This window comes from Strix aluco, chromosome 36 (assembly GCF_031877795.1).
Source record: "Strix aluco isolate bStrAlu1 chromosome 36, bStrAlu1.hap1, whole genome shotgun sequence".
Classification (NCBI taxonomy): domain Eukaryota; kingdom Metazoa; phylum Chordata; class Aves; order Strigiformes; family Strigidae; genus Strix; species Strix aluco.
The window spans coordinates 95,569-235,564 of NC_133966.1; the positions used below are offsets into that span (position 1 = coordinate 95,569).

Here is a 139,996-nt window from a genome sequence, read left to right on the forward strand (position 1 = left end):
CCCCAAGCCCCTTCTTGAAATTTTTCATGGCTTTTCTCAGCCCTGCGGTGATGCTGACTGAGGGAAAGCCCAGAGAAAGGAAAAAAAAAAAAGCAAATTGCAAAAATTGTTACTGCCTGAGGTTTCTTTTTGTGGCCATTCTGGCCAAGAATGTCCCCGGTTGGTCCTGCTTCTCCCTGTACACAAAAATAAAAAAAGAAATAACTTCCCTGCAACCCTCCTCTTTGCCGAATAACCCTGGGGGGAACGACGATTTGCATCCCCGGGGGTATCCTGGTGGTGGAAGGGGAGGAGGAAGGTCCCACCTGAGCATCCCGGTGGAGCTCTCCCACCGGGGCTCGCAAAAATACCGTCTCAGGGCTGAAACGATGCATTGCTCCGTCTGGTTCATTCCCGGGGTCTCGACGTTTTGCCAGGTTACGCTTGTCGCTGCCGAGAGCCCTGAAAAACTTGGGAGGAATGACCTGGGGCGAGAAGGCTGCGACCGTTTGGGGTTAAAACCCGCAAAAACCAGGTAGGGCTGGGGTTGATTTTGTACAACCCTTCTTTTTTCCCCCGCTGCAGTTGCACCCGGTTAGTTAATTGAGCCTAAAAACCATGCCTTGCGTCCTCCACGCTCGCTTAAAAGCTGTGGGGATAATCCAGGTTTAGCTCAGAGAGGGTTTACTCTTGCGGGGTGACGCATCTTGTGGCATCTCCACAGGGCAACCTCGTCCCCTCCAAAGCTGAAATGTTGAAATAAAACCCGATTTCCCCTCCAAACCCCCTCACTGGGGTTTGAGATGTAGATTAAGAGCAGGTTACCTGCATGCTCAGCACCAGCACCAGCAGGATGAGGTGCCCCAGCCCGCTGACTTTGAGGAGGACCCTGTGCCACCACGGGCACAAGGCAGGAGCTGAAAGAGGCCACATTGGTTAAAATTGTCTGTTTTCATGTGAAAAAGCTGGGGTTTTTTAAGAGCGGGGGAGAAAAAAAAAAAAAGCTGGTGAGTTTGAGCAGAAGTTTATGACTGCTCTGCTTCCTCCAAGAAAATAAATCACCACTGATGAGGTCTAGAGGTTGGATGCGGAGTGAGGGCATCACCTAAGGGTGGGTTTTGAGGTGGTGGAGGGGCTGCACGTAGCCTCAAGAGCAGCCTTGGGCGCCCAACGATGGCGCTCAGCAGCCCTGAAACCTTCTGAAATTGGCTTAATTTAGAGCAGACGAAACCCACCCGCCGTGGGGGTGGGAGCCGGAGGGACGTGGGTCTCTCCAGACCTCGTCTCCACCAGGATCCCGGGTGTGGTCTCAGCAGCGTTGCTTCCCATCGAGCATTGGCTCATGTTGGGCTTCTTGGGACCTATTTTGCCACCAAAAGAGGCAAAATCGTTCAACCTCCCTCTCCCCCATCCCTTCCTTGCTCCACGCGAGCCAAGATCCCGCCTTAGAGGACGTTTAATCCATCCAACGTTCTCCATCTATCTTGGAGACCTCAACAACATGGGCATGAAGAAGCAAGAGAACCCGAAAACTCAAAGTAAGCACTTCCCCCCCTCCAAAATAGGACTTACTGGGACACTTCTTGTCAGGAGAAAACCATCCCCAGGGTGCCTTAAATCAGCATAAACTATTTCTCCAGCCATGACCGCCTCAGAAAATTGCAAACGGGTCCCAAGAGTGAAGCCGTTCTTGGGCAAGCTCTCGCCTTATGACCGACCCGCTCGTGCCTGTGTCTAGTCCCAGGAAATGGGGGCCTTTTATCCTCCTTTTTTTTTTTTAAAAAAAATAAAATACTTATATCCTACAGCCTTCCCTTGTAAATTAAGGCTGGTGAGGGGGTAGATGTCCTCTAGCCAGGAGGAGGTCACACATTAGAGGCATAATAACATCGATGAGTTTAATGATTGTGCCTGGCAGCCAGGAAACCATGCAGAGATTAAAAAAAAAAAATTAAAAAGCCTTTAAATAAGGTTTTTAAGGGTCAAAGTGAAGCATATCACAGTTTGGATCAGCATGGCCAGAGGCAGATAATCAGCTGAGGAGGACACAGGCCACAGTTGATGTTTCTGCCGCAGAATATTGGCTGCGAGTGACTTGAAAGGGTTTTGGCCCCGCGTGGCTTTTTCTGCTGCTCCCGCTGCTTTTGGCACCAGAGTTGGGCTCTGGTTTATCCCGCGGATCCCTCAGGGGATTGCCCAGCTCTGGCACTGCCAGAGGCAGAGTCTGGTTTTCCTACCTGTTTCCCGCATGCTGCTAATGATTTTTGCTTTATTTTGTTTTATTTTGCTTTATTTTGCTTTATTTTATTCTACTTTCTTCTATTTTATTCTATTCTATTTTACTTTATTCTATTCTATTTTATTTTATTCTATTCTATTTTATTCTATTCTATTTTATTTTCTATTTTATTCTACTTTATTCTTTTTTATTCTACTTTATTTTATTCTACTTTATCTTACTTTATTTTGATTTTTACCCTGCAAGTGCATCCTCCCACCCCCGCTGTGGTTTTACAGCATCCAGACCTGCGTTTTACCCCATCTGGGACCCTTTGACCATCGCACGGAGCAACCAGCAATTCCCAGACTACACCAACCTTTTTCCTTCCCTTCTTTTTTTTTGGTTTCTTTTTGGTGTTAACCCCATTTGCAGCAGGTTTGAGCCCGTCCCTAACACCCCCAGCAGTGCCTTTTTATAAAGGTAGAAATGACTTTTTTTTCCCACACACCCAAAGGACAGCAAGAAAAAAAAGCAGAAATTTGCCCCAATACCTGCCAGCGGCAAGAAACGGGGTAACAGAGGAGAAACACAAAAGTCCCAGCAGGAAAAGCACTGCCTGTTTAAATCTTTGTTTTAATTTTAATTTTTATGATTATTTTGATTTTTATTTTTTTTTTAAAATTATTATTTCCTTTTTATTCTTTTTTTTTTTTTCCTGCCTGCAAGCCTTTTTTGCTTCATGGAAACTTTTTGTGGTGAGCTGCTCTCACACTTTGCTCTTCCTGTGCCCTGCAAAAGCAGCTCTGGTGGCGTGTGACCATTGTTTTTTTAAAAAAAAACAAGAAAAAAAAAGGGAAAAAAAGAAAAAAGGGAAAAAAAAGAAAAAAGGAAAAAAGAAAAAAAAAATCATGTTTTTGGGTAAAAAACCCTGGAGTCAGATATATTAAAAAAAAATCATAAAATGAGCTGGAGGGAACCACCCGCTCATTGCACTTTATCCTCGTAACATCCCTGAGGTCCCTTCTGGGGTGCCCTGACACCCCGGAGCACAACGAGCTCCAGCAGCAGGTGTTTTCCTCTTTTGCACCCCAAAATAAGCTGTTTTGGATAATCTGTCCTCCCCAGCTGAAAAAAAAAAAAAGCTGGAAATGCAGAAAAAGGAGGTGAGGAGGGTGAAGGGTGGCGCTGGAAGGGAAACCACCGCGGTTTCGCTCGTGAGCAGCTGCCCTTGCTCAGGCAGCCCCTTCTCCGTCTGCCCCAGAGGAGCCGCATAAAAATTCCCCAGATATAAAACAAAACAAAGAATTACTTAATTTTTTAGTATTTTCTGTCTGATGTTTCTCTTAGCAGGAGAGGGTCGTACCTCAGCGTCCAGCTTGTTCCCACTGGCCGGATCCAGGTAGGGAGGTTTGGGATGAGCTGGGGGGGGGCTGGTGGGAATTGGAGTTAAATTTTAATTGTGGGGAGAAAATTCTAATTGCAGGGAGAAAATTTTAATTGGAGGGAGAAAAGTTTGATTTCAGGGAGAAAACTTTAATTGCTGGGAAAAAAAATTAATTGGGGGAAGAAAACTTTAACTGGGGGGAGACATTTTCAGTTGCAGGGAGAAAACTTTAATTGGGGGGAGAAAAGTTTGATTGCAGGGAGAAAACTTTAATTATGGGGAAAAAAACTTTAATTGTGGCGAGTAAATTTTAATTGGGCGGAGAAAACCGGTGTCCTCTTAAAAACCACTGCTCCTCTTAAAAAAAAAAGTGGTTTTGGTTCAAGACAGCAGCTTCAAAAAAAACCCCAACCAACCTTCCATCTACTTTCTCATCTTGGTACGTTCCACCGAGGGAAATACGCGTCCCCTGGAATTTGTGACATTTATTTTCTTTCCCCAACATCATTCCTGAAAAGCCTGTGGGGAGGCTGAGGACCAACAGCCTTCGTGACACCTCTGATAGGTGAAACTTTTGCTTGGCAGGTGAAACCTGTGGTGGTGGAACCCGAAAATGAAGGAAACGAGCGTTTATTCTGGATTTTGGGCTGTGGAAAGGAGCTCGCGGGCAGGTAACTGTAGAGTGATGAGCTGACTAATCGCTGTGTATTTTGTTGTTTTTTTTTTAATACGTCTATAATTTGTGAACAAAAACCAGCTGAGGTAAGGGAGGGGGGTTGTAGGAAAAAAAAGAAGCTTTTTCTAGCACTTCCTTCAGGGGAAAATTTTTGTCAATTTTTGTTCTATTCAGCCTCATTTCAGATGCTTTGAGATGACTCATCCTCCGTGAGGCACACGAGTCACTGTTGCTTTTGGGTCTTTTTTTTTTTTTTTTTTTTTTCCCCCCAAAGATTCCAAATTTCTGCTTTTTTCTGAACGAGAAGAAAGAAATTTTTGGACAGCTGAAGTGTTAAAAGACCCCCCAAAAATAAGTCTGGGATTTAAGTCCAGTTTAGACACCTCAGCGAGATATATATTACTCTCGGCCTTCCCTTCAACACTGACCTATTTTAGTTCTCCCAACTCTTCCTCCCATCTCCATCATCCTCTTGGTACACAATAAGGTAGAAAAGGGGCTTTTTGGGTCTCTCTCTACCCAGCCAGGGACTAAGATTTTGAGGGATCTTCTTTTGATTTGGCATATTTGTTGATTTTTTTTTTATTTGTTGATTGTTTTATTTGATGATTTTTTCAATTGTTGGTCTTTTTATTTGTTGATTTTTAAAAATATTTATTGATTTTTTTATATGTCATTTTTTTATTATTTGGTGTATTTGGTTTCTGACTTTCTAATATTTTTGCATGGGGGGGAAAAAAAGGGGAAAGGTGTTTTTCTTCCCCATGAGATTTAGTTCATGTGATAGATGGGGACAAAGAGGGGGAAGCCTAAAAGAAAAATGGGAGAAGCTCCATGGGGTGAAACCACAGATTTTTCAGTAAAACCCTTAAGAAACAGAATTTTCTTTGCTCGTGGGGGAAAGAGCATGTTCTGGATCAGAAGACCCAGCGATGGAGTGACGATGACTTGAGTTGTTTGCAGGGTCCAAAGTGTCTCAGTTTAGGTGGAGCAAGAAGTTCACTGAGCCTTAATAATGAAGTAGAACCCAGAAATTAAAATATAATTTGAATTATGGTGCATTTTGGAGCAGTTTACAGCTGGAATTGGGGAGGAGACAATGTCCCCCTGCTAAGGCAGAGTTCTCAGAAGTAAAAAATAGATATAATTTGATTCCATGTGGAGAATTTTTGATGTTTCTCCCCCAAAATGACAGCAAGTCCACCTGGTGCGGGCAAGAGACTAACCTCTCATCATTTGGGTGTCAAATGATGCCTGTCCTTGAGGAAGACTCTTCCCAAAGATGCTTTTGATGAGCATCATCCAAGTGATGTGGGGCTCGGTGCTCTCCACACTGGCCTGAGATGGGGAGATTGCGTTAAAAGTCCCCTTCATCCTTGAGCAAAAGGAGAAAAAAAACATCTTTTGGGCCAACAGCCTGGACCTGGAGCGTGTTGCTCCCCTCTGTAGCCCTGCAAAGGTGTTGAAGGCCACTTCTCCTGCAGGTTACAGCCTCGAGATGAAGCCGGAGGCGTGTGTTGCCTGTCAGGTGACGATGGCGGTGCTGTTCATGGCTCTGCTCATCACGGCCGTCGCTTTTGCAGGTGGGTATCAAGGTTTTTTGTCCTGTGGGGAATGTCTGGGAGATACTTTGGGTTGTTGCACGTGTGCCAGATCCACGCTCCCAGGGAAGATGCAGCCCAACCCAAGATGTCCTCTTCAGGAGAGGGACATTTCAATGGGCAGAGAAGCTTTTCTACAGAAGACCAAACCCATCTGCTCCATGTAGGAGCTGATGTTGTCTAGAAACCCTTAAAAAACCAACAGAAAGAGCAGTTTCATGGGTACAGTCACTTGGGCTTTCTCAAAGGTGTTTTTTCAGAGAAGAAGGGGGCCGTTTGCTGCTTGTCCAAGCAGCAAGAGATGTTGGCACGAGTCCCACCAAGCCAAGAAGTCTGCAGGAACAAGAGAACTTCTTTTTCTGTCCTTCGGCCATCGCTATTTTTGTGTTAATGACTGATAGCAATACCTAGGGGGGCGTTTAGGAATAGAGCTCTTGTAGAAATCCTCCTTAAAACTTTTGTTTTTGAAGGCCACCACCCTGTTTTTCTTCTTTGAAGGTACAGCACCCCCATTACTTGCCCAACGCCACAACGCTGGGAGAAGATTTGAGCTTGTTTTCTCCCTCCAACCCACCCAAGATTTCTCTTGGTGTCTTCATTTTTTCTTTCCTCCTGCTGTTGAGGCAGATGCAAGACTTTTGGAGGCCACGGGGTGGAGGATGACCTTCCCCACCCCAGAGAGGCAAGGGGAAGGTGTTTCTCCTTAATGCTGTTGCTCTATCGATGACAGTGCAGGCTTTTCAGCCTTGTCCCCAACCCTGCTTCCGGTGTCCATTCGACTGGATCGGCTACAGAGGAAAATGCTACTATTTTTCGGAAGCTGAGGGGAACTGGACATCCAGCCGGGACAACTGCTCGGCTCTTGGTGCTTCCTTGGCCTTGCTCGACAGCGTGGAGGACTTGGTAAGGAGATGTGAGGACGTGCTTAGCGTGAGGGGGAAAAAAAAAGCCACCAACGTATTTGCTACCTTTTGGTTTCTTTGACCACTCTTCCAAGATCTTCCTTGGAGATCTGGGGTGAGGAGATGGGGAAAATGGTTTTCTTGAGGGTAGGTCATCATGGTTTTCTTCAAATTTCTCACCAAAGTCAATCTATAGCAAAAAGAAGCCCCGTTTCTATGCAATAATAAAGTTCTGCCTCAAAGAATACAGTTTTTGGTAGCAGATTGAAAGGTTCAAGCACCAAAAGAGCCCTAAAGGAACAACTGGTAAAATTTAGATTTATTGGGTGGAAGGAGGTTTCTGCAGACCTGAGGTGCTCAACGCCTACTTTGCCTCAGTCTTTAGCAGTGGAACTGGCTGTTCCCTGGACACCCAGCCTCATGAGCTGGGAGATGGGGAGGGGAAGCAGAATGAGGTCAGCACAGTTGAAGAGGAGGTGGTCAGAGACCTGCTGCACCACTTGGATGCACACAAGTCTGTGAGACCGGATGGGTTACACCCAAGGGTGCTGAGGGAGTTGGCAGATGTGCTCACCAAGCCGCTTTCCATGATTTACCTGAAGTCATGGCTAACTGGGGAGGTCCCATTGGACTGGAGGGTGGCAAATGTGACACCCATCTACAAGAAAGGCAGGAAGGAGGATCCAGGTAACTATAGACCTGTCAGTCTGACCTCGGTGCCAGGGAAGGTCATGGAGCAGGTCATCTCGAGTGCCATTGAAAGTCATATAATGGACAACCAGCGGATCAGGCCCAGTCAGCATGGGTTTATGAAAGGCAGGTCCTGCCTGACAAACCTGATCTCCTTCTACGACAGGGTGACCTGCTTATTGGATGAGGGAAAGGCTGTGGATGTAGTTTACCTTGACTTCAGTAAGGCCTTTGACACCGTTTCCCACAGCATTCTCCTGGCGAAACTGGCTGCTTGTGGCTTGGATGGGCACACGCTTTGCTGGGTGAAAAACTGGCTGATGGCCGGGCCCAAAGAGTTGTGGGGAACGGAGTTAAATCCGGTTGGCGGCCGGTCACAAGTGGTGTCCCCCAGGGCTCGGTTTTGGGACCACTCCTGTTTAACATCTTTATTGATGATCTAGATGAGGGGATCGAGTGCACCCTCAGTAAGTTTGCAGATGACACCAAGTTGGGTGGGAGTGTTGATCTGCTCGAGGGTAGGGAGGCTCTGCAGAGGAATTTGGACAGGCTGGAGCGATGGGCTGAGGCCAACTGGAGGAGTTTCACTAAGGCCAAATGCCGGGTGCTGCCCTTGGGCCACAACAACCCCCAGCAGCGCTACAGGCTTGGGGAGGAGTGGCTGGAGAGCTGCCAGTCAGAGAGGGACCTGGGGGTGTTGATTGACAGCGGGCTGAACATGAGCCAGCAGTGTGCCCAGGTGGCCAAGAAGGCCAATGGCATCCTGGCTTGTATCAGCACTAGCGTGGCCAGCAGGGACAGGGAAGGGATCCTGCCCCTGTACTTGGCCCTGGTGAGGCCGCACCTCGATGACTGTGTTCAGTTTTGGGCCCCTCACTCCAAAAAGGCCATTGAATGACTCGAGCGTGTCCAGAGAAGGGCAACGAAACTGGTGCAGGGTCTGGAGCACAGGTCTGATGGGGAGCAGCTGAGGGAACTGGGGGGGTTTAGTCTGGAGAAGAGGCTGAGGGGAGACCTCATCGCCCTCTCCAACTCCCTGAAAGGAGGTTGCAGAGAACTGGGGACGAGTCTCTTTAACCAAGTAACAAGCAATAGGACAAGAGGTAATGGCCTCAAATTGTGCCAGGGAAGGTTTAGACTGGATATTAGGAAGCATTTCTTTACGGAACGGGTAGTCAGGCGTTGGAATGGGCTGCCCAGGGAGGTGGTGGAGTCCCCATCCCTGGAGGTGTTTAAGAGTAAAGTTGACTTAGCGCTGAGGGATCTGGTGTAGCTGGGAACTGTCAGTGTTAGGTCAATGGTTGGACTGGATGATCTTCTAGGTCTTTTCCAACCGAGACAATCCTGTGATTCTGTGATTCAATTCTGTGAGTTGATGGGAGGTGGCCGAGGCTCCCTGGCAGGGCAGCGCTGCTGTTCAGTTCTGCTCCCAGACACCCAGCAAGGGGCAGTACCTGTGGATGCTGGTTTCTGTCATCATCCAGACATCGTGTTAGGAGCTTTGTGGTGTAGAAGATACCCTTTCCTCACAAACTGAAGAAGTTCCTCCAAGACCCTGTTTACTTTCTTTTCCTTGTTGGCAAGCAGTGTGGGTGGCTTCTGCTGAGGGGCTGGCGGGAGTAAGGAGCCAGAAGAACAGAGGGGGTGCTAGGTTTTCACAGGTCAGAATAAGAAAAAAAGGTTAGCATCTGAGAAACTGTTCTTCCTCCTAAACAACTTGCTCAGCAGAATATTCTTGCGTGATTGGCAGTGATAGATAAAAGCTTGGATAGGTGGATCTCCTAAATACTGAGAATGTGTGTCAAACCTGCAAAGATGGTCACCACCTCCCCCAAGAGTGGCATTACAGAATCACAGAATCGTCTGGATTGGAAAAGACCTTAAAGATCATCCAGTCCAACCATCAACCCAACATTAACAGTTTCCAACTACACCAGATCCCTAAGTGCTATGTCGACCCTACTCTTAAACACCTCCAGGGATGGGGACTCCACCACCTCCCTGGGCAGCCCATTCCAACGCCCAACAGCCCCTTCTGTAAAGAAATGCTTCCTAATATCTAGTCCAAAGCTTCACTCTGCAAACTTACTGAGGGGGCACTCGATCCCCTCGTCTAGATCATCAATAAAGATGTTAAACAGGAGTGGCCCCAAAACCAAGCCCTGGGGGACACCACTCATGACCGGCCGCCAGCTGGATTTAACTCCGTTCACCACAACTCTTTGGGCCCGGCCATCAGCCAGTTTTTCACCCAGCAAAGCGTGTGCCCATCCAAGCCACGAGCAGCCAGTTTCGCCAGGAGAATGCTGTGGGAAACGGTGTCAAAGGCCTTACTGAAGTCAAGGTAAACTACATCCACAGCCTTTCCCTCATCCAATAAGCAGGTCATCCTGTCGTAGAAGGAGATCAGGTTTGTCAGGCAGGACCTGCCTTTCATAAATCCATGCTGACTGGGCCTGATCCCCTGGTTGTCCCGCATGTGCTGTGTGATGGTACTCAGGATGAGCTGCTCCATCAGCTTCCCGGGCACTGATGTCAAGCTGACAGGCCTGTAATTTCCCAGATCATCCTTCCGACCCTTCTTATAGATGGGCGTCACATTGGCCAGTTTCCAATCTGTCGGGACCTCCCCGGTCAGCCAGGACTGCTGGTAAATGATGGAAAGCGGCTTGGCGAGCACCCCAGCCAGCTCCTTCAGCACCCTCGGGTGTATCCCATCAGGTCCTATAGACTTGTGTGTGTCTATGTGATGCAGTAGGTCACTGACTATCTCCTGGATTGTGTGTGGGGGGAGTCGTTCTCCCAGTCTCTGTCCTCTGGCTGAGGAGGCTGGATTCCCTCACTACAACTGGTCTTGCTATTAAAGACTGAGGCAAAGAAGGCATTAAGGACCTCAGCCTTCTCCTCATCACTTGTGACCATGTTTCCTCCTGCATCTAGCAGGGGATGGAGACTCTCCCTGGTCTTTCTTTTGCTGTTGACATACTTATAGAACCATTTCTTGTTATCCTTGATTGCTGAAGCCAGGGTAATTTCCAGCTGGGCTTTAGACCTCCTGATTTCTGCCCTGCATAGCCTCACAGCATCTTTGTAATCACTGTGAGTGGCTAGCCCCTTAATTAACTCCTAGAGAGGTGTGGAAAGTAATGATAATCTGGACAAGAGCAATGCTACTCATGAATGAGAATTAGGGAAATAAAAAAGTCTTTCAAAGTAACTCTGCAAACATGCCAATTCCATAGTTCTGTAAATAATGAACTGAGACATCTCCTTGCGATGAACTGCTGAGGTTACTGAGATGGGTGGTTTCCATCAGAATGGTTTCAAAGCCATCATTCCTGCAGTGACCGATTTCTGCCACAAGATGCCACCATTTCACTACAAATGGTGTCAGACTGCAGAACTACAGTTAACACAAAAGGTGAAAGCTGAAGTTGAGGACAGGTTTTTGGAACAGTTTAATATGGATTAGCCTGTGCAGTATAATAGACCCTTTTCAAATGAACATGGTGATACTGATGCAGTTCAGTGAGATTTATATTGCTGTAGAAACTCTGGTCATTCAAACGTTCCAACTATGAAGTCATCAGTCACAACTTTAAACATTTAGACATAACATACAGACTAGTTACTGCGTCTCAGCAGATGGATGGTGGCTGTGGCTGAGCTCTCTGCTCTCCAGCCAGGTGGTGCTTTTTTCCCCGATGTATAAGAGAGGGAAAAAGAAAGAAAATGCAAAGCAGCATGGTGAAAGACCTGAATGACCCGAAATGTGCAGCCCTACAAGACCAATGAAAAGAATGTAAAGGTGAGTAGTTGAAATGTAGGAGAGAATTAGAATAACCACATTGTAAAAATTAGGATCTCACCCAGATCACGGTAAGTTCTGTAAGAGGATTGGGAGATGGAACAGCAGGGAAAAGAGTTGATGGGTAAGAGGAGAAATTGAGGTGTGTGTGAGCAACAAGTTTATCCATCACTTCTCACAGCAGTGGCTAATATGGAAAGATGACTGTCCTAAATACCACCTTTACCAGTAGTAGAGAGGAAATGTTCATAAAAAAACCTAAAATTGCTATTTTTTTTAGAAAAAGTTGCTGATAGAGATTTTGAGATACTAACGAATTACAGTCATTAAAACCAGATAGCCGTGAAGGATGATACAAATGAAAGTAGCTGTGTGTTACTACAAGTTAAAAAAAAGTTCAGAGGGTTGTTGGAGCTCCTAGAGCACACTGCCCAGCCTCAGGACGTGAGCTGCACTGTGCTGTGTGCACACGTGTGGTGTTACTCTGTCAGAAATACGGCTGCACACGTGCAGTGGAACGAGACTGCCCACTGACCTTTGGCTCTCTCCAATGTGTCTGTCTGTCCCTCTGCAGTTGTTTACATGGAAAATAACTGCCTGTGTTTGTGAGTGCTCCCTTGCACACACCTGGCTATCAGCACATGTGCCGTGTAACTAAAAGAAACCTTATTTTTCTGCTTTTTCCTGTCTCGGTGAACATGCCTCCTGTCCTTTGTCCTGCAGGACTGCATTTCTCTGGGCACTCTCTCGAGCACAGGTCTTTCTTCAGTTTCTCGTACTTGAATCTTCTCTAAATGTTGCCTGTTTTTAATTTCTTCAATTCAGCTACAAGTTTCCTTTTACAGGCAAGAATACTTATGTTTGCCCTCAGTGCTGCATCATCCCCTTCTTTTGCCGAGAGCAGGGCAGCCTGGCCTGATTGTGTCAGTCCAGTTAGAGCTGCACAACTGATTTTTCTGGGTTGTTGCTCTGCCTGTGCCGTTTCTTTCTTTGCATCTTTCCCACGGCTCCAGTACAAGAGATGAAACTGCTTGTTGCCAGTTAAAGGACTTCCATGGCCTAAGGCCATCCCAGCTTTTTTCCCCTCAGCTTTAACAGTGATACAAGTCTTCCTTGCTGCTTGTCAAACTGTCAAGTAGTTGCATTCCTGTTTTCTCCCGCACTGCCCGTCATGCACTAGCGTAATGGCAGTTACCACATTTGCTTTCTCAATTTTAATTTTTTTTTTGACTTGCCTACAAGTAACAACCCAATACTGAACTAAGATAACTTTTCAAGATGCGTGCTGGTACTGCATTACTGAGGGTTTTTTGCTTATCCAGCCCATGCTGACACTTGGGCAAAATCTCCTTTTCCTCATGCTTGTGCTGTGCTTATTATGTGGGGATGCTCTGAGTACCTAACATCTCAGTAAGTATATTTACAATATAAATTAAGTATATGCAAACCGCTGTTGGAATGGAGGGAAATATTTCGTGGGCTACTGCAGGGTTCAATATCATAAAGGGAGGGGTTGAATATGTCAGTTAAGCATTAAATTTGTAAAATTAATAATTGAGTAGTGTAGAGGGGGTTGTCTGAAACTGGGAAGACGTAACAAAGGTAAATGCTTGACACAGAAACAGTGAGATGCTGGCGAAAGAGATATTAACTGTAAGTATTTGAGATTCCTGCTGTATCTCTGGAGGGTGCAGAAAGGCAAAGCATAGATCACTTGAATGGAAACGTGTTATGGCCCCTGCTTGGAATGTCTGTTTATGGTAATTATCTAATTAGCAGCTGGTCTCTAAATTTTACTTAGGTGTCCTGGATATTCTGTGTGAGCAGCTGTACCTGGGTTTGATACCTCGGTGCTTTGGGGTGACTCAGCAATTAATAGTTGGGTTTCTGGAGTATTTCAGAAATTGTACTTGCAGTGGTGGAACAGTTACCCAAACCACCGTGTCCAAATCTGTCCTTGGGTATGACATTGTACATTATGCAGCAGTGTCCAAGTCTGCAGCTCATGAAAGTGTGATCAGTGCTTCTCAAAGACGACTTTACTTTGGATGTTTCCTGAGTAATCTTATTACCAAGCACCAGTTCTAGCCTGGCTGCTACATGATGAAAGACACAACAGGATCCTGTGCCCCCATGGGCTCCACTGAATGTACATGAAAAGGGCTAAAGTGGTTTTTTATGTTCCTCTGTGCTGAATAGTATGATATTTTGCTGGTGTCTGATGAAGCACTGATCACGGGTACAGCTGGGCTGACTGCTGGTCTAGAGAGGGTTGAAGGGATTTTCATATTTGCTCCATGTTGCTTTAACATTATTTTCTTCTGCTCTTTTCTCCTTGAATATGGCCTTGACCTTCCGCTTCATACCTTCTGACAGGCTGTGCTGAGACCATTTGAAGAGGAGATCTTTATGCAATCTGTGGCCAACACATGAGGTGGCAGATGTTACTGAAAATACATGAGCTGGATGGTTTATGAGTTACGGTGTGTGACCAGTAGATTTAAAAGTGGAATTGAAGGTGGTTGTTTTTGTGACCTGTAAATGTGACCTGCAGCGGCTTGAGAAGATCCTGTGGGATACACTCTCCGTCTGCAGGCTGGAGACACATTAATGATTAATGGCTTAACAGCAGATGAGCTGCTGTCTTGACAGCCTGCACTGGAAAGGCAGTGAGGGAAAGGGTATGGAGAGGGTTTGAGTGCGCAGGGTTTCAGTTCAGGTTCAAAACCAACCCCCAAACAAAGGAACCTTTTTCAGATACACCACAACTGTTATAAAATATGAACCAGGTAAGCAAAATGCTGGGTAAAAAACTGGCTGGATGGCTGGGCCCAGAGAGTTGTGGTGAATGGAGTTAAATCCAGCTGGCGGCCGGTCACAAGTGGTGTCTCCCAGGGCTGGGTTTTGGGGCCACTCTTGTTCAACATCTTTATTGATGACCTAGACGAGGGGATCGAGTGCACCCTCAGTAAGTTTGCAGACGACACCAAGCTGGGTGGGAGTGTTGATCTGCTCGAGGGTAGGGAGGCTCTGCAGAGAGATCTGGACAGGCTGGAGTGATGGGCTGAGGCCAACTGGAGGAGTTTCACTAAGGCCAAATGCCGGGTGCTGCACTTGGGCCACAACAACCCCCAGCAGCGCTACAGGCTTGGGGAGGAGTGGCTGGAGAGCTGCCAGTCAGAGAGGGACCTGGGGGTGTTGACTGACAGCTGGCTGAACAGGAGCCAGCAGTGTGCCCAGGTGGCCAAGAAGGCCAATGGCATCCTGGCTTGTATCAGCACTAGCGTGGCCAGCAGGGACAGGGAAGGGAGCTTACCCCTATACTTGGCACTGGTGAGGCCGCCCCTCGATGACTGTGTTCAGTTTTGGGCCCCTCACCCCAAAAAGGCCATTGAATGACTCAAGCGTGTCCAGAGAAGGGCAACGGAGCTGGTGCAGGGTCTGGAGCACAGGTCTGATGGGGAGCGGCTGAGGGAACTGGGGGGGTTTAGTCTGGAGAAGAGGAGGCTGAGGGGAGACCTCATGGCCCTCTACAACTCCCTGAAAGGAGGGTGCAGAGAGGGGGGATGAGCCTCTTTAACCAAGTAACAAGTGATAGGACAAGAGGGAATGGCCTCAAGTTGCACCAGGGAAGGTTTAGACTAGATGTCAGGAAGTATTTCTTTACAGAACGGGTTATTAGGCAGTGGAATGGGCTGCCCAGGGAGGTGGTGGAGTCCCCATCCCTGGAGGTGTTTAAGAGTCGTGTCGATATAGCACTGGGGGATATGGTGTAGATGGGAACTGGCAGTGCTAGGTTAATGGTTGGACTAGATGATCTTCAAGGTCCTTTCCAACCTAGTTGATTCTGTGATTCTGTGAAAATGCACACCCTCCTTTAATGTCCTCTGCACGACCTTCTTTATAACTAACAAGGTAATGTTTTCTCTGAATAACTGTAAACTGCTATTAACTTGCTATACATATATCTGGTATCTGCGATATTCATGAAAGTTTTTTTCATAGTTAAAATAGATGTTACATTTTGTTCTGTCACTGAATTGTGGGATTTCTGCTTAATTCAAATTCCTCTCTGCTATGCTGGGCTTCTCAGGGAAGAATATTTAGGAATATCAGTTCTCACTGAACTGCAAACCCTGTAAGACAGCGGTTCACCCCTCACGTGAAGAGGACTTGACAGCACTCGTTTATAACTATCTTTGTACTAAAGTAACAAAATTTCCCCTTTTGCAGTGAATTTGGCGTTTCACTCCTTTGTGGAAAGAAACTGTGGAAGCCCCTTAAAGGCACGACTTTGGTAGTATAGGGCTGAACAGTGCTGTCTAAATAGGACTAAACTGCTGAGTGTAGGTAAGTAGTAATTTGGGCCTTATATTTTTAATTTAGCATGGAGAAAGTGCCTTTCACATACTACTAGCATAAAAAAAAAAATGGAAATGCCAGTTGGGATTTAAGCATTTTGTCTGTGATTTTTAAGTCAACTTAAGTTGACATAAGTCAAATTTAAGTGATTTTTGTCAAGTCAACTAGAAGCTTTTCAGCTAAACACCCTGTGGGAAATTAAAGTCTGTAGCGTAATATACATTTCTTAACATATTAGGAGCCTGTGAAAATCAGATTGCAGTTGTTAGGCACTTTGAATTAAGTCTTGAGATCAATAACTAACAGAAATTAATTTAGATGTGACTTAATACTTATGATGTCCTGTGTACTTCTTTAAGGACATAACGATTCTAGCCCAAAAGAGGGTAAACTGTTATTCTAACATTGCTGTAATTATTCTGATTGAATAGAGTTGTGTTAATACAGGCAGAAGGTATGGTGAGTTATTAGAATTTTAAATTCCAGAGAGGATGGCTGTGTTGTTCCCTAGTGACAACAGGACAGAATTAGTTCTTTTAGTTATGTCGTGGGTTAACCCCAGCGGGCAGCTCATCCCCGTGCAGCCGCTCGCTTACAGCCTCCAGCAGGACGGGGAGGGGAATCAGAACGGGAACAGTGCGAGAACTCGAGGGTTGGGATAAAGGCAGTGTAACAGGTAAAGCAAAAGCTGTGCGCACAAGCACACACAAAAGGAATTCCTTCACCAGTTCCCGTCGGCAGGCGGGTGTTGGGCTGTTTCCAGGAAGGCAGGTCTCCATCACGGTGCTTGGGAGGACAGATGCCATAACTGCAAATATCCCCCTTCTTCCTTCTTCCCCAGCTGTTATTGCTGAGCAGCACAGGGTGTGGTGGGGGATACCCCTGGGGTCAGCTGGGGTCAGCTGTCCTGGCTGGGCCCCCTCAGCCTCTCACTGGTGGGGCAGTGTGAGGGGCAGAAGAGGTCTTGACACTGTGCAAGCACTGCTCAGCGACAGCTCAGACATCCCTCCCTCTGCTCTCAGCACTGCTTGGGGCACAGATCCAACACACAGCTCCACACAAACCACTAGGAAGACACTTAACTCTCTCCCAGCCAAAACCAGTACAAGCTGGTGACTGATACTTTCTTGTGAAGCTCTAATATAAGAGTACTTGCTGTAAGTATTGTCTGAACTAATTTACAGGGACCAAAATTTTAAAACTACAGATAAGTGTCCTCCATAATGTTATGTTTATTTTTCTGTTTTCGTATTTTTCTGGAATACTTAGCTGTCTAATTGAGACTCAAAAATGTAAGTGTAAAACACATGTAATTAATGTTTTTTTCTAACAAAACACACTTCCGTGCTAGTCTCACTACATTCCTCAAACAATTTTGCCAGTTGATGTTAAGAGAAAGTGTGTTCCAAAGCTGCTCATCTTCTTGAGTCAATGTTGTTTTTAAGGATTTTTTTTTCCTACGTGAAGGGAAAGGTTTCTTTCTGTACAGAAATATCTGGTAATGTGTTAAAATGCACAGTAAGTATCAATATTATTTAAACAGATAACTATATTTGTCAAGCAAAAGCAGCATGTCTAAGCCATGGCTGCAAGTCCTTGTGTTGCCTGCACGTTGTTTGTGAAAGAGTAGAAAATAGAATTTGAAGAAACAGTTGCTCAAAAGGGTTGAATAAATACAAGTTGTGGGTGTGAATAAGATTGGTTATCTAGTAGGGGTGGGAAATTCTTGAAAGAATCAGAAAGAACATTAAAAAATATGATTGGAACTGAAGTCAGGGAGAGCTTTTGCTAGTTTAATGTATGCTACTGTTATATTTCTCTACTTTCTGTGCAGCAGATTGCTGTACCTCACAGACAGCTCAGTACTTTGGGACGATCACCTGTCGTGTTTTACACGGAGTTCCCGTGTTCTCTGGGTTACATTTGTTCTGGGAGATGTGAGCTGTGTGGGGTGCCAGCATCTCATGCAGGATCTACTGATTTTTTTTGCCTGTGAATGGACCGAAGAATTAAGCCTGTTGCAATATCACTTGTAAATTTGCCAACAAAATGCCAGCTGGAGAATGCATGAATGATCTTTGATGAGATGTTGGTGACTGAAGAAAATCATTATATTATCAGGTCAAAAGAAATGACCATAGAGTGAAATACACATGGAAAGAAGATGGAGAAGGAGTATCTCTTTTAATACATTGATTATAGAAACTTTGTGTTGGTAGGGGGGGAGAGAAAAAAATTGCCTTATTGCCTCATTTCCCCCAGTTGTGGTGAGTGTAGGAAAGGGTCCAACAAAAGCAGTGAAGTGTCCCGGCGCGGGTTGCCTTCTCCACACTGCAGTTTCTCCCCGGGTGGCAGAGGAGAGGCGTCCCCCAGCTGGGGCTCCCTGCAGGCGGCTCTGTCCCCCCTGGGCTGGGCTGCGGGCGCTGGCTGTCCCGGCAGGGCTTCGCAGAGACTGAGCCCAGCACCTTTCATCGCCCCAGATGGAGCCTGAATAGTGATATTGCTGTCCTCAGAGTTTACAGAGTAAGGATGTCTACCTGAGGGAAGAACATAGTGCAAAAAGCTACTCCTGTGCTCTCTGTGGATTGTAGCCCCACCACCCCTTTTTGACCTTCCAGAGGACGCGTTGTATAAACCTGCCTTCTCTGTCTGTGGTTAAAACTTGGAACACAAATGGAATGGCAAAAAAGGAATGGGGACCTGAGCAACCACATTTAGTCAGGCTTTCTTTGTCTGTGTAAGCCTTTGCCACCCACCTTAATACTTAAAAATTCATAAGTTGATCATTCGTGCCTGAATTTCCTGTTTATCCTAAACTTGTGTCTCTCTATTCCTTGGATAAATAGAACAGTAAATCTCTCTTCAGAGTGTATTGGTAAGGGCAGGCAGTGCTTAGAATTCCAAAATGTAATGAAAAACAAGTACTGATACTTTTATGTTGTGCTAAAAATAACATTTTTATGCTTCATAAAAAGTTATGATTAAACTTTGAAAGACACAAACCCATCATTCAACAGTACAAAAAAATAGAGTTATATAGATGGTATTACTTGTACTTTGGGTTTTTTTTTGTTAAATATTTGAGATCCTGTAAAAACAACAAATGATGGTGGATACATTTCTGCTCAGACAGTTGTTTCATACAATTTTTCACTGGTCCAATGTTAGTAGAAAAATTTTCTGTAGCTCCTGATTAAACATATTTCCCAGATCTGATTGCTCATTATTTTGTGCAGAACAGTTCGGTTAACACATCTGTCTAAATGATGCCTTTTTGTTTTTTTAATGTATATTAGGACGTTTTGAATATCTTGGGTTCCTGTGAGTTGGATGAAGATGACCTAATGCTTGACTTGGAGTTCCTAGAAGAACAACATCACCATCGTTCTGGTAAGTCAGATAAATATTGAATATCTTCAGCAAGGTATTATGATTCTAGAAATATAATATAAATGTATTCAGTACAATTAGTTGGAAATAAAAAGGTCATTTCCTTGGAAGGGAAAAGCAGTATGCATTTTGCAGTGTTGTTTCTCAATGCGTTTGCCATTTAACAGAAGGATACTCTTTATAGTGCAGTTGGGCTTCGTAGGGTCAGTTACGAAGTGAAGTGATTTTTACAGCTCCAGAAGAATTCCAGCACCAAGGGCAGACCCATCTGATTTTCTAGATACTTAATGACTGCTGCCTTCCCCAGGCAGTTACCCAAAAGACCGCTGCTGATATAATTGTGATACCATTTTGTGTGTGCTGGAACAATATGCTTCAAATCAAAAGGGTTTGACTTGAGACATGAGTGTAACTTAATCCTTCCTCTTGCGGTAGGTGAGGCGCTGTGGCACTGCCTTGGTTAACAGCAGTAGCCAAGGTCAGCTCATGGTGTGCTCAGACCGATTTGATAACAGGATTGTGCAAGGTCTTGGTGCGTGGTGGCACGTGCAGTGGGGAATCCTGCCTTTCCTCTGGCCGTGCTGTGGGACAGCGCAGGCCTAGTCCGTGAGCAGGAGGAAGGTCCTGCTGCCTCCACAGGCTGTGGAGAGACTTCACGTGTGTGTGAGCTTTGTACTGGGTAACAGGGAGAGCTCGGATCTGTACTCTCTTGTGATACTCTGTTATGGCAGGGACGGGCTTTTAAGCAGGAGTAATTTTCACCCTCTCTTTTACCTGCTGTTTTCTGGCCCCTCTCTCTGCACCGCTGACGTGGGTCACCCCGGTGCGCGTTGGTGCACACGCGTGTGGCAGTAGTGTCCGTGAGACGTGTGCTGCCGCTGTGCACCATCGCCAGGTCCCGTCCCTCCTTGGGGGCACATTTAGCAACGGTTACGGAGGGACTGCTTGAATTGTGCTCCTGTTTCACATGGCCTGTGTGTGATAATTCTGGGCATATATTGGAGTTATCGGAATTATCTCTATGATAATTCTGTTTAACCATTATATTGTACTTTTTAAGTCTATTTGCATATCCACTTACAGGATAAAGCATCTGTCCCATTTTATTTGGTAGAGAGCAAAGTAGAGAGTGTGGAGGGTTGTAGCAGCAACATGTGCATGATCACAGTGTCCTAATTACTGGGAGCTGGGATGCAGCAGATGAGCTGCACAGAAAAGGCCCTTTCTAGCCAGTGCTGAATAACTCCGTTACTGGTTACAGAAAGTAAACTCCTGGGTGAAGAAATGTGGGTCAGGAAGCTTCAAAAACAAGCGTTGCATTTTATAAGAAATCAAAGTGGTTTAGACTTGTTCATTCCCTGGACTTGTTGGAAACAAATTAACTGGCAGAATAATTTTCCATAAATAAACTTCCTGAACATGTTGCTCTTGGCCTCACCTGTGTTTTCCTTCTTTTTTATATTTATAAAGCACTGAATTAACAGTGATGGAAAAGTTATGTCCAGTGTATTATTATAAAGATTTGGAGCAGCTTCTGGAACAGCTCAGATCATAATCATGACATTCTATTTGATAGAAAGTAATTAAGATGGAGATGTGATATGACACATCAGCTTTCTGCTCTTGGCTCATCACCCAGAGCAAGTGAGATGCTTTTAAAACAGAAAGATCAAAGTTATCAACACTACTGTGACTATTTGTAGTGCAATAAAGAGCCTGTTGATGTTCTAAATACGGATGCTGATTATGGCATTTATTAGGTTAAGGCCATCAGTTCTAAAGCCATATTACAATTCGCTTGTGCTCCACTTTGTCTCTTTATAAGGAATTCTGTGGGGAATTACTGTAGGGGGAAATGTTCCAAGACGAGCTCCGTTCAGTATTTTAACAAATACATTGAAATATGAAGAGGTGTAATTGGAAGAGAATTCGGTTCTTCCTTTGGGTGTTCGAAGGATAACTAATGCATCGGGCAAGTTCCTGTTCTTCAAGAGCCTGTGAAAATCTCTAGAATGACCAATTACCTGAGTACAAGGGCAACATCATGTCTTTGGCTTGACTGTCACCAACTGCCCCTTGGTTCGGAGGCTGTAGGCAGCAAGCTGTCATTGAAGCATAGTAATTCTGAAGTGCAGTACCACAGTTAATAAACACAGCTGATGGGTTGTGAATGGCAAATTGAGAAAGTCTCTTCACTGCCGTTAGGAGCTCTAGAGTTAGAGACTCAGTTAAGGCCCAGTTTGCAATAGCTTCTGCTTTTAGCTGCTGTGGTTGAAAAGAGGAGTGTTTGCTAGGGTGAGGATGTGTCTTTTTGACTTTCTACAGAAGCTGACAATATAATAATGCGTTAACAAAATAATTGCATTGATCTACCATAATTTTAGTGACCATTTATGAATCGAAAATAAGATACTGTTGGAAGGATTTCTGGGAGAAATGGCTGTTAAGGATGAGCTTTAAAAGAGGAACTAGGAGCCAATTGGCAGGCAAGGAGACATTGTTCCAGAAAGTGAAATGCTGTCTTAATTAAAACGCTGGAGCTAGAAAGGAGAAAGACAACGATCTGTTATGTCTTTCTTTGTTTGTGATTTATTTTTTTTATTTATTACTTCAACTCTTTTTTTTCCTTGTGTTCTTGTTCTGTCCTCTCAGCTTTTTCCTAATGAGCTGGTTGCCCTCCAGCAGCAACCTCATGAAATAGGGTTTCTGCAAAAAGGCGCTATGAACCCTGATGAGTACTAGAAAATTAAAATATCCCTAACTTTTTCTCTAACCATACAATTGAAGATAACGAGATACCTGCAAACCTTATGCTTCTATTTCCAATGTAGATTTCTGTGCCCTGCTAGTCCTAGCACCGCTAGAGAAGTCTGGAATTCCCTCGTTCTGACCTTCTGTCCGGAAATGAGTTTACTGCATTAATTTACTACTCTTGCTTCTGTTTTAAAGGCTTTGTTGCCAAGATAAAGAATGTAAGACAGAGACATTTTATTATCCCACCTAACACAATTGCTTTGAAATTTAATAAAATAATATTGGTGAGTGGAGAGCACCACTGCATACAAATGCAAAATGTTAATCAACTTGATTCGCTGAGATTTTTGCATACTGCTCTTAAGCTGGAATGTTTAAAACTAAGCCTAATATGACATGATGAGCCTTGAGGGTGCCTTTTTATTACTCCAAGTAAATTAGACTTTTAAAATATGCTACAGCATTGATTTCCTGTTGTAAAATAATGAAGTTAGTGGTTTCTGTAGCGGGAGGCCGTTGCTGGTTTATAGAAAGTGGCAGAATTAAATTAATCTCGTTCATTTTCCTTTTCCCTGGTGAAACATGACTTATATGATTCCAAGCATTGATTACTCGAATGTATAAGGAAGACCTTTATATTCAGTGATAGAAGCAGTGGGGAATTTATTCAAGTAGTGCACATTGATGTGGGTGAGCCTTGTGCTTGTGCTGTGCCATCGCCGATTGAAGAACCAAATGCTTGGTTTGTGTGGTCAGTGTTGGCATTGAATCACCACTGCAGTACTAGTAGCCTTTTCTAAAAGGTCACAAAGGCATGGCTATCCACGGTCTTTTGTGATTTCCTAACTACTTGCCATAGGTGTCATACAGCCGGTGCTCCTGTACCTTTCTAGACAGCCGTGTGTGTGCAGCTGGGGGTTGCAGTGAGTCCATCCGAGCCGGGGGACTGCTCGTGGTACCGGGTATTGAGCGCGGGGGGGTGTCACCCCCACATCAGGCTGCACGCTGTGCAGGGACTGTCCACAACTGCGGTGGTGGTTAGCTGTGTGCCCAGACTGGCCTGCCACATCCATCACGTTCTCGCTGGAATGCTTGCAGAGTAGTTTTGAATTATGGAGCTCCCTATAGTTTTTGGAAGAGATTTGCCTTCAGCCGGAGCTTTGCCATTTTGGATTCAATGCCTCGGCCTCCTCTGTAAAGCAGTGATCCAACGTGTATGTCAGGCAGAGTGATGTCACCCAGCATACTTCAGAATTGAAATGATTTGCCTTATTTTCTGGAAAAAAATGAATTAAAAGTGGAAATACAGAAGTACACTTTAGCATCCATCTAAATATTGTTCAACTCTTAAAAAACCAAGCCCTGTCAGACATAGGGCACATTTTGTTCAAACCTCAGACAATCTCTGCTAGAAGCTTTTTAAGCGTGTGCTTAGTTCTGTGCATGTGGTAATACCTGCTTTGGTACTTGCTGCAGGTTTATGAATGAAAAGCAGTATGTGTGACTTGGCAAAATGACTTTTGACGTGCTGGCAATGGCTCTTCTGTGCCCTGTCCGTGTTTCCTTCTATGCGTGGTTGTTGAGAAGGAAGGGCCTGTTCCTGGTACAGCTTTGTGTTGGTGTGACTGAACGGAAGGAGCATGTGCAGGTCTGATGGAGTAGTGTCACTCTCGTGATGTAACACTTGTGCATACCTAATAAAAACAGAAAAATGGTTATTAAATGGATGCTCTTGATGTTTAAAACGTAATGCTGTGGTACAGTGTCTGCTGAGCGCTGTCAGGAATGAGCAGGGAGAGGCACATGTTTGTGAAGTGGTTGGAAACTCTGGGCTCTGACCATTGGCACGGGTTTGCATTACGTAGTTTTTATTTAGTGCACATCAGGGAGATCCAAAACATAGTGCGTTGGGTCAGAGTGCTATATCAGAGCACAAATATTTGCTTTTTTACTGAAAAAAATGTATTTATTTGATGGATAACTGTATGGGTTTTGCAAACTTCCCAGGGCAAGGTAGAAATAGTGTTTTGTGTTGTGAGATGGATGCACAATTCAGACATGTTATTTAGATGGCAGATTACATCCTATCGGATTTTGATCTTTTTTCAATTTAATTACATTAGCTATAGTGCACTTTTTTTTTGAAAGTAAAAGTCAGGAATTTTTGTTGTATTTATTTTAAATTCCGATAGCCTGCAGATCAACTGCCATCAGTAGCCAGCCAACTGAAGTGTTGGTGTAATGACCCAATGATAGTAATTAGGTAGTTGCTGAGTTATTTTGCATGTGATGAACAAGATGTGTGAAAATTCTGTGGTGGGTTTGGAACTCCTCCTGTGTCGAGTAACTAAATGTACTGATTATTGTTATAAAGATTTTAATGGAGGGTAGGAGTGCTGATCTGAGCTGAAACCACTTCAGTGTTTTGTGGTGGGTTTTTTTGGTTTGTTTTGTCTTTTTTTTTTTTTTTTCCCCACCAGGAATGGGACAAATACAAATGCTATTAAAGAAAAAGTACAAAAAAATTAAATAGAGAATAGGAAAAAAAGATCCTAACTATGTATTTTTTGTCAAGACAACAGCTTAGAACCAGAGAAGAGATACTTGGGTAATTTGAATGTTTTATTTTACTCATTAATGTATCATTGGCAGCAAATTATGTTTCTGTGTTTAGAAACAATGACATATTTTGATTTTTAATTGGAACTGGGCACGCAACTCCTTGAGCTTTTTTGAAAGCTTCACCATTCCCAAATGCCACCTTCAGAGATGTACACGTTACAGAACAGGTTAAACTGTCCCTTCAGTTTTCTGCTTGAAATGTGTCAAAACAGTTCAGTTTATTTTGTTCAAACCCTGTCAATGTAAAGACTGTGATGGTAAAGTAACAGAGCTTTAAACACATCAAGTCGTGAGACGGCAGAGTGACTCTTCACTGTAACTCAAATAAATAATAGACAAAGATAAACAGAGCAGTGCATCTCTCAGGCCAACTTTCCTTGGGATCTCTTCTCTTCACTGCTGGCAGTGTTAGAAAGCTTTAAGAGTTTCCAGTTAAGAGTTATGTTTTTAATGCTCTTAGCAAGTTGGAAACCCCTGGAGTGTTAGCTCTTTCACTGGTCTGTAGAATAGATGCATGTGTTACCCAATCCTGAATTAAGCACAGTTTTTACAAACAAAGCAGTAAAAACTCTTATTGTGACAGAAGAATAAGTACAGTGTGCTGTGGCTAGATGACAAGGCAAGAGAAGTCTTTTGTGTTTTCTCTAGCCTGCGTTCAGTTACTCTTCAGGGGGTTGGATACTGAAGCAAAATGGGAGCGATTGAGCTGTAGAGGTTCTGTGTCCATCAAGGGTTCCCGCTGTTCACTGTGATCAGACACAAGACTATATGCTGGTAAATTAATTTGAAAACTGCCAAGTCCTGTATCTGTGACTGTGAATACAACCCTGTGTAGCTCCTGATGCTTCATCAGCTGTGTCTGCTGCTAGGCACAATTTTCCCTAAACTGTCATAAAAATCCAGAAAGTTACTAAATGTTCTATAGTCTAGTTTCATTCGGTTAATAAAAATTTGAAGTGTATTTCTATGCTGGCTGACTAGAAAAACTAGTTCAAAGAAAGATATGCTGTGGAAAAAGCTGTCTAAAGAAAGATGACATTTTTCTGAACGTGCGGTTTGCTAGGCCGTAAGACAAGGATGAAAAGCGAAGCTTGATTTAATGCGATTTAAAAACTGCAGAATTGTTGCTCTCTCACAGAAGCTGTGGTCAGTAGCAGTTCCAGCATGCTGTCTGCAGGTCCTGAGGCTCCCTGCATGGCTGTACAGACAGACTTGATCAGTGATGAAGTGACAGTACATCTCCTGCAGTGCTGCACCAGGAGGTAACTTCAGCTAAATTTGACATGACAGACAGTGTCAGTCTCACTGCCCCACTCCGTATGCAAAGGATCCTTGTGACTTAGTCACAACAGCAGCCTATTTCATATAGATCAGTTTTTCCTGTATCCATTTGTGCATGTTACGCCACTCATGGAATTTGAGTTCCGTGATGTCTTAAATAATGGTCAGAATGGAACAGCCGTAAGATGAGTCTCCTACTGGACTGATACATCAGGCCACCTCACTGGGTGTTTTGGGAATTAATCTGTTTGTATACAGCATTTCTAGACAGCTGTTCTCTTACAGGCCAGCAAGCAGTGTAGCAATCACTCTGCTGCTACAGCTCGTGGAATGATGTTGAGTGTAGCAAACATCCATCGAGGCTGTAATCTCCTGTGTTAGTGTGAATTGAAAATTGAGTACACTGCAGTATGAAAATAATGATGGTTGCTAACAACTGTTCAAACACTGACAGTAAGTTAAGAAATAGTGAACTGTCTGAACTAGCAATTAGGATGTTTTCTTGGATTTGCAAAAAGAAAGGCTAGGTAGCCTCATTTTATGGAAATTCTTGGTTATAGAGGAAGAGGTAACACAAATAATCACTGTTAGCCTTTTCATTTCAGTGCTGCTTGTCTCACGTGTGCAAACTCTGGTTCATTCTGTCTGCTCATGGAAATGTTGTTTGTACAGACCAAGGGCATATGCAAAGCAGGAATGTGGAAGGTGAGAGTTGCAGTATGGAGGTGTGGCCTTCCACGCCAGCACACTGACTGAATTAAAGGGTTCCATGTCGGGAAGTTGGGAAGTTGTCCCTCATGAATCAGATAACTGCATCTCCTCCAAGAGCTGCTTTTTCTCCGGTACCTTGTGCATCACATACCTGCAGATTGGGAAGAGGCAGTTTGCTGGGTTAAGTTTCGGAACTGGCTCTGTTAAGTCGCTGTGAATCACTGAGGTGTCTAAGAGTGAATTCAGCCTTGATCGGGTGGTGTTCTAGCCACGAGGATACAGGATAGTCTGGAAGTGTTCATCAGTCAGCTCCTGTGCCGTGTCAACGCCGGTGTGTGTTGTATAAAAACTGCTTTTATCTGCCACACGTCTCACTGGTTTTCAGCAGCCCCCTCCATGATGAATAGTCATACTAGTTTCTGCTCCCCTTAGATACAAGCTATCCCAAATACCCCTTTTCTGTGGAAAATCTGGTATTGTTATATTAATAATGGAGATGCAAAGAACTTCACGGAACTTATGAGTAAAAATAGTAGAGTTGTCTAAAGGTGAATGAATGTTGCAGTCCAGATGTATGAACCCAGTAAACACCACTGGTAGGGTCTGTATCTGGAAGGTAAACTGGTACATTTTTCACTTCCTAGGAAGCATTTCTGTGCTTTAGTCAGAAAGTAGCTGTGCATTTTCCCTGCTGAATGCTGCCAGCAAGCACTATTTCACTTACAAATATATGACAGCTTTATTAATTTCTGTTTTGATAATTGCAGTGAATTCTTTCCGTGTATGCTGAACAGCTTTTCTGCTGTTTTGGGAATCGTTTTAGTGCAAAGGTCTTTTGAGGCCTGAGTTTGGCTGAAAGACAGCCAGATGGGAAGCATATTTTTGACTGACAGATGCCTGAGATTTGTAGCCTTAAAGCTTCTGGTAAAAACAGGGGGAGCTTAGAACATATTGACAGTTGGGAAAAGGGAATGTCAAGGATGTGTAGCTAATAATTGTCTGTGTATGAAATACATAGAGATTGATCACTTTTATACAGCTGGAAGCCCTGATTATATAAGTAATGATCAATGTAAATTGGTTTGTGTTCATTTTATTAGGAGAGCATTTGGGTTTGTCTTTAAAACTTGCTGTAGGACTGCATCAAACTCTTCTGTGTCAGACCAGGCAGGAGGTGATTTTTGCTGACTGATTTCGTTGCAGGTTTACCTCTAGTTACACCTCTCAGGCCTGTCTGCACATGCAGACAGTTATTTGTGGTTTGGGACTGGAGCTGGCTCCTCTCTCTGGGGATGTTGCTCACAGCCTGGGCTAGCGCAGCTCCCCAGCTGCTAATGCAGCCTGTGCAGTTTAAATAATATTTAGTGCTGTACCTGCTCCCGTGTAAGTGCAGCTAATGCAAGGGAAGTTGAGTGCAGCAAACTCGAGTTAAATCTGTGATGAAAAGAACCTTAAATGGGCACGTTCAGTAGGTTCTGCATGTGTTCACAAAATTTAAAAAAACCAACCAACCAATAAAATCTCCCCCCCAACACCAGCGGGCAGGTCACCCAGGTCAGCCCCGTGTAACGGTTGAGCTGTACAAGGCCAAGGTGCCGCCCCCGAAGCGGAGCTGAGGGGCCCAGGGACCCCTTGGCTGTGCCGCGGTGCTGGGCGGGACCCGCCGCCGGCCGGCCCCGAGCCTGAGGGGAGACCCCGGGGCAGGGCCCAGGGTGCAGCCCGGCCGCTCCTGCCCAGGGCTGGCCCTCTCGGTTAAGAGGCTCTTGCCCTTCATGCTCTCATCCAAGCGGCTTCGTTTCCTTTTGGTGATCTATTTTCTGTGTAACCAACGTGGTTTTGGTCCCTCTTTGAGTCAAGGCAATGTGTAATTCTCTTGGCCACGGTCCTGGCCTACATCTCCTGCATTTCCCGGGGGATGCCCTGCTGCTGGCGAACAGACTGGGTGGGTGCAGCACGGGAATGAAACCCCCTGTGCCACGTGTGACAAAAACTGACACAGCAATTCGATAATCTTGTTGTTTCCAAGCAGTGTTTTTTATAAATGCATTCACTCCTGAAGCTGTAGAATGGTGCTTCAAGCACAGTGCTGTTGTAAAGCACTTTAATGAGTAGATAGAGGAGTGCTGTGGTTCACCTCAGTCTTACCATATGTTTCTGTCCTTGGAGCAGACACCATCGCGGAGCCACTGGCTGATGGCCTCAGCACTGTAACTTTTGCTGTCTTCTAATCAAGATCTGTTCTCATCACTGTTAACAAAAATGGTTAGAGGTATGTCAAAGTTCAGTTGTGGGTTTTTAGCACAGAAATACCCACGAGCTGGGCCATTCTGCTTAGGACGCCGATGAGAGTTGTTTCAGTTATCCCTCAGTACCTCCGGGGACCCCTGTGTACAAGAGCCAGATTGAGGAGGGTCTCCAGGGCTCTGGGCTATCTGTTTTTTCCACTGGGTATTTCTCTTGCCTTGCTGTGGTGAGGGATGGCTGATCAGTGTTGGGGTCGAGGTGTCTGGCAGAAAACCCCACGGCAGCAGCTCTGTGCCTTGGAAAGCAGCAGATACACCGCACGTGCTCGTTCACCCCCTGCATGGTCAGGTTTTGTCTTGGGTTCAAAAAGCCCAAAGTCTTCTCTCATTAGTGGCTGTAAACAGGGTTCATCACTGCTCCATTTGCCCTGCTGTGGAGGAGATGCCATTGATGGCAGAAGGTCGCCCAAGTTCCTAAAAGTTCAGCAGTTCAGCTGTTGTTGGTGTTTTCAGACGTTGTCTGGTGGAGCTCAGCTTTCCCCCGGCTCTCAGGTCCCGTTCCTTTGGAGACCAGCAGTGGTAGGACTGCCTGTTGGAAACGCTCAGACTTGAAGGTGGACAGACCAGGAAGAGGACTTGTGAATGGTGTCTCTTGGCAATAGCTGTCAGAAAAGTTGTTCTGGACAACTTCATACCTAGAGCCAAATTTTAGCAGTGGCATAACCTCTGATGCCAAGAATTTTTGTCCTGTCTGGTTGGGAGTATTGGAGTAGTTCAAAGTAGGTGGGGATAGAGAGAGAACAGAGCCTAGATGAGTTTTTAAAAATTTTTCAGTGTCATTCTGCAGTGTTTGCTGTGGTTTGCATGTCTCCTTTGAATTTCACCCTTTTGCAGAGTCAGATTGTCTAGAGGAATTAAATTCTGATGATTAAATTCCATGTTAAAATGAGTAAACACTTTGGGATCCTTCAGCAGTAAATCACAGTGATGTTATATTAGACACTGAAAAGATAATCCAAAAAGTACTCATTTAGTAATATTCTAGAAATTATTTTAGGTGCCTGCCTTTTAATGTCTTCTGACATTAACTTTTTAAGTGATTTATCTGTGCATTTATAAATTTCTCTTTTGCTTGGAATACAGCAGAACTAGGTCTTTGATATTTAGATCCTCATAATTGTTCTTGGAATTTTTCTGTGGATGAAGGTTCTGGCATGGATGATACTTTGTGAAGCAGTCCTGTGTCTGCATCTCATTCATCACAGATCTTGAAAATAAATGTCTCTTGCCTTTCAGATACAGCCGTGGAATTTTTCAGAGGATGAATTTGAACTATAGAGCGTATGTACATTTAAATATAGGTTCCTTTAAATATGTAGAGCTTGTATAAGTATCAGATTTTTATACATTTTGTTAATGGTAAGTGCAAATTTTTTTTTTTTTTGGCAGCTTGCATGTGCTGTTGCTCCTTACAGTGTTTTGCAGGGGTGTATGCAGCAGCTGCCCTGCAGAGAGCACTGAGCAGACCCCATCTGGCGCTGGGGTCCTGGCACTGGGCCGAGGTGTTGGGCAAAGGTAAAGGACAAAGACAGTCTGTGCCAGCTCAGAAATCACCAAAGTGCAGCAAAAAAAAAAAAGTGGGAGCGGGGAAGAGCGGAGAGGGGACCTGGACTACAGGATGTAATAGATGTTCTGTCTCTGACCTCGATGCCTCTGGTTCTGAAAAGGTCTCATGGGCTGTTTGAGTCCTGCTGCACTTCAGCAGAACTACTTGCAGTGTGTAAAGTTAAGCACATACATCTATCATGTCAGGTTCAGGGCTTGTCCCTTTAACTGGAGAGCGGTTATTGAGGCCAATATTTGCTGTGGATGGGTTGCTGGAATTACAAAGTAGGTATTGGGTTGTATTAAAGCAACTGAGTTCCTGTTAGCAAAGCCTGGCAGTTCTGATGTGGAGCCTTTACATTTACATAGTCTTTTGTCTTGGGCCTGACCTAAATCACAAGCATTTAGGGACAAGAAATTAAGCCTTGTCTCTGTACGGACTAAATCCCTGGGCTCAGCTGAACGTTCCATTCACGGAGCCAGCAGTGGTCATGTCTTCGTGCCAGTTCACCAAGGGAAGTTTCCTGCTGCTGGGGAGAGATTCCCCGCTGGTGCCGTGCCTGTGCAGCAGGAGGGGTGGAGGAGCGCAGCCGGCAGGTGCCCGAGCTCCCAGGGACCTGCTCCCAACGCAAAGCAAAGTGACCGCACGTGGAGCGTCCCTGTTTGTGAGGGAGACTGGAGCTGCTCGGGCACAGCCAGCGAGAGTAGCCTTTGTGCGATTTTTCTAAGTCTTTTTTTCAAGTGTTTGAAATACTTTTTGACATCTGTTCTTCATTACACAACAATATAGCTGTCTTTTTAGGAAAAGAGACATTTTTCATTATTCCTTTCAAAGTTAACAAACATGTTTTTAAGGACCCACAATAACTGCAAGGGATTTGCTTTCAGGTGATTTGGCCGTACAGCCGAGTCCAACTCCAACACCGTTTTCTGTTCCACGTCTACATTTACCTTCGTCACAACTAAAACCGGGTTTTTATCAGAGTTCCTGGGTGTGATTTTTATTAAAGAAATAATTTGACTTCATCTGGATAGATGATATGAGACTCTGTCAGGAAATCTAAACCTCGTGGTACTTCACGTACTGAGTTCATCGGCAAAAGAGTTTTGTTTTGTTCTTTGTAGGGACAACACGGTCACGTTGGGGCTTTTCCCTTTCCCATCAAAGGAATCACATGGAGTTTTCTTCTTTCACACCCAAGTGGAAAAATATGTAAACTTCGAAGGGTTTTTAAGCAAAAATAATACCTAAGAATTTTAAGACAGAGGTATGCCGTACCAAAAACCTGACCTCCGTTTCCCGGTTCACACCACCTGGCATTCGCTGTATTTCCTTCTCTGACACACCTGAGCTGAGTGCAGGACTTGGGCTGCTTTCACAAAGCGAGGATGCCGTGAAGGAGAAGCCGAGGGCGCAGTGGCTGTAAGGCTGAGAGCACACAGACACCTAGACCAGCGTCTTCAGTAATTATCGCTACGCCACCAGCATTTTCATGCCAGGGAGTGTTGCACTTTTTCTTGGTTTTTGTGACTCGTGCAGGAACCCCGAGTCTGTCAGGGGTCGGAGTCTCTGCAAAGCGGGGAGAGGTCGTAGGCTGGGGGATGCTCTGAAGGGTCTCTGAACGCAACAGGCCACACTTCTCTAAGAGAAGGTTTGGGGTGGAGGGGTGGGGGGGGGCTGTGTTTTGGTTTGGTGTGTGTTAGGAAATCATTAAGCTTTGAGTAAACAAGGAAGGGGAAGTATTTTCTGCAGAAAATACTTGCCATCTTGGCATTTCAGTTGTTTCTTGATACTTGCAGTTCTCCGCTTTTGGTTTTGTACACGTAGGGGGAGGTTTTCCAGTCTCTGGGACAATCAGGGAAGGTTTTAACTTTTAAAATATTAATTCCCCTTTTAGCAGTGCTAAAAGCCTATTAAGAAACAAAGAAAAAGCTCTATTTATTGGCAATAACGTAGTTTCCTAAAGCACCCAGCCTCTTTTGGTCAGGTAAGCTAACCTGGAGCTGTGCGTGCGAGTTGGTGGTGAGAAGGTAACACAGATTTGTCTGTACCCCCGACAACTTCTGCAAGTGTGATCCCAGGGCTTCAACCTGTATTGCTCTGTCTTTTTGGAAGAGAAGAATAAATCAAAGGAACTAGTAAGAATGAAAAGACCCAGGATCATGTGTAAAAATATGTGGAGGGCAATCTGTAACTAAACATACCCCTGCGAGCTTCAAAAACCTGAGTGGCAGTGTGTCTCTTATGTTTGCGCTACACATCTTCATTTTCAGCCCCACGCAGAGTCCAAGCCTTGTTCTGTGTTCTTGACCCGAGAGCAGAAATTGCACGTTTGTATCCGTAACGTGTTTGTTCTGTTTCTCATTCTGGATGGCGGCCGGGTGAAGTGTTGGGCTGGGGCTGGGGACACGCTGCCAACCGTTGATACTCTGCGATGCAGGAAAACAGCCAAGGTGAGTTTTCTGAAAACTGCTGTTAATTAGAGGTGTAGTAGCTGGGTCATAGCTCGGGTACTGAAGATACCTGATGAATTTGATCCCTCTTGTCTTTTCCAGCGTAAAGCAAATGTCCGAAGAACAAAGAGAAAGCTCCTGTCCTCGCAGGGCAGAGAAGCTTTAGCTATAAAGAATGTGGCTTCCTCATCCCCATCTGAAGTATTTTGATAAAATGAGAGACAGTGTGTCCATGGACTTTTATTTCCCCGCTCAGGGCTGCAGGTCTGTACTCTCAACATATCTGAAGGCTGTCTTCCAGGCCCAGGGCTCGGTGTTTGCTCCGTGGAGCAACACAGAGCTACCGCTGTCTGCTCACACTAATTCACTTTGTGAGGGTTTCCGTGCTGTGACCCTCACACATCTGGCAGAAAATAAGAGCAGTTTACTCTGAATTTAGAGCACAGCAGGGTGCAGCTGGGATTAAGCAGGACAGTGACCAGAGCAGCAAGGCTACAAGCTAGCTCAGATTGATGTGTTCCGGCAGTTGAACAGTATTTGCTTTATTTTATTGTGTTGGCCGCTGCAGTTTCAGAAGAAAGCTTGAGCTCCGGACTCGCTCCAGCCCACAGCGGCGCTGAGCGCGGGGGGCTCGGGGGAGCTCCAGTCTGGGCAGCCCCTCCAGGTGGACTCTGTTCTGGCTGGTCCCGACCCGTTTGCGTGCAGGGAGGCACCTCCTCGCTCAGCCTGCGGGGGACTCCGGGGAGCTCTGTTGCCTTGTTTTCATGTTGCTAGATGCCATTTGGGGTCTCCATCCAAGCACAGTGCTCGTGCAGGATGATTGCCTCAGTGCTGAGCACGAGGGGCTGCCTGCAGTGAGAGCCCCGCCTCAGCCTGCGCTTCTCCACACGCTGCTTTTCCGCTCAGGTATGAAACGGTTTGGGGCAGCCTATGTCGGGTGCGAGACAGACACGGATATTGGCTTAGGCCTCGTCACTAAGGCTTTCACATTGCTGTGGTTGCCTCCAGAGTTACGTCTGCAGGCTGTAGTGTGGCATCAAACTGCGGTTAAAGATGACAGCGCTTGCACTCTTTCAAGGGATGATGTAGCCTGTTTAATAACTGCTTACAGAAATCCTTTAGGTAGTGTTGCAGTCCGAAGAAATAACTCCGCAGTCAGAGTTGTTAACATATTTTTATTAAGCAGCTCATTCTGATGAGAACATGCAACACATTTGCTTTTTTTTTCACAATGAAAAGAACTATGTCAAACATGCTACTGGTGAGTCACGGAGAGGAGGGAGGAAGATTTGCTGTTGACTAATTTGATGCTCTCATTGGCTCCACCATTTAAACAATCTTTTCATACATGTATCGGGCCACTTTCAGTACTAAATGTCTCTATTAAATGGTTTTCCAGGTCTTATGCTGGCCAGACAGTGATGAGAGTCAATGGGACTTCAGCCTCCCGAAGAAATGGAGCATCGGTTCTTCTGCCAGGTGGAATATTTTATTCACCAAAACCTAAACCCTTGTTCAGAGAATCCAACAAGATAATGTGAACAAGAGTGTGAAGCTTCTTGGATCCTGCTGAGCTGTCTGTGGCAGGTGCATCTGCCCAGTGAAAGGAGAGCTTCATGGCTGCTGAGGTGTGGCAGCTTCTGTCTGTCTTTGTTTTCAAGGTCTTGCGGTAGTTGAGACCTTTGGCCAATGGTGGCCGCTGTTGACTACAGGTCAGACTCGGCCTGGGTATAAATGGAGTCCCCTGGGGGAGCCATTCTGAGCTTGTCTGCTGGAGCCACATGCTGCGGTCGAGGACTCTCCCCTTGGGTCAGGACGCTGCCCAAGGAAACTCCTCGAGGTGCCTTGGGTCGGGACGCTGCCCTGAGCAGGTCCTTGAGGTTGAGAGCCCTCACTTATCAGGTGAGTGATAGAGTGTTTTGCGTTGTCGTTAAACCCTAGGTAGTGAAGTTTTGTTTTGCGTTTGGGGTTGCCGTGAAGTGCTAAGGCTTGGACAACAGTCCCAAGCCAGAGTTGACCTATAGATGAATCCTGTATATTTTATAACTGATAACCATTGTGCTAGTAGGTATTGTACTAAGTTATAACAACCCACTTATGCTGGTGTAAAAAGTGCGAAAGCATTGAAATACTGCAGCCTGAACAACAGGCCCCAAGCTGAAGCTGCTAACTTAGCATGTAGTCATTAATAAAATATGTAAACTCGCTAGTGAAAGACAAAATATAATCAGTAGTGAGGAGAGAATGTATCCGACTTTCCTTTCGCAGCCTTGTTCAAGGCTGAGAACCCAAGTATTTGGCCTTGTTAGAAACTCCCTTGGTTCCCCCCCCGAGCCCTGGCCAGGCTTTGTGTGGAATCCAACAGGAGAACGAAACCAGAAACTTTCCGCTCAAAACAAAGGTGCCAGCTGTTCTGGCTTGTCGATCTCTGGTATATAAGGCTGGGCCCGTTCACAGCGACTTTGGCTGCCTCACCTACGGGTGGACGCACCGCGTAGGATTTCCCACTTGCCGGGACTGGCTCTGCAAATCCTCGCTGTAACCGGGGCTGCCCAGCACCTGCGGGTCTGGATGATGATGATTATATATGCAAGTGGTGATGTATTTCTCTTAATCACTCTTCTCTCTCTCGTGCAGTAATGATTTGATGCATTACCCTGTATTTTCCTGTTTGTTGCTTTAAGTGCACTGTTCTGCTTCTTCTTACTGCATGTTCTCTGTATTACGCTGTTACATTACTTGGTTATCACCAGTAAAATACGCCTGCTCTTTCACTCTGGTGTCTGAGTTTAATTGGTATCCTTAATCAGCAAAACGTAAATTGGTGTCAGAAGTGGGATCTGACAAAAAATGTCATTATTTAAGTTCAAAGGTAATTTGTCAAGTCCACCAGATACTCCTGGTTGGAAAAATCCTCCTTATAGTTCGCGGGCCCAGCAGTGGGCTCAGGTCAGAGGACTGTGTGAACAGTGGGAGAGCTGCCTGAAAAAAGCCGAACCATTAGATGTTCTAAATTGTATGAAAAGGGTACCTATTGGAAAAGGAAAAGAGACCACAAATTCAAGTAAACAAGGATGGATTTTGTTAACTGCATATAGAAAACAACACCAGAGTAAAGAGAGGCTGTTGTTGGAGCGCTCCCAGATGGAGCAACAGATGTGTGATTTAGGTAAATAGTGATGTTGTAATGCTGGAATAAGCTGCTTGCTGATAAGTTGGATACTTATCAGACAGTGGTGGCAGAGAAAGCCACAGTGCGAGTAGCACAATATAAGTATAGAAAAAGGAGAGGGCTGGATTTGTTGTGAACTTTGACCATTGGCACCGATATTGACTTTGAGACTTGTATATTGTACATGTGGTGTTAAATTTAGATTTGTCGTTTGTCATAATTGTCCTAGTGGTACTTGTGGTTATAAGTGTAATTCTGTGTTGTGTAAATGGTGTAAGGGAGCTCCTTGTGTGGTAATATCAGATCGATCTGTTTAATGTAAGAGTGTGTGTGAGTGTGTGAGATGCAGTACTGCTGTAAAAATGTTATCATGACTCGCTTGATTACTGAGATAGGAAATCCCCTTTGTGATGCGATAGAAAAATACAGCAGCAGGGTGACCTTGGGGAGTGGGACCCCCGAAGGAGTGCAGGGAATGGAGATACTCAAGACAGCCCTAAAGACAGTGAAAGTAGGATTTCTCGTAAGGAAATGTTTATGGCTTTGCTAAAAGACAGCATGTCTCGTGAAAAAAAAAAAAAAAATTGACAATGTTCCAACTAACGGGCTGTGGTGAATATATACACAGAGAGGGCTGAATAAACCTAGCAAGAGAGTGCAGAGTTCTAAAACTAAGAATCCAGGGACAACTCAGCCTACAGCACCCCTTCTCAAACCTCAACAGGACCCTGCATCTGCCCACAGAAGGCCCCATTCCCCGCCCCCCCCCGTAAGTGGATCACCGCTTCCAGGGGTGAAAGACAATTAGACACCATTTTCTGAGTTGTACCCTTTGCACGAGGCAAAGGAAGTGAATCAATATTATGATCAGTACAAGTGAATTAATGGCCAAGTTCCAGGGCAGTGGGTGCAGAAGGACTGACGACCCCATGTGGAGCTTAAAATATTTTTTTTAGAACAAGCAGTCCCCACAAACTGTAAATACCCTGATTGACACTGGAGCGGAGGCCTCCTTAATATATTGGAATCCCAAGAAATTTAAAGGACAACCTGTAATTATCACAGGTTTAGGAGGAAAATAAATTAAAGCTGTACAAACACAAATAGAAATGAAAATAAGAAACCTCCCAAAACGATTATATTCAGTCATGATTGTCCCCATTTGTGGATATATAAAAGGTATAGAGATTCTAAAAAGACCAATGCAGAAGATTTGTGCGGGAGTTAAACGCATGCAAACCATCACACAGTGATTAAGCAATGCCTACTTTAATATGGTGGACAAGCCTTTTATAATGAAGGTGAGAATCACAAGATACAATCACATGGTACAATTCTTTCTGATTTGACAGGTAGCTTTGCACATGCTCCTTAGGCTCTCTTCTGGTTGGATGAAGACTGCCACATCGACATTCTACAAACTTCTTTTCTGCCAAGACCAACACCCTGAAGTTGTTTACCTTCCTGGGTTCTTCCTCATTCTTCCAGGGTCAGTCCCTCGTCACATCCTTGCTCATACACAGGATTGCTCACACGTCCATTTTCTTGCAGGGACTCCTTCTGAATCCCCACAGACTAACTTTAAATCTTTCTGATGGTATCAATTTGGAGTTAAACCCTGTATTAGTGCCAGACCTGTTACTGTCGGTCAAGTAAAAATGCCTCCTGTGCAGATCCCGGCTGCAACTAAGTTAGTCACAATGAAGCAATATAGAATTCCAGGAGGACATGAAGAGGTATCACAGACAATTAGAGATTTAGTAGATGTAGGAGCTTTAAAGCCGACCACAACAGCGTGGAACAATCTGATATGGCCTGTCAAGAAAAGTGATGGATCCTGAAGAATGACGGTGGATTTTAGAGAACTAAACAAACTAAACACTTGCAGCAGCTGTGCCAGACACTGTCACTTTAATAGAAAAAGTTCAGAAACATCCAGGAGCTGGATACGCTGTAATAGATTTAACTAGTGCATTTTTTACTATTCCAATTGCAGAAGAGCATTGGGATCAATCTGCCTTCACATGGCAGGGCCGGCAATACACTTTCACTAGATTACCACAAGGGTGGCTGCACAGCCCCACTATCTGCCATAGAATTGGAGCTGAACACTTAGATGAAGTACAGCTGCCTCCTCACACACAATTAAGCCATTATATAGGTGATATTTTGATTCAAGGAAATGATGAGGAGGAGGTACAACAAGCTCTTGAATTAGTGGTAGATCACATGAAACAGAGGGGTTGGGAAATTAACCCTGCAGAAACCCAAGGACCTTCTCAGATGGTGAATCCAGTGGCATTGTGGGCATCGAGAAATACTGCCTAAAGTGCGACAAAATCTTTTAGATTTTGCTGTATCACAAAACAAAAAGAAGCTCAAATATTTATTGGGCTACTCGGCTTCTGGAGGCAACATATTCCCCATTTGGGATAAATTTTAACCCCTTGGTACAAGGTGACAAGGAAAAAATACGAATTTGAATGGAGAAATGAACAGCAAGCTGCTTTTGAATTAGCTAAAGAAACCATTCAAAAGGCTTTAGATTTATGGCCTCTGCAGAAAGGAGAAGCGGAGCTAAATGTGTCAGTAAATGGATGCCCAAAGCCCCACATGGCCCTGACCACCCCAGAAATCCATCTCCTTTTCCAGGACAACCTGTCTTAGTCGAACTCCCCATGGTGGGAGCAGTACCATTGGTATTGGATACCCCAATAAACAAATACACCTGGAAAGCCAAAGATGCTCATGGAAAGGAGCACAAAATTAATACAAGGTAGATTATTCCATCTTTCTAATTAAAACTCACTTCCAGTTCTCAAAAAGAACCGAGAAGCTTTTCTTTCCTTTTTCTTGCAGGTAAACCCCCCTGGAGACAGATATCCTAAGTCGCGACGGGGGATCCTTATGTGAATTTAAATTTTTGTATAGTACTGATGTTGTCTTATTAATGTTTTTAGGACGTATTGTCTATCATTGCAAAATTGCTTTGGGTGACTGTTCTCCTCTCCTTTGGTTCCAGGAGAAGCTCCAGCTTCCTAAGTATTAACCAAGAATGGGAGGAAAATGAATTTGTGGTTTTAGGTCATTCTGATGCCAATATTATGAGCAAACAATAGATACCAAATCGGGGGAAGGTCCCTTTGCTAATGGGGCCTGGGCTTTAAAAGGTCATTACTGAGCCCGTCATTACTGAGCCCATGAAGGTGAGATGGAAGTACCAAGGCCTAAACTATACATGCACTCTGGGCTGGGGTGTGGAAATCCATTTTCCTGCTGCGTAGGCAGACCCCAGCTCCAGCGAGCCAGACCACCGTCTTCAGCTCCACAACTGACAACAACAACCAGAATTTGTCCCCTTTTGATACTTGGTTTTGTGAAGGTTGCTCTGTTAGCTCTTGCTATATTTTCTCTTGTGGTATGTAAGTGTTCATCTTGTCAGTGTCCATGTAAACTGTCTTGTAATTGTGCTTATTCATGCAGACAGCCACCTTCTTCCCCCAGTTCCCAAGGACCGGGAGCACATCCTTAGGCCCAGCCTCAGACACATTTTGGTTAAATATGTTTAGTTAAAATATTATTGACACGGTTGTTGTTACTGTTACCTTTATTATATGTTTGATTAAAATGTTGTTAACCATTGTTAGTGTTAATATTGGTTTATTTGTAGTGTTATTGCTCATTTACCTTTGTTTAAATCTGGGATTGACGTTTCTAGGCCCGGATGACGCACGTGCTTTAGGATAAGGGGGTGTGGAAACCAATTTTCCTGCTGCGTATGCTGACCCCAACTTCGGCAGAGCAGGGCAGCAGACCGTGTGGATTGCCAGAGCCGCAAACACTCAGCGGTACATTGCCAGAACCACGGAAAAATAATGGATCACATGTTAGTGGTGATTTCAATTTACTATATAGTCTTATAGAATGTTTTGGTTTTGTAGAGTTAGTTAATTTTGAGCATGTCATATTTGTTAGAGATGGTGTTAGATAGATGCCTGTTAACTGAAGATACTCATATTTGTTAAAGATATTATTAGTTACATGTTTATTAATGGAAAATTTATACATCCGTTACAAATGTTATTAGTTATCATGTTGTGTGCTATTTCTATCCTTTCTCTCTCTCTTTATATATGTCTCCTTCATGCCACCACGAGGACAGCGATGTCGAGCCACGGGATGGTGTAAAAGACTGTGTTAGACTGTGCTTGTCTTGACATTGCTGCTGCACCACTACCACTACCTGGCCTCAACATCCTGTCACCACGGAGGAGTACGCTCTGAAGGAGATGAACTGTCCCTGAAGAAACCACCATATCTGCCTGAAACCAGAACAACGGCATCCTTGACAGTGCCTGTCAAACTGCGCTTGCACGTGAGCCAAGTGAAGACCACCGTGAACACCTGGGCCTGTGAACATGGAAGAACACGGGGTGGCATGTACAATGACCTCTGTGGAAATGGGCACACTCTTTGGAGGAATTGTGGGGACTGGGACAATAAAAGGTCTGTGTACTCCTCTTTCAGGGCTCAGAGCTGAAATTTTGGGATTTTGACATCATCTCTCTCTTGGCGGAGCTTGGAGCAACCTTATCATCTGCACTGAAACCGAGACAATGGGATGTTGCTGGATTCGTGGTGGTGGTAACTGATCTTGCTGCATGTCTTCCGTTTGCTTGCTTAGGTATTCTGACTTTTTCTTCTTCTCTCTGTCCTATCGCTATTATTGCTTGTTATGGGAAATAGAGCTTACAGGGTTGTAGGGCATCTAACCTCGTTTGTGTCTTAAGTTCACTCCTAGGATCATTTAAGAAACCTCCCTGATATTGGATTGGGACATGCCTGATGAGACATAATCAGCTGATGAATGAAAACTAATGTCACTAACTATAGAAATGGTTTGAGAGCCATGATTCACCTCTAGGTCAAAGGACCGAATGAAGTGCTAAGGCTTGGACAACAGGCCCAAGCCAGAGTTGACCTATAGATGAATCCTGTATATTTTATAACTGATAACCATTGTGCTAGTAGGTATTGTACTAAGTTATAACAACCCACTTATGCTGGTGTAAAAAGTGCGAAAGCATTGAAATACTGCAGCCTGAACAACAGGCCCCAAGCTGAAGCTGCTAACTTAGCATGTAGTCATTAGTAAAATATGTAAACTGGCTAGTGAAAGACAAAATATAATCAGTAGAGGGGAGAGAATGTATCCGACTTTCCTTTCGCAGCCTTGTTCAAGGCTGAGAACCCAAGTATTTGGCCTTGTTAGAAACTCCCTTGGTTCCCCCCCCGAGCCCTGGCCAGGCTTTGTGTGGAATCCAACAGGAGAACGAAACCAGAAACTTTCCGCTCAAAACAAAGGTGCCAGCTGTTCTGGCTTGTCGATCTCTGGTATATAAGGCTGGGCCCGTTCACAGCGACTTTGGAAGCCTCACCTACGGCTGGACGCACCGCGTAGGATTTCCCACTTGCCGGGACTGGCTCTGCAAATCCTCGCTGTAACCGGGGCTGCCCAGCACCTGCGGGTCTGGATGATGATGATTATATATGCAAGTGGTGATGTATTTCTCTTAATCACTCTTCTCTCTCTCGTGCAGTAATGATTTGATGCATTACCCTGTATTTTCCTGTTTGTTGCTTTAAGTGCACTGTTCTGCTTCTTCTTACTGCATGTTCTCTGTATTACGCTGTTACATTACTTGGTTATCACCAGTAAAATACACCTGCTCTTTCACTCTGGTGTCCGAGTTTAATTGATATCCTTAATCAGCAAAACATGCCGTTAAACCCCGAGGGAGTGGGGCTTTGTAAAGTGTTTTGGGTTGCTGTTAAACCCCAGAAAGTTGTTCTGTTCTCCTCTTGCGGACATTCGAATCTGTAACTTACGGAGAGCTGGTTGGTTGTTTTATTAAAAAATAAATTTATTTATTTTTCTAAATTGGTGGTCGGTTGCTCATTTGGAAGCCTCCGTAACACTGTCACCGCAGCCCAAGCCCTGCCCTGGCGGGGCCGCCTTCAGTCCCTGTCAGAGGGCCGGGCCAGCGGGGATGGCGGGCGCAGGGGCCGGGGGCTGCTGGGAGGGGTGTGCACCGTTATGGCAGGGGGGGCGGTGGGGGAGGAGGGGGCGGTGGGGGTGGAGGGGTCAGAGGGGTGGTGCAGGGGTTGTTCCGTGTCATGGCAGGTGGGGGAGGGCGGGGGGGGCGTGAGGGCGATGGGAACTGCGGGGGGGGCGGGCGCGGTGGGCGTCCAGGTATCTCCAGCCGTTGCGGGCGTTGGGCCCGGCTCTCGGGGCTGCCGGGGCAGGTGGTCTGGCTGTGCAGGTGCGAGGGGCGGCCGCCCGTGTCCAGCCGCTGTCTGGAGGCTGCCGGGGCGTGACTGTGGAGAGAGGAGGTCGCTGAGGCCTTCGGCTGCGGGTGGCACAGGGGACTCTCCTCCCCAGCGCGGCCCATGAGCAGCCATCCAAGGAGCAGTGTAGGGGGGGGGGGGAATCATCAACTCACTGTTCCCTCCTGCACCACCACTTCACCCCGATACAGCACAGCAGCAGCGCAATTGGCACGGAAACCACCACTGCCACTGTGGCGATCATGCAGTGCTGCCGCACGTCCTGGGGGCATAAAAAACTTCCGCTGCTCTGGACAGGGGGAACGCTCTGTGTATTCTCACTGACATCATCATCTGTGGAGCAATTCGGGATGTTAGTTCCTCCGGCGCACCACCAGTAAGCTTGCAGCACCCTCCCACCCTTTGGGACAGGTTGTCCCTCCAAACAAAACTCCAGCGGCCAGGAGGAGAGCACGGGGGGGAGCGCAGCTGCCTGGCCAGTCGCTGCTTCGAGGGACACGGACAAAAACCGTCCCTGCAGTGGGCAGAGCCACCCACCCCCAACTCTCCCTGCCCCCGGGCCAGCTCCCACCCCCGAGGGGACAGAGTCGGGCCTTCTCAAGAGACACTGGAGCCTTGCTCTCCCCTTTGGCCTTTTCCCAGCACGGGCACTGCCCACAGCCGCTCCCAGGTTTCGGGACGTGTCTCCCACTTAGGGACCCCAGCAGGAATGCTCAGTACCTGAGTCTATTTGATAAAATCTGTACACCTTGGAAGGGCGTTCTGGTCTGGGCTTTGAGTGCACTGCCAAAAAGCAGAGATGACAGGTAAAGCCTCCGCGTGGCTGAGGCACAGAGGATGCAGGGGGACGGGGAGGTTCCCTCGAAGCCCCTGCCCAGTCTGGAGTCAGGGCATCGCTCTGGACCTCCCACTGACTTACGTGTGGGCCTGTGCTCAGGCTTCAGGACAGGATCATCTGAAGATGTCTGGAAATGGTCGACAGCAAGAGGATCTGAAGGGAAATTGCACCTGAATAAGCTCTTGCCACCTTGTCAGCGTTTACTCTTTCAAAGAAAGGGACATTGAGAACTTACCTCCAGGATGCCCCAAGGGCTCCAAACCAAGATCCAGCCAAGAATCTGGATAACCACTTTTCTCAGCCTCATCTAGAAGCAAGCAGAGATGAGAATCATTGCCACTGCATGCTGGGATCCACTTCTGCCTTGGGGAACTGCAGGCAGGGGAAGGGGCTCAGGTAGACAAAGGTGGAGGCTGTCAAAGCCGCAGAGGGGCCTGGTGAGCTCTTGGCTGGCACCCGGCAGCTCTCCAAACACTCCTTCTGGGCCATGTGCAACGTCCCTCGAGGAGCAGATGGACCAATGTACGGCTCCCGGGGGCTTTTGTACCGGGAGAGCTCTCGCACGCAGAGACAAAGCCCTCGCTGAAGCACTAGAGGGAAAAAGCCACCATCCACGCTTCTCGGGGAGAAGGGCCCGCTGGCCCGTGAAAGGCTGCGCCAGCAGCCGCTCACTTACCTGCTCCCCGCGCTCGCCACGGAGCAGCCTGCGCAGCCCTGGCGTGCAGGGCCACCAGGAGGAGGAGGAGGAGGAGGAGGCAGTGAGCGAGGGCCATGGCTCCCTGCCCTACCATCATGCTGCTGCTGCTGCAGTGGGGGCTGGGAGCTGAGCGGTCACTATAGATACCCAGCATGTCACCGCGGGGGTCTGTGATGTCACGGCCCTGCTGTGACCTCACGGCTGGGCCGAGGCTGCCATGGGGACGGCTCTCGGGGCGCTCGGGGAGAGCCGCTGGAGCGCAGCCGGGGGAGCTGCCCCCAGGGAGGGGAGCTCGTCCCCTCGGGCAGCTCTGTCCTGTTTTCTGGGCACTGTCACAGGGACAGCAAGGAGCTCACAGCCCCCCAGAGCAGCAGGGAAGCACAGCCATGGGATGTCTGACCTCCTCGGGTGCTGCTGCCAACAGCTGCTGAGGCTGTTGAGTGATGGAGTGATCTCAGCCTCGAGACGAGTGCAAGATCCCCTCCTGTAGGCAGCTTCCAGGCTGGAGCCCAGTTTGGCACCTTGGGGGGGCCCCAGGGCTAAGGAGTCACTTTCATTTTAGGGGAAAGAGGAAGCCTTTCCTTTCCCATTTCTTCTTCATGTGTAATTTAGGGGAATACTCTCTCAGGGTCCTGACAGAGCAAAGTCAATCAACAGAAAAAAAGTATTCTCTTGAATTACTTGACATGCAAAAGGGACCCGCAAGAGAGCACACGCTGGGTGTGTGCTGCCTGACCAGCAGGCCTCAAAATGATCAGAGATGGAACACCTCACCTGTGAAGAAAGGCTGAGAGTGGGTGTTGTGCAGCCTTGAGAAGAGAATGTTCTGGGGAGACCTGACTGCGGCCTTTCAGTGCACGAGGGGGCTTACAAGAAAGATGAGAAAAGAGTTTTTAGTAGGGCCTGTTGCAGTAGGACAAGGGGTAATGGTTTTAAATGAAAAGAGGGTAGATTGAGACTAGACTTAAGACTTTTTTTTACAGTGAGGGTGCTGAAACACTGGAAGAAGTTGCCCAGAGTGGTGGTAGATGCCCCATCCCTGGAAACATTCAAGGTCAGGCTGGACGGGGCTCTGAGCAACACGATCTAGTTGAAGATGTCCCTGCTCATTGCAGGGGGTTGGACTAGGTGACCGTTAAAGGTCCCTTCCAAACCAAACTATTCTAGGAAGCCAAAACTGCTGCTGATGCTGTTGCTTGGTACTTACTCTCTGCAATTTGCTCCCCCGGGGGCCCTGATTTGTGGCTCAGGATTCCAGGTAATACTGCAGAAACTTTTTTTTTTCCTCGTGCATTTCTCAGTGTTTGGATTTACCCCTAAATATAATTTATTATTGATGGGAAAAAACCCTGCTGATTGTAGAAGAACATGTTATAAGGTGGTGGGATTTGTTTATGGGCGGCAGTTTTCACTATGTGGATTGATGGGACAGCCGATACCTGCTCATGTAGCTCTTGATACAAATTCATCCTTTCTTGTTTATCACCACTGTTATGTAGTCAGAGAGTAATTTTTTAAAATTACTTTTAACTTTGCAGTAGTGTTTGTAGTGTTCTAATCAATCACTGAGGAATTGAAAATGACCCTGAATATAGCTCCTTGTTAGAGAAAGGCAAATATAAGTAGCAATTTCTGATCCAGATTTTGTGAGACAGTAACCTTTTGAACAGTTTCAAATATGTAGGCCAAATAAACGTAGCTTTCTAGCATATGCTTACTCATGAAAGGATTTGTAATTTCATTACCCCGGGCCTCCCAGCAAGCAATATCTCTTACCTCTTAGGGATTCTGAGGTAACAAGCCAGCAGTAAGTGGAATTTTATAAAGATCCCCTTATGTGTGAGCAGGTTTTATGTTTTATTGACTATTCCCAGTCTGTCTGTGCTGTGCCTGAGATGACCAATTCTCTTCCAAAGCCACCAAAAAGTCCTAAACCGCCATCCCGAAGCCCCGGTGTTTGCTGGTGTTAAGCCAAAGTCTGGGAGAGGGATTGGGGAAAGAAGTAATTGTGCATCTTTAGGACCAGCAAAGCTCCACTCCACACTCTCCCCTTTTCTGCCTTTACCTGGGGGGCCAGGGAGCTGCAATGGCCCCCTGGAGCCACTTGCTTTGCTCTGACACTCGCTGTGGGGTGGCTGTGACTCGCCAAGCACCTTGCAGTGAATGAATTTGTAAGCAGCAGCATTACAGAGCCTCTGGGTCTGCAACTGTTCACTGCCTGGGGGAGCTGCTGGGTTTTACTCCCATCACTGGGGCGCACTGATGGTGATGGTGCCTAATTAGGGGGTAGCAGTTGCGAACGTGGACGCTCAGGGGTGCTGGAGGGAGGCAGCTGCTCCCTGCAGACAGCCTGGGGAGCGCGGGGGTCTGGGGCCAAGGCGGGTGCGCAGGCAGTGTGCTGAGACCACGCACGCACGGCTGCCTCGCCCGCCCCTGCACAGCCTGGGCATGCTGTGTGTTGCTCTGGCTGCAACTTCTTTGACCCCATCATACACCAAAAAAGGAGCAATTTAGAAAAACACGCAGAACAGTAATTCCTCCTCCCTTGTTGCTATGAGTGCTGGTTGCTCTTGTGTTGCTGTTGTGAACTACAGGGATGCTGATTGTATTGAAAAGGGCTCAGAGGTGTTTGACCGTAGTTTTGCATTACGAAGTGCTAAAATAAATCGTGGTTCCAACAACTCTGGGTTAAAACCTTTTAACAGTATAAGCAGTTGCATTGAAAGGGGAGGATTTCAAAAGTTGATGCTCTTGCGAACTGTTGCTCTGTGTACAACATGCATCTTTAAAATAGTGAAAATCATCAGATGAAACCTCCTGGCCTCACTGTTACCATTCACAGGGCAAGTCACTGCGTGCATCTCCAGGGACCAGTGCTGCACAAGCAGCAGGTCTGTACACCCTGTTGTGTGCCTTTCCACTAAGGTTATTTGAACTGGGCACGTGAGTAAGCCTCAGGGATAAGTAAGTGCTTAGGATAAGCTTTATTTTGTGTGAGGTCACTATGTAGAAATTTTATTTCAAGAAGAATAATTTGCACTTCTGTGTTAGCCATCTGTGCTGCACCTTTACCTTCCCTGCTTTTTTGGCTGTCACTAGACCTCACTGTGGAATTTCCCTCTCCTCCTTTGCTGTGGGTCTCCTCCTCCCCTTCGTGTAGCCCTGGAGGAGCCAACTTTTGTGGCTTTGCAATTCAGGAAATGTTTCTTTTCACCTGAAGTCAGCCCTTTGGGGCATGCTGATAGCTGCAGGGTGGAGGAGGGGCAGCCCCTGGCTGCTGCAATGGCTGGGGGTCCTGCAGCCCAGCATGGGGACTTTGTGGCCAAGCACAGGGACTTTGCAGCCTGGTGCGGCCACCAGACACTGGGGACCAGTACAGGAACTCTTCTGGGAGAGCTGCAGGAAGGAAACGGAGGAAGACGTGCCTCCAGTGGTGGTAGGGAAGCCAGCAGGTTACCAAAACCCAAATACACTGAAAAGGCAGCGAAGTGCTCAGTACGGGATCGTCAGTGAGCGCTGTCAGAAAGGGGCAGAAGAGTACCAGATGGGAAAAAATGGCATTTGCCGTGTGTCTCATACGTACTCCAAGAAATTTTAAGCCAATTTTACGCAATATATTCTGGTCTTAGTATGTCACCGACATGCTTTTCGTGTGTTTTTGAATAATGAGCTCATAGCACCATGTGAGGGCTGCGGTCTGGCATTGAGCTGTAATAGCACTCACCTCCTCCTTGTGTCCAGTGTGAGCAACAGCACCAGCTGTGTTTGGAGCAAGGGAGCTGCAGTTCGACTGGAGCTGGAGCCGCCTCTCTAGGAAGCCTCTTCCAGGGTTTGACCGCCCTCTCGGTAAAGAAACGCTTCCTCACGTCCAGCTCATTCTCGGGAGCAGCACGCAGAGCCTGCTGAAAGCTCAGAGCATCCTCTGGGGACACGCACACCACGGCAGAAGCAGCGCTACTGAAATCACCCGGCGGGGTTATTCCAGACAAGAGGGGACGGGCAGTTCTGCACGGGGGGGAGGTGCCCAAGGGAGAAACTTCAGCTCTGGGGCACTTGGAGGCCCAGCACTGCGGCCTCCCCCATCCCTCCCTGGGCACCAGCTCCCGGGGCCAACAGGACGCAGCACTGGCCTGACAGGACACGCCAAAAGCTGAGAGAGCCGGGCTCCCTGCTGGGCTCCAAACCGCTCTCTGCAGGAGAAGGGAACCGACTTTCCAGCAAGTTCCTGTGTTCCCCTTCCTGTTGCCAGGAGACGGGCGCCAGGCTGCCATGTCACTGGGATGGAGCACTGTCGTCACGGCGACGTTGGCACCTGGCACCAGGGCCCTTCATTCTGCTGACGGCACGACCGAGCCCGGTCAGAGAAAGGGCCATGGACGGATGCTTCAGCCCAGCGCTGAAAAAACAAATTAAAATAGGGCTGCTGGCCCCTGCGCCTCCTTGCCACCTGCCAATCAGGGTCCTGGACCCGCCTCCTCCCCTCCAGCTGCCAATGGGGCTCCTGGACCCGCCCTCTCCCCTCCAGCTGCCAATGGGCTCCTGGCCCCGCCCCTCCCCTCAGGCCGATCCCAGCGGCGGAGGCAGCGGCAGCAGCCGCCAGAGGTTCCCGCCGGGGCCGGCGCTGGCGGGGGGGGCTCGGCCGGCAGCGGCGGCGGGGCCGGGGGAGCGGCGGGGCCGGGATGGGACACTGAGCCCCGGGCGCCGGCGGGGGGAGCGGAGCGGGCGGAGCGGAGCGGCTCTCTCGGTGCGGCGGCCACCTTTGCCGGGCAGAAGCTGCGTCCCGGCCCCGCGCCGAGGACCGCCCCCCCCTGCCGCCCCCACAGCCCCGGCCCCGGGAGGGGGCAGCGGGGAAACTGCCCCCCCCCGCGCCCGGCGCCCTCCGAGGGAGCGAAGCGCCGCTCCGTCCTGCCCCCCCCCAGCCCCCGCCGCCTACGGCCCCCCCCTGGGGACCCCCGGGAGGAGGGAGCCTCGCCCGGCCCCTGCGAGGGAGCAGCCGCTCTGGGTGAGTACAGCGGGACCCTGGAACGGCGGGAGGTTTGGGGGGGAAAAGGGAAAAAAAAACAGAAAAGCGGCTTCACCCCCCCGCGGCCCCTCGGGCTGTCCGGTGGCTCTTGGTGCTGAATTCCCGGGGGAAGCTGAAATGGGGCGGGGGGGGGGAGCAGCGGTTTGGGGCTGGAAAGGCAACGTCCTTCAGCACTGTCCTGGTGGAGGAGCGACCCAGCCTCATCTGGCCGCTTTAATTCCATTTTGCCTCTCTCCCTGTAAATCCCTGAGCCCGGGAGGTATCTCCAGCAGGTACCTTTAATTACAAACTGCTTCCGATGGATTCCGGAGGGAGACTGGGATTGCTGGGAAAGGCCTAAACTGCTGTGCTGCCAGATGGCCTTGGCTGGGCACTGGGAGCAGCTTCCCATCCCTACTGCGGCACGGGGTGAGATATTGGTGTGGGGGAAGGAGCCAGTTTATGGTTGAATCCCATCGCTGATGGCAGACAGAGCCCAAGGGAAAAACTGCCTGGGCTGCTTCTCCTGCCAGAGCTTAGGGCAGAGTTTGTCTAATTTTTATGGCATCATAAAATTTTTATGGCATCAGAGTCTAATTAAGAGGATGAATTTACTTCTAGAATTTAGAAACCCAGAGGAAAGGAATAACAAAATCCCTGCCAATGTAACTGTGACAGGTGTATATATTTTCTTCCCGTTGGTGATCCAAAACAACAGCACAAGAGTATTTCACTCTTGTAAAAAGTGCCAATAGCACGTTGCTCCTGACCTGTGCAGCAGTTCCATTCTCAGCTTGTTGAGGTTCAAACGCTTCCTCTCGAGGCCCCGGGATCACACCCAGCCCTGGCTGGCTGGATGCACAGCGTGTCGCTGTCCCAGCTTCAGCCGCGCACGGACTGAGGGGCAACTTTCACTTCAGACCCTAAAAAACAGGCACTTATTAAGCTTCCAGTGACGGTGAAGCTCAGCACATGGGGTCTGTCCATGAGCTCGTAGCATTTGTGCAGCAATCAAGTGAATTTAGTAGCACACTCACCTAGTACGCATCACTTGAGCTGTGGAGGGTTTTCTAAAAATGTTTTCTTTCATGTTTGTGAGCACACATTGGGATTTTGGGGGGAATTTGCCGTGTCTGACTGAAGACTTGTCATTAAGCCTACAGCTGTATTAATTGTGATTCTCTTGGCTGGAAGGAGCCAAGGGAAAACAATTCAGACATCAGCAATTTTACCAATTATTTACAAAGTGTTCTGCTAACACTTCCAATTCTAGACAGCTGAGGTCCAGAGGAAGTGGAAAACACCATCCGCAGGAGTTGGCAAGTGTTTGTGTTCTGAAAGGTTAAGTCCACGTTAAAACCAGCTTCATTTTAAACAAAAATAAGGAGAGAAGTGAGAAGCAACAGCTTATATGTTGCTGTAGATTGTAAGTGCATGTCCACAGCTGTGTTACGGCGTTAATTGGGAAAGCTGTTCTCATAGGAGGGTGCCATCAGCACCCATCTAAACCATTTCAGTATGCGGACCACGGTCTGCACTGGCTGTAGTGTAGGAGCATTCTGGGCATCTGTATATTTAAATGTGGGTCCTGGGGTGGAATGGTGATTGATTTACGTGAGTTTCTGGCTCCTGCACTTCTGGAACTCTGACGGATGTAAGTGGCAGAGTCAGGCTCTGTGTGCAGGGGAGCTGAGTCAGCTGTTGTGATACAGCGGGCTGGACTCAGCTGCCCCGTTTCTTGTTAGAGCGGAGCGGGAAACGTCCTGCTGGATGTTAAGCTTGGCACTTTAAAAAAAAAAAAACCCCAAATGATTCCTCTAAATGCTCACGTATGGTGTTTTGCCTGCAGCTTATTGCTGGCTGGAAAGTTGTCCTGTTCATCAAAAATGGTTACCACAAACCTTGTTACCCCAGAAACAAGAGAAGCAGTGTGTTACCATCTCTAAGGGCTTGAAATACGCATTTGTTTGTGGGTTTTTTGAAAGTATTAGTAATCAGTCGTTCTGGCAGGGCTACCAGCAGGATTATGTTGTGCTCCTGCGATGTCCACCCGCCTCCCCACCTGGCTAGGTTCTGGTTTGGGCAAGGGTCTGAAGTGTTCAGCCTGACACATCTGCCCTCCAAGCGTCGTAAGTGCTGTGTTACAGAGCAATAGAGACCCCCATCTTGGGGTGGTCTGGAGAAGGACAAATACTGACTGAAGCAACTCCTTTGTGTGTGCGAATAACATTGACATGGCTAAGATGTTCTTGCACTCAGACTGTGGGGGCAGTATCTAAAAGGTTGGAGTAACTTTTCTGGCTGTCCAAATACATCTAACAACAAAATCAGAGATGTTTGTGCTTGACATTTGGAAACAATCAGGAGCAATGTGGAAGAACTATGAATGTGATTTGTTTTCTTTTACTTCAGCAGTTTCTTTTGCTTCACTGAGCCTTGTTCAGAAATCAAACGTACCAAAAGTTTAGTGTCAATGACACAAAGAAAACCATCCCTCTCCTCAAAAGCCCCCCCAAGCAGCAAATGATGCTGAATTGCATTGCTCTTGTTGTTGCCCCCAGGACTGTTCGCAGCTGGGGTATGAACAGAGGTTGCCAGGAAAGGACAGGTTAGTGCTGCTGGGTGAGCACAGCACACGGGGCGCTGCCAGCCTCTGTTACAGAGGTGTCCTAGAAGAAAGAAACAAAGTGTATGAGTTTTCTTTTTGTTGTAAAATCCCTCATTTTCTTTGCATGGTGAAAACCTCTCAATGGGGATTTCTTAATGTCATTTCCCTAGAACCCTGCAGATAAACAACAGCATCTGCCAGTAGAAACAATGAATAATTTCAACAAAACAATCCTTTGGAGTTCCTGAAGGAGCACCTCTCCCCTTTTTCCTTGACCTTGCAGACGAGCTGTGGCCTTTTCTTTCTTTTATCTCCATGTAGTGGCCCCTGTGCTCGGCTCAGAACTGGAGTCATGACCTCATGACAAGCCTCATCTGACCCATGAAATGTCCTGCTCCCAGCAAGAGTGTCGTCCGGGACAGGGGCTGCTCAGGACACAGCGGCCAGGTACAGACCACACAAGGGCAGCCAAGAAACCCGACTGGAATGTGGTTTTGCATGCAGGTTCCTAGGTCAGCCTGGCTTTGGTCAGGCGGCTGCTGACTTGACAGAGAACTGTCTCTTGTCGTGCATGTCTGTGTTCCCCTGCAGCTGCAGCCGGTGAGTCTCTGTTCCAGTTTGGGGCTGGAAGACTCTGCTGGAGCCTGTTACCCCTGGCCTGGGGTTAGCACAGAGGAAACCTCACAGCTGCCGTGCTCCTAGGTGATACAAGTGTTGTGCCACTTTCATTAGTTGGCATTTTTTTTCTGAAGTCACGCTCTCATTCTCTAGTAGTTATACTGATAGAAAGCTGCCTTAAGCCAGAAGAAGTGAGCACAAGCTCTAAGCGTACAAGACTCTTTTACTGACATGACTACACCCACTGCAAGGGCCATACCATGTATTTCTGCTGATGGGGAAGCTGGCACTCTGCTGACTTCATTTAACTTCTGTAGAGGTGGTGTGTGAAGCATCTAATTGGCAGCGTCCACTGCTGTTAGACTCCTTATATAGCTGTGCTGTCAGCTTGGAAACAAACTTCTGTTCATTCTCTATCAAATAATTACCTATAAATTTCTTTAGAAGTGCTCTTGTATGTATGTTCCCGTTTTCTCTCACAAGTGTGCATTTGACTCAGGGAGATTCTAAGCCAATATGAGTCTTTACAGTTGCGTTTATTTTACACAAAGCATTGATGTACCTAAGCTGAGTTGGACCTTTAATCTAGGAACGCAGGAGTGGAGACTTGCAGCATCGGGCACTGGAGGAGGTGGCTGTTGTAACTTGGATGGAGGGGGAAGGAAGGGCTGAATAGAGTCGAGATCTTTTCTTGTGGATTCGTTGTAAATTTGAAGCAGAAGGTGGAACAGGTGGTGTGTATTTATGCCCTACTCAGCCTCTTCTCACGGTACTTAAGGTGCAGGCTTCTGCAGTCGCTTCTTTGGACCCAAACTGTGTGAGAGAATTTATGGTGTGTGGGTGAGTGGAGTCAGAGGTGGGGATTTGTGGATGGCTGTGCACAGGCAGGTTGGTATCACTGGTTTGATGTGTCTGTGCTCTTGGCCAGTCTGTGCTGCCCAGCGCAGGTGTGATCTCTGCTGGAACTGGAAGAAAATGTTGCAGCTGGACGGTGGTAGTGGTGAAGGAAATAAAGCAGCAACTCCCCAGTGCCTGTGCTGCTTCAAAATCAGTGGTGGGGAAGGTAAAAGGAAATGCAAAAGACTGAAAGTGAATCTACCAGCAGCGTATGTGGGTTTTGGGGGTCCTCTATACACACCATCCTGTGTTGTGGAGACTTTGCAGACAGTTGCAGAATCCAAGTGCTGAAGCTGGGTGTCTCCCCGGCTCCATTCTGACCGAGAAGCAAACCCAAGAAATGGAAAACCACCTGCCTTCAGTTCTCTCTGTCAGGTGTTTCGGCCTTCTCTCAGCCTGGCAACAAATGCCCAAGCTGTCATCCTCTGGCGTCTGTCTGTGAGCTTTCCTCTCCCGCATTCCCTGTGCCCGGTGAATTATCTCTGTCCACACGCCTTCCACAGCCACGCGCTGCTGGGGTGCCTGATGTTTGACGTGACAAACCAGAGCTCTTCAGTATCAGAATACGTTCTGTTGTAACGTCTCTGCGGTATTTTGCTCTCTGTTCCGGAGGAGACAATGTTCTGAACTGTGTGCAGAGGTGGAGAATGTGCAGGTTTACATCTATAGAGGGGAATCTGGAGTTTGTGTGTTGGGAGCACACGCTGGCGCTGGGGCCAGGGACTCCTTCGCCTGAGCTGAGCCCTTTGCTTTTCTGTTCCTGCTGGCATCAGCTACGCACAGAGTATCCCGTGCAGACCCTGGTGATGGAGTTGAGCTCTGGGGGATGCAGGGAAGTGTCTGCCGTTTCCCAGGAATAATCCCAAACGCTCGTTGTTCCCACAGCCAAATGCTGGGTGGCACTTGGTTTAGGATCTAATGTGCTACAATAAGAAACCATCTTCTGCTGCCAGGAGCAAGGGACTCGCAGCTCTGTGTGCCGAGGGTGGCATTTCAGCTTTGCTCCCCTTGTTAGAATCTTTCTGTACCTTTGAGGTTTGGTTTTTTTCCTTTTTCTAGGTTTGCACCCCGCCTCCCCTGCAGGATACATCCTATCTGAATATGCACAGGTTAACGGAATTTGAAACTGCTCCCAACCTCCTGCTCACCGCAGGGCTGGCTTCTGAGAGCCGTAGTATGTTCACAGATGGTAAAGAAAGGTAGGGGACATTTTCCTGTGTTCAGAATTTTGTTTCCCGTTTGGTTCACCACTTTCACAATGTTTATGCAAGGAGCTTGGACGTGCTGGAAGGCAGGACTTTGGTTTCAGGAGGCATGTCGGGGCCATTGGTTTAGTCCTTTACTGGTATGAAGACAAAACTTGTGAAAAAATCATACAATAAAATAGAAAAACCCACCTCATTTATCTTGTTAACTAGTTACTTGCAATGTGGAAAAAGTACTTTCTTTCCTAATGTCAATCATCTGTATAGTGGTAGTTTGTTCCTGTCTCAAAGGGAAGCAACAATTGTCTGGTTTATACTGACCTGGTTCATCTGCCTTTGTCGTGCTCCCTGTTATACAGAAGCTCTCTCAACTGTTTGGTGCCAGGCTTCTTTTTTCTTCTCTTCTCAATTCCAAAATCTTTATTCCCTCAAATCATATTCAGTGCTTGAAATCCTTTTAGTTTTTTTTTTCTTTTCTTCCTCAGGTTGATGCTGTGGAATTAATTTGTTGTACGTTACCTTATGAACTAGAATATTTTGGGTTCTCTCGTAGACATAACATTGAAAGAGAATTTGGAATTCCTCTGATGTTGATCTCTCAGAGGATTGGTATACAAGCATGGTGTGTAGGAACAACTTCCAAGAGCTGACGCACTTTTTACTCATTTCATTCCTTCCCCCGGCCATGCCCCTTCACTTGGCCCCGCTCTGGCTCTCCCTTCGTCGCCAGCTCCAGACTGTGGTGATGCTGCAGTGGGTCTGCTCCTGCCTCGCCCTCAGTGAGCAGCAGGGGGGTGGAATTTGGCAATTTGGGGAGGGGGATTGTGCCCCAAATGCCCCTGACCCCCCTCGTCCACCCCTTCCTCCCTCCCAGAGGCCTGGGTTCCTTAGGGCTGCACTGTGTACAACACCCCTCCCCTCCCCCCCGATGGGAATTTTGGGGTGGTGGGGGGAATGGGGACCCTGGGAAAGGGGGTGCTGGGGGGGTGGGTAGCCCCAAGTGGGAAGCCCCCTTCTCCCCTCTTCCTGGGTGCGGGGGTCCTGCAGGGCAGCGCTGCGCCTGCAGCAACCTCCCCTCACTTGAGATGTAGTTTAAGCGGGCACCCAAGAGGTGGCAAAATCTTCTAATCAGTCACTATACGTGTACGAATCCCCACATAACGCATTAATTCTCGTTTTGGGGACAGAGATGTCTAGATCTGCACACATCACTGAATTTCAGAGACCCTTTCCTACGGTACTCTGCTCGTTACCAATAGCATTGCTTTTGTTTGTGCCTTCTGTGCTCTTTCCCTGCGGAAAGAAGGGAACCACTTGTGGTGGGTTGATCTCAGCCAGGAAGAGCCCGACCCGGGGAAGGAACAGCTGATTTCAGCGGCGGCCTTTGGAGCAAGGACAGAGGTGGTTGGGGCTGTGGGAAAGGAGGCAGGGAGGAGGGGATGTGGGGAACACCATGAGAAGAGAGAGAGGAGAAGGAGGCACTAAACGTCTGAGTGTAACCACTGCAAACATAAATTCAACCACAAACTTCATCTGTTTGTTACAGGGCGGAGATGAAGCCAAGGGGTGACATTCCCCAACACAGTGTTGCCCAGACACTCACGGACACAGGATTGCTTAAAACAAGCCCATTTATTGGATATTTACTTTGGGTAGATCCCTCCTGTGCTCGAAGCAGGAGGAGCATCACAACTGTGAGCGGGTGCAGAGGCTGCGTGGGAAGCAGGGACCCGGCTGGTGTCCAGCTCGTCACGCCGAGGGGCAGAGGAGGAGGCACAGCACGTTCCCCGTCAGGTGCTCCACGGTCTGGAGGAGGAGGGAGAGAAGGGGCGGCCGGTAGGTTCTGGGGAGACTATTGGAATCTTGGGGGGAAAAATGGAGAACTGGGGGGCCAGTAGGATCTGGGCGGGGGCTAAGGGGGTTTTGGAGGGACCAGGATGGCGGGGGGGGGGGGGGGAAATGGGGTTTGGAGAGGTCACAGGGGTGATTTGGGGTCCCTGAGGGTCCCAGGGGTACCTGACCCCCGCTTCATGTGTCCCCCCTCGGCAGATGCTGCTGCCTCAGGTGTAGCCCGAGAGTGTCGGCCCCGACTACCTCCAGTACCAGTGCTGGGAGGCACTCCAGCTGCTACTGGGAGTACTGGGAGGAACTGGGAGGGGGCTGGGGGTCACCAGAAGGGGTGGTGGGAGGGGACTGGAGGGCACTGGGAGGCAGCTGGGGGCTACTAGGAGGGACCTGGGGAAATTGAGAGGTAACTGGGAGGGAGGCAGTGTGGGCATGGGGTACTGGGAGGTAACTGGGTGGTAACTGGGAGTACTGGGATGGGTTGGGGGGTACTAGGAGGTAGTTGGGAGGCAGCTGAGGGCTACTGGGAGGGAACTCAGGGGCACTGGGATGACCTGGAAGCACCAGAAGAGGATTGGAGACACTGGAAGGTGGTTGGAGGCCGCTGGGGCAGTGCTGTGAGAGACTGGGAGGTAACTGGGAGGGAGGTGGTATAGGTTGGGGTAACTGGGAGCACTGGGATGGGCTGGGGGTCACTGGTAATTGAATGTGGTGGGGGACTACTGGAAGGTGTCTGGGGGTTAAGGAGAAGGACTGGGAAGTAGCTGGGAGGGAGGTGGGGCAGGTGGGGGTAACTGGGAGGTAACTGGGGGTGATTTGGAGCACTGGGCAGCTGCTGTGCAGACCCTGACAGGCGCCCTGGCCACCTGGGTGGTCCTCCCAGGCTGTGGGGGTGGGGGACAGCGCTGCCACCATCACCGGGGCCACCCTCACCTGGGTGCTGCGGGGTGAGACCCCCAAACTTCCTTTTCACCCCAAAATCATCCATGGCCCCAGGATCCATGTTTCACCATCAAATCTCCCAATTTTACCACAAAATTCCCACATTTGACCCCCAAATCTCCCATTTTGGACTCCCAAATCTCCCACTTTTCATCCCAGAATTTCCCAGTTTGACAGCAAATCAGCCTCAGCACCCCCAACAATCCTATTTTTCATCCCAAAATCTATCCGGAATATCAAAATCCCACAGTTTTACCCCAAAATCTGCACCAGCACCACCAAAAGCCTTCCTGTTTTGCCCCAAAATTCTATTTGGACCCCAGAATCCCCCAATTTGAACCCAGAATGTTCTAGCAACTAACCAGTGCCCAGTCAAAACCAGCCCAGCTCCCCAGTACAAGAGAGGATTTTGGTGCTGGGACAAATGGGGACGTGCCAGCTTGGCGCACGGGTGCATTTTCATGCCCTGAGATGTCTCGGGAGGGGCAGGATGGGCTAAAGCTTCCCTCCTTCTCCTCCTCCTCTCTGGGCTGGGTCCGGGTGTGCAGTCCTGGGGGCAGCGGCAGAGGCCGGGGGGGACCCTGCTCAGCACACTCAGGGTGGTCCCTGTGGGAAGGACGCTATGGAGTCCCAGTGGCTCGTGGATCTGGCTTTATTTAAAAAACCAAAAATCATTATTCCAGTACAGCCTTTTTCCAGAGCATTTGGTCTCTCGGAGGGTCAGAAGAGCCAGCAGCACAGCGACCGCAGGCTCCACCTTGATATCGGCCTCTGCTCTGTTGTCAGGATGCAGACGGTCTCGGCTGCCAGGGACCTGATGGAGAGTTCAGAGTCTTTCTCCAAGGGCTGGAGCACTGCGAGGGAAGGGAGCAGAGCAGACGTGAACCCTCACTGCCCGCAGAGACCCCAGGACCCCCCTCCAGCCTATGCCAGCACCATCCATCTTCTTCCCTGGCCAGGAGGAGCCGGTGAGACAATCAGAGCAGCTGAAGCTGCTGCTCAGGAATGACCCGTGTACCCCCGACACACAAAGGAGCTCAGGACTGGGCCAGGCCACAGAGTCATTTTTCGTTTGCCGTACGAGCTAGTCTAGAGTTGTGTGTGCCCTCAACGAGCCCGTGTATTGATCTGAGCATCACAATGTGGAGTCTGGACATCATCAGCCTCCTGGCAAGGGGCAGGACAGAGACGGCTGTTCTTTCCCCACAAATTCCCTTCCTTTTTGGTGAGAAAATAAAATTCCTCCAAGATTTCAAGACCTCACTAAAGAGATACGCTAACCTATGTGTTAAGACACAAACAGCTTTCTGAAACTGCTCTTGAAAAAAACCTTCTGAAATTGCTCGTCTGCCCCAGGAGCGTTTTCCTGGGCACGGCAGGACCTGCCTGGGCTCTGTCCCCTACTCACCATCATGGATCTGCCACAGCCTCTCCTGGCTGAGGATCCTCCGGCGCTGCACAGCAAGCCCTGGGGCACAGAGTTAATGTCAGAGCTCTGCTCCCCCTTGGCAGGGCTGTCCCCTGGCAAGGACAGCTCCCGAGGGCGGTGGGACCCAGCAAGACCCCCCGCCAGCCCCACCAGTGGGGACTGGGGCTGGGCAGCCAGAAATGGCTTCCTGGGGACTCACCGATGAACCTGATGGCTGCCTCTCGCACGGTGGCCTGAGGGTTCTCCACGTAGGGCAGGCTCTGGCGCAGATACTCATCCACCCTGCTCCTGTTTTGCGTTATCTGAGGGAGCACAAGGGCATGGGGCTGGTACGGACCCTCCGCAGCCATCCGGACCAGTCCCTCCTGCCAGCACTCCTGCTCCCTCCCAGTGACTCCCGTCTCCCAGCCAGGAGCCCTGTGGGGCTGAGGGCCAGAGCGCGCCACAGGCAGAGGGGGCTGGGGGTGCTGAGACCCCTCCGTCCCGCTGCCAGGGCCCAGATGGGCCGGGGTCTCCTGGAGAAGAGCCCTTGGGGGCTGCGTGCTGGAGGCCAGGGAAGGAGGATGCAGCTGGAGCAGCGGGGCTGGGGCAGGGCAGCGATGCAGATTGGCACAGCCCTCCCCATGGCACGGCTGCAGCCCCCGTCCAGCCAGCCCTGGGCTTTGGGGGTTGTCCTCACCAAGCACTGTCCGATCAGGTGTGTCTGCCATATCTCGGCCAGGAAGCTGAGCCTCCTCCAGCGCAGGAACTCTCCACAGGCACTGAGGGTGTCCCGGGAAGCCTGTGGAGAAGCAGAGGCTGGGAGATGGTACCAGAGCCCAGGGAAGGAGACGTGGCATCCTCCTCCTCTGGGCCTGGCTTTGAGCTGGGGGGACGGTGTGATCCTGGGATTGGATCCCCCTTCATTCCTGGGGCCATCCCGCGCTCTGGGAGCTCCGACTGAGCAGGGAACTCTCTGTGCCAGGTTCTCTGGCCCTGCTCGTGCTGGGGCTGCAGGGACCCTTCCTGTGGGCCGGGGGGGACCCCACCTCCCCCTCCAGCTCTGCAGCAGTGGGACCAGCGCAGTGGGACCCTGCGGTGACACACATTCCCATTGTCCCTCATGCCCAGGCCACCCCCGTGGTGTCAGCACGCCCTTCCCCGCGACACCAGTTGCTGATCACTGCACCTTGGCCACGCTCTCGATCTGGTCACTCATATGGAAGAACAGTGGGAGCAGGACCCTCTGCACTGTCTTCACCATTTTTTTCTTGTTTCTCCCCACCGCAGTCTTCATCACATCTTTGAAGAGGCGGATGGAGAGCTCCCGCAGCTGGCTGGACTCCTGGCAGGGAAGAGGACGGAGGGAGCTCAGCACCCTGCCCACGGTGAGCAGGGGCGTTAGCGTGGCTGATGGGAGAGGAGCTGTTCTGGGGTCAGATCCTGAACGCAGGAGCCGTTGGCCAGACCTGCAGCTGTGGCTCAACGGCCCCAGAGCCCTGAAAGGCCCCGGAAGAGGAGCGGGGAGGGGAAGAGCCCCAAAAGGCTACGCAAGAGGAGTAAGGGGGGGACCCCTGCCCAAATGCTTCCCGCATGGCCACACTGAAGGGCAGCCATCTTGCAGCCATTGCCTCGGCTCAGGCTCCCATGGCAGCCTTACATCATCGAAGAGGGGTAGGAGCTCTTCCGCCAGCCTCAGGTTTATGAGGTTGGCCTCTTCCCTCTTTATGTGACCCATCACGTTGATAAACAACACCAGCGCCTTGGTCTTGACATCGGCGCTGGCGTCCGTCAGGGTCTCCAGTATGTCAGGCAGCAGCACCGTCAGTTTTCTGGCCTGTACGAAACACACCGTTGTCTTTTTGTGAAGTGGTGAAAGACCCCTCCACCGCCCCAGCCCCAGGCTGCCGATGTGGCTCGCCTTGCTGACCCCCCCGCTCACCATTTCAGGTGTTTTCGAGAGTGTGATGAGGCCCGTGAGCACCAGCGAGAGCGTCACTGGGCTGGGACGCCTCAGGTACCTGTGGGCTTCGTACAGGGCAGCAAACTGCTCCACGTCAATGTCAGCGCAGGCCAGGAGCTAAAATGGAGACAGTGGTGAGAGACCAGCAGAGCTGCAGGGCTCCCTCCCCGCCACCAGCACGGTCCATGGCAAGTGTCTCCTCTCCCCTTGAAGCCACCTCAGAGTCTCCACGTCTCTGACCCAGGACCAGCAACTGCCTTGACTCTGGTTTCCGCCCCTTCCTGGGGTCTCCAGGCTGCAGAGCTGGGCAGGGGGATGCAGGCAGGGGGGGAGGGCAGAGTGCTGCCTGTGCTGGGACAGGCTTGGTGGGGCCAAACCAGCATGGGGTGGGCGCGAGCATGTGACACAGGGGTCTGGCTGGTGCTGAGCATGGGAAGGAGGAGGAGGAAGGCAGAGCGCTGGGGCTGAGCGTGGGTCACTCACAGCCAAGGGGTAGATGCAGGCGTCCTCCATGGCAGAGCTGAACACCTTGCGCACCCGGCAGTCCTGCAGCACATCGAACAGCTCCAGCAAGACGTTCGCCAAAGTCCAGTACACGGAGATCATCACCTCCCACATGGCTATGGCAGCGCTGCGGAGCCAGAGCAAACTCAGTCAGTCGGGCTGCCTTGGCTCCTCCGGACCCCGGCCCTGCCCACGCCCCTCATTTTGGAGTGCCTGGGGATGCAGAGGGGGGTGAGGTTCTGTTCCCATGGGGCAGGGGCTCTGCTTTGGCCAGCTCTGGCTGAAGGGGGAAGCGTGGTGGGATGGAGAGCCCTGCTCCTCAGGGATAGATATCCTGCAGTTTTCCGTGGGTCTGACAGCCAGAGAGTCTCTGGGCCACTCTCCCCCTGGGGAACGAGCCGTCAAGGCTGTCGAGGCTGGTACCTGTCACACGTTGGAGAGATCCTCAGAAGGCTCCTGACCACCTCCCTGGGGCTCCACTTGTTCAGCTGCAGCAGCAGGGAGTCCAGGCTCTTCCGGGCTGGCTCCATGTGGATGTGCTCCACATTTTTGTGGATGTATCTCATAATTTCTGGCACCTGGAGGGGACATGGGTAAGGATGGTGCTGCCATTCCCATCCCTCCCTGCTGCCTTGAAATGGTTTTGGGTGCCTGAGAGAGCCGGGTTAGGGCAGGAGGGAAGATCAAGACTTAACACGTTTTGACACAGGAGGACAGTCCAGCCACGGGGCACTTACATCCGTCAGCCAGGACGCTGGGTCTCTCACGGCCATGTCCACAATGTTGCTACCCATCTGCATGTCGTAGACTTCATCTGCTGTCAAGGACTCGATGGCTATGCGGAGAATGTCCGTCTTGTGATGCCAGAGGCTTTCGCCAAACACCTACGGGAGGAGGGATGGGGGGGAAGACATGTCACTCCGAGCATGCCGATGGTGCTGCATGACTGAGCAGCTCATCCATCCCTTGTCCCTTTGCTCGCACAAGCCGATGCCACGGACAAGGGTCCCTGCGAGGGGGGAGCTCATTACCATTGTTATGTCGCTGCTGTCAAGCGAAGAAAGCAACAAGGTGCTCTCAGAATCCCATCCTGGTTGGAGCTCTGGGTGCTCGGGATTCTCCTCCGGCAGTGTCTCGCCTACACGGAAACATGGAAGAGTCGGTAGGACACACCATCTTCGCCAACAAGCCTCCCAGATGGCGAAAAGAGCTTTAAATGGCACCATGCCGAGGAAACGGGGTCCCGGCATCGAGCCAGCCCCGGGGAGCCCTCTACTCACCGATCTGCAGTGGTTGGACCAGGGTCACCTCGTAGGGCTCTGGAGGAGAGCTGCTCTCCTGGGGAGCATCCACCTCCTGCCAAACCACCCTGGGGTGGGGGGTTCCCTCTGCCATCCTCAAAAATGGAGAAAAGTGGTTGAGGGACATTGGGGGGGGTTCAGCTTAAGGGAAAGGCCGGGGGCGGCAGGGAAAGACGTAGGCTCAGGAGTGTCCTCGCTGCGCTCCTGTCCTGTCCCTTCCCTGTCTTGTCAGACACTGTGGGGCCGCGCTGCTTGGATACGTTGCTGTGGGGTGACACGGAGGCGTGTCACAAAGGGGGGTCACAAAGGGGGTCACATTGTGACACGTCACCCAGGCCGGGTGGGGCAGGGGTTCCGCTGCAGGGCGTAGGGACCTAGATTGCCATTGGGCCATGGCTCCCCTCGGGGTTCCCCCAGGCCCCCATCATGTCCCCTCAGGACCTTCCTGTACCCTCAGGCTCGTCCCAGAGGGTTCACACACCCCAGCACAGCCCCTGGACCTTCTGCTTTGATCCCGACAGAAACACTGCAGACTGCCCCGTCTCTCCTTTGCGGTCACCTGAAGCGTTTGCTCGCCTGTCTCCAGTTCTCTCCCACACTCAGAGTAATCTGCTACAACAGCGTCCTGGTTTCAGCTGGGATAGAGTTAATCTTCTTGAGCTGGGAGGGGGTACAGCCGGAGTGCCAGGCCCAGACTGGCCATTGGAGTGTTCCATATCCCGTGACGTTATGCTCAGGATATAAAGCAGGTGCGTTCTCTCTTGCTTCCAGTTTTGTGATGGCAGGATCTCTGTTCTGTCGGGATCGCTGGCCGGGAGCAGGCTGGGTATCAGTTGGTGGGTGATGAGCAATCGCCTTGTGCATTACCCATTTGTACTTTCTCTTATTGTTTTGTTTTATTACAATCACTAAACTGGTGGGTTTTTATCTCAACCTATGTGTTTTCCTTGTGTCCCTCCACTCTCTTCCCCCATTCCCCTGATGGGGGGAGGGTGAGCGACTGGCTGCGTGGTGTTGGGCTCCGACCTTTTTAAACCTGGAAAGCATTTCCTATCAGGAGACTTGAGAATCAGAATCTCCTTTTCCTTAAAAAACAGAACTGGAAGCTGTAGACTGCACAGTTATAAATGAGTCTGGAAAACAGAGTGTGGGTGACTCCCCATAGTACGGGTCTGCTTCAGTTTAGGGCAGCTGCTTGAGGCAGAGGCTGTGGGAGGTGTGAGTGCCTCAAATCCCTCCACAGCATCCTGATGCCAGGAGCGGCTTGCAGGAGAGAGCTTGCCTCACCAGGGGTTCTGCACAGGGATGTGTCTGTACCTGCCCTCAGGTAGGGCACTTGCCCAAGCAGATGCTCTGTGGCTGCTGGGGAAGTGTTGGAGCACTCCTCCTCCTGCCACCTCCTGGGGCTTTTCTGTTCCTGGTGATTTCTTGCTCCACCTGGGAGGAGAGGCAGTCTTCTGCTACAGCCACATCAGAGGATGATCCGCAGGCATGGTGAGCACTGAAGGCTCCTGATCAGCTGGGTCAAGCCTTGGCTTGAGCCGAGTCATGAATAGCTCAGATAATTTTACAGAGGATATTGCCAACAGGTGTGCGTCCTTGCAGAGATATACTCCAGAAAGCGTTTTGAGATTGACAGCAAGGTTAGCAGCAGAGCAGAAAAAGCAGAATGCCGATGGATAAACAATTATGCAGGGGACCCCCTAATTTGTCGATTTCTGTATTGCATTGACTGTGTAAAGGCTGGAGAGCCATTAGCAGGGTCCTCTGAGATTACTTTCCCTTCCTGTAGTGTCTGGCAGAAGGAGAGGCTGTGGCAGGGCATTACATGCTCTGGTTATTTTCTCCTGCTGCATTGAATCGTTAAGGTCATTGCTAAATCTTGGCAGTATCCTTTAATCGAGGCTCACTTTTTCCCTCTACCCTTGCATGCTTTTCTGTTGTTGCTGCTGTTGCTCTCATTTTATAGAAATGATTCTAAGATTACTCTTGTTTAGAACGTTCCCTGAGCTGCCTTTCTCGGCAGATGTCAGTTAGCAACACAGTTTCATGAGGACTTAAACCCTTAAATACTGAAGTCTGTTCTGTATATGGCTGATCCAAAAGATCAGAGAGAGTATTAGGCAGGCCGAAAAATAAACCTCCTGGCACTTATGTCAAGCAGCTTGTACAGAAGTTTGATGTATGTGTCAGCTGTGAAATAACACATGAAAAGCTGACAGAGAATGAGCCTGTCCTTCATTCTGTCTTATCGTGGCACATGGAAATAATCATAAATTGTAGAAGACCCTTGCTGGATGAGACCGACAGACTATTTATTTTTTTTTTTTTAGAGGGACTGAGTGTGGGAGGAGAGGCCACAGCTCAGACATGACCTGGGGAAAAAAAATTGTTTTAGGGAACACAAAACCTGGAGGTTTTTCTTCAGTCAACCACTTTGTCCCTCTTGTTGCTTGACAACAGGACTCCTGAGTCCCTGATGTTGCTTCCCTGTCAAACAGCAGATGATTCCAGAGTTCCTGGGTAAATCCATTCCTTGCTCTTGCAGACCTGGCCGGGGCTGCACGCTGAGCAGGACTTTGCACATTTGACTTGTCCCTTGTGCTGCCCTGAGGCTGGGGGCATCTGTTGGATCTCCAGACTCTTTCTGGCCCCTGGAGAGAGGTGGTGGGTGCAGGCACTTACAGGGCCCTCAGCCTGCCGGGGGGCTCTGCCTGCTGTGGCACTAGTTGGCAGAGGTGGGAGAAGAGCTCTGAGACCGTCTACCCAGCCTGACTCGCCCGCCGGTGGTTAACATCCTGGCTCAAGTCACCAGCTGTAGTTGTCTGATTGCAGGGCAGCCTTCAGCGCTGTTTCACGCATTAAAAGATGCGAGGTCAGTTTTGGCCAGTGTGTATCTGCTAGGCTATGCCTAGTTTTAAATTGAATGCAAGTGCCTCTGCTCTTGAGAATTATTTTTTTCCTCCCCATTGAGCTTTGCCGTACTCTCTCTCTGCTCTGTCACTGATAACAATGCTGAGTGATAAAATGCCTCTTGCCTTTGAAGTCAGGTCTAACAACACCAATTTTTAAACCAGTTTGAACTCTGTAGTGGAAGAAGATAGGACAATGATATGGCAATCATTAGTTTCTTGTTTCCCCCTAATCTGGTAGAATGTGTCTTATTGTGGCCTTTGCTAACTGTAACCACAGCAGCAAATAGTGATGGATGTATTGCACTAGGATCTGCCATCTCAGTGATCATATTCTGCTTCCAGACGCCTTACAGGTCACAAAGTAAACTAACATCCAGCGGCGATACATCAGGATGGTGCAGAAAATTCCCTCCTCCCTTTCAGAGAGATGATCCAGGTTGTTCGGGACCTTGGAGCAGGAGCTGACTTTTCCAAAGTCCAGCAGTATCCCAACCTGCCCGTTACTGAGCAGGCTGCTGTGTAAAGGTCAATGAACTTGTCTGCCTGGATTAGTTGGAGGGGCCGTACAGGGATCAGCAGGTGGAATGAAATTCAATCTATACCAGCAGAAGAGTGGGAAGGTGACTGAAGGGGACGGGGTCTATTGGAGCTTTGGTAGTAGGGCACTCCCTGTTGTGGGGTGGAGGTTTTCTTAAATTTAAATATGTTTCTATTAGTTCTATTTGTTTGCATTCCAAACTGGGGCATAGGAGCTAAACAGCACACGGTGGCTTTTGGAGAGTAGTTATGGCGCGGGCAGAGACGTGAGTGTAACACTAATGTGCCCTGGAATCAGAGGGAGGCGTGCTGGTGCAAGAGGTCTGGGGTGAGTGTAAAAGCAGTTGTGATTACGGAGGAAGTTAAAACATCCATCTCTTGTTCCCAACAGCTTGTAGGAAGACTGAAGACAGCAGCAGAAGTGGTGCACTGGATGCGGTGGAGAACAGCTGTACCTTATATGAAGAACATCCGTATCGATCCTTCTTTGGAGGGTTGTTTAAATTACTTTTGGCCTCTCTGAAATGAGGAAGGTAAATGTGTCCAGTTGAATTTCCCCTGTGCTGTGTGCATAAACAAATTTAGAAAAGTGAATTTTTGCCCAGCCGCAGGACGTCCTGAGATGAGTATGAGAGCAAGTGGGATAGATCGCTTCTGAGGAGCGCCTGCCACTTCCTACAGAAGCTAAAAAGACATGTCAACTTTTACATGTCTAAAGTCAGAAGAGATCTCGGTCTTTGGGGAGATTTTGTAAAGCATCTAAGAGGATGAAACAGAGGAGTGGTTAAACTGATCGGTTGAGTTACCTCCTCACATTGCATGTGTGCGTGTTGTTACATCTCTTGGGCACTTCAGAAAATAATCCCCTTCTCAAGAGTACTAAGCTGAATACACTTCTAGATGGTGACTGCACGTAAGGATGTAATACTTCCAAGGAGAAATAGACTTTTGTTTTACATTATTTAACAAATTTGCCTGTGGCCTATCTACTACTCCCTGTTTTTCTGAACAGTTCACAAATGTGTCAGTTCTTTGCTGCTGGGGTAGAGAGTACCTCGTGTAGATGCTCACGTACCCAAGAGCCAGGCCACTGAAGAACATCAGAACAACCAACAGGCGGATTAATATTAAGGTGGCTCGAGTGGATCTGGACTGGCAGCATAAGGGTTAACAATTTACGGCTCGCTGGGCCCATGACTCTTCAGGCCATCAGGGAAGAGAAGGAACATAGAGATGGGCTCGTGACCGAGGGGTGGACTTAACCATGGCTGCTATTTCACAGGTGATCCATGAATGTGCGCCATGAGACAAGCAACCAAACGGTTAAAGCCCATTTGGTATGGAGGACGATGGTCAAAATATAAATATGGGGAGGCCTGGTGGAATGATTATATCACGCTCCCACAAACTCGGCATGGCAAACACTGTGTGCTTACAATGGTGGAAGCAGCCACGTGTTGGTTGGAAACTCATGCCGTGCCCCATGCCACTGGCCCGAACACCATTTTAGGCCTTGAGGAGAAAGTCTGATGGCGGCATGGCACGCCAGAAGGGATTGAGTCAGATAATGGGACACATTTCCGAAACAACCTCATAGAGGCCTGGGCCAAAGAACATGGCACTGAGCGGATATATCACATTCCCTACCATGCACCAGCCTCTGGGAAGATTGAGTGATACAATGGGTTGCTGAAAACTACACTGAGAGCAATGGGGGGTGGAACTTTCAAACACTGGGACGGGCATTTAGCAGAGGCCACCTGGTTAGTCAATCCCAGAGGATCTGCCAAGCAAGCTGGCCCTGCTCAGTCAAACCTCCTACGTACCGTGGATGGGGATAAAGCCCCCGCACTGCGCATTAGGAACACGCTGGGGAAGGCCGTCTGGGTTACTCCTGCAGTGGGTAAAGGTAAACCCATGCGTGGGATTACTTTTGCCCAAGGACCTGGGTGCACTTGGTGGGTAACGCAGAGGGATGGAGAGGTCCGATGTGTGCCTCAGGGAGATTTGATTTTAGGTGAGAACAGCCAATGAACCGGACTGTCAAATAACCCTGTTATGGCAATTGGTGCTTCACAACATCCCCGTGCCACATCCAAAGCCACCTGCTCCACCGACTGAGCCTACTCCGCATAATTCCTCAGCCTTATAGACTGTCATAACAGATGGAACCCGAAGTTATGGACTAAATGAGCTCAGCAAACATTGTGGAAGGATGGCCCATAGACTAAGGGAATGATATCTGTGAGACCTGGGGAAAAAAAGGGGTGGTGATTCCTTAAGATGTATTTGGAATCTGAGCATAACGTCAATGGTATGGAATAAGGGGTGGAGACTGCCCTGGTTTCGACCAGGATGGAGTTAATTTTCATTGGAGTGTTTCATACCCTGTGATGTCATGCCCAGGTGGGCAGGCTCTCTCTCGCTCTCTCTCTCTCTCTCTCTCGGCTTTTCGCTGGGGGCTTGCACAGGTGCCATCTGCTCGCTGGGTCGTGTTGTTGCTCGGGTGGGGTGGTCGTCGTGCTCGGTAAGCCACTGCTGCATTTTACCCGTTTTCTTTTTGAACTCACTATTGTTACTGTTGTTCTCTTGTTATATTTAGTAAATTCTTTCTTTTTATTCAACCCACAAATTCTCTTCTTTTGTCCCTCCCCTATCTTACCAGACTGGGGAGGGGGAGGTGAACGGCCGGGCACGTGGAGCCTGGCTGCCAGCTGAGTTCAAACCTCCACAATAGTTTTGTCCCACTTCATCAGGTGAATCCCATCTCTTCCTCAGGGAGGGTATTAATGGCATAGAAACCCATTACTAACACCAATGGCACAACCAATTGTCTACCTGCAGGGTCTGTTCCTTTCTCAAACCTCTTCCACTCCCCAGCAGGACTGAGAAGATCACCTGTGCCCGAATGCCTTTGAACGTCGTGTCCAGAGTCCTGTCGTCATGCTTGACACTCTCCAGGTCTCCTGGGGCAGGATCAGTGGTGCTCGTGTGGAAGAGCAGCTGGGGTGACATTCCAAGGGTTGGACAATTGATACAGAGGAATGATTACTTGTTTTAAGACTTATTTACTTATTTACTTATAGAAAACTGCTTAGCAACTTATTTACTTACTTCTAGCAAGTTATAGTATTACTTATAGTATTTTTTAGTATCGCTAAGAATCCTGCTTGCCCAGACTGTTCTGTGGAATTTTACCAAGGACTGCTGTGTCCATCAAAACAAAGCAGTTTACTGTGAAAATCTACCAAGAACTGCAGTGTTCAGCAAAATATCATGTTTTTGTCCTTGAGGAACAGGTGTGCTCTAACTAGTTGGGCCTCGGTAATGAGTAAAGATAGCCATGTACGGATGGTAGAAGTTTCATTGGTTCCCTTTGAAGATAGGATGAGTAAACCAGCTGAAAAACATTTTTGTTGTTCAAGAAATTGGCCAAGAGAATCTGCGCATGCTCCCGGGAAAAGTACCAGGTGAGGACTGTGAGCCTTCCTCCCAAAGACCCCTGGAGACACCCCCCAGGAGGCAATGGGCAGGTGCAAAGAGAACATAAACTGCTGACACCAGCCTCTAGAGTTAACCCAGCCTCACTCATGCATGTGGATATTTGTGTTATGTAATCAATGAATATGTATATCCACACTCGATAAGTTTTTGGTAAAATGTGCTGTTGGGGTGCAAGCTTTGTGGAGAGATCCCCTTGCACCCCGGCTGGAGTAAAACATACCTGCTGTATAACTCTATTTTGAGTTGTAGAGTCTGTTTTCCGTGAATCAGTATTATAATGAAGACAGTTCACTTTCAGGACACTCAAAAGTTGGTTTCATTGCCAAGTTAACTGATCGATTAATCACTTTGCCAGGTTGTCAAACAACTCATTCTCAGCACAATTCTATACATTGTCTTTGTGGCCCAGGATGTTCTAGTTATTTTCTAAGGTATGGAATTCTTTATAAATTTCAGTGTCTCAGCTGACCAATCTTATGATTATCCCCAGGGGTGCAGTGGCTATAGCTACTAGCATAATCATTAACTCTGAAATTTAGTAAATATGAAGTACACTGTATCACCAGCAGAACAGGCACAGTGAAATACTTCATGCCCAGGAAACCAATAGCTGCCGATGGTTTTGCCATGAAAGGCCGGAAGCACTAAAACACTGAAAGCCAGACTGAGGATTTTTCTTGCCTTTTGATGTTTAAGACTCTTTTAAGGAGCTGCTGGACTCTGAGAGCTGTAATTTTTTGTTTCTCCTGTCATTTAAATCAACCTCCTTAATTCTACATTCCATTTTTTAATTTGTTGTTTCTAAAACCATCATGTCCAAGTAGGAGTAAAATACTAAGCGTGGCTGAGTCCTAAAGCTATTTGTAGCTGTGACCTAATCAAAGCAGAAGACCCAAGCTTCTAGAAGTGGCTTCTTGCTCCTCTTCCTCCACCCTGCCACAACCCCAGGGCATACTCTCTCGGGCAGTACCTCAGTAAATGAAAGGGCTGCTGTGCCTTGGCTACGCTCCACTCCTCTCATTCGCGGAGGTGATGTCGCGTTACTTAGTTGAGAAAAAACTGCCAGCACTGACCGTTATCTGCTGAGGCAATTTAAGATAAGCCCAGGATATTGCCACAAAAGATTGTGCCTCCCCTGTTCCTGCCTAGGTTTCTGCAAACCTGCCCTCTCTGTAGTGAGACAAGAATGTTCTCAGTGAAATGGTGAATCACCTGTCTTGGTAGTTCAAGCAGAAACTGAATGCTTACATCCCAGAACACACTGTTATAGTAGTGACTGTACTCTCCTATTGGTAAACTCAGTAGAAAAAAAAAATGTGACAACTATTTCAAGCTTAATAAAAAGTAACAGAATGGAAGAAATTGCAATTAAATCTTACTGGAGTTCAGTCATCTAATATCCAGCACAGGTTTGCCTTTTAATATGTATTAATATCACCCCCCCCAAAAATTATTCCCAAATCGTAGCAGCAGCTATACCAACAAAGTTAAAACCAGCAGGTTTTGGTTCTCCATCAGATTCAATAAAATAAGATAGGAGGTGTGAAATTCAGTACCGAGATAGAGAAATCAAATAACAAAGACAATCTCATAGATCCAACAATGTGAGTAGAGGACTTGGGCCTTAGGTGATATTCGGTCAAAACAGCATTCCATCACCCCCTGCTTTTATTTTTTTTATTATTTTTTTTTTTTAGACAAGAGCTTTGTCTCTCTGCAGTCTCAAAATATTCCAGCGGCAGCAGTCCTGTTCATGGATCACACAAGAACACAGAGGTGCCTGGGAGAGCTGAGGTGAAGTTAAGGTAAAACTCTAGAGCCCCGCTAATGGGAGGCTGCAAACGTACCAAAGACTTCCAGGATAAAGCTGCTGGACTGACGCAGGCGGGCAGAGGGCCAGCCACAGTTACTGGCCACTATTTATTATCAACTTCACTTTTTAAATTGTCACTACTTTTTTCCCCATAGTTTGAAATGGGTGCCAGCCAGGTAACGTTGCACTTGATGTATCTTTGCCATTCCTGTTTGCACTGAGGTGTTGGTCCTGTGGGTCTCTTCGGAGGGGAATCGCTCTCACCTCCCTCGGTGGCCCCGTTTACGCAGCAGGAGGTTTAGAGGACAACACTTGCCTCAGTGATGTGGAAGGACAGGACGCTGCTTCTGACCGACGGGGTGCAGCCGCCCCACGCAACACTCCCGGGGAGGAGCTGGCTCCGTAGCCCCTGTGGGAAGTGACTGTTTCCTCCCAAGTTGGGGCCGACTGAGGAACCGACTTGCTTTTCAGATCTGCTTTTGCAAGGCAGAACACAAGATTTTAAGCAAAATGCAGCTGGTGGGTCTGAGCACCTCCCGTCACCAAACCCCTGTGGAACTGGGCAAAAGGTGAGGCTGTTTGGGATAACGCGCATCTCAAATTGAACTGTGCTCCCTGTTTCAACAGGATTTGAGGGACTGGGAGCAAGTCCCAGGACCCTTCTAACAACGTCAGGCCAACGCTTCATGTCTCCTTCAGAAGACTCTGGTTTTCACAGTTACTGTGTTTAAAGGTACTGAATGCATCTGCACTTTATTCCCCCTGTCACCACCTATACTCCACCAAATATCTGCAACACTATGTAACTTTTTCACTTCTTTAATCGGAAGATAGCATTTACAAATTGTTAGATAATTAAGGCTGTTGCTGGAATTCTTAAAGAAAAGTAAATAATCAGGACTGTATGGATACACCATGTTTTCCCATAATTTTAACGTTACTTATGAAAAGCTGAGTCTATACAAATAGATCGCAAATAATCTTTCTTGGTACAACTGTTCCCCAGAACCATGTTTACGTGTGGGTGGCACTGACAGCATCTCTTTCCAGCGTGGAGAAAGACGATCCCTGGTTGGATAAGTGGGTAGAAGCGAAAGAGATGGGTCAGCGAAGAGCTGGCAGTGGTGTCAGCGAGCTCCACGGTGCCTGTGTGTTGTCGGTGAGGAGGACTGTGGCATTTTGCAGTGCTGCTTCTGCCAAGTGCTGGCATTTGGAAGAGGCTGTTGTTGCTAGAGGAACCAGGGAACAGATAGACCTGACCTGTACTTTGTGTTCTCAGGCAGGACAAGCAAGTAAGCACAACCAGGCCACGCTTAAACAAAGGTATGTGAGCGAGGAAATAAAAAGCAGTTCCTAGCCCACATTTCAGGAGGGCTGTACTGTTCAGGACAATGTGTCTATATAGAAAATCCTCACGAGATTCACTAATGTTGAGTTTCCTTTCAGAAAAATGATTCTCAAGTTCACACACTTTTAAAGCACTCTAGTTCTATTTTGAGTGTGGACCACAGCACTTTTTTCTCACAGGGATTACACTTATTCCACAGCCTGTTGTCCTAGGTCTGTCTTGTTCTGCTCTACTTTGCATTTACTTGCTTTCCCAAGTGTGGTGGTTTAGGCCCTGCTGGGACTCAAGACCACGCTGCCGCTGCCCCTCCCCCACCCTCAGACCGGAGCGGGGCAGGGAGTGAAATACAAACCCCGGGGTTGAGATAAGGAGAGGTTTAATACAACAGTGCAACAGCAACAAACTGAGCAACAACAATAACAATAACAGTAATAACAATGACCAGAGCAAGAGATATACCGCACGGATACAGCAGTGAGGGGACCGACCCGGACCAAAACCGTCCCTGCTCTTCCCGCGCTTGGGCGTCCGGACCTGACATCAGCATCGTATTGAATAACCCGGCTAGAGCTCCCTCCCCACTGCTGGGGAAACTTAACCCTATCCTAGCTGAACCAGGACATAATCCACCCCTTTATTCTATACCATCTGCTTCATGCCCAGCTGCCATTTAGCAATTAACAATAACAACAAAAAAAAAAAATTAACAAAAGCACAATATAATTCACAGTATGTTCTCACCCAAACTCAAGTCCCCTTGTGGTACGCATCGGACCTCTCCATCCTCCTGCATCACCCACCAGGTGCACCCAGGTCCTTGAGCAAAAACAATCCCGTGGATGGGTTTGCCTTTGCCTGACGCAGGACTAACCCAGACCATTTTTCCCAGCAGGTCCCTCATGCGCATCACAGGGACTTTATCCCCGTCTACAGCATGTGGGAGTTTTGACTGAGCTGGACCAGCTCGATTGGCAGATCCTCTTGTGTTGACTAACCAAGTGGCCTTTGTCAGATGTGTGTCCCAGTGTTTGAAGGTTCCACCCCCCCATTGCTCTCAATGTAGTTTTTAACAGTCCATTGTAGCGCTCGATCTTCCCAGAGGCTGGTGCGTGGTAGGGGATGTGGTAGACCCACTCGATGCCGTGTTCTTCTGCCCAGGCATCTATGAGGTTATGTCGGAAGTGAGTCCCGTTGTCTGACTCAATTCTCTCTGGGGTGCCGTGTCGCCACAGGACTCGCTCTTCAAGGCCCAGGATGGTGTTCCGGGCGGTGACATGGGACACTGGATAAGTTTCCAGCCACCCAGTGGTTGCTTCCACTACAGCTTCCAGTTCTGTTAAAAAAGGAAAAGGAGATTCTGATTCTCAAGTCTCCTGATAGGAAATGCTTTCCAGGTTTAAAAAGGTCGGAGCCCAACACCACGCAGCCAGTCGCTCACCCTCCCCCCGTTGGGGGAATGGGGGAAGAGAGTGGAGGGACACAAGGAAAACACGTAGGTTGAGATAAAAACCCACCAGTTTAGTGATTGTAATAAAACAAAACAATAAGAGAAAGTACAAATGGGTAATGCACAAGGCGATTGCTCATCACCCACCAACTGATACCCAGCCTGCTCCCGGCCAGCGATCCCGACAGAACAGAGATCCTGCCATCACAAAACTGGAAGCAAGAGAGAACGCACCTGCTTTATATCCTGAGCATAACGTCACGGGATATGGAACACTCCAATGGCCAGTCTGGGCCTGGCACTCCGGCTGTACCCCCTCCCAGCTCAAGAAGATTAACTCTATCCCAGCTGAAACCAGGACGCTGTTGTAGCAGATTACTCTGAGTGTGGGAGAGAACTGGAGACAGGCGAGCAAACGCTTCAGGTGACCGCAAAGGAGAGACGGGGCAGTCTGCAGTGTTTCTGTCGGGATCAAAGCAGAAGGTCCAGGGGCTGTGCTGGGGTGTGTGAACCCTCTGGGACGAGCCTGAGGGTACAGGAAGGTCCTGAGGGGACATGATGGGGGCCTGGGGGAACCCCGAGGGGAGCCATGGCCCAATGGCAATCTAGGTCCCTACGCCCTGCAGCGGAACCCCTGCCCCACCCGGCCTGGGTGACGTGTCACAATGTGACCCCCTTTGTGACCCCCCCTTTGTGACACGCCCCCGTGTCACCCCATGGCACTGTATATAAGCAGCGGGGCCCCGCAGTGTCTGACAAGACGGGGAAGGGACAGGACAGGAGCGCAGCGAGGACACTCCTGAGCCTACGTCTTTCCCCGCCGCCCCCGGCCTTTCCCTTAAGCTGAACCCCCCCACTGTCCCTCAACCACTTTCCTCCATTTTTGAGGATGGCAGAGGGAACCCCCCACCCCAGGGTGGTTTGGGAGGAGGTGGATGCTCCCCAGGAGAGCAGCTCTCCTCCAGAGCCCCACGAGGTGACCCTGGTCCAACCACTGCAGATCGGTGAGTAGAGGGCTCCCCGGGGCTGGCTCGATGCCGGGACCCCGTTTCCTCGGCATGGTGCCATTTAAAGCTCTTTTCGCCATCTGGGAGGCTTGTTGGCGAAGATGGTGTGTCCTACCGACTCTTCCATGTTTCCGTGTAGGCGAGACACTGCCGGAGGAGAATCCCGAGCACCCAGAGCTCCAACCAGGATGGGATTCTGAGAGCACCTTGTTGCTTTCTTCGCTTGACAGCGGCGACATAACAATGGTAATGAGCTCCCCCCTCGCAGGGACCCTTGTCCGTGGCATCGGCTTGTGCGAGCAAAGGGACAAGGGATGGATGAGCTGCTCAGTCATGCAGCACCGTCGGCATGCTCGGAGTGACATGTCTTCCCCCCCCATCCCTCCTCCCGTAGGTGTTTGGCGAAAACCTCTGGCCTCAGAAGACGGACATTCTCCTCGTGGCCATCGAGGCCTTGACGGCAGATGATGTCCACGACATGCAGATGGGCAGCGACATCGTGGACATGGCCGTGAGAGACCCAGCGTCCTGGCTGACGGATGTAAGTGCCCCGTGGCTGGACTGTCCTCCTGTGTCAAGATGTGTCAAGTCTTGCTCTTCCCTCCTGCCCTAACCCGGCTCTCTCAGGCACCCGAAACCAATTCAAGGCAGCAGGGAGGGATGGCAATGGCAGCACCGTCCTTACCCATGTCCCCTCCAGGTGCCAGAAATTATGAGATTCATCCACAAAAATGTGGAGCACATCCACATGGAGCCAGCCCGGAAGAGCCTGGACTCCCTGCTGCTGCAGCTGACCAAGTGGAGCCCCAGGGAGGTGGTCAGGAGCCTTCTGAGGATCTCTCCAACGTGTGACAGGTACCAGCCTCGACAGCCTTGAGGGCTCGTTCCCCAGGGGGAGAGTGGCCCAGAGACTCTCTGGCTGTCAGACGCACAGAAAACTGCGGGATATCTATCCCTGAGGAGCAGGGCTCTCCATCCCACCACGCTTCCCCCTTCAGCCAGAGCTGGCCAAAGCAGAGCCCCTGCCCCATGGGAACAGAACCTCACCCCCCTCTGCATCCCTGGGCACCCCAAAATGAGGGGCGTGGGCAGGGCCGGGGTCCGGAGGAGCAGAGGCAGCCCGACTGACCGAGTTTGCTCTGGCTCCACAGCGCTGCCATGGCTGTGTGGGAGGTGATGATCTCCGTGCCCTTGGCTTTGTGGAGCGTCTTGTTGGAGCTGCTCAACGTGCTGCAGGACTGGCGGCTGCGCAGGGTGTTCAGCTCTGCCACGGAGGACGCCTGCATCTACCCCTTGGCTGTGAGTGACCCACGCTCAGCCCCAGCGCTCTGCCTTCCCCCTCCTCCTCCTCCTCCTTCCCCTGTTCAGCACCAGCCAGACCCCTGTGTCACATGCTCGGGCCCCCCCCCATGCTGGTTTGGCCCCACCAAGCCTGTCCCGGCACAGGCAGCACTCTGCCCTCCCCCCCTGCCTGCATCCCCCTGCCCAGCTCTGCAGCCTGGAGACCCCAGGAAGGGGCGGAAACCAGAGTCAAGGCAGTTGCTGGTCCTGGGTCAGAGACGTGGAGACTCTGAGGTGGCTTCAAGGGGAGAGGAGACACTTGCCATGGACCGTGCTGGTGGCGGGGAGGGAGCCCTGCAGCTCTGCTGGTCTCTCACCACTGTCTCCATTTTAGCTCCTGGCCTGCGCTGACATTGACGTGGAGCAGTTTGCTGCCCTGTACAAAGCCCACAGGTACCTGAGGCGTCCCAGCCCAGTGACGCGCTCGCTTGTGCTCACGGGCCTCATCACACTCTCGAAAACACCTGAAATGGTGAGCGGGGGGGTCAGCAAGGCGAGCCACATTGGCAGCCGGGGGCTGGGGCGGTGGGGGGGTCTTTCACCACTTCACAAAAAGACAACGGTGTGTTTCATACAGGCCAGAAAACTCACGGTGCTGCTGCCTGACATACTGGAGACCCTGATGGACGCCAGCGCCGATGTCAAGACCAAGGCTCTGGTGTTGTTTATCAACGTGATGGGTCACATGAAGGAGGAAGAAGCCAACCTCATAAACCTGAGTCTGGCAGAGGAGCTCCTACCCCTCTTCGATGATGTAAGGCTGCCATGGGAGCCTGAGCTGAGGCGATGGCTGCAAGATGGCTGCCCTTCAGTGTGGCCATGCGGGAAGCATTTGGGCAGGGGTCCCCCCCTTACTCCTCTTGCGTAGCCTTTTGGGGCTCTTCCCCTCCCCGCTCCTCTTCCGGGGCCTTTCAGGGCTCTGGGGCCATTGAGCCACAGCTGCAGGTCTGGCCAACGGCTCCTGCGTTCAGGATCTGACCCCAGAACAGCTCCTCTCCCATCAGCCACGCTAACGCCCCTGCTCACCGTGGGCAGGGTGCTGAGCTCCCTCCGTCCTCTTCCCTGCCAGGAGTCCAGCCGGCTGCGGGAGCTCTCCATCCGCCTCTTCAAAGATGTGATGAAGACTGCGGTGGGGAGAAACAAGAAAAAAATGGTGAAGACAGTGCAGAGGGTCCTGCTCCCACTGTTCTTCCATACGAGTGACCAGATCGAGAGCGTGGCCAAGGTGCAGTGATCAGCAACTGGTGTCGCGGGGAAGGGTGTGCTGACACCACGGGGGTGGCCTGGGCATGAGGGACAATGGGAATGTGTGTCACCGCAGGGTCCCACTGCGCTGGTCCCACTGCTGCAGAGCTGGAGGGGGAGGTGGGGTCCCCCCCGGCCCACAGGAAGGGTCCCTGCAGCCCCAGCACGAACAGGGCCAGAGAACCTGGCACAGAGAGCTCCCTGCTCAGTCGGAGCTCCCAGAGCGCGGGATGGCCCCAGGAATGAAGGGGGATCCAATCCCAGGATCACACCGTCCCCCCAGCTCAAAGCCAGGCCCAGAGGAGGAGGATGCCACGTCTCCTTCCCTGGGCTCTGGTACCATCTCCCAGCCTCTGCTTCTCCACAGGCTTCCCGGGACACCCTCAGTGCCTGTGGAGAGTTCCTGCGCTGCAGGAGGCTCAGCTCCGTGGCCAAGACATGGCAGACACACCTGATCGGACAGTGCTTGGTGAGGACAACCCCCAAAGCCCAGGGCTGGCTGGACGGGGGCTGCAGCCGTGCCATGGGGAGGGCTGTGCCAATCTGCATCGCTGCCCTGCCCCAGCCCCGCTGCTCCAGCTGCATCCTCCTTCCCTGGCCTCCAGCACGCAGCCCCCAAGGGCTCTTCTCCAGGAGACCCCGGCCCATCTGGGCCCTGGCAGCGGGACGGAGGGGTCTCAGCACCCCCAGCCCCCTCTGCCTGTGGCGCGCTCTGGCCCTCAGCCCCACAGGGCTCCTGGCTGGGAGACGGGAGTCACTGGGAGGGAGCAGGAGTGCTGGCAGGAGGGACTGGTCTGGATGGCTGCGGAGGGTCCGTACCAGCCCCGTGCCCTTGTGCTCCCTCAGATAACGCACAACAGGAGCAGGGTGGATGAGTATCTGTGCCAGAGCCTGCCCTACGTGGAGGACCCTCAGGCCACCGTGCGAGAGGCGGCCGTCAGGTTCATTGGTGAGTTCCCGGGGAGCCATTTCTGGCTGCCCGGCCCCAGTCCCCACTGGTGGGGCTCGCTGGGGGTCTTGCTGGGTCCCACCGCCCTCGGGAGCTGTCCTTGCCGGGGGACAGCCCTGCCGAGGGGGAGCAGAGCTCTGACATTAACTCTGTGCCCCAGGGCTTGCTGTGCGGCGCCGGCGGATCAGCCAGGAGAGGCTGTGGCAGATCCATGATGGTGAGTAGGGGACAGAGTCCGGGCAGGTCCTGCCGTGCCCAGGAAAACGCTCCTGGGGCAGACGAGCAATTTCAGAAGGTTTTTTCCAAGAGCAGTTTCAGAAAGTTGTTTGTGTCTTAACACATAGGTTAGCGTATCTCTTTAGTGAGGTCTTGAAATCTTGGAGGAATTTTATTTTCTCACCAAAAAGGAAGGGAATTTGTGGGGAAAGAACAGCCGTCTCTGTCCTGCCCCTTGCCAGGAGGCTGATGATGTCCAGACTCCACATTGTGATGCTCAGATCAATACACGGGCTCGTTGAGGGCACACACAACTCTAGACTAGCTCGTACGGCAAACGAAAAATGACTCTGTGGCCTGGCCCAGTCCTGAGCTCCTTTGTGTGTCGGGGGTACACGGGTCATTCCTGAGCAGCAGCTTCAGCCGCTCTGGTTGTCTCACCAGCTCCTCCTGGCCAGGGAAGGAGATGGATGGCGCTGGCATGGGCTGGAGGGGGGTCCTGGGGTCTCTGCGGGCAGTGAGGGTTCACGTCTGCTCTGCTCCCTTCTCTTGCAGTGCTCCAGCCCTTGGGGAAAGACTCTGAACTCTCCATCAGGTCCCTGGCAGCCGAGACCGTCTGCATCCTGACAACAGAGCAGAGGCCGATATCAAGGTGGAGCCTGCGGTCGCTGTGCTGCTGGCTCTTCTGACCCTCCGAGAGAGCAAATGCTCTGGAAAAAGGCTGAACTGGAATAATGATTTTTTTAAATAAAGCCGGAGCCACAAGCCGCTGGGACTCCACAGTGTCCTTCCCACGGGGACCACCCTGAGTGTGCTGAGCAGGGTCCCCCCCGGCCTCTGCCGCTGCCCCCAGGACTGCACACCCGGACCCAGCCCGGAGAGGAGGAGGAGGAGGAGGGAAGCTTTAGCCCATCCTGCCCCTCCCGAGACATCTCAGGGCATGAAAATGCACCCGTGCGCCAAGCTGGCACGTCCCCATTTGTCCCAGCACCAAAATCCTCTCTTGTACTGGGGAGCTGGGCTGGTTTTGACTGGGCACTGGTTAGTTGCTAGAACATTCTGGGTTCAAATTGGGGGATTCTTCCCTTTGAGACGAGAACAAACTACCACTATACAGATTATTGACATTAGGAAAAAAAGTACTTTTTCCACATTGCAAGTAACTAGTTAACAAGATAAATGAGGTGGTTTTTTCTATTTTATTGTATGATTTTTTCACAAGTTTTGTCTTCATACCAGTAAAGGACTAAACCAATGGCCCCGACATGCCTCCTGAAACCAAAGTCCTGCCTTCCAGCACATCCAAGCTCCTTGCATAAACATTGTGAAAGTGGTGAACCAAACGGGAAACAAAATTCTGAACACAGGAAAATGTCCCCTACCTTTCTTTACCATCTGTGAACATACTACGGCTCTCAGAAGCCAGCCCTGCGGTGAGCAGGAGGTTGGGAGCAGTTTCAAATTCCGTTAACCTGTGCACATTCAGATGGGATGTATCCTGCAGGGGAAGGCGGGGTGCAAACCTAGAAAAAGGAAAAAAACCAAACCTCAAAGGTACAGAAAGATTCTAACAAGGGGAGCAAAGCTGAAATGCCACCCTCGGCACACAGAGCTGCGAGTCCCTTGCTCCTGGCAGCAGAAGATGGTTTCTTATTGTAGCACATTAGATCCTAAACCAAGTGCCACCCAGCATTTGGCTGTGGGAACAACGAGCGTTTGGGATTATTCCTGGGAAACGGCAGACACTTCCCTGCATCCCCCAGAGCTCAACTCCATCACCAGGGTCTGCACGGGATACTCTGTGCGTAGCTGATGCCAGCAGGAACAGAAAAGCAAAGGGCTCAGCTCAGGCGAAGGAGTCCCTGGCCCCAGCGCCAGCGTGTGCTCCCAACACACAAACTCCAGATTCCCCTCTATAGATGTAAACCTGCACATTCTCCACCTCTGCACACAGTTCAGAACATTGTCTCCTCCGGAACAGAGAGCAAAATACCGCAGAGACGTTACAACAGAACGTATTCTGATACTGAAGAGCTCTGGTTTGTCACGTCAAGCATCAGGCACCCCAGCAGCGCGTGGCTGTGGAAGGCGTGTGGACAGAGATAATTCACCGGGCACAGGGAATGCGGGAGAGGAAAGCTCACAGACAGACGCCAGAGGATGACAGCTTGGGCATTTGTTGCCAGGCTGAGAGAAGGCCGAAACACCTGACAGAGAGAACTGAAGGCAGGTGTTTTTCCATTTCTTGGGTTTGCTTCTCGGTCAGAATGGAGCCGGGGAGACACCCAGCTTCAGCACTTGGATTCTGCAACTGTCTGCAAAGTCTCCACAACACAGGATGGTGTGTATAGAGGACCCCCAAAACCCACATACGCTGCTGGTAGATTCACTTTCAGTCTTTTGCATTTCCTTTTACCTTCCCCACCACTGATTTTGAAGCAGCACAGGCACTGGGGAGTTGCTGCTTTATTTCCTTCACCACCACCACCATCCAGCTGCAACATTTTCTTCCAGTTCCAGCAGAGATCACACCTGCGCTGGGCAGCACAGACTGGCCAAGAGCACAGACACATCAAACCAGTGATACCAACCTGCCTGTGCACAGCCATCCACAAATCCCCACCTCTGACTCCACTCACCCACACACCATAAATTCTCTCACACAATTTGGGTCCAAAGAAGCGACTGCAGAAGCCTGCACCTTAAGTACCGTGAGAAGAGGCTGAGTAGGGCATAAATACACACCAGCTGTTCCACCTTCTGCTTCAAATTTACAACGAATCCACAAGAAAAGATCTCGACTCTATTCAGCCCTTCCTTCCCCCTCCATCCAAGTTACAACAGCCACCTCCTCCAGTGCCCGATGCTGCAAGTCTCCACTCCTGCGTTCCTAGATTAAAGGTCCAACTCAGCTTAGGTACATCAATGCTTTGTGTAAAATAAACGCAACTGTAAAGACTCATATTGGCTTAGAATCTCCCTGAGTCAAATGCACACTTGTGAGAGAAAACGGGAACATACATACAAGAGCACTTCTAAAGAAATTTATAGGTAATTATTTGATAGAGAATGAACAGAAGTTTGTTTCCAAGCTGACAGCACAGCTATATAAGGAGTCTAACAGCAGTGGACGCTGCCAATTAGATGCTTCACACACCACCTCTACAGAAGTTAAATGAAGTCAGCAGAGTGCCAGCTTCCCCATCAGCAGAAATACATGGTATGGCCCTTGCAGTGGGTGTAGTCATGTCAGTAAAAGAGTCTTGTACGCTTAGAGCTTGTGCTCACTTCTTCTGGCTTAAGGCAGCTTTCTATCAGTATAACTACTAGAGAATGAGAGCGTGACTTCAGAAAAAAAATGCCAACTAATGAAAGTGGCACAACACTTGTATCACCTAGGAGCACGGCAGCTGTGAGGTTTCCTCTGTGCTAACCCCAGGCCAGGGGTAACAGGCTCCAGCAGAGTCTTCCAGCCCCAAACTGGAACAGAGACTCACCGGCTGCAGCTGCAGGGGAACACAGACATGCACGACAAGAGACAGTTCTCTGTCAAGTCAGCAGCCGCCTGACCAAAGCCAGGCTGACCTAGGAACCTGCATGCAAAACCACATTCCAGTCGGGTTTCTTGGCTGCCCTTGTGTGGTCTGTACCTGGCCGCTGTGTCCTGAGCAGCCCCTGTCCCGGACGACACTCTTGCTGGGAGCAGGACATTTCATGGGTCAGATGAGGCTTGTCATGAGGTCAGTGACAGGCGCAGTTTATCCAGGGATGAGGAAAATCCCACAGCCAGGCAACAGAGCCCTGAAGGGGAACTACTTAACACAGAGGCAGCAGCAGCGGAGACTCAGCCTCTTTTGCAAATACACCAGATGGAATCCACAGAGATATCTGAGCTGTGGTTACGAGCATCAACACAATCCTCAGAAACATCCTGGCTCGTCTGGTTTTGTATCTGCATGACTTTATACTGAAGTCAAATATTTTGAGCCATGATCAATCAGTACTTCAGAAACACACACAAATGACTTGCAAAAGTGTTTTTCCCCCTGTATCCTCCTAAGAGTATCAGAGTAGTGTCAACAGACAGCAAGACAGCAATTCTCCAGTAAATAACCAACCTCATGGGTATTTCCCTTCAGTCATATCTGTGGTGGTGTGTGCTCAGATGCTGTGTCCAAGATGCAGCTTTTCGTATCCAAGTGTAATGCTTTTGGTTTCTTCTAATGTATCTGTGAGCACAGTTTACTTTTTATATATTCCCGTAACTACAGAACTGACACATTTGTGAACTGTTCAGAAAAACGGGGAGTAGTAGATAGGCCACAGGCAAATTTGTTAAATAATGTAAAACAAAAGTCTATTTCTCCTTGGAAGTATTACATCCTTACGTGCAGTCACCATCTAGAAGTGTATCCAGCTTAGTACTCTTGAGAAGGGGATTATTTTCTGAAGTGCCCAAGAGATGTAACAACACGCACACATGCAATGTGAGGAGGTAACTCAACCGATCAGTTTAACCACTCCTCTGTTTCATCCTCTTAGATGCTTTACAAAATCTCCCCAAAGACCGAGATCTCTTCTGACTTTAGACATGTAAAAGTTGACATGTCTTTTTAGCTTCTGTAGGAAGTGGCAGGCGCTCCTCAGAAGCGATCTATCCCACTTGCTCTCATACTCATCTCAGGACGTCCTGCGGCTGGGCAAAAATTCACTTTTCTAAATTTGTTTATGCACACAGCACAGGGGAAATTCAACTGGACACATTTACCTTCCTCATTTCAGAGAGGCCAAAAGTAATTTAAACAACCCTCCAAAGAAGGATCGATACGGATGTTCTTCATATAAGGTACAGCTGTTCTCCACCGCATCCAGTGCACCACTTCTGCTGCTGTCTTCAGTCTTCCTACAAGCTGTTGGGAACAAGAGATGGATGTTTTAACTTCCTCCGTAATCACAACTGCTTTTACACTCACCCCAGACCTCTTGCACCAGCACGCCTCCCTCTGATTCCAGGGCACATTAGTGTTACACTCACGTCTCTGCCCGCGCCATAACTACTCTCCAAAAGCCACCGTGTGCTGTTTAGCTCCTATGCCCCAGTTTGGAATGCAAACAAATAGAACTAATAGAAACATATTTAAATTTAAGAAAACCTCCACCCCACAACAGGGAGTGCCCTACTACCAAAGCTCCAATAGACCCCGTCCCCTTCAGTCACTTTCCCACTCTTCTGCTGGTATAGATTGAATTTCATTCCACCTGCTGATCCCTGTACGGCCCCTCCAACTAATCCAGGCAGACAAGTTCATTGACCTTTACACAGCAGCCTGCTCAGTAACGGGCAGGTTGGGATACTGCTGGACTTTGGAAAAGTCAGCTCCTGCTCCAAAGTCCCGAACAACCTGGATCATCTCTCTGAAAGGGAGGAGGGAATTTTCTGCACCATCCTGATGTATCGCCGCTGGATGTTAGTTTACTTTGTGACCTGTAAGGCGTCTGGAAGCAGAATATGATCACTGAGATGGCAGATCCTAGTGCAATACATCCATCACTATTTGCTGCTGTGGTTACAGTTAGCAAAGGCCACAATAAGACACATTCTACCAGATTAGGGGGAAACAAGAAACTAATGATTGCCATATCATTGTCCTATCTTCTTCCACTACAGAGTTCAAACTGGTTTAAAAATTGGTGTTGTTAGACCTGACTTCAAAGGCAAGAGGCATTTTATCACTCAGCATTGTTATCAAGCAGAGAGAGAGTACGGCAAAGCTCAATGGGGAGGAAAAAAATAATTCTCAAGAGCAGAGGCACTTGCATTCAATTTAAAACTAGGCATAGCCTAGCAGATACACACTGGCCAAAACTGACCTCGCATCTTTTAATGCGTGAAACAGCGCTGAAGGCTGCCCTGCAATCAGACAACTACAGCTGGTGACTTGAGCCAGGATGTTAACCACCGGCGGGCGAGTCAGGCTGGGTAGACGGTCTCAGAGCTCTTCTCCCACCTCTGCCAACTAGTGCCACAGCAGGCAGAGCCCCCCGGCAGGCTGAGGGCCCTGTAAGTGCCTGCACCCACCACCTCTCTCCAGGGGCCAGAAAGAGTCTGGAGATCCAACAGATGCCCCCAGCCTCAGGGCAGCACAAGGGACAAGTCAAATGTGCAAAGTCCTGCTCAGCGTGCAGCCCCGGCCAGGTCTGCAAGAGCAAGGAATGGATTTACCCAGGAACTCTGGAATCATCTGCTGTTTGACAGGGAAGCAACATCAGGGACTCAGGAGTCCTGTTGTCAAGCAACAAGAGGGACAAAGTGGTTGACTGAAGAAAAACCTCCAGGTTTTGTGTTCCCTAAAACAATTTTTTTTCCCCAGGTCATGACTGAGCTGTGGCCTCTCCTCCCACACTCAGTCCCTCTAAAAAAAAAAAAATAAATAGTCTGTCGGTCTCATCCAGCAAGGGTCTTCTACAATTTATGATTATTTCCATGTGCCACGATAAGACAGAATGAAGGACAGGCTCATTCTCTGTCAGCTTTTCATGTGTTATTTCACAGCTGACACATACATCAAGCTTCTGTACAAGCTGCTTGACATAAGTGCCAGGAGGTTTATTTTTCGGCCTGCCTAATACTCTTTCTGATCTTTTGGATCAGCCATATACAGAACAGACTTCAGTATTTAAGGGTTTAAGTCCTCATGAAACTGTGTTGCTAACTGACATCTGCCGAGAAAGGCAGCTCAGGGAACGTTCTAAACAAGAGTAATCTTAGAATCATTTCTATAAAATGAGAGCAACAGCAGCAACAACAGAAAAGCATGCAAGGGTGGAGGGAAAAAGTGAGCCTCGAATAAAGGATACTGCCAAGATTTAGCAATGACCTTAACGATTCAATGCAGCAGGAGAAAATGACCAGAGCATGTAATGCCCTGCCACAGCCTCTCCTTCTGCCAGACACTACAGGAAGGGAAAGTAATCTCAGAGGACCCTGCTAATGGCTCTCCAGCCTTTACACAGTCAATGCAATACAGAAATCGACAAATTAGGGGGTCCCCTGCATAATTGTTTATCCATCGGCATTCTGCTTTTTCTGCTCTGCTGCTAACCTTGCTGTCAATCTCAAAACGCTTTCTGGAGTATATCTCTGCAAGGACGCACACCTGTTGGCAATATCCTCTGTAAAATTATCTGAGCTATTCATGACTCGGCTCAAGCCAAGGCTTGACCCAGCTGATCAGGAGCCTTCAGTGCTCACCATGCCTGCGGATCATCCTCTGATGTGGCTGTAGCAGAAGACTGCCTCTCCTCCCAGGTGGAGCAAGAAATCACCAGGAACAGAAAAGCCCCAGGAGGTGGCAGGAGGAGGAGTGCTCCAACACTTCCCCAGCAGCCACAGAGCATCTGCTTGGGCAAGTGCCCTACCTGAGGGCAGGTACAGACACATCCCTGTGCAGAACCCCTGGTGAGGCAAGCTCTCTCCTGCAAGCCGCTCCTGGCATCAGGATGCTGTGGAGGGATTTGAGGCACTCACAGCTCCCACAGCCTCTGCCTCAAGCAGCTGCCCTAAACTGAAGCAGACCCGTACTATGGGGAGTCACCCACACTCTGTTTTCCAGACTCATTTATAACTGTGCAGTCTACAGCTTCCAGTTCTGTTAAAAAAGGAAAAGGAGATTCTGATTCTCAAGTCTCCTGATAGGAAATGCTTTCCAGGTTTAAAAAGGTCGGAGCCCAACACCACGCAGCCAGTCGCTCACCCTCCCCCCGTCAGGGGAATGGGGGAAGAGAGTGGAGGGACACAAGGAAAACACATAGGTTGAGATAAAAACCCACCAGTTTAGTGATTGTAATAAAACAAAACAATAAGAGAAAGTACAAATGGGTAATGCACAAGGCGATTGCTCATCACCCACCAACTGATACCCAGCCTGCTCCCGGCCAGCGATCCCGACAGAACAGAGATCCTGCCATCACAAAACTGGAAGCAAGAGAGAACACACCTGCTTTATATCCTGAGCATAACGTCACGGGATATGGAACACTCCAATGGCCAGTCTGGGCCTGGCACTCCGGCTGTACCCCCTCCCAGCTCAAGAAGATTAACTCTATCCCAGCTGAAACCAGGACGCTGTTGTAGCAGATTACTCTGAGTGTGGGAGAGAACTGGAGACAGGCGAGCAAACGCTTCAGGTGACCGCAAAGGAGAGACGGGGCAGTCTGCAGTGTTTCTGTCGGGATCAAAGCAGAAGGTCCAGGGGCTGTGCTGGGGTGTGTGAACCCTCTGGGACGAGCCTGAGGGTACAGGAAGGTCCTGAGGGGACATGATGGGGGCCTGGGGGAACCCCGAGGGGAGCCATGGCCCAATGGCAATCTAGGTCCCTACGCCCTGCAGCGGAACCCCTGCCCCACCCGGCCTGGGTGACGTGTCACAATGTGACCCCCTTTGTGACCCCCCCTTTGTGACACGCCCCCGTGTCACCCCATGGCACTGTATATAAGCAGCGGGGCCCCGCAGTGTCTGACAAGACAGGGAAGGGACAGGACAGGAGCGCAGCGAGGACACTCCTGAGCCTACGTCTTTCCCCGCCGCCCCCGGCCTTTCCCTTAAGCTGAACCCCCCCACTGTCCCTCAACCACTTTCCTCCATTTTTGAGGATGGCAGAGGGAACCCCCCACCCCAGGGTGGTTTGGGAGGAGGTGGATGCTCCCCAGGAGAGCAGCTCTCCTCCAGAGCCCCACGAGGTGTCCATGGTCCAGCCACTGCAGATCGGTGAGTAGAGGGCTCCCCGGGGCTGGCTCGATGCCGGGACCCCGTTTCCTCGGCATGGTGCCATTTAAAGCTCTTTTCGCCATCTGGGAGGCTTGTTGGCGAAGATGGTGTGTCCTACCGACTCTTCCATGTTTCCGTGTAGGCGAGACACTGCCGGAGGAGAATCCCGAGCACCCAGAGCTCCAACCAGGATGGGATTCTGAGAGCACCTTGTTGCTTTCTTCGCTTGACAGCGGCGACATAACAATGGTAATGAGCTCCCCCCTCGCAGGGACCCTTGTCCGTGGCATCGGCTTGTGCGAGCAAAGGGACAAGGGATGGATGAGCTGCTCAGTCATGCAGCACTGTCGGCATGCTCGGAGTGACATGTCTTCCCCCCCATCCCTCCTCCCGTAGGTGTTTGGCGAAAACCTCTGGCCTCAGAAGACGGACATTCTCCTTGTGGCCATCGAGGCCTTGACGGCAGATGATGTCCACGACATGCAGATGGGCAGCGACATCGTGGACATGGCCGTGAGAGACCCAGCGTCCTGGCTGACGGATGTAAGTGCCCCGTGGCTGGACTGTCCTCCTGTGTCAAGATGTGTCAAGTCTTGCTCTTCCCTCCTGCCCTAACCCGGCTCTCTCAGGCACCCGAAACCAATTCAAGGCAGCAGGGAGGGATGGCAATGGCAGCACCGTCCTTACCCATGTCCCCTCCAGGTGCCAGAAATTATGAGATTCATCCACAAAAATGTGGAGCACATCCACATGGAGCCAGCCCGGAAGAGCCTGGACTCCCTGCTGCTGCAGCTGACCAAGTGGAGCCCCAGGGAGGTGGTCAGGAGCCTTCTGAGGATCTCTCCAATGTGTGACAGGTACCAGCCTCAACAGCCTTGAGGGCTCGTTCCCCAGGGGGAGAGTGGCCCAGAGACTCTCTGGCTGTCAGACCCACAGAAAACTGCGGGATATCTATCCCTGAGGAGCAGGGCTCTCCATCCCACCACGCTTCCCCCTTCAGCCAGAGCTGGCCAAAGCAGAGCCCCTGCCCCATGGGAACAGAACCTCACCCCCCTCTGCATCCCTGGGCACCCCAAAATGAGGGGCGTGGGCAGGGCCGGGGTCCGGAGGAGCCAAGGCAGCCCGACCGAGTTTGCTCTGGCTCCACAGCGCTGCCATGGCTGTGTGGGAGGTGATGATCTCCGTGCCTTTGGCTTTGTGGAGCGTCTTGTTGGAGCTGCTCAACGTGCTGCAGGACTGGCGGCTGCGCAGGGTGTTCAGCTCTGCCACGGAGGACGCCTGCATCTACCCCTTGGCTGTGAGTGACCCACGCTCAGCCCCAGCGCTCTGCCTTCCCCCTCCTCCTCCTCCTCCTTCCCCTGTTCAGCACCAGCCAGACCCCTGTGTCACATGCTCGGGCCCCCCCCCATGCTGGTTTGGCCCCACCAAGCCTGTCCCGGCACAGGCAGCACTCTGCCCTCCCCCCCTGCCTGCATCCCCCTGCCCAGCTCTGCAGCCTGGAGACCCCAGGAAGGGGCGGAAACCAGAGTCAAGGCAGTTGCTGGTCCTGGGTCAGAGACGTGGAGACTCTGAGGTGGCTTCAAGGGGAGAGGAGACACTTGCCATGGACCGTGCTGGTGGCGGGGAGGGAGCCCTGCAGCTCTGCTGGTCTCTCACCACTGTCTCCATTTTAGCTCCTGGCCTGCGCTGACATTGACGTGGAGCAGTTTGCTGCCCTGTACAAAGCCCACAGGTACCTGAGGCGTCCCAGCCCAGTGACGCTCTCGCTTGTGCTCACGGGCCTCATCACACTCTCGAAAACACCTGAAATGGTGAGCGGGGGGGTCAGCAAGGCGAGCCACATTGGCAGCCGGGGGCTGGGGCGGTGGGGGGGTCTTTCACCACTTCACAAAAAGACAACGGTGTGTTTCATACAGGCCAGAAAACTCACGGTGCTGCTGCCTGACATACTGGAGACCCTGATGGACGCCAGCGCTGATGTCAAGACCAAGGCTCTGGTGTTGTTTATCAACGTGATGGGTCACATGAAGGAGGAAGAAGCCAACCTCATAAACCTGAGTCTGGCAGAGGAGCTCCTACCCCTCTTCGATGATGTAAGGCTGCCATGGGAGCCTGAGCTGAGGCGATGGCTGCAAGATGGCTGCCCTTCAGTGTGGCCATGCAGGAAGCATTTGGGCAGGGGTCCCCCCCTTACTCCTCTTGCGTAGCCTTTTGGGGCTCTTCCCCTCCCCGCTCCTCTTCCGGGGCCTTTCAGGGCTCTGGGGCCATTGAGCCACAGCTGCAGGTCTGGCCGACGGCTCCTGCGTTCAGGATCTGACCCCAGAACAGCTCCTCTCCCATCAGCCACGCTAACGCCCCTGCTCACCGTGGGCAGGGTGCTGAGCTCCCTCCGTCCTCTTCCCTGCCAGGAGTCCAGCCGGCTGCGGGAGCTCTCCATCCGCCTCTTCAAAGATGTGATGAAGACTGCGGTGGGGAGAAACAAGAAAAAAATGGTGAAGACAGTGCAGAGTGGCCTGCTCCCACTGTTCTTCCATACGAGTGACCAGATCGAGAGCGTGGCCAAGGTGCAGTGATCAGCAACTGGTGTCGCGGGGAAGGGCATGCTGACACCACGGGGGTGGCCTGGGCGTGAGGGACAATGGGAATGTGTGTCACCGCAGGGTCCCACTGCGCTGGTCCCACTGCTGCAGAGCTGGAGGGGGAGGTGGGGTCACCCCCTGCCCACAGGAAGGGTCCCTGCAGCCCCAGCACGAGCAGGGCCAGAGAACCTGGCACAGAGAGCTCCCTGCTCAGTCGGAGCCAGCTCCCAGAGCGCGGGATGGCCCCAGGAATGAAGGGGGATCCAATCCCAGGATCACACCGTCCCCCCAGCTCAAAGCCAGGCCCAGAGGAGGAGGATGCCACGTCTCCTTCCCTGGGCTCTGGTACCATCTCCCAGCCTCTGCTTCTCCACAGGCTTCCCGGGACACCCTCAGTGCCTGTGGAGAGTTCCTGCGCTGCAGGAGGCTCAGCTCCGTGGCCAAGACATGGCAGACACACCTGATCGGACAGTGCTTGGTGAGGACAACCCCCAAAGCCCAGGGCTGGCTGGACGGGGGCTGCAGCCGTGCCATGGGGAGGGCTGTGCCAATCTGCATCGCTGCCCTGCCCCAGCCCCGCTGCTCCAGCTGCATCCTCCTTCCCTGGCCTCCAGCACGCAGCCCCCAAGGGCTCTTCTCCAGGAGACCCCGGCCCATCTGGGCCCTGGCAGCGGGACGGAGGGGTCTCAGCACCCCCAGCCCCCTCTGCCTGTGGCGCGCTCTGGCCCTCAGCCCCACAGGGCTCCTGGCTGGGAGACGGGAGTCACTGGGAGGGAGCAGGAGTGCTGGCAGGAGGGACTGGTCTGGATGGCTGCGGAGGGTCCGTACCAGCCCCGTGCCCTTGTGCTCCCTCAGATAACGCACAACAGGAGCAGGGTGGATGAGTATCTGTGCCAGAGCCTGCCCTACGTGGAGGACCCTCAGGCCACCGTGCGAGAGGCGGCCGTCAGGTTCATTGGTGAGTCCCCGGGGAGCCATTTCTGGCTGCCCGGCCCCAGTCCCCACTGGTGGGGCTCGCTGGGGGTCTTGCTGGGTCCCACCGCCCTCGGGAGCTGTCCTTGCCGGGGGACAGCCCTGCCGAGGGGGAGCAGAGCTCTGACATTAACTCTGTGCCCCAGGGCTTGCTGTGCGGCGCCGGCGGATCAGCCAGGAGAGGCTGTGGCAGATCCATGATGGTGAGTAGGGGACAGAGTCCGGGCAGGTCCTGCTGTGCCCAGGAAAACGCTCCTGGGGCAGACGAGCAATTTCAGAAGGTTTTTTTCAAGAGCAGTTTCAGAAAGTTGTTTGTGTCTTAACACATAGGTTAGCGTATCTCTTTAGTGAGGTCTTGAAATCTTGGAGGAATTTTCTCACCAAAAAGGAAGGGAATTTGTGGGGAAAGAACAGCCGTCTCTGTCCTGCCCCTTGCCAGGAGGCTGATGATGTCCAGACTCCACATTGTGATGCTCAGATCAATACACGGGCTCGTTGAGGGCACACACAACTCTAGACTAGCTCGTACGGCAAACGAAAAAATGACTCTGTGGCCTGGCCCAGTCCTGAGCTCCTTTGTGTGTCGGGGGCACACGGGTCATTCCTGAGCAGCAGCTCCAGCCGCTCTGGTTGTCTCACCAGCTCCTCCCGGCCAGGGAAGGAGATGGATGGCGCTGGCATGGGCTGGAGGGGGTCCTGGGGTCTCTGCGGGCAGTGAGGGTTCACGTCTGCTCTGCTCCCTTCTCTTGCAGTGCTCCAGCCCTTGGGGAAAGACTCTGAACTCTCCATCAGGTCCCTGGCAGCCGAGACCGTCTGCATCCTGACAACAGAGCAGAGGCCGATATCAAGGTGGAGCCTGCGGTCGCTGTGCTGCTGGCTCTTCTGACCCTCCGAGAGAGCAAATGCTCTGGAAAAAAGGCTGAACTGGAATAATGATTTTTTTAAATAAAGCCGGAGCCACAAGCCGCTGGGACTCCACAGTGTCCTTCCCACGGGGACCACCCTGAGTGTGCTGAGCAGGGTCCCCCCCGGCCTCTGCCGCTGCCCCCAGGACTGCACACCCGGACCCAGCCCGGAGAGGAGGAGGAGGAGGAGGGAAGCTTTAGCCCATCCTGCCCCTCCCGAGACATCTCAGGGCATGAAAATGCACCCGTGTGCCAAGCTGGCACGTCCCCATTTGTCCCAGCACCAAAATCCTCTCTTGTACTGGGGAGCTGGGCTGGTTTTGACTGGGCACTGGTTAGTTGCTAGAACATTCTGGGTTCAAATTGGGGGATTCTTCCCTTTGAGACGAGAACAAACTACCACTATACAGATTATTGACATTAGGAAAAAAAGTACTTTTTCCACATTGCAAGTAACTAGTTAACAAGATAAATGAGGTGGTTTTTTCTATTTTATTGTATGATTTTTTCACAAGTTTTGTCTTCATACCAGTAAAGGACTAAACAAATGGCCCCGACATGCCTCCTGAAACCAAAGTCCTGCCTTCCAGCATGTCCAAGCTCCTTGCATAAACATTGTGAAAGTGGTGAACCAAACGGGAAACAAAATTCTGAACACAGGAAAATGTCCCCTACCTTTCTTTACCATCTGTGAACATACTACGGCTCTCAGAAGCCAGCCCTGCGGTGAGCAGGAGGTTGGGAGCAGTTTCAAATTCCGTTAACCTGTGCACATTCAGATGGGATGTATCCTGCAGGGGAAGGCGGGGTGCAAACCTAGAAAAAGGAAAAAAACCAAACCTCAAAGGTACAGAAAGATTCTAACAAGGGGAGCAAAGCTGAAATGCCACCCTCGGCACACAGAGCTGCGAGTCCCTTGCTCCTGGCAGCAGAAGATGGTTTCTTATTGTAGCACATTAGATCCTAAACCAAGTGCCACCCAGCATTTGGCTGTGGGAACAACGAGCGTTTGGGATTATTCCTGGGAAACGGCAGACACTTCCCTGCATCCCCCAGAGCTCAACTCCGTCACCAGGGTCTGCACGGGATACTCTGTGCGTAGCTGATGCCAGCAGGAACAGAAAAGCAAAGGGCTCAGCTCAGGCGAAGGAGTCCCTGGCCCCAGCGCCAGCGTGTGCTCCCAACACACAAACTCCAGACTCCCCTCTATAGATGTAAACCTGCACATTCTCCACCTCTGCACACAGTTCAGAACATTGTCTCCTCCGGAACAGAGAGCAAAATACCGCAGAGACGTTACAACAGAAAGTATTCTGATACTGAAGAGCTCTGGTTTGTCACGTCAAGCATCAGGCACCCCAGCAGCGCGTGGCTGTGGAAGGCGTGTGGACAGAGATAATTCACCAGGCACAGGGAATGCGGGAGAGGAAAGCTCACAGACAGACGCCAGAGGATGACAGCTTGGGCATTTGTTGCCAGGCTGAGAGAAGGCCGAAACACCTGACAGAGAGAACTGAAGGCAGGTGGTTTTCCATTTCTTGGGTTTGCTTCTCGGTCAGAATGGAGCCGGGGAGACACCCAGCTTCAGCACTTGGATTCTGCAACTGTCTGCAAAGTCTCCACAACACAGGATGGTGTGTATAGAGGACCCCCAAAACCCACATACGCTGCTGGTAGATTCACTTTCAGTCTTTTGCATTTCCTTTTACCTTCCCCACCACTGATTTTGAAGCAGCACAGGCACTGGGGAGTTGCTGCTTTATTTCCTTCACCACCACCACCATCCAGCTGCAACATTTTCTTCCAGTTCCAGCAGAGATCACACCTGCGCTGGGCAGCACAGACTGGCCAAGAGCACAGACACATCAAACCAGTGATACCAACCTGCCTGTGCACAGCCATCCACAAATCCCCACCTCTGACTCCACTCACCCACACACCATAAATTCTCTCACACAATCTGGGTCCAAAGAAGCGACTGCAGAAGCCTGCACCTTAAGTACCGTGAGAAGAGGCTGAGTAGGGCATAAATACACACCACCTGTTCCACCTTCTGCTTCAAATTTACAACGAATCCACAAGAAAAGATCTCGACTCTATTCAGCCCTTCCTTCCCCCTCCATCCAAGTTACAACAGCCACCTCCTCCAGTGCCCGATGCTGCAAGTCTCCACTCCTGCGTTCCTAGATTAAAGGTCCAACTCAGCTTAGGTACATCAATGCTTTGTGTAAAATAAACGCAACTGTAAAGACTCATATTGGCTTAGAATCTCCCTGAGTCAAATGCACACTTGTGAGAGAAAACGGGAACATACATACAAGAGCACTTCTAAAGAAATTTATAGGTAATTATTTGATAGAGAATGAACAGAAGTTTGTTTCCAAGCTGACAGCACAGCTATATAAGGAGTCTAACAGCAGTGGACGCTGCCAATTAGATGCTTCACACACCACCTCTACAGAAGTTAAATGAAGTCAGCAGAGTGCCAGCTTCCCCATCAGCAGAAATACATGGTATGGCCCTTGCAGTGGGTGTAGTCATGTCAGTAAAAGAGTCTTGTACGCTTAGAGCTTGTGCTCACTTCTTCTGGCTTAAGGCAGCTTTCTATCAGTATAACTACTAGAGAATGAGAGCGTGACTTCAGAAAAAAAATGCCAACTAATGAAAGTGGCACAACACTTGTATCACCTAGGAGCACGGCAGCTGTGAGGTTTCCTCTGTGCTAACCCCAGGCCAGGGGTAACAGGCTCCAGCAGAGTCTTCCAGCCCCAAACTGGAACAGAGACTCACCGGCTGCAGCTGCAGGGGAACACAGACATGCACGACAAGAGACAGTTCTCTGTCAAGTCAGCAGCCGCCTGACCAAAGCCAGGCTGACCTAGGAACCTGCATGCAAAACCACATTCCAGTCGGGTTTCTTGGCTGCCCTTGTGTGGTCTGTACCTGGCCGCTGTGTCCTGAGCAGCCCCTGTCCCGGACGACACTCTTGCTGGGAGCAGGACATTTCATGGGTCAGATGAGGCTTGTCATGAGGTCATGACTCCAGTTCTGAGCCGAGCACAGTGGCCACTACATGGAGATAAAAGAAAGAAAAGGCCACAGCTCGTCTGCAAGGTCAAGGAAAAAGGGGAGAGGTGCTCCTTCAGGAACTCCAAAGGATTGTTTTGTTGAAATTATTCATTGTTTCTACTGGCAGATGCTGTTATTTATCTGCAGGGTTCTAGGGAAGTGACATTAAGAAATCCCCATCGAGAGGTTTTCACCATGCAAAGAAAATGAGGGATTTTACAACAAAAAGAAAACTCATACACTTTGTTTCTTTCTTCTAGGACACCTCTGTAACAGAGGCTGGCAGCGCCCCGTGTGCTGTGCTCACCCAGCAGCACTAACCTGTCCTTTCCTGGCAACCTCTGTTCATACCCCAGCTGCGAACAGTCCTGGGGGCAACAACAAGAGCAATGCAATTCAGCATCATTTGCTGCTTGGGGGGGCTTTTGAGGAGAGGGATGGTTTTCTTTGTGTCATTGACACTAAACTTTTGGTACGTTTGATTTCTGAACAAGGCTCAGTGAAGCAAAAGAAACTGCTGAAGTAAAAGAAAACAAATCACATTCATAGTTCTTCCACATTGCTCCTGATTGTTTCCAAATGTCAAGCACAAACATCTCTGATTTTGTTGTTAGATGTATTTGGACAGCCAGAAAAGTTACTCCAACCTTTTAGATACTGCCCCCACAGTCTGAGTGCAAGAACATCTTAGCCATGTCAATGTTATTCGCACACACAAAGGAGTTGCTTCAGTCAGTATTTGTCCTTCTCCAGACCACCCCAAGATGGGGGTCTCTATTGCTCTGTAACACAGCACTTACGACGCTTGGAGGGCAGATGTGTCAGGCTGAACACTTCAGACCCTTGCCCAAACCAGAACCTAGCCAGGTGGGGAGGCGGGTGGACATCGCAGGAGCAAACATAATCCTGCTGGTAGCCCTGCCAGAACAACTGATTACTAATACTTTCAAAAAACCCACAAACAAATGCGTATTTCAAGCCCTTAGAGATGGTAACTCACGGCTTCTCTTGTTTCTGGGGTAACAAGGTTTGTGGTAACCATTTTTGATGAACAGGACAACTTTCCAGCCAGCAATAAGCTGCAGGCAAAACACCATACGTGAGCATTTAGAGGAATCATTTGGGTTTTTTTTTTTTTTAAAGTGCCAAGCTTAACATCCAGCAGGACGTTTCCCACTCCGCTCTAACAAGAAACGGGGCAGCTGAGTCCAGCCCGCTGTATCACAACAGCTGACTCAGCTCCCCTGCACACAGAGCCTGACTCTGCCACTTACATCCGTCAGAGTTCCAGAAGTGCAGGAGCCAGAAACTCACGTAAATCAATCACCATTCCACCCCAGGACCCACATTTAAATATACAGATGCCCAGAATGCTCCTACACTACAGCCAGTGCAGACCGTGGTCCGCATACTGAAATGGTTTAGATGGGTGCTGATGGCACCCTCCTATGAGAACAGCTTTCCCAATTAACGCCGTAACACAGCTGTGGACATGCACTTACAATCTACAGCAACATATAAGCTGTTGCTTCTCACTTCTCTCCTTATTTTTCTTTAAAATGAAGCTGGTTTTAACGTGGACTTAACCTTTCAGAACACAAACACTTGCCAACTCCTGCGGATGGTGTTTTCCACTTCCTCTGGACCTCAGCTGTCTAGAATTGGAAGTGTTAGCAGAACACTTTGTAAATAATTGGTAAAATTGCTGATGTCTGAATTGTTTTCCCTTGGCTCCTTCCAGCCAAGAGAATCACAATTAATACAGCTGTAGGCTTAATGACAAGTCTTCAGTCAGACACGGCAAATTCCCCCCAAAATCTCAATGTGTGCTCACAAACACGAAAGAAAACATTTTTAGAAAACCCTCCACAGCTCAAGTGATGCGTACTAGGTGAGTGTGCTACTGAATTCACTTGATTGCTGCACAAATGCTACGAGCTCATGGACAGACCCCATGTGCTGAGCTTCACCGTCACTGGAAGCTTAATAAGTGCCTGTTTTTTAGGGTCTGAAGTGAAAGTTGCCCCTCAGTCCGTGCGCGGCTGAAGCTGGGACAGCGACACGCTGTGCATCCAGCCAGCCAGGGCTGGGTGTGATCCCGGGGCCTCGAGAGGAAGCGTTTGAACCTCAACAAGCTGAGAATGGAACTGCTGCACAGGTCAGGAGCAACGTGCTATTGGCACTTTTTACAAGAGTGAAATACTCTTGTGCTGTTGTTTTGGATCACCAAGGGGAAGAAAATATATACACCTGTCACAGTTACATTGGCAGGGATTTTGTTATTCCTTTCCTCTGGGTTTCTAAATTCTAGAAGTAAATTCATCCTCTTAATTAGACTCTGATGCCATAAAAATTAGACAAACTCTGCCCTAAGCTCTGGCAGGAGAAGCAGCCCAGGCAGTTTTTCCCTTGGGCTCTGTCTGCCATCAGCGATGGGATTCAACCATAAACTGGCTCCTTCCCCCACACCAATATCTCACCCCGTGCCGCAGTAGGGATGGGAAGCTGCTCCCAGTGCCCAGCCAAGGCCATCTGGCAGCACAGCAGTTTAGGCCTTTCCCAGCAATCCCAGTCTCCCTCCGGAATCCATCGGAAGCAGTTTGTAATTAAAGGCACCTGCTGGAGATACCTCCCGGGCTCAGGGATTTACAGGGAGAGAGGCAAAATGGAATTAAAGCGGCCAGATGAGGCTGGGTCGCTCCTCCACCAGGACAGTGCTGAAGGACGTTGCCTTTCCAGCCCCAAACCGCTGCTCCCCCCCCCCCATTTCAGCTTCCCCCGGGAATTCAGCACCAAGAGCCACCGGACAGCCCGAGGGGCCGCGGGGGGGTGAAGCCGCTTTTCTGGTTTTTTTTCCCTTTTCCCCCCAAACCTCCCGCCGTTCCAGGGTCCCGCTGTACTCACCCAGAGCGGCTGCTCCCCCGCAGGGGCCGGGCGAGGCTCCCTCCTCCCGGGGGTCCCCAGGGGGGGGCCGTAGGCGGCGGGGGCTGGGGGGGGGCAGGACGGAGCGGCGCTTCGCTCCCTCGGAGGGCGCCGGGCGCGGGGGGGGGCAGTTTCCCCGCTGCCCCCTCCCGGGGCCGGGGCTGTGGGGGCGGCAGGGGGGGGCGGTCCTCGGCGCGGGGCCGGGACGCAGCTTCTGCCCGGCAAAGGTGGCCGCCGCACCGAGAGAGCCGCTCCGCTCCGCCCGCTCCGCTCCCCCCGCCGGCGCCCGGGGCTCAGCGTCCCGCCGCTCCCCGCCCGCCCCGCCGCTCCCCCGGCCCCGCCGCCGCTGCCGGCCGAGCCCCCCCCGCCAGCGCCGGCCCCGGCGGGAACCTCTGGCGGCTGCTGCCGCTGCCTCCGCCGCTGGGATCGGCCTGAGGGGAGGGGCGGGGCCAGGAGCCCATTGGCAGCTGGAGGGGAGGGGGCGGGACCAGGAGCCCCATTGGCAGCTGGAGGGGAGGAGGCGGGTCCAGGACCCTGATTGGCAGGTGGCAAGGAGGGGCAGGGGCCAGCAGCCCCATTTTAATTTGTTTTTTCAGCGCTGCGCTGAAGCATCCGTCCATGGCCCTTTCTCTGACCGGGCTCGGTCGTGCCGTCAGCAGAATGAAGGGCCCTGGTGCCAGGTGCCAACGTCGCCGTGACGACAGTGCTGCATCCCAGTGACATGGCAGCCTGGCGCCCGTCTCCTGGCAACAGGAAGGGGAACACAGGAACTTGCTGGAAAGTCGGTTCCCTTCTCCTGCAGAGAGCGGTTTGGAGCCCAGCAGGGAGTCCAGCTCTCTCAGCTTTTGGCGTGTCCTGCCAGGCCAGTGCTGCGTCCTGTTGGCCCCGGGAGCTGGTGCCCAGGGAGGGATGGGGGAGGCCGCAGTGCTGGGCCTCCAAGTGCCCCAGAGCTGAAGTTTCTCCCTTGGGCACCTCCCCCCCGTGCAGAACTGCCCGTCCCCTCTTCTCTGGAATAACCCCGCCGGGTGATTTCAGTAGCGCTGCTTCTGCCGTGGTGTGCGTGTCCCCAGAGGATGCTCTGAGCTTTCAGCAGGCTCTGCGTGCTGCTCCCGAGAATGAGCTGGACATGAGGAAGCGTTTCTTTACCGAGAGGGCGGTCAAACCCTGGAAGAGGCTTCCTAGAGAGGCGGCTCCAGCTCCAGTCGAACTGCAGCTCCCTTGCTCCAAACACAGCTGGTGCTGTTGCTCACACTGGACACAAGGAGGAGGTGAGTGCTATTACAGCTCAATGCCAGACCACAGCCCTCACATGGTGCTATCGAGCTCATTATTCAAAAACACACGAAAAGCATGTCGGTGACATACTAAGACCAGAATATATGGCGTAAAATTGGCTTAAAATTTCTTGGAGTACGTATGAGACGCACGGCAAATGCCATTTTTTCCCATCTGGTACTCTTCTGCCCCTTTCTGACAGCGCTCACTGACGATCCCGTACTGAGCACTTCGCTCCTTTTCAGTGTATTTGGGTTTTGGTAACCTGCTGGCTTCCCTACCACCACTGGAGGCACGTCTTCCTCCGTTTCCTTCCTGCAGCTCTCCCAGAAGAGTTCCTGTACTGGTCCCCAGTGTCTGGTGGCCGCACCAGGCTGCAAAGTCCCTGTGCTTGGCCACAAAGTCCCCATGCTGGGCTGCAGGACCCCCAGCCATTGCAGCAGCCAGGGGCTGCCCCTCCTCCACCCTGCAGCTATCAGCATGCCCCAAAGGGCTGACTTCAGGTGAAAAGAAACATTTCCTGAATTGCAAAGCCACAAAAGTTGGCTCCTCCAGGGCTACACGAAGGGGAGGAGGAGACCCACAGCAAAGGAGGAGAGGGAAATTCCACAGTGAGGTCTAGTGACAGCCAAAAAAGCAGGGAAGGTAAAGGTGCAGCACAGATGGCTAACACAGAAGTGCAAATTATTCTTCTTGAAATAAAATTTCTACATAGTGACCTCACACAAAATAAAGCTTATCCTAAGCACTTACTTATCCCTGAGGCTTACTCACGTGCCCAGTTCAAATAACCTTAGTGGAAAGGCACACAACAGGGTGTACAGACCTGCTGCTTGTGCAGCACTGGTCCCTGGAGATGCACGCAGTGACTTGCCCTGTGAATGGTAACAGTGAGGCCAGGAGGTTTCATCTGATGGTTTTCACTATTTTAAAGATGCATGTTGTACACAGAGCAACAGTTCGCAAGAGCATCAACTTTTGAAATCCTCCCCTTTCAATGCAACTGCTTATACTGTTAAAAGGTTTTAACCCAGAGTTGTTGGAACCACGATTTATTTTAGCACTTCGTAATGCAAAACTACGGTCAAACACCTCTGAGCCCTTTTCAATACAATCAGCATCCCTGTAGTTCACAACAGCAACACAAGAGCAACCAGCACTCATAGCAACAAGGGAGGAGGAATTACTGTTCTGCGTGTTTTTCTAAATTGCTCCTTTTTTGGTGTATGATGGGGTCAAAGAAGTTGCAGCCAGAGCAACACACAGCATGCCCAGGCTGTGCAGGGGCGGGCGAGGCAGCCGTGCGTGCGTGGTCTCAGCACACTGCCTGCGCACCCGCCTTGGCCCCAGACCCCCGCGCTCCCCAGGCTGTCTGCAGGGAGCAGTGATGGGAGTAAAACCCAGCAGCTCCCCCAGGCAGTGAACAGTTGCAGACCCAGAGGCTCTGTAATGCTGCTGCTTACAAATTCATTCACTGCAAGGTGCTTGGCGAGTCACAGCCACCCCACAGCGAGTGTCAGAGCAAAGCAAGTGGCTCCAGGGGGGCATTGCAGCTCCCTGGCCCCCCAGGTAAAGGCAGAAAAGGGGAGAGTGTGGAGTGGAGCTTTGCTGGTCCTAAAGATGCACAATTACTTCTTTCCCCAATCCCTCTCCCAGACTTTGGCTTAACACCAGCAAACACCGGGGCTTCGGGATGGCGGTTTAGGACTTTTTGGTGGCTTTGGAAGAGAATTGGTCATCTCAGGCACAGCACAGACAGACTGGGAATAGTCAATAAAACATAAAACCTGCTCACACATAAGGGGATCTTTATAAAATTCCACTTACTGCTGGCTTGTTACCTCAGAATCCCTAAGAGGTAAGAGATATTGCTTGCTGGGAGGCCCGGGGTAATGAAATTACAAATCCTTTCATGAGTAAGCATATGCTAGAAAGCTACGTTTATTTGGCCTACATATTTGAAACTGTTCAAAAGGTTACTGTCTCACAAAATCTGGATCAGAAATTGCTACTTATATTTGCCTTTCTCTAACAAGGAGCTATATTCAGGGTCATTTTCAATTCCTCAGTGATTGATTAGAACACTACAAACACTACTGCAAAGTTAAAAGTAATTTTAAAAAATTACTCTCTGACTACATAACAGTGGTGATAAACAAGAAAGGATGAATTTGTATCAAGAGCTACATGAGCAGGTATCGGCTGTCCCATCAATCCACATAGTGAAAACTGCCGCCCATAAACAAATCCCACCACCTTATAACATGTTCTTCTACAATCAGCAGGGTTTTTTCCCATCAATAATAAATTATATTTAGGGGTAAATCCAAACACTGAGAAATGCACGAGGAAAAAAAAAAGTTTCTGCAGTATTACCTGGAATCCTGAGCCACAAATCAGGGCCCCCGGGGGAGCAAATTGCAGAGAGTAAGTACCAAGCAACAGCATCAGCAGCAGTTTTGGCTTCCTAGAATAGTTTGGTTTGGAAGGGACCTTTAACGGTCACCTAGTCCAACCCCCTGCAATGAGCAGGGACATCTTCAACTAGATCGTGTTGCTCAGAGCCCCGTCCAGCCTGACCTTGAATGTTTCCAGGGATGGGGCATCTACCACCGCTCTGGGCAACTTCTTCCAGTGTTTCAGCACCCTCACTGTAAAAAAAAGTCTTAAGTCTAGTCTCAATCTACCCTCTTTTCATTTAAAACCATTACCCCTTGTCCTACTGCAACAGGCCCTACTAAAAACTCTTTTCTCATCTTTCTTGTAAGCCCCCTCGTGCACTGAAAGGCCGCAGTCAGGTCTCCCCGGAACATTCTCTTCTCAAGGCTGCACAACACCCACTCTCAGCCTTTCTTCACAGGTGAGGTGTTCCATCTCTGATCATTTTGAGGCCTGCTGGTCAGGCAGCACACACCCAACGTGTGCTCTCTTGCGGGTCCCTTTTGCATGTCAAGTAATTCAAGAGAATACTTTTTTTCTGTTGATTGACTTTGCTCTATCAGGACCCTGAGAGAGTATTCCCCTAAATTACACATGAAGAAGAAATGGGAAAGGAAAGGCTTCCTCTTTCCCTCCCGGGGCCGGGGCTGTGGGGGAGGCAGGGGGGGGCGGTCCTCGGCGCGGGGCCGGGACGCAGCTTCTGCCCGGCAAAGGCGGCCGGTTCGCCGCTCCGGCACCGAGAGAGCCGCTCCGCTCCGCCCGCTCCGCTGCCCCCGCGGGCGCCCGGGGCTCAGCGTCCCATCCCGGCCCCGCCGCTCCCCCGGCCCCGCCGCCGCTGCCGGTCGACCCCCCCACGCCAGCGCCGGCCCGGGCAGGAACCTCCGCGGCTGCTGCCGCTGCCTCCGCCGCTGGGATCGGCCTGAGGGGAGGGGCGGGGCCAGGAGCCCATTGGCAGCTGGAGGGGAGGGGGCGGGGCCAGCAGCCCCTCTGGGCACCGTTCCCGCCCCCAACCGAGCCTCTCCCTCAGGCCCCAGAGGGCGGTTCCAGTGCAGCCGCCTCCAGCTGAGAAATGTGCTGTGCTGGCCGGATTTCAGTCACACGAAGCGTTTTTGGCCAAAAAAGGGCCAACGCAGCCCCAGTGCACACTCTGCAAAGCCCAACACCGGTCCCAGGCCTAAGCTGGCAGAGGTGGGCGAGTGCCCTGCAGGAAGGGCTGGGGGTGCTGGTGCCAGCAGGCTCAGGAGCAGCCAGACTGGGCCCTGGCAGCCCCGAGGCCTGGCTGCAGCCTGGGGTTGGTGTTTGAGGGAGGGGCTGCAGGTTTCTGGGACCTCCAGAACGGCCAACAGCCACTTCACCCACGGCACGAAGCCGGGAGGGAACACGGCTGGGAGAACTGATGCGGGCCGACCCTGGGGAGAGCCCACGGCACCTGACACTGTGCTCAGCAGGAGAATTTGAAGACAGCAGGGGAAGGGGGATGTTTAGGGTGACGGGCACTTTGTCTTCCCAAGTCACCACTATGTGTGATGGACCCCTGCTTCCCAGGGAGCATCTGGACATCTGCCTGCCAGGGGAAGTGCTGAATGAGCTCCTCCATTGGCTTTGGGGTGCGTACAGCTTTGCTTCCCTAATTAAAGTGTCCTTCTCTTGACCCTTGAGTTTATCTCCCTTTACTGGAACTTACCTCATTTGGGAGACATATCCTGATAAAAAAATAGTAGCAGTTAAGAAAATGGCATCGACTACTTGTCCGTGAAAACTCTGGACTGAATTCTATGGGTTTTGCTCCCTACTGGGGTAGTCCAAAAGGCTCCAGGAAATTCCTGGGAGGGGTCCTGGGCTGGGGGGCAGCTACCAAGCATGGACTCCCACATGGATGACACCCAATTGGGTGGGAGTGTTGATCTGCTCAAAGGTAGGGAGGCTCTGCAGAGAGATCTGGACAGGCTGGAGCGATGGGCTGAGGCCAACTGTATGAGGTTCAATAAGGCCAAATGCCGGGTGCTGCACTTGGGTCACAACAACCCCCAGCAGCGCTACAGGCTTGGGGAGGAGTGGCTGGAGAGCTGCCAGTCAGAGAGGGACCTGGGGGTGTTGATTGACAGCCGGCTGAACAGGAGCCAGCAGTGTGCCCAGGTGGCCAAGAAGGCCAATGGCATCCTGGCTTGTATCAGCAATAGCGTGGCCAGCAGGGACAGGGAAGGGAGCTTACCCCTATACTTGGCACTGGTGAGGCCGCCCCTCGATGATTGTGCTCAGTTTTGGGCCCCTCACTCCAAAAAGGACATTGAATGACTCGAGCGTGTCCGGAGAAGGGCAACGGAGCTGGTGCAGGGTCTGGAGCACAGGTCTGATGGGGAGCGGCTGAGGGAACTGGGGGGGTTTAGTCTGGAGAAAAGGAGGCTGAGGGGAGACCTCATCGCCCTCTACAACTACCTGAAAGGAGGGTGCAGAGAGGGGGGAGGAGTCTCTTGAACCAAGTAATAAGCAATAGGACAAGAGGGAATGGCCTCAAGTTGCACCAGGGAAGGTTTAGACTAGATGTCAGGAAGTATTTCTTTACAGAACGGGTTGTTAGGCATTGGAATGGGCTGCCCAGGGAGGTGGTGGAGTCCCCATCCCTGGAGGTGTTTAAGAGTCGGGTCAACTTAGCACTGAGGGATCTGGTGTAGTTGGGAACCGTCAATGTTAGGTTAATGGTTGGACTGGATGATCTTCAAGGTCTTTTCCAACCCAGACGATTCTGTGATTCTGTGACTGCACATTGCTGGCTCACAGTCAGTCTTCCACCCAATATTAACCCCAAGTCCTTCTCCTCTGGGCTGCTCTCAATCCACTCCTCACCCAGCCTGGATTTGTGCTTGGGATTGCCCTGACCCATGTGCAGGACCTTGCACTTGGCCTTGTTGAACTCCATGAGGTTTGCACAGGCCCACCTCTCCAGCCTGTCCAGGTCCCTCTGGATGGCACATCCCTTCCCTCCAGTGTGTCAGCTGCACTGCACAGCTTAGTGTCGGTGAACTTTCTGAGGGTGCACTCGATCCCTCTCTCCATGTCACCAACAAAGATCTTAAACAACACCTGTCTCAACACTGACCCTGAGGAACGCCACTCGTCAGCACTCTCCACTTGGACATCGAGCCACTGACTGCAGCTCTTTGAGTGAGACTGTCCAGCCAATTCCTTGTCACTGAGTGGTTCATCTGTCAAATCCATGTCTCTCCAGTTTATAGACAAGGATGTCATGTGGAAGGAAGAGTGTCTACTGCTTTGCACATGTCCGGGTAGATGACGTCAATTCCTCTTCCAACTGTTCTTTTGGGGACCAGCAACTGGTGAGGCTGGTGTGTGCGCATGTCACATTGGTGTGCATGTCAGTGGTGTAACCAGTAGTGAACATCAAACGGGAGCAACCAGTGAGTAGAAGAGGCCTGGGAGTCCAGTATTTTTGAGAGTGTAAGTCTAGATTGGATAATAGAGAGCCCAGAGGGTCCATAAGTATCTGCTGGAGGAATAAGGTTGCCCAAACCACCTCCTGGAGAAACTGTGGGGTCTTGGGTGTCTGCTACTGATAGGTCTTGACCCAGAGCAGAAATTGTCCTTTATAGTGAAGAGCATGAGCAATGCTCTGCCTGGGGATGGATGAGGAGTCAGCTGAGGGGTCAACATGAGAGGAAAGAGCAGCATGGGCAATGCTGTGGTGGATGGATGTCTGCTCCAGACCTCCTGGTCAGAAAGAGGATGTAGATGAGGCCTTCAGACAACTGGAAGAAGCCTCATGTTTGCAGGCCCTGGCACTCATGGAGGACTCACAGTATCCCCATATCGGCTGAAGGGGCAACAGAGCAAGGTGCAAGCCACACAGGCTGCTTTTGGAGCTTGTCCTGAGAAGGATGACTGAGGAGGCAGTGAGGTGAGGTGCCCTGTGGGACTTCATCCTTACAAACAAGGAAGAGGTGGTCAGGGATGGAACAGTCAGAGGTGAGAAGGTAGAACTGAGGCTCCTGAGAGAGGGGAACAAGGGTTCATGAGAGCAGGCTTTGGCCTGCTGAGGGACTTGATTGGAAGAACCCCATGGGATACCACCCTGCAGAGAAGAGGGGTGCAGGGAGGTGTTTGATTGTCAAGGATCTCTTCCAGCTCCAGAAGGCTCCACCCTGACATGCAGGAAGTCATGCAAAGGTGGCAGGAGGCTGGCAGGGATGAGAAAGGAGCTCCTGACTGAAATGAAGCATGAAGAGGCAGCACAGAGAAGGTGGAAGCTGGCTGCCTTCCAGCCCCAGGGGCTCTGTGATTGTGCTGGAAAGAGCCATGGGGGTGTGTGTGTGTGTGTGTGTGTGCTTGTCTGTGCATGGGGGAACAGGGGGACAAGGGGATCCTGGGGCCAGTTTCTGGGTAGACGGACGGTGTAAGACCAGCTCTGGGAGGGATCCATTTTTTCTACTTGCTCATGCAGAATTATTGTGACAAAGTCGGTGCTGAGATCAGACTCAGTGCTGTGGAGCAGACCCCAGCAAGAAATAACAGCATTCAACAGTAGATCTGCAGTGGTGGCCACCATGTTGGTTTTGCAAGGGGGGCTTCTGTCCATTTACTCAAAGGATCTGCTACTACCAAGATGCACTTGGTGTTTCAAGCTGTCGCTGGCAGAGGTCCCACGAAATCAATCTGCAGCTGTGGCCATGGGTCTCCAGTCTCTGGTGCTGGCCTGGGGCTTTTACTCCAGTGTAATCTGCACTGGTCACGGCACAAGACAGACAGCTCCTACCCCAGAGGTCTACATCCTTCTTCATGTTAGGCCAGCACTCACTGTCTTTTACTCTGCTCAGAGTGTTTGCCTCAGCTCATGGATGAGCTTGATGAGATTCTCCTTGAATATTCTGAGGCACAATCCGATGCCTATCGCCTTCTGCATCTACTGCATAAGAAATATTCCTTTCCCTTACTATGGGGATTGACCTGATGGGCCTGGTCACATGACTGCCTTGAATTTCCCTGGTTCGAAGGTGACTTTTTTGCAGATTTGGTGAAGATGATGGGTTCTGTCACAATGACTCGAAGTCACTAGTTGTGCAGTTATTCAACCTGAGTTTACCCCAGATGACCCAAGAGTGTTCATGGATGCTCCTGTGCCTGCTAATAACCGGACCAAGTTTCTCGGGTTCCCAATGGCCACTTCAGCTGTGGGTCATCCCCAAGAATCTGCTGCCAAGGGTACCAGGATCCATGGTGCCACCCACAGGAACCTGGGCCTTCCCAGTAGAACCTATGGATCTTGACAAAAACTTGCTCTTGAGTTCCCAGACTGCAGGGAATGCATTGCATTTATTGTCACTTATGTTGGTGACTGTATGCTGCTCTGCAGAAACTGAGCTACTTTTCAAGATTTCCTGAGCTCATTTTCTACAGCTTTTAGTTTTGTTTCTAAATCATGTACTTGTCCAATGTCCACCTCCACTTATTTAATTTGTCACCACTGCCTATATCTGTGGAGCAGAAGATCTTCCTCTCTTTTGATTAAAATGGGTCTCTTAATCCAAGCAGATTCCTCAGCAGGCCAAAGCCTGCTCTCCTGATGTCCTGCTCTTTGCCTTCTTCCCTTCTCTCAGGAGCCACAAATCTGCTTTATCATCTCTCACTATTACATACCTGCCCAACTTCTTCCTTGTTTCTAAGTATGATTTCCTGCAGGACACCTCCTCTCGCTGGCACTTAGTCACCCTTGTCTGGAAGATTTTGTCAAGGAACTCCAAAAAACTCCTGGAAGGATTTCACTTTGTTATGCTGCCCCTTCAGATAATATTGTGAAAATTTAGGTCTGCTATAAGGAGCAGGGCATCTTCCAGTTGATGAAGAAGGATTCATCTATTTCCTCTTCCTCATCAGTGGGTCCATAAAAGACATCAGCCCACCAGAGTTTTGCCCATGACCCTTGAGCTCTCAGCTGAATTATCATCCCCAGGCAGAGCTCCTCACACTCCTGCTGCTCTTTCACATAAATGGCAACTTCCAGTCTGTGTCCAGCCCCATGGCCTTAGAAATACCTGATCCCCAGGACCCCACAGTTTCTCCAGGAGAGGGGATTTGTAGTGCTCTGCAAATTCTCATGCTGTTCTCTTGTGGGAGACACCTCAATCAAGATGGTCCAGCTGCACGCAAACATGAAAACTTGACTAAATTGTGCTTCAGTCCTGGGGGAGCTTGAGAAACTCTGGGATTCAGCAAATGGAAATCATTTGAAGTTTTACAAGGAAAACTGGCCAGTCCTGCATCGGCAGGGAGCAGGGGCCCAATAGCCCCATACATCAGGACAGGCTGGGACCTGACCAGCTGAGCAGTGACTCTGAGGACAAGGGCCAGGACACTACAAGGGATGCCCTACGAGCCAGGAGAGGATGGACACGATGAACAAGGGCAGCTGCCTACAGGTTTGCCTTTGGAGGAGCATCCGCCATCCACGCAACCACAGTTACCATCCCCCTCCACTCAGCACTGGTGTGGCTCCACACACATGGGTGTGTCCCAAGGTGTGGCTCCCCATTTTGGAGAAGTAGGGAGGACCTGGAGAGTGTTGAGTGAAGCTCTGCTAAGGTGAGGTTCGGGATCTAGTTCCCATGAGCTGTGTGGGGTGGCTGAGGGACCTGGAGTTGTTCGGCCCAGTGGTGTGGAGGCTCCAGTCACTATAGGAGTAGCCTGAGAGTGACTGAGGGGTGATTTCAGAGATGATGGAGCTTTTCTTTGTAGTAAGATATAACATGAGAAAGAACTAATGCCACGAAGTGCAGCTGGGGAGGCTGAGGTGGACACAGAGAAATGTCACTTGAAGGGCAGTGCTGTGGTGTAAAGGTCACCCAGAGGGAGACTGGAGCAGCCCCAGGATTTGTGTTTCAAGGAGCAGCCAGGGAGGATGGAGAGATATCAGTAAAGGAAGGAAGATGCTCAGGTGAGAGCAGGGTATGCTAGCCGGGTGGATGTCTACAGCCTGTGGAGAAAGAGGTGCAGGTGTGGAACACAGTGGGACAGCCTGTGGTAGAGATGATAGAGGGATGAAGAACATCGGAAAATCCCCCAGCAGAGATGAGCTCTTTCTGCCCTTGGCTCTGGCTGTTGTCTCTGCCACTGATGCCGATGAGGAAGCACCTTCCCCTTACAGCACTGGGTCTCATGGCCTCCCCTTCCCCACCCAAGAGCCTGGGAGGTGTTGGACTGTAGTCCTGCCCTTGGCATTGCCCATCCCCACATCACACTGCCCCAGGAAGAGCCCTGAGCAATGCGTGAGGGACGGGATTCTCCTTCCCAGAGACTGGGGGCAAGGTCATGGCCATTTGCCTTAATGTAAGACGTCTAGGTTCATTCAGAATCTTTTCCACCATTACATGGCCTTTCTTTACCTATATACTCTGCCTCAAGATTTCTTGTCTAACTAGACCACGGGGAGGCTTTGTAAGGAATGATCCTCAGTGGGACCCATTAACAGTGCAAGAAACTTTGGAGTTTGCATCAGTCTTGGACTTCTTGACAGGCATATTCAACTTCTTATCACTGTCTGAGGTTCATGGACACAGCACCAAACCCACCCGAGGGGTCATTAAAATGCCTTGGGCTGGTCCTCTGCTGCAGAGCTGGACTGGGCTCCTGGGACAGAGGGAGCTGAGGGCAAGTGGGCAGCGCTGCAGAGAGACAGCTCTGCCCAGGCGCAGCTCCTCTGCAAAGCACAGCAGGGCTGAGGGCACTGCCTGCAGGCACCGAGGGCAGAGGAGCCAGACACAGAGAGGGGAAAGGCAGACGGGAGTGGGAGGATGCTGAGAGCTCTCTGGAGGAGAAATCTTCACAGTAAGTGAATCACACAGTAAGTCTCTGGGTGCAGGGCAATGCAATGCAGGTCATGGAGGGATCTGGTGAAGCCGGCACAGCCGCCAGGAATCTCCCTCCTGTCAAGAGGAGGAGGATGTGCTCCAGAGCAGGGCTTCCCTGCTGCACTGTCAGAGGGACAGGCCATGGCGGCTGCCTTCTCCTGGGGACGGCTGCAGGGGTGTGCAGCCACGGGTGCAGCCAGGGGTGCCCAGGGCTGTTCTTCAGAGCAGGGTCCCTGCAGCCCAGGGGCTGTGTGCTGGGGCAGGGACTCTGCCGCCTGCCAGGGTCAGCACTCAGCCTGCCCAGGGAGCTGCCCATGGCGCTGTGGGGAGAAGCTGTGGTGGGAAGGAGAGACCCCCGGCAGGGCAGGGTCCTTCTGCTGTGGAGAGGGTGCTGCGTGGGTCAGGGCTGCTCGTAGCTCCAGATCACTCCCAGGACACTGGCAGAGGCAGCTTTTCAAGAAGCACATGAAGGCAGGGGCTACCTGGAAGGAAAGGTGCTTTCTGAAGTCTGTGCTTTCAGTTTCCTACTGCAGTTGTGGGGTGTAATAATGCAGCTGTCAGATTTGGACAACACAAGAACACTCCTACAGCATTACCCTTACAGAGCAATAGGTATTTTAGGACCTTGATAAAGTTCCTTCAAGCATTTATTTGCCTACAGAAAGCTCAGTCATCTCATCAGTGTTTTCCTGACATGCTCCTTAGACTTGCACATACAGATATGACCCTCTGCAGAGCCCTGCTGCCAGGAGGGGTCTCCAGGGCAGACCTGAGCACACAGCAGATGGGATGGGGGCTGTGAGCACTGACAGATAAAGGCAAAGAGAAACGGCTCCAGACAGGGACAGCTTCAGGCCAGAGGCATTGGCTGGGAATGAAACAGTCTGACAGCACAGGCTGAGTAGGGTGATGTATTGTGGCACCTCCTTATTACCCTTCAGTGAAAGTGCTTTCTACCTAACAAGCATCCCTGGTCTCCTCCCCCACCCAGCAGAGCCTCTGTCCTCCAGGTCCCAGGCTCCAGGGCAGGAGCTGCCTCCTCTGCAGCCAGAGCTGCAGCAGAGGAGACTCTCCCCAGTGCCCATCTGTCCCTCCCTGGCCTTGCCTCCCTTGGCAGAAGCATTGGGGCATTGCTCCTTGGTTCTCCACCTGCCCCTGCTGCTGCTGCTCCTGTTTTCAGACTCTCTGGGGATGGGGCTTTCAGCTGCAGCTCAGCAACTGGCCCTGCAGGTCCTGCCATGCAGATGTGTCCATGGCAGCAAGGTGCCCAAGCCCCCTTCTAGCCTGCGGGTCTCTGGGCAATGCTGCCCATGGGCTGGGGATAAAGCTGGGTCCTTTTGCAGGACACCCCCTCTTCAAGGAACCAAAAAGCTTAGAGATATTTACTGAGAGGATTTCAACTGGATTCCTCTGCTCTCAGCAGCATCCCATTTCCTGTCAAGGGAGCAGCTGGGGGTGACCCTCCTCCAGATTCCAGAGAAGCAAGCCCAGGGCAGTTGAGAGCAAGTCTGATGGACAGCCTGGCTCTCCTCACTCTGCACTAAGGCTCTCCCCTTTGCACTCCCGCACTCTCCATGGAGCACTTGTAGCGCAGCAGCAATGTCCAGGCTGTCTGCCTTCATTACGCACTCCTCAGGTAGGACAGGGCAACAGGAGCAAAAGCAAGAAGAGCAAAGCCCCACAGCTCTGCTCTGCAGCCGGGGGCACTGGGAGGGACAAGGCTGAAATCTCTTGGATTTCAGGAGTGGAGTTAACCAGCGATCACTGCGGGTTCCTCTCTGCCTGTTGGGGCACAGCAGGACTGACTCCTGCAGAGCCCACAGCAGAATCCCTTGCTCCCCACTGCCCCCTCAGCCAGCAAACACCAGAGCTCCAGTCTGGGAGCTGCATGAAGGTCTTTCTTTAGGACAGAGGCTGGAGGGTGGGTGTTCTGTCAGGAACTGAGCAAGCTTTGACCAGAGAAATCAATCCTAGATTTTCACTGCCTTTTCCTCTAGTGACAGCCCCCCATGTTCAGAGAAAGCAAATGTGCAACAGCAGCTTCATCACTGAGTTTCTTCTCCTGGCATTCGCAGACAGACGGGAGCTGCAGCTCTTGCACTTCTGGCTCTTCCTGGGCATCTACCTGGCTGCCCTCCTGGGCAACGGCCTCATCATCACTGCCATTGCCTGTGACCACCACCTGCACACCCCCATGTACTTCTTCCTCCTCAACCTCTCCCTCCTTGACCTGGGCTCCACCTCCACCACTCTCCCCAAAGCCATGGCCAATTCCCTCTGGGACAACAGGGACATCTCCTACCAAGGGTGTGCTGCCCAGATCTTTATGTTTGCCTTCTTGATCTCAGCAGAGTTTTCTCTCCTCACCATCATGTCCTACGACCGCTATGTTGCCATCTGCAAACCCCTTCACTATGGGGCCCTCCTGGGATGCAGAGCTTGTGTCCACATGGCAGCAGCTGCCTGGGGTAGTGGTTTTCTCACCGCTGTACTGCACACTACAAGCACATTTTCGCTACCATGTTGTCAAGGCAATGTCCTAGAGCAGTTCTTCTGTGAAATCCCCCAGATCCTCAAGCTCTCCTGCTCACACTCCTACCTCAGGGAAGTTGGGCTTATCATGGTTAGTGCCTGTTTACTTTTTGGATGTTTTGTTTTCATTGTGGTGTCCTATGTGCAGATTTTCCGGGTAGTGTTGAGGATCCCTTCTGAGCAGGGACGGCACAAAGCCTTTTCCACATGCCTCCCTCACCTGGCTGTGGTCTCCCTCTTTATCAGTAGTATAATCTTTGCCTACCTGAAGCCCCCCTCCATCTCCTCCCCATCCCTGGACCTGGTGGTGTCATTTCTGTACTCGGTGGTACCTCCAGCATTGAACCCCCTCATCTACAGCATGAGGAACCAGGAGATCAAGGATTCCCTGAGGAAACTGATAACTAGATGTTATTCTGAAGCAATAAACTGCTCATCTTCTGCTGAACAGCAGTTATAATATAACTCTCTACAGGCCCAGACTGTCAGCATTTTCTGTTGTTGTTTTACTTTTAATGTTTTCATCCCCTTTCTAATTCATTATCTGCTTTTCTTTTCTGAGTGAGTGGCTGAAAAAGTGACGAGCCATGATATCTGTGTGTTTTAACAAAATAAAGGACCTGCAGTGATTTTTTGTTTTTCTGAGATCCTTCCTCTAAGACTTTATGGACCTGCAAGAAAAATTCCTGTGTGCAGATGTGGAGGGGAAGAGAGTCCTGGCATGTCGGCCCTGCCAGGGAGCACTTGGTCTTCAAGAGATGTTCTTTTTCCACTTCCACACTTTTCTTCTCACCCCTTCAGTTTGGTGTAAGGCCTGAGTGTTCTGGCAGCTTGGTCACACTTCTGCTGTGTGACAGTCCTGTGACTGCAGGCAGGGACAGGCAATGGGCACTTCTGTGACAGAACTGTCCTCCATAAGAGTGGTTCTATCATGAAAGAGGATCTCCTCAGGGCAGTGAAGACTGAGCTCTTCTTCCAGACCTGATCTCAAGAACATGCCCAAGGAATTGGCCCACAGATGAAAACACCAGTGAAGAGCTAAACAGTGTGATTTGCAGGGTGGGGGCACACAGCAGTGTCCTCGCACAGCCAGGCCTCCTGGGAGAGACCTGAAGGACCAGGGTCTTGTCTGTGTCTGTGTTCACAGGACACACTGGGGAAGCTGCCTGTGCTGGTTTGGCTGGGATAGAGTTAATTTTCTTCCTAGATTTGTGCTGAAAACAGTGTTGATAATGCAGGGATGTTTTCATTATTGCTGAGCAGGGCTTACACAGAGTCAAGGCCTGTTCTGCTCCTCACCCCACCCCACCAGTGAGCAAGCTGGGGGTGCACAAGGAGCTGAGAGGGGACACAGTCTGGACAGCTGACCCCGACTGACCAAAGGATATTCTATACCTTATGACATCATGCTCAGTTATATAAAGCTGGGGGAAGAAGGATGAACATGGGGACATTCAGAGTTATGGCTTTTGTCTTCCCAAGTCACCGTTACATGTGATGGAGCCCTGATGTTCTGGAGATGGCTGAAACTCTGCAAATGGAAAGAAGTGAATGAATTCCATGTTTTCCTTTGCTTACATGTGTGGCTTTTTCTTTACCTGTTAAACTGTCTTTATCTCAACCCATGAGTTTTCTCACTTTTACCCTTGTGATCCTGTCCCTCATCGCACCCAGGGAAGTGAGTGAGTAGCTGTGTGGGGCTCAGATGCTGGCTGGGGTAAAACCATGACACTGCCCCAGGGCAATCATCATGCTCTAGCCCCTCTGAACCACCATTTGCAGCACTGGCCTCTCACCCCAGACTGGGGAGGTTCTTTCTCCCTTCATGGAGAGACACTAAATGAGTAGGTCAGAAGTCCATGTTTGCACTGTATGGAGGAGATGTAAGCATGTATGTCATGTGTGTGAGGTGAGAGAGCACAAATGCCATCAGCTATTCCTGGGGGTGCCATGATGGTGTGTGGGATGGTGTCATGAGGTCACTTCACATTGACAGTAACATCCCCTGGGAAACCACCTGAATGAATCACTGGGAGGTGTTTCCTTGAACCAAAGTCCCTGAGTCCATTTCTCATGCTGTGGGGCATCTCACACGAGTGCAGAGCAGGGTGATCACCACAGGGCTGAGGGGCCTCCCAGCCTCTGGCAGTGGCAGCAGGAGGCCAGAGAGACACTGCAACTCCTGCAATTCACTGCCTCTGCGTGTGCAAGGGAAGGACTCATGTCTCTGAACACTCCTGCATGTAAGATGAGTACATGAGGCCAGCTGAGATGTGCACACCTGACAGAGCCCTGACACTTCTGTCTGTGTCTCCAGGAACAACCCCCACTCTCCCAGGGAGACTCATCTCAGCTGCCTTGGACAGGCTTATTGCAAGTGCTCCTGTTCACTATGTCACCCTCGCCTGTGATTCTGCACTGTGCCCTCAAAAGTGTCAGAGCAATCAGAGAGGTTCTGGGGTCCATGGATGTGGTGGTTTGACCTTGGCTAACTGCCAGGTAGCCACCAAGTTGACCTATAAGTCGACCTATCACTTCCCCCCCCCCCCCCCTTTTTTTTTTTTTTTTTCTCAACAGGGCAAAAGGGGGAAAGAAAATAAGATAGGAAAAAAACAACCCTTGTGGGTAGAAGAAAATCATGTTTAATGTAAGCAAAGCAAAGCAAGGCCCACGCATGGAAGCAAAAAGAAAACAGGCACTGTTGGGCCTTCTCAGGAAGCAGGGCTCCAATACGCGTAGCGGTTACCACAGAGGACCAAGGGTGACACCGCCCCACCTCCTCCTTTTTCCCAGCTTTATACTCAAGCAGATTTTGTATGGTCTGGAATATCCCTTTGGTCAGTTGGGGTCAGCTGTCCTGGTTGTGTCCCCTCCCAAGATCTTGCCCACTCTGTCCCACTGGGAGGGGAAAATGTTGGAAAGAGCCTTGGTTCTGTGTAAGCACTACCCAGCAGTAGCTACAACACCCATGTGCTATCAACACCCTGCCAGCTCCCAACATAAAACACAGCACCATGAGGGCTGCTACAGGGGAAAACCAATTCCAGCTCAGCCAGACCCGGTACATTATCCTATGAGCTCTTATCCAGTAAGTGCAGATGTTTATGGGGCACTGCTCATCCTGTATTTTATGTGATCAGCTAAGACAAGTCAGGTGAACATCTCCTCCACTCCACTGACTGCAAGGGGAGCCTAGGAGGCACTGCCTCAGACAGCTCTACATTACCCCTGCACCTCACTGCCTCCAGCTTTAACACCCCCAAAAGCCATGGTCTGCACCCTGAAGCTCCTATTCGTAGGTTCTCGGAATCAGGGAAGCTGAATGACACCTGTGACTGAAATACATTCCCACTGTTCATGGACAGCAAGGAGTTTCTCCTTCTGGTGCATTCCCATGCCACGTGGACTCCACCTTGCATTTGTTTCCCCTTGTTTCAGACAACTGCTGTTTGGGTGTCTGTCCACTCTTGCTGGTACAGGCTCCTCCTGCAGTTGACAGTGGGTCTTCAACCTCCTCCACTGTAATTCATCCTCACAGAAATTTAAAACACTTGGTTCCTTCATTGTCTGGGCCTCCAGGCACCTGCTCAGCCCTCACACAGCCTGGGTATTGGCTCACTCCTGGGCACTTCTTTCCAGGTGAACCACCTCCAACTTGCAGTCCCAGCTGTGGTTCTGAGGGGAGATGCTGCTTGGTGTCAGGTCTGCTCCAGAGCAGACAGGGCTGAGCAGGGTGTCCATGAGTGTGACCTGCCCTCCTGCCTGCTGCAGCTGGTCGGGGGGCTGGAACAGAAGTGTCCAGAGCCAGCACCCAGACAGGGACCTTTCCCCTGCCTCACCCCTCCCTTTTTGGACACAGGCAGGTGATGCCTGACTAGGGCTGCACTCTGATAGTCATGAACAAGGCAGAACTGGATGAGGATGTGAATGCTGAGGGCAGCCATGGCTGCAGTGACCATGGCAGAGGAAAAAGACAAACAGCAGAATGACAGCCTTGGCCTGCAGCACAGCACATTTCACACGGTTCAGCATCTGCTTGGCAGGATCCTGGAGAGCCAAGATCCATGGAGCCCTCTTGCATCTTTGAGAACAACAACATCAAATCCCAGCAACACCTGAGTCTGATGTTCTGGGAGTTGAGCAGGGACTAGCTGGAGGCTGGTGGGGATGGACAGGGATCTTCTGGCTAAAGCGTTCACACACCAGAAGGTATTGCAGAGGGGTGGGAGAGGGAACAGGCTGTCCAGGAGGCAGATACAGACATGGCCTTGGGGTACAGGGGTGGAGGCAGGAAAGTGAAAGCTCATCTGGGACTGGAACTAGCAAGGAATGGGCAGAGCAACCAGAAGGCCTTCTCTAAGTTCAGTGGCAGAACAAGGGGTCGGCTGACAAAAATAGTCTCGTGGTGCAGTGAGACAGGAGGTGTAGTGGCAAAATCCTGGAAAAGGCCAAGGAAGTAATCGTTTTCCTGTCCTCTTCTCCCAGATCTGCACCCAGACCTCCCTGGTCCTTGAGTCTCTGACCAACATCTGGGCAGGCAGGGCTGCACCATGGCAGAGGAAGGTGTCTCTGGGGAGCACTTGCACCACTTGAGCACACACAGGTCCATGGGACCAGAGAGGATGTGCCCAAGGGTGCTGGGAGAGCTGGCTGGGGTCATTGCAAGGCTGCTCCTGGGCACCCATTTTCAGGCAGAGAACAAGGAGCATCCATGGGACTACAGGCTGGTCACTCGCATCTCAGTCCCATAGAAGGTGAAGGAGCAAATTCATTTGAGTAATTCCTTTGCCCACATTCATCAGCTGTTGCTCTCTAAGATGCTCTGGGGTATGTGAAGTACACACAGGGTGCTTGGAAGGGTGACCCAGGAACTATGGGAACCCTTCTGGAGCATTCCCTAGTCACCAGGAAAAGGATCTCCAGACACCTCAGTGGAGACAACTCCTGTCTCTGCATTGACTAGGAGGGGAAGTCCAGACAACTTGGATTTGACATAGACATCTGCAGGGAGGTGTCTGATGTTGGGGGAGACCAGTCTCCTCCCTCTCTTCACCTAACAAGGAGTCACTCTTCATTTACCCTGGAGGGAATAAAAAGGGAGTGTTCATGGATGATCCAGAGACCCCATTGAGCAGACACTGTAACACAGATGTGTAGAGACAAGTGCAAATCTGGCCACCCAAACCCAGGGTGTTTCACTGCAGGTGGTCACCCAGCTTCCCCGTATCACGTGAGAGAGCCTGCCACCTTAGTGGTGACTCTTTGTGCAAGGGGTGAGGAGTGGCAAGGATGCTCCTGGGTGGGGAGGGGTTTTAGTGTGCTGGGATCTCTGCAAGACATAGAAATATCTGTCTTTTATGCTGCAGGCCTGAGTATGATAGAAATGTTTCGAAAATGTCAATAAAACTGAAACAAAGAAGAAATGAGGAAAGAAGAAGATCAAAGAATATTTTTTAATAAAATTCTCGGCTTTTTTTCAAATTTTCTGTGTTTATGTCCTCCTCGTTTAGCTTTGCTTTGTTTTGATATACCAATCTTTGAAGTACTTCATGAACAATTTTTTTAATTATGATTTTAAATGCAAAAATATTTCCAGAACCAGGGTGGGATGTAGCTACAGGGACACAGATGCCCTAAGTCACAGGGAAAGAGACGCCTGGTGGCAGTGCAGGTGTCCTGGGCCCCTCTGCCCGGCCTCTACCAGCAGTTCCCGAGGGGCTCTGGTCTCCTGCAGGAGACCTCCTGGCCTGTGTGACAGCGGCCAGTCCCAGGGATATACGTCAGATAAACCGGGGCGTCTGCAAGGGGCACTTGATGTCTATGGTCAGACAGCTGAGCTCTGCCTGGAAAGGGGAAGAACTGCCTGAGACTTTTTAAAAAAACATGCGCAACTTTTAGTCAGCTGAGATGATTGAAAACTTTGAATAAAGTGATGATGTTTTTCCACCGTGACCAAATGGGAATTTCTAGAAAGTGCATTAGTTGAAACTGAAGCTCTGAGCTTCAGGGAGTTAGAAGCCTGCCCTTGTCTTTCAGCAGTCTAATTCTCTCTTCAGCCACCTCCTTCATTGTGTTCATATCTCTCATTTCCCATCCATCTGTCTGAAACATTGCTAGTGAGGTTCTCCCCTGGGGATGGTGAACCTCAGTGGAGGCAGCTTCCCCTTAGCACACAGCTGAGCAGTGGGGGTTGTTGTTTGTTAAACTTTCCCATGTTTTCCTTCTGTTTGTTTGCAGTGAAGAGAAATTCTGTTGTGCCTGTGTTCAGCAAGGTCTCTGAGGGAAGTCCGTGGGAGCTGGTGCAGAGGAGCTGTAACCTCCAGCTGCAGCTGGGGTGGAGAAGTCTGATGTCAGGAGAAATGCTGCAAGTCCCAGGGGGCCGATGGGAGAAATGGCTGGGCTGGGGAGGTGAGGAATCAGGTTGTCCATGGAGTGTCTGACCTCCAGGAGGAGCTGGTCCTACCCCTCCTGACAGCAGTAGGAGACCCCCTGCATCAACATCAATTAAGAGAATGCTGCCATCACTTCTGCTGTAAACTGAAAAAGACAAGACACTTAATAGTAAAAAATACTGCTCTATTAAATGCTCAGTGAAAACTTCCCCTTTACGTACACTCCACAGACCTCTTCAATTAGCTACCCAAGACTTGAAGACTGAAGGAAATAATTGAAAGAGACATGGCTTTTTGCATTTTAATGAGCCCCATGGTGTCTTTGGTGCTGAGACCATGAGCCTCAGACACTGAGAGGAGCCTGAACCAACGGCTGAAGAAGTCAAGATCAGAAGCAACGCCTACAGTTCCAAGGAGTGTTAATGGGTCCCACTGAGGGCCATCCCCAACAAAGCCTCCCCAGGGGCTGGTTAGAGCAGAAAGGTGGAGGCAGGAATGAGAGGTAGCAAACACAGTGTAAAGGTAGTTCTGATGCTTAGTCTGCCTTAATGTGCTGAAGCCAAAGGGCCAAAGCCTGACCCGCAGCCCCTGGGAAGGGAGATCCTGTCCCTCACCCATTGCCCAGGGCTCTTCCTGGGGCAGTGTCATGTGGCAATGTGTGGTACCAAGGGCAGGACAACGGTATGGCACTGATGGGTCTGTCCTGGGTGGGGCAAGATGGCCATGAGTTCTTGGTGCCATGAGGCTGATGTTTGTCCTGGTGGGCCATAGCTGCAGAGGCGACAACCATAAGCAGGGGGGAAAAGTCCTTGGCCCTGTTGGGGGCTCTCAGCTATGCCAGAGCCTTCAACTGTCTCTACCACAGGCTGTGCTCAGTGTCCCACACCTGCAGTTCTTTCCCTGCAGGCTCTCAACATCATCAATTCTTCCCCACCTTGCTCTCAACTCAGCATTTCACTGCCCTTCCTGATACAGAATAAGAAATCATAGAGTAGACTATTTCATTTGTAAGGGACCTACAATGACCATCTACTCAACCCGTCTGACCAGTTCAGGGCTGACCACGTTAAAGCTGTTATTAAGAGCATTGTCCAAATGCTTCTCAAACACTGACGGGCTTGAGGGCTCGACCACCTCTCTAGGAAGCCTGTTCCGGTGTTTGCCCACCTTTTTGGTAAAACAAATGCTTCCTCATGTCCAGTCTAAACCTCCCCTGCCACATCTTTGAACCATTCCCACATGTCCTATCCCTGGATCCCAGGGAGAAAAGAGCAGCACCTCCCACTCCATTTCCCCTCCTCAGGAAGCTGCAGAGAGCCATGAGGTCACCCCTCAGCTTCCTTTTCTCCACTCTAGACAAACCCAAAGTCCTCAGCCTCTCCTCATGTGACATTCCTTCTAGCTCTGTCACCAGCTTTGTTGCCTTCCTCTGGATGCATTCAAGGACCTTCACATCCTTCTCCAGTTGTGAGGCCCAGCAGTGCACACAGTACTGAAGGTGAGGCCACACCAACACTGAATATCTCTCCATCCTCCCTGGCTCTTCCTTGAAACACGAAGCCATGGGATGGTTCAAACTCTCTCTGGGTGACTTGTTGCTGCACAACGCTGCCCTTGGGGTGACAATTCCTTAACTTCGTGACCGTTCTCAACCTTCCAAGATTCTCATAGTTCCATTATGTCTTTCTCATGTTGTTTTCCACCACAAAGAAAAGTTCCATCACCTCTGAAACCACCCTTCAAGCACTCTCAGGCTAATCCTTTACTGCCTGCAACCTCCATGCCATTAGGCCAAACATGGTCATGTGCCTCTATGCACAGGTCATGTGCTTGAGGCCCTGAACCCCATCTTTGCAGACCTCCCCTCAGCACTCTCCACCTCCTCCCAACTCCTACAAAATAGGAGCTGCACAGAGGGACACATCTGTGTGTGTGGAGCCACACCAGTGCTGAGTTGAAGGGGAAGCTAACTCAGGTTTTCTAGGTTGTAACATTCTTCCTAATGTAACCTCCTAGGCAGCTGGCCTTGTTCCTGGGGAGCATGCACCACCGGCTCATGTGCCATCCCTCCTAGTGCCCAGGCCCTTCCCTTACGGTCACTGCTCAGCTCGGCAAATCCTTGCTTGCCCTGATGCACAGGGTTATTCTTCCCCCCAATGCAGGACTGGCAACATGTCCTTGAAACATCAAGACGTTTCTGTTGTCCAAATCCCTGAGTTTCTCAAGTCTCCCCTGGACTAGAAGCTCCACTTGGTCAGCTGTTAATGTCTGTGCACTGATGGCTTACCCTGACTGAGGTGTGTCTCACACAGTAACAGCAGGAGGAGTCTCAGGGTACTACAGGAAATAAAAGGAGGTAGTAATTTAATTTCTGGCCCAGAGAAGAATTACTGTGACAACCATCTCTAAAAGACCAAAGGAGGGTACAAAGCAAGCAAACCAAGAGCCAGCAGAGTAAGGGCAAATAAGGGTTGATGTATTAGGTTGTGTTAGTGGGCTATACATATAGTATATAGAATATTAGACAATATATATCCCTCCAGGAGTTGGTCTTAGACCCTCTGTTTACCCAGGAGCTGGCCCACATTCTTCTGCCCTCTCCTACTGACCCCTCAGCTCTCTTCTGACTCAGACACTAAAGGAAGCATACAGAGTGTGGAATGAAGGTGGATAACTTTGTCCAAGCATGCAGGGATGAGGTTAGAGTATCTAAACTCCAAATGGAATTGAATCTGGCCAGGGATGTCAATGGCAACAAGAGTGGCTTCAGTAAGTACACAGGCGACAAAAGTAAGACAATAGAAAATCAGGCCCATGGGTCAATGAGACATGAGACCTGCTTACACACACATGGAAAAGGCTGTGGTACTGAATGTCTTCTTTGCCTTGGTCTTTACTAGGAAGACAGGCCTTCAGGAGTCCCAGGTCCCAGAGAGCAGGGGGAAAAGATGGAGCAAGGAAGATGTACCCTTGATGGAAGAGTATCAGCTCAAGGAACACTGACCCGATGGCGAAGTAGCCATGGAGTGGTGATACAGAAGTCCTTGGGCCCTGATGGGATGCAGCAATGAGTGCTGAGGGAGCCGGCAGATGTCCTTTTATGGCCACCCTTGATGATCTCTGATTACCTATTGTGACTGGAAGAAGAGCCTGGACACTGGAGGAAAGCAAATGTCACTCCTGTCTTCAAGAAGGGCAAGAAGGAGGAACCAGGGAACAAAAGGCCGGTCAGCCTCAACTGAACCGCTGAGAGGGGGATAGAGCTGCTAATCCTGGAAACCATCTCCAGGCATTTTAAAGACAAGGAAATAATCAGGAATAGTCAGCATGGCTACATGCTTACCAATTTGATAAACTTCTCCGATGAAGTGGTGGCCTGGTAGATGAAGGGAGAGCAGTGGATATTGTCTACCTGGACTTCAGGAAGGATTTCAACAGTCTCTGCCACAGGAACCTCACAGAGAAGCTGTCGATGTATGTGCAGGATGAGCAGACTGGGTGGTGGGTGGAAAAGGGGCTGAATGGCAGGACCCAGAGGGTGGTGATCAGCAGGGCAAAGTCCATCTGGAGGCCAGCAGCTGGCGGTGTGCCCCAGGAATCCATACTGAGTGCTGTCCTGTTTAACATTTTCCTTAATGAGGTGGAAGATGGGGCAGAGGAGGGGTTGATACACCAGAGCATTGTGCTGCCATCCAGAGGGATCTTGACAGGCTGGAGAAATGGGACAAGGGGAACCTCATGAAGTTCAACAAAGGGAAGCGCAAAGTCCTGTCCCTGGGGGAAGAACAGCCCCATGCACTGGTATATGCTGGGAGCAGGCAACTGGGAAGCAGCTTGGCCAGAAAGTCCCTGGGGGTCCTGGTGGACACCACGATGAACCTAAGCCAGTAATGTGCCCTTGGGGCAAAGAGGGCGAATGGCATCCTCGTCTGCACTGGTGCACAGCGGGCAGGCACAGAGAGGTGATTGGTCCCTTTATGCAGCACTGGTGAGGCCACCCCTGGAGTCTGGAGTCCAGTGCTGGGCTTCCCAGTAGAAGAGAGACAGGGACATACACAAGGGTGATGAAGGGACTGGAGCACCTCCCATGTGAGGAAAGGCTGAGAGAGTTGGGACTGTTTAGCCCAGAGAAGAGAAGGCTCAGGGGGGACTTTATTAGAGTCTAGAAACAGCTGAAGGGAGGGTGCACAGAGGTGGAGCCAGGCTCTTTTCAGTGGTGCTCAGTGACAGGACCAGAGGCAGTGGGCACACAAGGCAACACAGGGGATTCTCTCAGAAAATCAAGAAATGTTTTTTCACTGTGGCCAAGCACTGGCACAGGTTACCCAGGGAAATTATGGGCTCGGCATCCTTGGAGCTATTCAAAAGGGTTGGACCAGATGATTTCCAGAGGTCCCATTCCAACCTCAACCAGACTGTGATTCTTTACACCCTCCCTTCACATATTTGTGCACAGTGATGAGATCCCCCTTGAGCCTTCTTGTTTTCAGGCTAAACAGTCCCAGCTCTTTCAGGGAACTCTAGAGAGATGCTCTAGTCACTTAATAAACTTCTTTGGCCCTAAGATGGACTTTCTGAAGCAAGTCCATGTCTTTCTCGTACTGGGGTGCCCTGCACTGGCCCCAACACTCCAGAAGTGGTCTCATCAGTGCTGAGTGAAACGGCAGGATAACTGCCCCCACCCCCAGCAGCACTCTTCCTAATGCAGCACAGGAGGCTGGTGGCCGCCTTTGCCACAAGCATGCACTGCTGGCTCATGTTCAGCTTGTTGTCCACCTGGAGCACAAGGTCCTTCCTCACAAAGCTCCTTTCCAGTCACTCAGACACCAACATGTACCAGTACATGGGTTTATTCCTCCCCAGGGGGAGGACTTTGCATTCTCTTGGTCAACCTCTGTGAGGTTCCTCTCAGCCCAGTTCACCAGCCTGTCCAGGTCCCTCTCAATGGCAGTGACACTACCTGGTGTAGGCAGCACTCCTCCCTAATGTTGTGTCATCCTCAAGCTTCTGGAGGGTGCACTCAGTCCCGTCATCTAGGTCACAGAATGAAGAAGTTAAACACTCTTCACTGATTCCTGGGACACACCACTAGCAACTGGCCTCTAGATGGACTTTGTGCCCATGACCACAGCCCTCTGGGTTCAGCCACTGAGCCAGTTCTAAATGCACGTCCTTTTCCACTTATTTAGACCAAACTTTGTCTAGGAGGATACTATGGCAGAAGGGCTGACTGGATCCCCTGGATCCTCCTTTTCGCCTGTGGGAGGCATTGGCCTATCCGCCTTGCACAGCCTCTGAGAAGTATCTAGGCTTTGATGAAAAACAGGTCTTGGAAGAAAGATAAGAGGCTGTTGAGCTATGCCAAGGTGGCAGGGAAAAACAACGGACAGCTGCAACACTAAACTGTGGAAAAGTACTGAACTGTGAGAAGTTACTGCCACGAGAATAGCATGTGAATAAGAAGGTGATTGGTCTGCACAGTGCGTGTTAGAGTGGTCTGATGCTGATAGGAGAAAAGGTTGATAGCTGGCTAATTGCTGATTTGTTAACTATGAAGTAAGAGCTTTACCGACAGCATCCGAGAGCATAAGTATGTACTGTTGTAACAATAAACTTTTTTTCTTTCTGGATTCCATGGAGAGTCCGTGCCTCAGTTGCTACATTGCCTTTCTTGGACATGGGGCTGACATTTCTTTCTTCCAGACCTCAGGAATCTCTCCTGATCCCCAAGACCTTTAAATAACCAATAGTGGCATTGCAATGAAATCAGCTATGTTCCTCACCCTCATGGGTGAATTTTGTCAGGCTGCAATGACTTGTGCATGTCCAATTTGTCTAAATTTTCTCTAACTTAACACACCTCCTCCAAGGGTAAGTCTTCCATACTCTAGATTTCTCCCCTGGTCACAGGTTTTGGGGTTTCTGAAGTCTGCTCTTACCACCAAGTCCCTCTGTCTTTTCTTTGTCCTGTGTCACCAGGACCCCTGCCCCACTCAGCAGAGTCCCAGATTTTCCCCAGCCTTCCTTCAGCTGCTGATGTACTTCTAGAATCTTTTCTTGCTGCCCTTCAAATCCCTGTCCAGGTTCCACTCCAGATGGGCTCTGGATTTCCTAGCCCCATGTCTCAATGTTTGTGAAGTTATCATGGTTACCCTTGAGAAATCTTCTTGACAGCTTGTGCCCTGCTGTGTTTCCCTTCTGGCAGAGATCAAGGGGTTTTAAGTCCCCATGAGGAGCCAAACCTGTGAACGTCTGAAGAAGGCCTCATCTGCTTCTTCCCTAATTGTCCTGATTGCCTATAGCAGATACTCACTACAGTGTAGCCCACGTGGCTCTGCCCACTAATCCATTGCTTCTCAGCTGACGCATCACCTCTTCCCAGGCAGAGCTCCATGCATTCCCACTGCTCTCTCATGGGCAGGGCAGCTCCCCTCCCTCACCTTTTCAGCCTGTCCTTCTAAAACGCCAGCATCCATCCATCGCAGCACTGCAGTGGTGTCAGCAATGCCCCACATCTTTGTTATCCAAATGAGACTAGAGCTCTGTAACTGCACACAGACATCTAATTCCTCTTGTTTTCTCTTCACGCTGTGAGAATTACTGTGCAAGCTCTGAAAAGAGGTGTCCAGTCATGCTGATCTCCCAGAAAGGGCAGGAGAGCATTTCCATTGTGATGTTCTGTAAGCATCTCCTTATTTATGTGCATGTTTGAGGTGTTTCCTCCTAAACTCTCTTTTGTTTATTAACATGTCACTTGTGATCTCATCATAAGATACCCTTTCCTTAAAAGCCTGTCCACCAATTCCTCATGTGATTATCAGCCATTTTCTCCTTTCATCTGATATAGGAATATAAAGAAAATCAAATATAACTATAGAATAGTTAACCATATTAAACTTAAGCTGTTCATTTAAACTAAAAATCCTTTCTGAGCTGTAAGAGCAAGGCATTTCGGAACTGTGAAAACAAAGAACACAAGCATACATAAATAAAGATAGGGGGCCCAAGGACAGAGGATGTGGTAGGATGTAGCATTAGGGTGACAAGAGATATACAGGCATTTTATGACTTAGTGAAGTGAGACTGGGGCCTCTGACACTGACGAAGAACATCTGTGTGTACCCAAAGAGAGTGGACATCTGTACCCCTGGAGATGGAGGACATCTGTGTGTACCCCCGGAGATGAAGGACATCTGTGAACTGTAAATTCAAGAGGATGACTCCCCATTCAAGGTTTCGCACCACATATCAAACTTGGGGACCAATTACCAAGAGGATGTGCATCACACATCAAACGCGGGAACTAGGAGGGATGGCTCCACTCAAGGATACACATCGCATCATGTTTCCGATAAGATGGAAGAAAGCACGACAATATTGATACGTTTATGACTTAACGGATGACTACTATTTCAAGGATAGCATCATGTTTCAAGATAAGGCGGAAAGAACTGTTGACACAAGGACTTTAGAACTAATTACATTTTGTTGTGAATATGTATGTTTGTATTGTAAGACCTCATGAATATGTATAAGCTACCTGCATTTAAGTCGTGAATTTGCTGGCCTAGGTGTGCACGTTTGGTGGAGAGATCCCCCGTGCACCCGGCGCCGTAATAAAGAATGCCTGCTTTTTAACACTCTCACTTTTGAGTTTTAGAGAGTTCTTCTCCGACCGGCCTTTACGGTATCACATCCACCCTTTCAGTTTAAAGTCTTCTTAATACGATGCCCAGTCTTTTAGCAAGGATAGTTTTGTCCCACTTCATCAGGTGAATCCCATCTCTTCCTCAGGGAGGGTCTCAAGGTCATAGAAACCCATTACTAACACCAATGGCACAACCAATTGTCTACCTGCAGGGTCTGTTCCCCTTTCCACCCACCAGCAGGACTGAGAAGAAAATCACTTCTGCCCAAATGCCTTTGAACATTGTGTCCAGTGTCATGTCGTCATGCTTGACACTTTCCAGGTGTCCTGGGGCAGTATCAGTGGTGCTCATGTGGAAGAGCAGCTGGAGTAACATTCCAAGGGTTGGACAAGTTTCAGCAGCCTCTCAGCAATGCACCCTTGAAGGAGAGCTGACAGAGCTTGGAACCTGCTGGAGCAACGAAAGCAGCAACAATGGAGAGACATCAGTAAAGGAGGGGAGATGTTGGGGTGAGAGAGAGGTGGGGTAGCTGTGTTGGTGTCTACAGCCTGGTGAGGAACAGACAGAGATGCAAGACGCTGTAGGACAGCTTGTGGTGGAGACAGCTGTGTGCTCTAAAGAGCAACATCTCTGTGCATAACTTTTATGAATTCTTGAATTCTTGCAAATAGAGACATTTCCAGACTGTAGCATAAAACCAGGTGATTTCCATATTAAATAATTTTTAAAAGTTTTTTTTGCAATTTTCTTCAGTTTTCATCTTCCAGATCAAGAAATGTCTGCATTCTCTAATTTATACTGACTCTGCATGTGCCCTGATGGAGTCTGAAAAAGCATGCAGGAAAAGCAAGCTCAGGGAGGTCACACACTCTATGGCCAACCTTTGTCACTGTGTCCCCACCACTGAGGTCTCTCTTCTCAGCCCCCTGGGCTTTTTCAGATCCAGTCTTTCTGTCTGTAGCTGAAGGTTGCAGCTCATTTGCACCAATTCCCACCTGCTCTATTTGGAGAACTGCCTGCACACACTCACAGGAAGTTGTTTCTTAACTGCCAACAGAGAACAATAAAGTTAACCATAGTTCAACAGAAAAAAAAAAGTCTTTTGCACCTGCCCTTTCCACAGTGGGTGACTGTATGGGGTGTATGTGACAAGGGGTTGGTAGCTGGAGGGGCTGCAAGGGTGGCTCTGTGGGACGAGGCCAGGGGTTGCCCTGTGCCACACAGATCTGTTTCCAGCTCCACAACAGTCTCAACACAGGACACAGATCAGCCCATCAACAAAAGTGGTCGTGCCTCTCTGAAAACATATTCAAGAAAGGGCAGAAAACACCAGACTGGTAGAGGTGGAGGGAACAAATATATTAAGAAACTATGGAGGGAACACAAAGGTTTGAGAAAGAGGAGAAGGCGCTCCACGGTGGAGCAGATCTTCCCTGCAGCCCATGGAGGATTAGTGTCAGGGCAGAGAAAAACTGTGGGAACGAAGGAGAAGAAGAGAAAAACTGTTATGTACTGGTTGTGACCCCCAATCCCAAATGCCCCTGCACTGCTCGGGATGGGGGAGAGAAGCTTGGAGTGAAGGAGTGAGGCTGATCCTGGGGCAGGAAGGAGGAAAAGTTTTGTTTTAATATTTGTCTTTTTTCCATTACTACCTGAATTCATAATTAAATCTTTTTTTTTTTTTTTTAACTGACAATAAATTGAGTTGCTTTCCTCCAAGTCAGATCTTGCACACAATGGGAAATGGGAAGTGATCTCCCTGTCCTTGTCCCCACCCAGCAGCTTTCTCATTCCCATTCTTCCTATTTTCTCCCCCATCCCGCTGGGGTGGGAGAGGCAGTGAGCGAGCAGCTGGGTGGCAGTTTGGTGATTAGCCACGGTTAACCCAGCACAGCAATGAGATGCCTCGGCTGGTGGATGAGGGCAGAGCAGGGAAGGTGTTTCACCTCCGTATTAACAGTTCTTTTCACGCTGCATCCCATCACATCCTGATAGGCAGAGTGAGGTGGCCTGGAAACAGGCCATGGCCAAGAGCACAAAGTCCACTTGGGAGCAGGGCACCAGTGGTGAACCCCAGGGGCCAATACTGAGTCCAGTCCTGTTTAACCTCTTCATTGCTGACCTGCACAACATGACAGAGTGCACCCTCACAGCAAGTCCACAAGTTCACAAGTCTGTTTGCAGATGATACCAAACTGGTAGAAGTGACTAATACACAAGGTGGGTGTGCTGTCATTCAGAGGGACCTGGAGAGACCGGAGAACTGGACTGAGAGGAACCTGGTGAAGTCTGACAGAGAGATATGTGAAGCCCTGCCTCTGGGGAGAAATAGCCCTGGGCACCAGCACATGCTGGGGGCAACCTTGCTGGAAAGATGCTCTGCAGAGAAGGACCCAGGGGTCCTGGTGAACACCAAGGTGACCATGAGACAGCAACATACCATTGTGTTAAAGAAGGCCAATGGCTCCTGAGTTGCAATAGAAAGAGTTATTATAAGGTGGAGGAAGATGATCCCTCCTCTGTACTCAGTGCTGGTGAGGCCACACCTGGAGTATTGTGTCCAGTGCTGGGCTTCTCCCTACAAAAGAGATACTGGAGCAAGTCTAGCAAAAGGCCACAAAGGCAGTTAAGGGATAGAAGTGTCTTTCATGTGGAAAAAGGCTGAGAGTGCTGAGCCTGTTCAATCTGGAGAAGTGAAGGTTCAGGGGGAGCTTGTCACTGTTTCTAAATCTCTGAGGGAAGGCTGTTAAGAAGAGGGAGCCCGGCTCTTGTCAGTGGTGCCCAGTGACACATGAAGAGGCAATGGTCACAAACTTAAAGATGGGAAATTGTAGCTGAACAGAAGAAAAGACTTTTTTCCTAGCATGGTTGCTGTCCACTGGACCAGGTTGCCCAGAGAGGATGGGAAGGCACTATCCCTAGAGATACTCACCCAAAAGGACGTGGTCCTGGGAAATCTGCTCTAGCTGACCCTGCTTGGGCAGGTGGTTGGACTAGACGATCTCCAGCAATTGCGTCCAATCTCAATCTATTCTGGGATTCTGCAATGCCTGGCAGCATTTCTGAGGACTTTTCTGTAGTTTCCCCACACCTGTTTGACTTCTGTCACCCACAGGAAAGTGTCCCCTCTTGGGAGGTGAAATCCTGAGGACAGGGTTGAGCAATGTCAGCAAAAGCCACTGACAGCAGTGTCCCCTGTCCCCAGCTCTACTTTACAGCCTTTCATTTGGGTCAGAAGGGACTTCTGGATGTGTCTAGTACCACCGTCTGCTCTGAGCAGGGATAGTTTCACAGCTAGATGAAGTTGGCCTGTGTTTTCTCCAGCTGAGCTGGAGATCACTAGCATGGAGATTTTATTTCCCCATAAGCTCACTGGACATTTCAGTGAGTCCCATCCCGACCATTGGGAGCTGCTCTGGCACCAGAGGGACTGCTGGAACTGCTGGGACCTGCACTGCCCTCTCTGCCACCCCTGGACACTCTTGGATCCTGGTGCTCTCACAGAGAGCAGGGGAAGGGCCCTGTCTGGCTGCGGGCTGGGTGTAATCCTGAGGACCTGTCAGTGGTGCTTGGAGGGACTGGGGAGCATTTCCAAAGGCACCAGGTGGATCTCCAGCTCTATCAGCTGTACTTTACTAATGGTGACATGAATCACTCTCCAGCCTCCCTTCCCCATGCCTGCTGGGTCTCTTTTTCCTCTCACAGGGTTGCAGAGTCCTCATTCACCTGCAGAAACTGCAACTGAACACTTTACTTTTGGGTGACTCAACCTCACAGAATCTCACCCTCTTTGGGGCTCCATTCCCTGCCCACCCCAGACACACTGACCCTGGAGATCCCTCCACTCTTCAGCCAGCTCCAGGTTCCCCTCTTGAAGGACATCACCTGCCACCTCCCATGTGGGACCGGCCTGTGTATGTTCCTCAGTGCCCACTTACCATCTTCACTGTCACAAGGTGCTGGCAGAGGAGTCTGAAGTCCAGCTGCCAGCCTCAATGGGTCACATGGTGACTGGGAGCTCTCTGCTCCAGAAGCCATGGAGAATCATAATAAAAAATCTCTTTTCAGAATGTAATTCCTAAGACCTATTCTTGACATGCACACTGGAAGAAGAGCCCAGCCTTCAAGTGCCCTACTAGGGAGATCTCATTTTATTACAGAGATGCTGTAAGAGAGTTAGAAATAAGTTTACATCGACTCCAAGTGAAATAGAAATGATTAATGCCTCAGCAGAATGGGGATGAATCAAAATGTTTGTGTAGGAACATTATCCTTGTCAAGGATAATAATGATGTTGTTGATATTGTTACTGAAAAACTCGGAATAAAACTTATCAACACCAATTTAATGTAGATAAGCAGACACTTCTTTATTGACGGCCGGGTGCGCGGGTGAATCCTTTCACCAACGACGCACACCATGCACCAAAATCATACATCTTATATAGAACCCATTCATACATATTCATTAAGTATTCATGCATAAACATAACAATTCCTGGAAATCATTATCATACTCTCCTCCTATTTCCGATTCTGCGCAGTAGAGTCCAGAAACACCTGGAAATGGGTCTGGGGTGTAATGTGAGTCGGTGGTTAATGAGTCGGTGGTCGCGATCTCCCCCTGTCGGAGTTACCTATTGCTTGAGGACGCTGTTTCTTGGCTTAAACTTATATGTTGCTTCAGCCGATTTCCCCATTTTCCCATTAATTTGGATTCTGACATCTCTCTGCATTCTTTCAGGTTATTAAATACCTTATATGTAAAATTATCTTGAATCGTAAGCCTGTTATCTATAGTTCTAAATGTTCCCACTAGGAGATTCTGACCAATTCTTTCGGCCTTGGTACAGGGCTGTACAGGGGAGTTCGTAGTAGCCTCGGTTCCTGGATAGAGTGCAAATGCAGCATATGATTTTTACTAAATATCTCCTATAATTCTACATTCCTATTAAAATTAAACAAGTTAATACTAATCTATATTAAATCAATAACATATCAAGTCAGTAACAATATGATGATGATAATTGAAACATAAGCAGTAGTAATACTAATAATAATATAGGAAAGAATAAAACTCTCAGCCCTATTGTGGGATACATTGGAAATCATTTGTGGAGAGAGATGGGCTGCTTATCACTGCTGCAAAATGTCCATGAAAACAGCTTCCTCAAGGCATCCCTGAGCTCCTGGTTCCTCATGCTGTAAATTAAGGGGTTCACAGCTGGAGGCAGATCCGAATACAGAAATGACACCACCAGATCCAGAGATGGGGAGGAGATAGAGGGGGGCTTCAGGTAGGCAAAAAATGAAGTGCTGACAAACAGGGCGACCACGGCCAGGTGAGGGAGGCATGTGGAAAAGGCTTTGTGCCGTCCCTGCTCAGAAGGGATCCTCAGCACGGCCCTGAAGATCTGCACATAGGACACCACAATGAAAACAAAACATCCAAAAGCTAAACAGACACTAACCATGATAAGCCCAACTTCCCTGAGGTAGGACTGTGAGCAGGAGAGCTTGAGGATCTGAGGGATTTCACAGAAGAACTGGTCCACAGCATTGCCCTTGCAGAGTGGTAGTGAAAATGTGTTGGCCGTGTGCAGCACAGCATAGAGAAACCCAGTGCCCCAGGCAGCTGCTGCCATGTGGACACAAGCTCTACTGCCCAGGAGGGTCCCGTAGTGCAGGGGTTTGCAGATGGCAACGTAGCGGTCATAGGACATGATGGTGAGGAGAGAAAACTCTGCTGAGATCAAGAAGAGAAGGAAAAAGACTTGAGCAGAACATCCTGAGTAGGAGATGTCCCTGTTGTCCCAGAGGGAATTGTGCATGGCTTTGGGGAGAGTGGTGGAGATGGAGCCCAGGTCGAGGAGGGAGAGGTTGAGGAGGAAGAAGTACATGGGGGTGTGCAGGTGGTGGTCACAGGCGATGGCGGTGATGATGAGGCTGTTGCCCAGGAGGGCAGCCAGGTAGATGCCCAGGAAGAGCCAGAAGTGCAAGAGCTGCAGCTCCCGTCTGTCTGCGAATGCCAGGAGAAAAAAATCAGTTATGAAGCTTCTGTTGGACATTTATTTCCTCTGCAAATGGGGGCCTGTCCAGTAAAGAAAAGTTAGTGAGAAGTTAGGATTGACTTATCTGGGCAAACCTTGCTCAATTTCTGACAGAAACCGCACGCCCCCTAACCATCTGTACTTCCAGAAAGACCTTCATGCATCTCCTGGACTGGAGCTCTGGTGTTTGCTGGCTGAGGGGGCAGTGGGGAGCAAGGGATTCTGCTGTGGGCTCTGCAGGAGTCAGTCCTGCTGTGCCCCAACAGGCAGAGAGGAACCCGCAGTGATCGCTGTTTAACTCCACTCCTGAAATCCAAGAGATTTCAGCCTTGTCCCTCCCAGGACCCCCGGCTGCAGAGCAGAGCTGTGGGGCTTTGCTCTTCTTGCTTTTGCTCCTGTTGCCCTGTCCTACCTGAGGAGTGCGTTCTGAAGGCAGACAGCCTGGATATTTCTGCTGCGCTACAAGTGCTCCATGGAGAGTGCGGGAGTGCAAAGGGGAGAGCCTTAGTGCAGAGTGAGGAGAGCCAGGCTGTCCATCAGACTTGCTCTCAGCTGCCCTGGGCTTGCACCTCTGGAATCTGGAGGAGGGTCACACCCAGATGTTCCCTTGACAGGAAATGGGATGCTGCAGAGAGCAGAGGAATCCAGTTGGAAACTCCCCTCCCCAGTAAAGATCTCTGAGATTTTTGATGCCTTGAAGATGGGATGTCTGGCAAAAGGACCCGTCTTTATCCCCAGCCCATGGGCAGCATTGCCCAGAGACCCAGAGGCTAGAAGGGGGCTTGGGCACCTTGCTGCCATGGACACATCTGCATGGCAGGACCTGCAGGGCCAGTTGCTGAGCTGCAGCTGAAAGCCCCATCCCCAGAGAGCCTGAAAACAGGAGCAGCAGCAGCAGGGGCAGGTGGAGAACCAAGGAGCAATGCCCCAATGCTTCTGCCAAGGGAGGCCAGGCCAGGGAGGGACAGATGGGCACTTGGGAGAGTCTCCTCTGCTGCAGCTCTGGCTACAGAGGAGGCAGCTCCTGCTCTGGATCCTGGGACCTGGAGGACAGAGGCTCTGCTGGGTGGGGGGAGGAGACCAGGGGGGCTTGTTACATAAACAGCTCTTTCAGTGAACGGCTAACAGGGAGGTGCCTGAATACCACCCCACCCATCCATTGCTGTCAGCCTGCTTCATTCCCTGACAATGCCTCTGGTGCCTGGAGCTGTCCCTGCCCAGAGCTGTTTCTCTTTCCCCTTATCTCCTCCCTGTCAATGCTTACAGCCCCCATCCCACCTGCTGTGTGCTCAGCTCTGCCCTGCAGACCCCTCCTGGCAGCAGGGCTCTGCACAGGGTCATAGCTGTGTGTGCAAGTCTAAGGAGCAGCTCAGGAAAACACTGACGAGATGACTGAACTTTCTGTAGTCAAATAAATGCTTGAAGGAACTTTATCAAGGTCCTAAAATACCTATTGCTCTGTCAGGGTAATGCTGTAGGAGTGTTCCTGTGTTGTCCAAACCTGCAGCTGCATTAAGATACCCCACAACCACAGCAGGAAAAAAAAGCACAGACTTCAGAAAGCACCTTTCCTTCCAGGTAGCCCCTGCCTTCATGTGCTTCTTGAACTGCTGCCTCTGCGAATGTCCTAGGAGTGATCTGGAGCTGTGAGCAGCCCTCCGCCATGCAGCACCCTCTCCACAGCAGAATGACCCTGCCCTGCCAGGGGTCTCTCCTTCCCACCACAGCTTTTCCCCACAGCGCCGTGGGCAGCTCCCCAGGCAGTCTGAGTGCTGACCCTGGCAGGTGGCAGTCCCTGCACCAGCACACAGCCCCTGGGCTGCAGGGACCCTTCTCTGAAGAACAGCCCTGGGCACCCCTGGCTGCACCCACGGCTGCACACCCCTGCAGCTGTCCCCGGGAGAAGGCAGCCGCCATGGCCTGTCCCTCTGACAGTGCAGCAGGGAAGCCCTGCTCTGGAGCACGTCCTCCTCCTCTAGACACGAGGGAGACTCCTGGCGACTGTGCCAGCTTCACCAGATCCCTCCACGACCTGCATCTGCATTGCCCTGCACCCAGAGACTTACTGTGTCAATCACTGTGAAGATTTCTCCTCCAGTGAGCTCTCAGCATCCTCCCACTCCCATCTGCCTTTCCTCTCTCTGTGCCCAGCTCCTCTGCCCTCGGTGCCTGCAGGCAGTGCCCTCAGCCCTGCTGTGCTTTGCTCCTGGGCAGAGCTGTCTCTCTGCAGCGCTGCCCACTTGTCCTGAGCTCCCTTTGTCCCGGGAGCCCGGCCCAGCTCTGCAGCAGTGGACCAGCCCAAGGCATTTTAATGACCCCCCAGGTGGGTTTGGTGTTGACTCCATGAACCTCAGACAGTGAGAAGCTGCTGAAGAAACCTCTGAGGAAGTCAAAATTAGATTAAAACTCCAAAGTTTCTTGTGGCTGTAATGGGTCCCACTGAGGGACACTGTTGACAAAGCCTCCCCAGGCTCCAGTTAGAGCAGAAATGTGGAGGCAGTGATGGCAGGTAGGGAAAAGCAAAGGAAAGGTGGCTCTGATGCTGAGAAAACCTGCATGTGTTTTATGAAGCCAGAGCATGGAGCCCTGACCCTGTGATAGACAGTAAACTGTTTGTTCATCAAATTCCATTAAAGATACTGGGAGCTCGTGACATGTTATTCCATAAACTATGTAGGCCTAAGCTTAATCTTAACTATTACACTGTGTAATGACTAACTGACTGTAAGTGCTTATCTAAGTTGAAATGCTGAAGCAAGGACTCCTACTATGCAAAAGACTGAAAAGAGGGAGAAAGGGAAGAAGGACAAAGGGGAGAAAGACAAAGGGGAGAAGAAGAAGAAAAAAAGGGGGTAGTGTCTATATTCTGTAAGATATAAACAAAAGCTTTGTGAGCCACTCTCAGGAAAGCAGGAAATACGAGGAGCTGGTGATGTGAGGAATGTGATAGACAGTAAACTGTTTGTTCATCAAATTCCATTGAAGATACTGGGAGCTCGTGACATGTTATTCCATAAACTATGTAGGCCTAAGCTTAATCTTAACTATTACACTGTGTAACGACTAACTGACTGCAAGTGCTTATCTAAGTTGAAATGCTGAAGCAAGGACTCCTACTACGCAAAAGACAGAAAAGAGGGAGAAAGGGGAGAAGGACAAAGGGGAGAAAGACAAAGGGGAGAAGAAGAAGAAAAAAAAAAGGGGGTAGTGTCTATATTCTGTAAGATATAAACAAAGGCTTTGTGAGCCACTCTCAGGAAGGTAGGAAATACGAGAAGCTGGTGACGTGAGGAAGACCCGGATGGAGCGACCCCCTAGCTGCAAAGTGCGCGGACGCAGGGTACACCTCTCAGAGAGACCCGATACCGGAAGGCGGAGGATATAAAAAAGACGGACCCTCGGGAAGTGAGTGCGCGCCGTTGGTGGAGCAGGGACTCCCCGGCCGCCCAGAGCTGTTTTGCTTATTGCCGCTTGCTAAAATAAATAATTGAAATTTAATTTGTCCTAACTTGCATCATTTTGGCAAGATAGTCTATAACAGACCCCATGAAGTAAAGGGCCAAGCCGTGACCCCCAGCCCCTGCGAAGGGAGATCCTGTCCCTCACACATTGCTCAGGGCTCTTCCTGGGGCAGTGGGTGATGGAGATGTGCACCTGCCAGGCTCCTGAGTAGGGACAAGGGGGCAATGAGGTCCCAATGCTGCAGGGGACTGTGCATCCTCATAGACATCAGTGGCAGAAACACCAGCCATGGCCAAAGTCAGGAAGAGGGTGACGTTGTTGGGGGCTTTCAGCTTTTCCACAACCCTCTGTCATCTCCACCACAGGCTGTCCTATGGTGTTGCATCAGCTGCACCTCTTTCCCTGCAGGCTGTGGTTGCCCACCCAGCTGTGTCACCTTGCTCTTACCCGAGCATCTTCCTTCCTTTACTGACATCTCACCGTCCTCCCTGGATCTTTCTTGAAATGTTGGGTTTTGGTTTTTGAAATCTTCCAAAAGCCTTGCACTGATCCAGACTCCTTCTGGGTGATGTGTTACACTGCAGCACTGCTCTTGGAGTGAACACTTTTTCTCCCTGTGTACAGCCTGGACTTTCCCAGCTGCACTTTTTGGCATTATTTCATTCTCATGCTGTTTTAAGCTATGAAGAAAAGCTCCACTATCTCTGAAACTTCTCTCTAAGCACTCTTGGGCTACTCTTATTCTGTCCGGAGTCTCCACACCAGTGAGCCCAGAGCATTCAGCCTCTCTGTACTGGTCATGTGCTTGAGGCCTCCAAACGCCATCTTGGGAGATGTCTGGGAACCCTCCAAGGTGTTTGCAGAGGAAAATGTAGTGGTCATGTGCCAAGAAAGAGGGATTGAGAACTTTATCAGTGCCTGTAGTGGCAGGACAACTGTAAGAGTCGGTCAGAAGATCAGCATTGTCTCAACATTGTCATCGGGGACATGGACAGTGAGGGACCCGACAACGACCTGTTTGGAGCGCAGTTGCCGATTCCTGGAGTGGAATGTGGTGCAAAGGCTCCTGAATGCAGAACTGTGTGGCACAGCCAGTGCAGTGCTGTTCTCCTGAGCACTGACCCGTGTGGTGCAGGCAGTGCAGTGCTGTTCTTCGGTGCCTGAGCCGTGCAGTACAAAGAGTGTTGTGCTATCGTTCGGTACCTGGGCCTAGCCGGAACTGTTAGAGATAATCGCATAGCCATTGTCAAAAAAGATGGATCGTGACTGCTGCCATAACATCGATGAAGAAATCATGAATCTTAGATGAACTTTGCTTCATTATAATACCAAAACACACCTCCTGGTTGAAGGTTACCCGCCTCCAAGACTGACCACACCTCGGACACTCCCCCCTGCGCATGTGCGATGGCCTCGCTCGAGAAGGGCGGAGATATGATAATTGAATTCTGAGAAGGGCGGAGACCCCTGAGGCAGAGGTGGAGTAAGGTGTGTTACTGAGCATAAAAGATGACTTCTGGGCAATGAAAATGGGAAGCTTCCCCACCAAGGACCACAACGATCGACGACGCAACATCAGCTGGACCTGGGACCGTTAGGACGTCGTGAGATCAGCGGTGGTAGCTATAACCTCTCTCCCTCCTCTCTCTAAACTTAACTTTACTTTTCTCCTTTCTCTCACCCATCTCTAACTATCGCGTGCCGCTTCACAGGCAACACAATAAAGTTTCACTGTTTGATTACTGCTATCCCCTTTGGTGTTCGTCACCTTAATATTGCACTTTCGAGATCGTAGCAAACGAACCATCATGAGTCCACCGAGTGGACTGTGACATTAAACTGGCATCACGGACAGGACCCTGAGAGACAGGGGGGTGCAGGTTGTGTGTGGTCTGTAACAGGGGAAGAACGTTTTGCTCCAGCCGCACCTGGCCCTACACCCGAAAGGGCGAGAGGTGTCCAGAAAGCAAGGGGGGCGATTCGAGATTCCCGCACACCACACACACCTCTGTGTATTGCACCCCAAACTCGAATTGAGGGCTCTGTCTATCAGGATCAAGTGCAAGGATCTCTTAGTGCAAAAGGGGGAACTGCCCTCAATAAATGAGGTCGACTACCCGGGGAAGTTAAAGGGACAAGCCAAGAAAGTCTGCAACTAAGTTTAACCTCCCCGTGGTAGATTTTGGTCCCTTCAGCCACTCGGGAAAGAGAAGGGTGACGCAGCAGCTGTTGCATCTGTGGTGTAACTAAGTTTACCTCCCCGAAGTGAGTTTGGCCCCTTCGTAATAAGAATGACTGAAAAAGATGGTTATCAAAACTCTCCATTAGTAAATAATCTTGACTCGTTCTATGCACTCTTGGCAAAGTATGGAGCTCGACCCTCCCTGCCCAGGTAAGAGTGGGCTCGAGACAATTGGGCAAATTTACAGAGTGTAACAGACCGAGTGATTTCCATACAGAATGAGGCTAGATTACGGTCAGGTAAAGCAAAGAGATAATCTGCGCAGTCCTTGGAGCCAGCCTGGTCGCAGCAATTGAAGACCACTCTAAGCGGCGTAGCCATGAAAAACAAATCATAGAATCCCTTGAAAATTTGGTACAACTTTTGCAGAAAACAATCTCCAACCTGGAAGAGCAATTAGTAGAGAAAGAAGAGCAATTAGCAGAAAAGGAGAAAGTAATTTGCTTGTTAAAAGCACAGGTAGAGGAAAAGGAAGAGATAGAGCAAGAAAATCACTTGTTAAAAGATGCCCTTAAAGTAAGGGGGTGGAAGGATTCAGAAGGATTGCTGTGGACTTTCAGGACACCACAGCTGAACATCAGGCTACTCCAAACTGCACCCCCTCTGCCGCTTAGCAAAATAACTAATGTCAAACAATATCGCCTCCCCCTGGGAACAAAGGAAGGTATCAAACCAGTTATGCAGGAAATTCAGGAGCAAGGATTGGTGATAAATGCCCATTCTCCTTTCAACTCTCTGGTGTGGCCAGTGAAAAAACCTAACGGGAAGTGGAAGCTTACAGTAGCTTTTTGGAGACTGAATGCTGACACAGACCCTCTAACTGCCACAGTCCCTAGCATGGCTGAACTGGTAATAACAATTCAGGAGAAAGCTCATCCAATCATGGCAACCAGAGATGTTAAAGATATATTTTTCATGATACCCTTGCGACCAGAAGACAGAGATTGTTTTGCTTTTATGTGGGAGGGACAACAATTTACCTTTACCCGTCTGGCTCAGGGATACAAACATTCCCCTACACTAGCTCACCACGCTTTGGCCCAAGAACTGGAGAAAATACCAAAAGCTGAAGGCATAGCAACCCAACAGAACATAATCTCTCATTTGGAGAACTTGGGTTTGCAAATTCCCCTAGAAAAGATCCAAAAGCCTTCACAAGAAGTGGAGAAAATCACATGTCAACAACCAATCGTGTTAAGAGGCCCATTCAAAGTTATTAAAGCAGTCACTAGTGGGACCCCCCCTCCTGACGGGGTGGCCCAGAGAGCCTCGGTACGAAAGTGGTATGCCCAGATTGAACACTATTGTAACCTTTTCTCAGTGACTGAAGGAGCTTTAAAAAACTTAGCTGTCCAAGAAACAGAGAGCCTGGACAGCAGCCAAGACAAACCTATCTCAGTTATTCGGGTGGCCCCTCCTTTCTCCCACGACCAGTCAGTGAATGCTTGGTTTACCGATGCTTCTGCAAAGCAAGAAGGAAAAGTGTGGCAATACCGGACAGTAGCTCTCCACACTGCTACTGATGAACAGATAATAACAGAGGGAGAAGGGAGTGCCCAGAGAGGAGAATTAATTGCAGTATGGAGTGTTTTCAAGCATGAAGCACAAACCGCTTCCCCTGTCCACATTTACACTGATTCCTATGCAGTGTTTAAAGGATGTACTGAATGGCTCCCTTTCTGGGAGCAAAATGAGTGGGAGGTTAGCCTTCAATGCCCTAGGGAAGGAGCATCGGAAAAATACTTGCTGGATAATTCCATCATTCTAATTTTCTGTCTGGTTTTAACTCTTGCCTTAGAGAGGCAAGTTCTGTTGCTTTATTGTTGCAGGAGAACTCCAAGGGACACCAAGAATAGCATGAATCATGAATCACTTAATTGGATTGGTAGTACTTTTCTGCATCTTACCACTAACCTGTAACAAATCCCCTTTGGTGTTGGTCACCTTAATTTTGCACTTTCGAGATCGTAGCAAGCGAACCATCACGAGTCCACCGAGTGGACCGTGACAACAATTGGCTACAGTTTTAAACTGAAATGGGGTAGATTTAGGTTTGATACAAGGAAAAAATATTTTACTATGATGGAGTTGAGACACTGGAACATTTTGCCTAAGAGAACTTCCAGGGAGGAGGCATCCACAACTTCTCTGGGCAACATGTTCCAGTGTCTCACCACACTCACAGTGAAGAATTTCTTCCTTGTATTGAATCTAAATCTACCTTCTTTCAATTTAAAAAATGTTACCCCTCATCTTATCTCTACACCCCCTGATAAAGAGTCCCTCCTCATCTTTCCTGTAGGCCCCCTTGAAGTACTGGAAGGTCACTATAATGCCTCCCTGGAGCCTTCTCTTCTCCAGGCTGATCAACCCCAACTCTCTCCGCCTGTCCTCAGAAGGGAGGTTCAATGCCATGTAAAGGACAACAAGGGCACAACAACTTCCAGCTTCCCCATGGGGCTGTGAGGAGGCAACGAGGCCCCACTGCCATGAGGACATGTCTTCTCATGGGCAACTGCCATAGCCAAGGTGT

General features: G+C 50.1%; 6 protein-coding genes and 1 long non-coding RNA gene across 11 annotated transcripts; 3 read left to right on the forward strand and 4 right to left on the reverse strand.

The window, feature by feature from the left end:
• The first annotated feature begins 4,197 nt into the window (after nucleotides 1-4,197).
• Nucleotides 4,198-10,925, forward strand: LOC141917250 (C-type lectin domain family 2 member E-like). The gene is made up of 4 exons (XM_074810354.1): nucleotides 4,198-4,255; nucleotides 5,745-5,843; nucleotides 6,592-6,764; nucleotides 10,770-10,925. Exons 1-4 carry the CDS (start codon nucleotides 4,198-4,200, stop codon nucleotides 10,923-10,925), a joined length of 486 nt encoding a protein of 161 aa, XP_074666455.1.
• A 31,025-nt stretch (nucleotides 10,926-41,950) lies between these two features.
• On the reverse strand, nucleotides 41,951-48,112 carry LOC141917251 (uncharacterized). Its single transcript, XM_074810355.1, has 7 exons — nucleotides 48,051-48,112; nucleotides 47,463-47,743; nucleotides 43,277-43,348; nucleotides 43,123-43,194; nucleotides 42,924-42,986; nucleotides 42,359-42,536; nucleotides 41,951-42,233 (listed from the first exon to the last, which is right to left on the reverse strand). Exons 1-7 carry the CDS (start codon nucleotides 48,110-48,112, stop codon nucleotides 41,951-41,953), a joined length of 1,011 nt encoding a protein of 336 aa, XP_074666456.1.
• A 6,641-nt stretch (nucleotides 48,113-54,753) lies between these two features.
• LOC141917252 (uncharacterized) lies at nucleotides 54,754-68,107 on the forward strand. The gene is made up of 6 exons (XM_074810356.1): nucleotides 54,754-54,847; nucleotides 55,768-55,904; nucleotides 57,642-57,823; nucleotides 59,554-59,651; nucleotides 62,553-62,780; nucleotides 65,875-68,107. Exons 1-6 carry the CDS (start codon nucleotides 54,754-54,756, stop codon nucleotides 66,009-66,011), a joined length of 876 nt encoding a protein of 291 aa, XP_074666457.1. The 3' UTR covers nucleotides 66,012-68,107.
• Nucleotides 68,108-72,507: 4,400 nt separating this feature from the next.
• LOC141917292 (uncharacterized) lies at nucleotides 72,508-91,365 on the reverse strand. Of its 5 annotated transcripts, none has more exons than XM_074810397.1 (8): nucleotides 91,311-91,365; nucleotides 89,474-89,583; nucleotides 83,122-83,252; nucleotides 79,736-79,876; nucleotides 78,795-78,976; nucleotides 76,970-77,067; nucleotides 73,830-74,121; nucleotides 72,508-73,481 (listed from the first exon to the last, which is right to left on the reverse strand). In XM_074810397.1, exons 4-8 carry the CDS (start codon nucleotides 79,756-79,758, stop codon nucleotides 73,066-73,068), a joined length of 1,011 nt encoding a protein of 336 aa, XP_074666498.1. In that variant the 5' UTR covers nucleotides 79,759-79,876; nucleotides 83,122-83,252; nucleotides 89,474-89,583; nucleotides 91,311-91,365; the 3' UTR covers nucleotides 72,508-73,065. The 5 variants fall into 5 exon arrangements, with proteins under 5 accessions (XP_074666498.1, XP_074666499.1, XP_074666500.1 ...); XM_074810398.1 differs by having other exon boundaries at nucleotides 82,004-83,252; XM_074810399.1 differs by having other exon boundaries at nucleotides 83,122-83,256.
• A 20-nt stretch (nucleotides 91,366-91,385) lies between these two features.
• LOC141917297 (uncharacterized) lies at nucleotides 91,386-94,643 on the reverse strand. The gene is made up of 3 exons (XR_012621265.1): nucleotides 94,520-94,643; nucleotides 92,252-92,392; nucleotides 91,386-91,491 (listed from the first exon to the last, which is right to left on the reverse strand). It is a non-coding gene; the product is annotated as an uncharacterized LOC141917297 (long non-coding RNA).
• Nucleotides 94,644-111,163: 16,520 nt separating this feature from the next.
• On the forward strand, nucleotides 111,164-112,129 carry LOC141917253 (olfactory receptor 14A16-like). Its single transcript, XM_074810357.1, has one exon. It carries the CDS (start codon nucleotides 111,164-111,166, stop codon nucleotides 112,127-112,129), a length of 966 nt encoding a protein of 321 aa, XP_074666458.1.
• Nucleotides 112,130-130,817: 18,688 nt separating this feature from the next.
• Nucleotides 130,818-131,834, reverse strand: LOC141917295 (olfactory receptor 14A16-like). Its single transcript, XM_074810405.1, has one exon. It carries the CDS (start codon nucleotides 131,775-131,777, stop codon nucleotides 130,818-130,820), a length of 960 nt encoding a protein of 319 aa, XP_074666506.1. The 5' UTR covers nucleotides 131,778-131,834.
• Between the last annotated feature and the right edge of the window lie 8,162 nt (nucleotides 131,835-139,996).

What these genes read in the sequence shown, in the direction of transcription:
- LOC141917292 (XM_074810397.1), bottom strand. Translation starts at nt 79,758, where the DNA reads ATGTTCACAGATGGTAAAGAAAG. An exon ending in AGCTCAGCACCCTGCCCACG is followed by an intron (nt 74,122 to 76,969) that starts GTGAGCAGGGGC and finishes CTGTACCCTCAG; the next exon opens with GCTCGTCCCAGAGGGTTCAC. An exon ending in ATGCTCAGGATATAAAGCAG is followed by an intron (nt 73,482 to 73,829) that starts GTGCGTTCTCTC and finishes CTTTTTTAACAG; the next exon opens with AACTGGAAGCTGTAGTGGAA.
- LOC141917295 (XM_074810405.1), bottom strand. Translation starts at nt 131,777, where the DNA reads ATGTCCAACAGAAGCTTCATAACTGATTTTTTTCTCCTGGCATTCGCA.
- LOC141917252 (XM_074810356.1), top strand. Translation starts at nt 54,754, where the DNA reads ATGCCCCTTCACTTGGCCCCGCTCTGGCTCTCCCTTCGTCGCCAGCTC. An exon ending in TCCCTGGCCAGGAGGAGCCG is followed by an intron (nt 57,824 to 59,553) that starts GTGAGACAATCA and finishes TCCCCACCGCAG; the next exon opens with TCTTCATCACATCTTTGAAG. An exon ending in AGCTCAGCACCCTGCCCACG is followed by an intron (nt 59,652 to 62,552) that starts GTGAGCAGGGGC and finishes TGATCCCGACAG; the next exon opens with AAACACTGCAGACTGCCCCG.
- LOC141917250 (XM_074810354.1), top strand. Translation starts at nt 4,198, where the DNA reads ATGAAGGAAACGAGCGTTTATTCTGGATTTTGGGCTGTGGAAAGGAGC. An exon ending in CACGGCCGTCGCTTTTGCAG is followed by an intron (nt 5,844 to 6,591) that starts GTGGGTATCAAG and finishes TATCGATGACAG; the next exon opens with TGCAGGCTTTTCAGCCTTGT. An exon ending in TCGACAGCGTGGAGGACTTG is followed by an intron (nt 6,765 to 10,769) that starts GTAAGGAGATGT and finishes GGTTTCCATCAG; the next exon opens with AATGGTTTCAAAGCCATCAT.
- LOC141917251 (XM_074810355.1), bottom strand. Translation starts at nt 48,112, where the DNA reads ATGGCCCTTTCTCTGACCGGGCTCGGTCGTGCCGTCAGCAGAATGAAG. An exon ending in GCCCTTGGGGCATCCTGGAG is followed by an intron (nt 43,195 to 43,276) that starts GTAAGTTCTCAA and finishes ATTTCCCTTCAG; the next exon opens with ATCCTCTTGCTGTCGACCAT. An exon ending in ATTTTATCAAATAGACTCAG is followed by an intron (nt 42,537 to 42,923) that starts GTACTGAGCATT and finishes ATTGCTCCACAG; the next exon opens with ATGATGATGTCAGTGAGAAT.
- LOC141917253 (XM_074810357.1), top strand. Translation starts at nt 111,164, where the DNA reads ATGTGCAACAGCAGCTTCATCACTGAGTTTCTTCTCCTGGCATTCGCA.